Below are 118754 nucleotides of genomic sequence, written 5' to 3' on the forward strand. Positions count from 1 at the left end.
TAACACAACACAACAGAATAGAATAGAACACACCATAAAATAACTTAATTGAAAAAAATATTATAAAACAGAACATAGCACTACACAGACAAATAAAACAAATTAGAATAGAATATAGAATAGAAAGCATGACTCAACACAATATAAAAAAGATTCACCCTTTATTAAAATACAGACATACAGAGTCAGGTGGTGTATAACACAGCATGCATTAGGAGATGAAAATATCAGGTCATGGACACGCAGGGGGTTGCGTTTGATCTTCTGTTTCTAAGATCTACCAGGCATGTCTTTCTGCTCACCCCTCCTCCCTCATGCTACTAGCACACTGGCTGTCAGCTGCCGGTCTCATGACCAGAACGGCACGCACTGAGCATGCCCGAGCTGTCGTGTGTTGTCAGGGAGAAAGCAGACAGCGGAGACAGCGAGAAAAGCAACCCATGAGAGGAGCCAGACGAGAAACAGAGACGGCTAGACAATAGGGGTACACATTTCTAATGAAGATTCTTTGTGTCAGCTGACTCACTTTACATATATACGCTTCCTGGTTTGGGGAATTTTGGGATGTTTTGTTAAGGTTATGACAAACAGACCTGATTCAAAGCATCTGCCTTGTTTTCAAGAGGTAAGACTGGAATTTACTACTGTAGGGCAGATCTAATGCAGTTTAATATTTTATGGATTCTTGTGGTCATATTAAGTTTTATATATTCATATTTTTGTTTACTAATTGTTCAAAGACATTATCAAAGCATCCAACAGGTGTTTTAAAGGACAAATGACGTCGGTCAACATATAAATATACATATTTAAATATAAATACATATTAATAAATTGCTGTACTTAAAATCAAATTTAAGTCACCACATCTATTACATACATGCAGTAATTTAATGTGCATTATAAGTGCTTTGTAATGTACGCCACATGCAGAGTCAATATGTGGTGACACAAATGAACTCTAAATGGACGTTTCATGAATTGCCTTTCTTGCATTGTGTTGTCACAGGTTGCCATGAAGATGACTTTGCTAATGGACTCCAGAAAATGAGCGTAGCCCTTCCGCCGGCTGTGTTCAACCTGTGTTGATGTCCCAAATCAGCCTAGCCTAACCACACTTAGCTGGAATGGATGAATGTGGCAGAGGAAACTCACTAGAGCAGCATCTATGAACAGCATGGTATGGCAATCACACATGCTAACCATTATCTAATACACTTAAACCAAATAAGGTGCCTTGATGGACAATATAGCCAGCCCAAGCTGATGATCTAAGATGTAGGCTGCCCTACTGACACAGTCACCCCATTGAGTGGATTACAGACTGATTTATAAAGGCTATTCAGTGTCTAATATATGGGGGATGGGTAATAAATAAGCGCATCACAGGGAAAGCTGTGATTGACCTGTGATTACTCTTTCAGAGCATCGGTGAGCAATTCTGGAGCGATGAGGACTCAGATGGCAACAGCGATGGTGAGGATTTCTTCTACGGAGCCCAGGTTAGCATATTACCAAACAATCTGCTTGAAATACATGCTTAACCTCAAGCTAATTTGCTAAATTAGCAAACTAAGCTAATTTTGTTCATTCATTCTTGTATCTATCTGTTTAGGTGTGTTTTATCTATTATCTGTTTGTTTTGTCTATCTATATACTACAGTGGCTGATTGTAGAATACATTGGGGTTACCAAGGTGCATTGTGGGGTTTTCAGGGGATTAGTGTAGGTTTATAGGCGGCTTTCTCGTGTGAGGAGCAGCAGATGGCTCCAGATTTTCAGATTACCTGAACTTGCTTCAGATTTCTTGCCAAAACGAAGAGTATCTGTGTCTGTCACCTGTTAAAGAATAGCAAATCAGCAAAAAAAATTCTGGACATTATTTTTGTTTGGTTAAGCCCATAAAGTGGTGCTTTGATGGTCAGTTAATATACCCTTTGTCAACAGGTTATTGTAAATGAAATTTTGAGAGAGAAACAAATTACATGGCACTTGCAATAGCGTTCAAAATGTCCACCTCAGAGATTTTTCATTTGGTAAAGAGTTATTATCATTAACTTATGCTTAAAAATATGTCAGTAATGTCATTACTTGATATAAAATAAATATGAACTGAAATAAAATATAGAGTTAATAGTTGTGAAGGTGGATGTAATACTAAAAGGATTAAAACTAAATCTAAAAATCTAAAACTATAAAAAAAAGAACAAAAAAATTATTTTATCAATTTTGTATCATATATTAATGATAATAAAATGACTCTGGTTCAGTAACATTTGACAGTGTTTGATGACATGATAATATATATTGCAAATAATTACATTTAAATGCAGTCTAAAAAATAAATTTAATATGGATAAGCTTTTACTCAAGAAAAAAAAACGGGACAGCAACACAATTTCAAGCAAACTGAAACAAGGGATGCAAATTGTACAAGATTATAATATGCTTTCACTAAGTGAATTAAAAAAAGTGTTGGAAAAAGTATAATTATCATCAATGGACATGAAATGTACCCTGAAATGACTCCTCATTATGACGGCAAAGCCTGTTTGTTTGCAGGGTCATTATTCCACTGACCTGAGTCGACATCCACAGCTGGACATTGATGTTGGTGCAGTGAGGGACATCTATTCTGAAAGTGCTGTTTCTGTCAGGTACATTAAGAGCCACAAAGCTTCTACAAGCCCTGTGAAATGCTAACACACTGTGTGAATAAAAGGAAATCAGTTGAGCTTGCATATAAGGGTTACATCATTTGTTAATGTAATGATTATTTTATTATTTTGATTATTGTCCCAAAAAGCTTCTCTGACTTCTCAAACTTTGTGTCTACTGTCTATATTTCAGGGAGTATGAGACCATTGATGATGTCGATATTGAACTACACATTAACGTCAGCTTCCTGGATGTAAGCGACCCACAGATACTGTAATATATTTAGCTAGATTCTACCTGCCACTGAAAATACATAGGCTGATATGCATATTTACATAAAGTTCACATGTCCTGCGTATGTTTGCAGGAGGAGGTGGCGTCAGCATGGAAGGTCACGAGAACAGAGCCAATCATTCTACGCCTTCGCTTCTCACTGTCCCAGTATCTAGATGGACCAGGTGAGTAATAAATGACTATCTCACTTACAAAAGACAGGAAGTGACTCAAATGACGCATCTCAACCTCTTCCAGAACCCACTGTGGAGGTGTTCCAGCCAACTTGTAAAGATTGTTTCTGCCTTGGGGTTCAGCTCAAAAGGTAAATAGTCTTTCTATTGTGTTTTGTACAGCGTGACATACTGCATATGCCTCGGTAATGATTACACCAACAAATATTGATGTCTTCTCCTAGGATTCTCAGCACGTTTATATCTAATCAGTGGAAACAGCTAAGCAATGAGTTCCTGAATGCCCAACAGAGGAAGAGACACAGCTGGTTTAAGGCTGGAGGAACCATCAAGAAGTTCAGAGCTGGACTTAGCATCTTCTCACCGATAACCAAGTAAGATTCGAAACACTCCAGAGAGTAAATGTACCATATATATATTAAAATTAGATGTCATTTTTTTTGTTCCTCAGGTGCTCCAGTGTTCCTCTGATTCAGGGCCCTGGGGTGAAGACAAGGCCAGCAGGACAGGAGTTAAGAGTGACCCGCTTGATGAGCCGCTCCATGTCCTGCACCAAAGGAGATCTGCACACCTCCAGCCCAATTGGACAAGTGTGTTTGAACATGCCTATATATTATAATGATGTACACATGTATCGTTTACACTTTGGGGTCGGTAAGACTTTTTAATTTTGCTAAAATAAGTCATTATGCGTATTAAGGCTGCATTTATTAAAATCTGTAATATTGTGAAAAATCTTTTGCAATTTAAAAGAACTGTTTTCGATTTGAATATATTTTAAAATGTAATTTTTTCCTGTGATGTCAAAGCTGAATTTCCAGAATCATTACTCAAGTCTTCAGTGTCACATGATCCTTCAGAAATCATTCTGATATGCTGATTTTAGTTTGATTGCTGTTTCAATAGACTGTGGCCGTCCCAAGCTCGAGATCCACCGTGCACATCACCACCAGGCAGCTCATTCAGCTCTTCTTCTCCTCACAAGCTCTCATTCACTGCAAGAGCATTCCAACCCTGGAGTACGGCTTCCTCGTACAGGTAAACCTCAACAGAGTTCAATGTAAAACTCTTCGAATATTTACATAATGAATTGCAATTAGTCTTCTTTCTTGCATTTATTTGCATACTTGATTGTGCTTCAATCTTGTTTCTGTCGACTTACATCTCATTAGCTTTCATATAATTATAAATCCTTTTAATGATATTACAACCTATTTATCCATCTTTCGTCCTCTAGGTTATGAAGTACTCAGAGCAGAGGATCCCCACTCTGAACGATTATTGTGTTGTCTGTGATGAACAGCATGTCTTTCAGAATGGATCCATGCTCAAGGTACAACAGATTTCGTAGAAACTCCATTAAAAAACACCAGTAAATCTATAAAACTATCATCTCAGTTTCTTTTGTGTATGTGTATTGTTCAGCCTGCTGTTTGTACGAGAGAACTGTGCGTGTTCTCCTTCAATACTCTGGGTGTCATGTCAGGAGCTGCAGAAGACGTAGCTACAGGAGCTGAGGTATCACACACACAATTATATTGTTAAATGAAGATATACCACCTCTATTGTTTATATATGATCTTTATATAAGATTGGTATTTTATATCATATTTTATGTGTTTGTACAGGTAGTGGACCTGCTGGTAGCAATGTGTCGTGCTGCACTTGAATCTGCCCGTAAAAGCATCATCTTTGACCCTTACCCCTCTGTTGTTGACCCTCATGACCCCAAGTCTCTGGCCTTCAATCCGAAGGTAGATACTTTATCAGATCAAATGAATAAACATCCATTTTAGAATTTTCACATTTCATCTTTACAACTCTGCATCCTTCCTCATTAATTTTTCACTTATAGAAAAGAAGTTACGAGCGGCTACAGAGAGCATTAGACAGCATTACATCAATCCGAGAAATAACACAAGTGAGTAATTCAAAAAACGAAAACAGAATTCTGAGATGTTAACTCAGAATTCTGAGAATTCTCTCTAAGAAGTATGAATTGCGAGATGTAAACTTGCAACTGTGAGTTACTAATTTGCATTTCTCATTGAAAAAGTCCATATTGTGAAATATAAAATCAGAATTCTAAGGAAACTGTCAGAATTGTGAGATGTAAACTCGCAGTTTCCATTTAATAACTTGAAATTCTGAGGGAAAAGTCAAAATTGTGAGATGTAAACTCTGAATTCTAAGACAAAAGTTTCAATTGGAAGATGTAAACTTGCAATAGTGAGTTTGTAACTAACAATTCTGAGGAAAAAAGATGCAAGATGTTAATTCTGAATTTTAAGAAAAAGGTCAAAATTGTGAGATGTAAACTCACAGTTGCCAGTTAATAATTTGCATTTCTCAGGAAAAAAGTCCATATTGCAAGATATAAATTCAGAACAGAATACAGGTGGAGGGTTTCTGAAGCACCCTGCAACTGCTACAGCAAGCACTAGTCATATATTTGAATGTTGAGCAGTGAGCTCATTGGCTACCTATAAAGGAGAGAACCAATCAGCTGTGCCATGTGATAAAGATATTATTAGGTCAGATTGAGTTAGACCTATCGGACTGTGCCATCTAGAGTTTTTATTTTATCTAGAGTTTCAAAAGTTGTTTGCCTGAGAAAATTGTTGTGCACTTAAATGAGAAAAAGGTTACTAAGCTGTCTGATGCTGCTGTTATCACAGATGATTGTGTGCTAATGCACAAAAGTGTTTTTCCTTCTGTGCGGCAGAGTAGAAACCGATCCCCTGCTGGTGATACAATTACTGATTCGGTTCGCGCAGGTCGTCCAAAATCAGAGAGTTCCCACAAGCATGATTCAAAACGTACAGGTGACAACCACGTAAGTTTTTATTGCCTTGAACCAGGTCATTTGATTTCTGAGTGCAGGTCTTGGGAGCAGCAAAATTCATCCATGAAAGCTAAAAGTGTTGTTTTTGTCAACCCTTTTCAGGTTAGTGATAGCATGAGTCCTGCTTCTGTGTACCAGCCTTTTCTCATGTCTTGTTTTGTGTCTGTACCTGCTGATTCTGAGTTAAGACCAATTACAATTCTCAGGGACACCGGTGCTGCCCAGTCTATTATATTGGAGAGTGTATTGCTGTTTTCTGCTGCCATTTTCTAGTACGTGGCATAGGGCTGGGACAACGCGTCGAGGTCATCGATGACGTCGACGCAAAAAACACATCGACGCAAAATATGCGCATCGATTCGTCGACCGGTTTTTATTTCTCTAAAAAACGTTTGCAAAACGTTTACCTTATGTGCGCTGAATATACGCGATGGCCGGATCAACATTCTGTCCAACGTTATATAACCAATCCAGGGGGTTTTCTGCATTGATCTTTTTTTTTGGCGGGTGTCAAAGCCTTATTTGATCGCTGAGTGACAGTGACAGAGCGCATACGAGAGAGAGCCCCGGCTGCGCGCGCACTCACAGTCTTCAAACAACACAAGCGCTTCTTGCTCTCTCTCTCCCTTGTGCAAAATCAAAATCATTAAACACGATAGAAAAAGGGCGAAACACCAAAGTTTCACGCGCAGTTTCACTCACAGTCTTCAAACTACACGAGCGCTCTCTCTCTCTCTTCCCCCACCCCTCGTGAATATTAACCAAAATCATTAGACACGATAGAAAAAGGGCGGAACGCCAAAGTTTCACGTGGAGCAATCAGAGATTTTTTTTCTCCATGACAGGCTGCTGGCTCCCACTGTTAAATTTTTTATTTTTATTTTGTAAAAGCACTCTCTGTATTAGCTTAAAGCCCTAAAGTTTACATTGGTTACTGTATTCTTTCAATTGCTCTAAACATGTATTTTGGGTGAACTTTTTTATTGAATGCTAGACATCAAGTTGTTGTTATTTTCATCTGAAAGAAGAACTTTTTTTCAGTAAGCTAGACCCTATGTGTTCAGTAAGCTTGTTTCAGTAAGCTATGTGTTTTCAAGGCTTCAAGGTTTTATTGAATGCTATCTCTATACAAGTGCAAAGTAATGCACTCTTAGTCAGTCTTTTATTTTGTAATTTTAGGAGCAATAAACATATTGCAATGTTAAGGAATTCATGTTTTTTTCATTCAGATATGTAAATCAACATGTATAAATTGTTAGTAGTCAATTAATGGGGAGATAATCGAAATCGAATCGGCCCGGAAAAATTAATCGTTAGATTAATCGATGCATCGGAAAAATAATCGCTAGATTAATCGTTTAAAAAAAATCGTTTATCCCAGCCCTAACGTGGCATTGAACTGGGTAGTGTTAGGTTACCACTGCACACCGTTTGTCTAACCTCTGATCTTGTTTCAGGAGTTGTTGAGCTGGGAGTGCGTTCAGATCTGCCTGTGGAGGGAGTTGGTCTTGTGCTTGGTAATGATTTTTTTAGCCCAGTGGTTATCGAGAAGCTAGTTTGTTCCCCTCAGTTTTTCCTGCTTGTGTAGTGACTCGTGCACAGAGCCGGACGTTTGAAGATGTTATTAACTTATCTAAATCATTTATGAATTCCCCTCCAGAACTTGAGGAATACAAGTTATTCGTTACTCCCGAGTTATTCAATTCCAGAGTTTGATTAATTAAATCAAACCAGTGAACTGTGTCCTCTAAGAGTTGGAAGGGAACAGTTAGCAGCTGGCTAAAAATCAGATCTGAGTTTGAGGAACTGTGTTTATGCAGCAGTTGAAAAGCTGAAAAGCCTTAAGCTAGGGGTTTGATGCGTCAGTGGAAGTCTAGTATCTCCAATATTGAGGCTAGCTTGAATACATTATTTCAAATAGTTTTACCCTCTGGTTATCGAAACCAGGTTTTAAAAGTGGCTCACGAGAATGTGCTCGCAGGTCAACTGGGTATTACTAAAACTTTAAAGAGGGTTTCAAAGTATTTTTTCTGGTCGAGTATGAAATCCAGCGTTTCAGAACTTTGTCACTCAGTCTTGTCATGTATGCCAGTTGGCAGGGAAGTCTAAAGCAATGATTCCCCTAGCACCATTACAACCAATTCTAGTGATGGGAGAAGCGTATGAGAGATTGATTCTTGATTGTGTCGGCCCGTTGCCGAGGGCTAAATGGAGATATCGGTATATTTTGACGATGATGCGTGCGACAACACAAAAAATTGTGTGTTAGTGGTGGAGTTCGCAGTTTGCAATTTTTTATATTTTTACTCCAAGGTGAAAATATTTTTTTTTATTGGAGAACAATTTTATTGTTCTTTACAGTATTGTCACCAAGTTTGAAGCATTAGTGGTAAATATAAGAAGCCGATTTCATAGCCTGTTGTAAGTGACATGCTTCCTGTTGCCGGTTGGTGGCGCTATGACTGCGACTCACAATAGCTACATCAATGTTACACACATAAACCTAGTCCAGGGAATGCGTGACACCTAAACTCATATTTTACAGGGCCCTTATGTTGAGATAAAGAAACAGATGGACAAACTGGACCCGCTTGCACATCCTCTGTTGCAGTGGTGAGGGAAACTCTATTTCCTTTAATACAAATCTCAGGTTTTCATTATGTTCCTGTTATCATAATGACCCTTAATCTTATTTTTCTTCTCAGGATTATATCCAGCAACAGGTCTCACATTGTCAAGCTTCCCTCCAGCAGGGTAAGGGCGTTTGATAACATTATCTCTCAAATAACAGTGTGACTAAACCTTTATTTACTGTTTCACTCCTCCGTTTTTTGCTAACAGCAGCTGAAGTTCATGCACACCTCCCATCAGTTCCTGCTCCTCAGCAGTCCTCCTGCTAAAGAGGCCCGCTTTCGCACCGCTAGAAAACTCCACGGCAGCACGTTCGCTTTTCAGTGGGTTTCAGTTTAGTATAAGATCCTTTCATAATCCCTGTTTTATGATTACTGACTAATCACTGGTTCTCTGTCTTCAGTGGTTCTCATATTGAAAACTGGCACTCTATTCTACGAAATGGACTTGTAAACGCCTCCTACACCAAACTGCAGGTACCACAGTTAGTCTAATTGTGGAGAATGAAGAACTGTAGTGTGTTACCCACAGATTTTCTGCTTAGCGTATTTGGTCTTGGCCAATCTGGCTTCTTGTTCTCTTTGACACAAGCTGCATGGGGCGGCCTATGGGAAGGGCATCTACCTCAGCCCCATCTCCAGCATATCATTTGGATACTCAGGTAAGAGTTTTTGGGCTCGTCTATAGGATGCAACGTTTAAAAAAACATGCATGGTTTAGACATTTTGAAAGACAAAGACAATTTGGATACACTTTGGACAGAATCCATGGTTGTATAACAGTAATACCATTGGGGGACCAGTCCACGTAAAATTTGAAAGAGAAAGAAAAACAAAAAGTAACATATTTTTAGAGTTGTAAAAATTAGTATGTTAACTAAGATATTAATTAAATATGTTTGATGCGATAATTCAGCCCGTTATTTCCGTTAGTTTTATTCCTCCTATTTATCTAAAAACTGTTCAGATATTATTGGATTAATTTCAATAAATATCAATTATTAATGTTTTTAAAAATACTAATACTTGTCTGAGATTCTGAGAATAATCACAATAAATATAAATAATAATATTTATTTTTCTCTAAAAACTGGTAATAAAAGTTGTTAATAATATATATATATAAAAAAACCTGGTCTAAGAATAAGATTATTCACTTAATATAAGTTGTTTGTAAAAAAATTTGGAATAAAAGAACTGGTCACAAAATGAATCATAATAAAAAATAATTCTTATTATTATTATTACTTTTCCGGTTAGATTGAGAAAAATCTAATATACATACTATATATAATTTATATTTATTGTTATTTAAGGTCATTTACACAACATGTTATCTTACAGTATCACACACTATAAATGTATCTTTATCTATTAAAATATACAGTTGCCTTTATATTTTAAAAAGGAAGTCCTTTATGTATATATTCAAGTTTCATCAATACTGCCAGATTACTTTTATAAGGAAATTTGAGCATTTGATTGAGCAACTTTTTTTTGCAGAAATCATTTGTTTTACTGCAGTGTTCATTTCTATCCATATAGCACTGTTATATTAGTTTTCACCGTAGACTGTATTTGTGTGCAGGAATGGGAAAGGGACAGCACCACATGCCTACTAAAGAGGAATTAGTACAGCACTACAACCGGGTCAACACTGTCTTACAGGTAATAACTCCATCTGTAGAGACTGGACTGATATGGATGTATTACAGGTGCAATCTGTAGTTAATCAGACTAGATGAGACATCCTGATTGGAAACAATACAAGCAGAGCTATATGAAGCTTACACTGTGATTGTGCTAATGTGTAAAAGAAGACATACCGTCTTCTATTGTATGTATCACTGCTAAATGTGTTATTTCCCATTTGCAGTGTCGACCCACACAGTCAAGGTTTCTTCAGAGTCGAAATCTAAACTGTGTTGCTCTGTGTGAGGGTAAGGGATTATTCAATTCAACATTCAAACCTGAAATTAGCTATTTCATCATTCACTAAAAATGGATGTTGTCATTTTGTTGCGCACTGTTCCTTTAAAGTCAACACATTTTATATTTCTCTCAACAGTAATAACTTCCAAAGATCTACAGAAACATGGAAATATTTGGGTTTGCCCGATTTCTGATCACGTCTGCACACGCTTCTTTTTTGTGTGAGTATTTTCAAACTTTATTAAATTGTCTTGTTACAAATTCTGTCTCTTTTGGCTCACAATGTGTCCCATAATTGTCCGTTTTGTCTGTCTTTCCTCAGGTACGAGGACGGCCAGGTAGGGGATGCTAACATCAACACACAGGACGTCCGGATACAGAAAGAGATATTGCGGGTGACTGGGGGTCAACCGACCTGACTTACCCGTTTCACCACTGTGACTGCTTTGAGACATTTTCCAAGGGAACATGTGACCTGAATATGGGAAAGATTTACCTCAAACTAACGTTAGGTGTTTTTGATGACGCTAGCCTCCAGTCAAGTTTGTCTTTACGTGGAAAGAAGGGAAACTCGTTTTGTAACTTTTTAATAAACATTCTAATAATTTATTTCTCACTTAGTCTCTACACCATGGTCGCTGCTTTACGTTTTTTCTACGTCATGAGAAGTGCAGTTAATTAGCGTTGAATTTACAGCGGTTGAAAAAAAGTGTAATTCTAATTTTGCCCACTGGGTGTCTCTATTGTCTAAGAGAATAAAAATAGAATAAAATTACTGGGGAATGAAATATAAAAGGCTTATAATTATATAAACCTGCCATTTTAAAGTGTTTACATCCACCGTTATGGACAACTCCGCATTATTAAGTGCTGTTTGATGTATGTATACGAGTGTAATGCAGCCTATCCATCAGTTCATTCAGTTTAATGAGAGTGTTGTGACGCCAGTTACAGTTGTTATGGATCTTAAACCTTTGAACATGAAGTGTTAATAAGTTTGGTGCTGTGCACTAGAAGGCATCGTGTTCTCATTTACTTTTCAGAGAGCTTCAGAGAGAAGACTGCCAATAAATGACACGTAACGACACATAACAGATGAGAAATGTATGATTTTGTCAATCTGAAGATGTAAAACGAAGCTGAAGGAGGGTAATGGTTTCATAAGGCCTATATTTGTATGTCAGGCAGTTTTTCAATAAATTTAGAGCATGTTACTAATGAGTTCCTTTGTAAATGATGACAGAAGATGGATGAAATGGGACCTAATGCTCCCACAATGACTGTAAAACTAAAATGACCAGTGCTTCATAACGGCCCTAACAATGGAAACAGCTTGTGTAGGGACTGAATAGTGTCTTAATCAAAATCTAAACTTGCCAAAATGTTTCTCTAAACAGCTGGTGTATATCTTAGAAATATAATTTACTTTATATAAACAATATATGTCAGTGCAAAGTCCTATAATGATGTAAAAATGCACAAATACAGGCCTGTTGTCATACTGTTATCTGTCACGACCCCTAAAAAAAAAAAAATTAATAGTGTGTGGCACCGAAGTCCCAGAGGACATTTTGACTTCTTGTTCTCCTCTGAAGCAGAAACACATAATAATTCATAACAGTGCGCTACCTCCACATGAGGCCCGCATCTGCTCCAAGACCCCGGCCCTTACCCTCCTCTTTCCTAGTTTACTTACTTCATTTATTGGCAATTATGGAAATATAAATACATTTATGGGGAAAATTATGGAAATATATATAGTGTGTAGGCTTATATATATAGTACTTATATGTGTAGTGCGTATATATATATATATATATATATTCATTAATAATACATGCAATATATAAGTATATAACACAATAAATACAATTATATTAATAAAAATATTGATGCGACACACATTTCAAAAGATATATATATACTGTATATATATATGTGTGTGTGTGTGTGTGTGTGTGTATACACACACACTTCAATATGTTTAATTAATATAATTAATACATTTCCTTTATATATTTAGAATCTACAGTTCTGCTACATAATTCATTGTCTCTCCCATATTAAAATGCATTAGGCAAAAAAATACGATGTACAATTATGAAGCCATTTCAACAATGTTTATTATAAGGATCATCACACAATAACAAGGCCCTATAGAAAATGAATATAGATCAGAATTAAATCTAACACTTATTTTATTTTTTTTTAAATCTATTTATTTGTCGCAAAAACATATACTTGTTGATTGTTCTTGTTTAAGAATAACAAAATTATAAATATTCTGTTATGTATATTTATTTATTATATATATATATATTAATTATATGTGATGTTTTGTTTTTGTCACCTGCTTTAATATGTCGATCATCCACTTTAACTATATTGCCTCCTAGGTTAAATGTTGTTTTGACTTCCGAAAGCAGTTTTGTATGATAAGTGCGTGTGATTTTTCCTCATCATTTTCTCTAAAGTGCACCAGTTTTCTTCTAGTCGACGGGAAATGTGCAAATTGGATTTATGCTCAGCACATCTTTCATTAATCTAGACATAAATGATCCACTTTCTCCTCCCTTGACTCTCTCTCCCCTTGGCTGAGTGTGCTTATTATCTTTCTCTAGAAACGTCTGAATGCTTTGACCCTCACAAATGTTTTACAAGTGCAGATCACGGCTGAGCACAGCTCAGTCCGGCCCGGCTCGAGTCGTTCTGACAACCTCAGCAGAAAGTGTTCAAAGAGCAGTCGGACCGAGCCGTGAGGGAAAACCGCTCCACAATGCAAGTGAGGCATGAAGGAGCCCTTTTCCAATTTTTCACCAGCGAGAAAATTACCCGGGCAGTTTTCAAGCTTGCATATTTCTCGCTGCAGAGGAACTTGCTGTTACAGTTTGTTTTGAAATGCTCTTGACTGCTGCCCAATTTATCCTTCCACAGCGGCGGACGAGAAGTAAAAAGCGAAGCCTCTCATCCCTTTGTGAGCGAGATTGCCTTCTCAACCAAAGTTCTCAGTGAAGTCCTCCTCACACCATTAAACAAACTTCATTCTGCCTTCATTTCCCTGTGGGTGTTGTAATCTGCAGAGCTCCTCTTTGAGACCTAATTTCCCTTTAATTAAATTAGTAAGACTTCCAAAGAAATGCGCCAGAGAGGCCCTGCGGCTGGGTTTCTGTTGTCGGGCAGATAACGGCTGTGAGTGTGTCGTCTATGGAGATTGATAAAGTAATTGAAACAGTAATTGGCAACATCTTGGCTTTTATCTGTTCTGGGAGCTTGCTAAAATAAGAGCGTCTGGTTTGAAAGTGCACTTGAAAGGCCCAGTCTTACCAGCAGATCTGAAAGCATTCCTAACATCACTGAAATGTGTCCACTCTTCAGATAAACACACTTAAGATCACGTGCACACTGTAAAACAATGTAGACACTGCTACAGGAAAAAACTAAAATCCTTAAAAATATCGTAAACTTTATTATTATTATTATTATTATTATTATTATTATATTTAATATATATTTATATTACTTATTTTTAATATTTCCACTATTAATTATAAATTAGCATTTAGCATTAATATTAATATCATACATCAAATTTCTACAAGTAAATTGTGCTTGTAAAAGCAAATGTAAAAGGCATATATTTTATTTTATTGATGTACTTCAATGTAGCATATTAACAATATTTTAATTATTTCATATATATTAAATTATTAGTAATAAAGGTTTCCAGTAATTTATACTTTGTAGTATTTAGATTAGTAATTTTAATATTGTTAAATTTGATCAAATAGTTTCTTACAAGTAAACATTATAAAATATTTTATAGGAATATATATATATATATATATATATATATATATATATATATATATACAGTAAAACAATTTTGGAATTATGAATCACCTTGTGATTAGTTGTATTGAACTTTTTTTAATTTAAGGTATATTTCTTATTTTTGTTATCAGTTATGTATATTCTAGTGTTTAATATAAAATTATTAAATATTAAACATATATACTTTTCATAAGTTAAATTAATATTTTATATATTATTTTTATATTATTAATTATGGAGAAAAACATACCTACAAGAACCATTGAGTTCTTGTTTAATAATAACAAAATTGTATATATATACGTGTGTGTGTGTGTGTGTGTGTATATATATGTGTGTGTATATATATATATATATATATATATATATATATACAGTACAGACCAAAAGTTTGGAAAGTTTGGATTACTATTTTTAATGTTTTTGAAAGAAGTTTCTTCTGCTCATCAAGCCTGCATTTATTTGATCAAAAATACAGAAAAAACAGTAATATTGTGAAATATTATTACAACTTAAAATAATAGTTTTCTATTTGAATATACTTTTAAAAAAATAGTTTATTCCTGTGATGCAAAGCTGAATTTTCAGCATCATTACTCCAGCCTTCAGTGTCACATGTAACATCCAGTCTATCACATGATCATTTAGAAATCCTTCTAATATTCTGATTTATTATGAGTGTTGGAAACACTGCTGGCTGCTGTCTAATATATTTGATGAATAAAAGGTTAAAAAGAACTGCATTTATTCAAAATATAAAAAAATTCTAATAATATATATTCTAATAATATATTTTCTTTACTATCACTTTTTATCAATTTAACACATCCTCGCTGAATAAAAGTATTGATTTTATTAAAAAAAAAACATATGTATATTGTTATAACAAAATATTTATATTTTAAAAACATAGCATCTTTTTTTTTCCTTTTTTTTCTTTTTTTACTTTTTATTCATCAAAGTATCTTAAAAACGTATCACATGTTCCAAAAAAAATATTAAGCAGCAGAACTGTTTCCAACTTTGATAATGAATCATCATATTAGAATGATTTATATATATATATATATATATATATAATTTAAATATGTTTTTAAATAATTTAATAAATATTCAGTTACATTAAATCTTCAGCATAAAAGTTTCTGAAAAGTAATTTTAATATGCTGTGTTCCTTAAATAGTTTCTTACACACACAAAAATGTTTTATTCTTTTTTATTAAAGTATTTATTTGTAATTTATGTCATTTCAAATTATTAATATTTACTATTTAATATGATTATAAAATATTATTAATACCAAATTTTACCAAATCTAATTTGATCTAATCTAATATAAATATAAATATATTAAAGCTTTATTTCTATATTTTTGTCGTCACTTATATGTATCATGTGAGTGTTTGATGTTGTATATGATATTATGTAATAAATATTCATGCCGTTATTTTTAGTGTTGTTTCACTGATGCTGCTTTGTTTTTGTGCTTTGTCTATATGTTCATACTGACCATGGCTGCAGGAAAAGCAACTTATGATGAACTTTAAAGAATCCCATGGCCCTCCGTTATTCCAACTGCATATAAATACATTTTACAGACAATAATTGTGCTCTTCGTCTCATTGAACAGAGAGCTTGCCTTGCCTTCTGTCACCCCAGTCTCTAGAATGTTGGATGCTCCCCTTCAGGATACAGACTGTATATTTTGTCAAGCAGAACCGCATGGCCTTCTTCTCTGATTGAAATCACAGCCTCGGGGCTCTAACACTTCAAGAGCGCTTGGCAGCCACAGTGGGAGAAGATGCAGAAATAGACCTGACGAAACAGCCACCTTCGGACAACAATGAATTCCTGCTCTGTAAATGACAGTTTCTTGACCTACATTTATGTATGCAGTATCAATTCAGCATGCAAGTTTTATATGCAAAAACACAATTTCATAATTTAATAAATTGGCCCTAAGCCATATTTAAAAGCAGATGCCTGGCATAAGTCAACTGTGCTATATGAGATAATTGTTTACTGGCTGCATTGTGCCTTCATGCATGGGAGGATGTGTTTTTAAACTCTCAGCTTTAATCAGTCACGCATGTTAATCAGCCACAGACACGCGCTGATTGACAGCACTTCATTAACACTGAGAATTTTCGATGAAATTCTATACAGAGCATTTGCAAGACACGACTGTTCCTTTAAGAGATGCTTAGGCTCTCGGCCCCTCCCTCTCTGTGTCCCTCACAAGCCTCAGATTGGGTCTTCAGTGCATTCTGGAGAGTGGCAAGCACCACTTAAGAGTAAATATGCGAAAGGTCTCAGATTATGGCCAGACATCAAGGTTACAACGCAGTGCAGAACTTCACCTTACGGCGGAACTCTACCAGAATTCTTAAGAGCAAAAGGGTAAATGCAACATTAAATGATTTTTCAAAAACTGTTTGGCATTAATTTGTGCATGTTCCATAAAGTTGTCTTGCATTTTATTTTATTTTATTTTATTTATTTATTTAATATGTAATAGTGTATTTAATACATTATGCATTCATTATATTCATTTTATTGGTGTGTAATTAAATATGAGTTGTGCGTGTGTAATGTTTTATTTTATTTTATTTTAATTGGATTTGTAAACACATTGGGCTTTTTATTATTTCATATTTTATTATTTGTATTTTATTCGTGGGCATATTTAAATACACTTGGGTTTTATTATTATTATTATATGATTTTTATTTTTATTTTAATGTGTATATAATGTTTTAATGTTAGTTTATTTTTTTGTGTGTAATATACATTTACATATTATTTATAACTTACTTTATACATGTAAATTTTTATTTATTTTATTTTTATTCAAATTTTATGTTTAATTTAATTTAATTTAATTTAATTTAATTTAATTTAATTTAATTTAATTTAATTTAATTTAATTTAATTTAATTTAATTTAATTTAATTTAATTTAATTTAATTTAATTTATTTTGAATACGTTTGGCTGTCCGCTTGGTTGCATCCATAAACTAAATGCTGACTTGAGTTAAAAGTTCAAATAATGTTTCATTTTGACCAAACCAAGCTTGTTGGCTTTAAAGCAATCTCTAAACTCATCGTCTTTTTGCCTTGTTTGGTTACAGCTCCCTTCTCACGAAGACGGAAATATGCTTCAAAAGTAGTGACTGAGAAATTGCTGATTCTCAGCACTTTCAGCTTTGATGAATTTGCTCGATTTACAGAACAGATTTTTTTTCTTTCCTTCATGTCAACGGCCAGAGAGTATAAAGTAAATGACAGCTTGTCATTCAGTTCAGAGCTTTGGGAATCACACAAATTTTAGCAGCTAAGATTATTCGGTTTCCCTCACGTCTGTGCATGTTTTTTTATGCTGGAAAGCAACATAATGTGTCACAACTTCTTGAAGGTAAAAAATCCACAGTTCTGGGAAATATAATCAAGTGGCACGAAGTTCTGCAGCCTGAATAACATATAAAGCAACCTATAAATATGTTTATGCCGAGCCAAGAGCTTCATGATGGCACACAATCTAACTACACCACATTTGTCCAACCCTCTCAAATCAGTGCCACAAACCATCCTGGATCTTCTAGCAAACCAAAGCGAGGTGGATTAAGGAAGATCCGTTCCACTGGAGAACCAATCCCATGTCCAATCCCAGGACTGTCATCTGAGGTGCTGGAAATGCGTGTGAAGGAAGGGAGCAAGATCAGGAACCTTTTAGGTTTTGCCATGTCTCGAATTCAAGGTGACGGACACACAGCTCCAGCATCGCAGGTCGTGTTCAGCGGGATGGGACGGGCCGTGACCAAAACCATCACCTGTGCAGAGATAATGAAACGCAAGGTGCAGGGTTTACACCAGCTGTCAAAGCTCCAGTACAGGACAGTGACTGAGGTGTGGGAGAACCAGGAGAGCGGCCCGCTTCAGATGACCGTACACAGAACTCTTCCTTCCATCTGTATTCTTCTGTCCAAAGATCCGCTGGACCCACAGGAGCTGGGATACCAGCCTCCAGTCGAAATAAACACCCTCTCAGAGGAAAGCAAATTGCCAGACAGACCAAAGGGGGCTGGAAAGACAGAAAAGAGACCAGTGAGTCCTTGTTCTCATGATCTTCCCAGTCTTAAGAGAGCTGCTCTGGGACAGGAAGAAAGTCCAGCTCTGGAACCAGTGAAAAAACGTTAATATAAAAGGGAGGAATTCATATAAATGTTTTGTGTGTGTGTGTGTGTGTATTTATAACTTGCTTAACTAATTAGGCCATATCGGGATGCAACAAATGTGAAAGTATGATCTGAGTGATAAAATGCATGAGCAAGTGATTATTTAGTATTACTTCATAATAGTGTGTAATTAAATGACAATAAAATATAAATCCTAATTATTTAGGTTTGGCTATTTCTCACACTCATTCACTTCATTCTTTATTTAATTTAATTATTTATTTATTTTTACCTGCTCAATGTTTTTCATATTTTCTGTTATGCTTTTGGTTTTATCCGTGTTATTTTAGTGTAATTAGGATAATTTTATAGTTTCTATTAATATTTTTATTTTGTCCAATCTTAATTTTATTTTTAAAGCATTTAAAGAAAGTTTTTTTTTCCATTTTTATTAGTTTTCCATGTTTTTTGTCAAATATGATAGATAATATATAACCTAAAATATAATACATTTTTATAGTTACAGTCAAATAGACTTGAATTTGTTTTGATATATATATATATATATATATATATATATATATATATATATATATATATATATATATATATATATATATATTTGTTACTTTAGTACATTAAATGAAATTAGAAATGTTTTCATTGGCAGTTAAATGATATAATGAAATAAAGGCGTTATTTTTTATTTCTTTTTTTTACTTTAAATGAATGATAAAAATATTTGTATGTGTGTGTGTGTGTATAACGTTTTTTAATGATTTTTTGTTTTAGTTTTTGTTAATAATAACAATATGTTGCTATAATAACCCTATTTCCCTTTATGAAATGTAATACTGCTCCCTGCTGGTAAGAGCAAACACATGCTTGTTACTATTATCTTTAAATGAAATTCACATTTAGGGTTAGAAACTCAAAACTATGCCAGTTTTCTCGTTAACTTTTCAATAAAAAACGAAAGATTAACTTTTTTTTATCTATGTCTAGCACTAACATTTCAGTGTTAATATTTATATGATAATAATGGCACAACATTGTACTAATATTGTCTACTAATAATGCCCTAAATCATGTCATATAAATGATGGCGAACTGCTTGTGTGATTCTTGGAATAGATATGGAATAGATTTTTGATGTTTTATTTAGAAGTTTTTGTGTAATAGAGTGTTAAATATCAATTTAAATATATTAATCAATAATTGAATCAAACATTTAATAATTCATATACATAACTGTGCTCATACTGCATGCCGCTTATAGAGAATACCTGTGTATAAATTTTTATACAACACAGAAATATATATTTTGTCCTTCATGCTGTTTTATAATCATCTTTATCAGACGCCCTCTTTGCACATCACCACGAGCAGCCAGAGTCCGTCCATACGCGTTATTGGCAAGCCCCTGCGCATGCGCAGTCACATGCCAGTCGCGTGTTAGCCATAGTAGCAGGTCGGCTAGTTTAACTAGCGTCGGCAGCGCGAGCCCATCGTTCTTCAGTCCGAACTGCGCGTGAGTCCGGTGAACCGCATTATGTTCAGAGCCGCCCTTCGATTCTCAGTCTCCGGTGCTCGGAGTTTAACAAGGTCACGGCCGCAATATAAAGGTAAATAAACAATTTGCCATTAATCAACAAACCGCTGATTGAAAAACTACAATAAGGGATGGATTTAACGGAAGCACCTTGAATTTAGCCTAGCACACAAGCTAACCAAAGCCGCGCCGGTGCCTTGCAGGAAATACTATACCCCTCAAAGGATATCACACGCTACGTTATCGTCTGTATAAGAGCATTTCCATATCGCAAACCTCGTTTCCCCATTCATTTCTTAAGTATTGTGCATGTTTTCTCACGGTGTCCTTGTAATGACCCGCTAAAGTGAGGCTTGGGCCCAGCGCGAGGAGGAAACGCGCCACTCAATCTAAACACATCTCAGATTTACACATCTTTCGGTCAGGTCGACGTTTCACTGAAACCGCTAACGCTAATTTCAGTCCAGTAACGTTACATAAATACGCGGGTTTTGACAGCGTTTCAATCAGTCTGTGGGGGTTTACAAATACTCTTCTGCAGCAGTTTCATCATAAAGTGCATGACTACGTGCGCCGCGGGGTTGCATCTATGAAGAACGCGCATACATTCATATTGCGTTAATACTATCAGCCAGAATGACTTCTATGACCGTGCACTGACCTCTGAGAAAACCCACACCGCATATGCAAATGAGGTGTCATCAGTATACACTTCACTTTATGAACATACAAACATCTGGTTTGCATGTTTTTTGTTATCCGTCTCACTTTTGGAATAGCAGTTGAACTTCTTGTTATCAGATAGTTAAGCTTTATCTTAAATAATACTCCCCCCAACTGACCATGTACTAGTCAAACATAGGTCAAACAAGAGCACTGGACCAGGTCCAACTGGTACGAGGCCTGTATACAAAACTTCACTGCACTATTAAGTGTTTTTGACCAACACTGAAACACAGATGAAATTATTAGAGTCTTATAATGAGATTTATGGACGTTTTATTCCTACAGTACTTCCCGGAAGTACTTTGGCTGTGATAAAGTCAAAGTGTTTGTCTGGGTGTCATTCTCTAAGGCTGATAGTGAAAATTTTTTGCTTATAGTCTCTTCTGATGGTCTCTGGTCTTACTCTTCCACAGCTTCAGTAGCTGCTCGTTCTTATTCCCATGGCAAACAGGAGACAGATGAAGAGTTTGATGCCCGCTGGGTCACTTACTTCAACAAGCCAGACATCGATGCTTGGGAGCTGAGGAAAGGTGGGTGATGGTAGCGCTTTGACCTTGTTATTGAATCAGCAGCTGTGCATTCGAATCCTGAGCTTCTGAAGTGAGAATTTACCCTCATAAATTTATTTTAGTGGCAATACGTTTTAATTAAAATCCTCTTTAATGTGAACAGTACATTTAGTCCTGTAGTAATTTATATTTCCTGAAATGTTTTGTTTGTTGTTTGGTCCCCTTTTTTTCTGAAAATGTATATAATAAAAATAATAATATTATTATTATAGAGAATTAAGAATAGAAGAATTATAGAATAGAATAAAGAATATATATATAAAATATATAAACTTTTTTGACTTAACACTCATACTGTTTTACATTTAAATGTATTAATATTTATGTCTCTTATGTATTCTCTGTAATGCATGAATAGACAGACCGTTTCCATCAGTAACAACAGTGTTTCTGTTTGTTTTTAGTGTTTGCTAACCTGTAAAGCTGGTTTAGTTTGATCCGTTAGTATCACTTCTTCAAAAATATATGACAGTCTGTTTATCATTAATCTATAAAAATCTTTGGAACAAGGAAGTAGGTTTTCATTTGCATCAAGGAAGAAAAGTCAAGCTGACCATGGAGTAAATGCATGTCCCCTTTGTTTCATTTCAGGAATGAACACTTTGATCGGTTATGACTTAGTACCTGAGCCAAAGATCCTGGAGGCAGCCCTGAGAGCATGTCGCAGGCTAAACGATCTGGCCAGTGCCATCCGCATCCTCGAGGCAGTCAAGGTCCGTAAAACTCTCAGGGCTATAGCAGAATATTCCACAGTGACATTATTTAATTCATGTCTTGAAGCTGCATTAATAAACATGTTTTTTTTTCTGGAAAATAATAATTTAAAATTTAAATTATACTCTATTTATTATATTAATTTACACAGGACAAATCTGGCCCACATAAAGAAATCTACCCCTACGTTCTTCAAGAGCTGCGGCCTGCCCTCAGTGAGCTTGGCATCCCTACACCTGAAGAGCTTGGCATCGACAAAGCATAGACATCTGAGATTGTGGTGAGGATCAACATGCATTTATTTATTTTTTTATAAAAAAAGAACCAAATTCAACCTGTTAGCAAGTCCAAGATGTATGTTTCCTTACTTAATTTAACGTCCATTGCATTTTTTCTGTTTAACCACAGAGTCTTCCAGGAGACTGCTGCTCTTCTCTGGACTGAGTAGACCACTGTACTTGAAGTCTTTGCCTCGTGTCGTGGTGTTTGTGTTATATTTAACTGCCCTTTATTATGTTCTTTTGCTTGTAAAATATTGATGGACCTAATAAAGGGAGATTTATCTTTACTCAGTCTTGTTTTATCTGATGCCTCAGACTTTGCTTCAAACTTGTAATCATTTTTTTTAAATAAGGGTTTAAATCAAATCTAATCTTTCCAAATGGAAAACTATTTCTGTTACATGTATTGAATTGTTTTATTTGGAATTCAATAAAAAAGCGAACTATTTTACCTGTGAATTTGCGAGACTTCTGTTCGATTAACAGCTATAGGTAAGTAGAATTATAAAAGTCAAGTAAATGGCGCAACCATTTACCCTACAAACCAGTGTGTTTCTGATTTAGACTACAATAATAAATTAACATCATGAAATGGAGCAAAATAACGGACTGTTTTTGCACAGCTAAAATAACTGGAAAGCGGCCAACACCTGAAGTCTTGCACATTCAATGTAAAAATGGCCGCACCTGCTGTTAAATTAAAAATAAGGTGGACCGCGAACCGTTTTGTTTTTCTGCTCGGCACCAGCTATAATTATATAGTAAACGCTACAGCACTTTTGAACCAGTGGAGAGCGCAGCAGGAATGCGTTCAAATTAGATCATATGAAAAAGTCAAATCACAAGCAAAACATTTAAACCCGTTGCGTATGCTTCGTAAATAAATAAATACATTTTGGATTAAAACGTGTTTTCCTCATCGTACGATTAATAATTGTTAATTTCAGTTTCTTTTATAAACATGTACATGTGGCTAAGTTGGGGTCAGAATTTCCAGACTAAAATAAAAAATGCCAGTCTAATATTATATCCATGAACCAGCCACGTAAGTGTATGTTAACTCCTATCGGATTTTGTGCTATAAATATTTTACTTAGTTGCTTGCAGAGGGGAAACGTAGTAACTTGTTGCACGAGCCAGTGGGGCGGGATTTAAATGTGCGTTAATGTGCGGGGGGTTTGGCTCCGGCTGGCGGAGGAAAAGTCGAGGGGACTGTGGGAGTCCCTCAGCGCGCAGTTCGGGAGGTGAGGTCAGGCGCTTCCCCGTTTGGCTGGCCCCAGTGTCGAGTGGTTTTTCCTCTGCAAACACTGAGAGGTTTATTACCGTTCTATCGGAGGGGATATTACACGTTCGGGTGGATGCACACGGACTCGGTGCGCTGAGTAAAACACGCACGGTGGTTTATCTAGGAAAAGAGTGATGGTGGACAATTCCAGTAGCAGCAAAGCGCAAGTGGTGAGTTCCGTCCTGCTGGCACAGAGCCCTGTTGAATATATTGATAAGCTACTGTAATATTTAATCCGCACACCTCGAGTGTATAAAATATTCCGTGTACATTTACGAATATTTGATATAAACTCAATTGAGTCAGTCTTTTTTCTAATTACCTGCGTGTGAACGATCAAGCTAGCCTATTATATGTAGCGAAAATCCACATTGTACACGTCATGATTTCAAGATTCTTTTTCGATGGTACCACTCAGGCTTTTTTTATTTGTTGTTAAAGTTCCAATTCGCGTGCCGCCGGATTCGAGAAGTGTTTCCGTCAGAACGCGATACTTTTTTGCGTCGTGCGTTCGTTCTCTCTTTTAATAGCTTAATTGTTTTTGGAAGAGCGCCATACTTTTGGGCAGCCATGATTTGACTGTGAACTGAACGTCTTCTGTTATTGCGCACACTTATTAAATTGTGATTTGTCTAGTTATAAAGTAACGGCATAAATCGACTAGATTTGGCTAAATATTAATTATTTAACTAAATGAAAAGCGACACGCCGTTTTGACCGGAAATCCGGTCGTTCTCCTAGCCAGACTGTTGTGGGGGGGTCAAAGGTAGGTTGGCCTACTGGGGCAATTAGCGAGCCGCGGAATGCGACGTTAATCTTTTGGGACATAAATACTGTTAATACGAATTCAAATTCTTGTGACATTAATTCGAAATCTTATCGGCCGTGTCCGTTGTGATGATTTGCTTACACGTATTTGTTTTTCATTTAAATCAAACAAATTTGCATTCTTCCGTCATGTCGTTGTGCTTATTTGTTTACGCGTATTTGTGTTCTATTTGTATCTGATTCGAATTAAGTTCATTTTAATTCCTCAGCCACGTCGTTTAATTTTAAATGCCTGTTAGTTCAAATTAAAATAATTCAAGTTACCCCCAAAAAACGGTGGGATTGTTTTGTTTACAATTTAGTTGTGTTGCGTGAGCGGTTAAAAACGTTACATTTGGTTATTAAAAAATAATCATTTATTTATTAAAATGTATGTTTTTACCACATAATGAAAATTCTGTCCTAATATTCCCACCCTGAAATTGTTCCAAACCTGTATGATTTTATTTATTCTGCTAAATGTCAACAAACCAGGATGTTCTGAATAATGTGAGTAAACAGTTGCTGGTCCCCATTGACTATTGTAGTGTGAGGAAAACTGTTTGGTTACCCACATTCTGTAAAATATCTTTTATGTTCAGCTGAAGAAATCAATTCAGGTTTGGAACAACTTTGAGGATGAGTAAATGATGGCAAACTAGCCCTTTGAATGTTAATTATAAATTATATTACACTCCTGTTTTGGTTGAGTGTGCTGTACTTTCTTCATCTTAAATAATTATTATAAGTGGAAAAAATGGAGTTAGCTTTTTATAAAATGTGTTTACAGAATTATTTTACTTGTTTTCCATCACAATCCAGCCCAGCTTGTCTCAGGACAGCAGTTTGGCTGGTGCATTTTCCCAGGCAGCTTTCGGAGGTGCAGCTGGAGTCAAACTGGAGGCGGTTATGGAGCAGCTCCAGAGACAACAACAAGCTAAACTGGAGATGGAGCGCAAGGAGAGACACTTCAGGGAAGCCCATATTCTGTATGCCCAGCAGCTGGCTGCACAGCAAGCCATCATGGCCTCCAGAGCTCAGGGTGCCCAATTAACCCCTGATTTCTACAGCAAAAACTCCAGAGACAGAGCATTGAAAGGCGGACAAGGGCCTCAAGCTGCCAGGGGACCCATGAAAACCAGCCCTGACCAAGTACACGAGGAAGATGCCGCTGATGAGATGGACAGAGGAAGAGGGTCCGAGGGGGACGAAGAAGACGATGATGAAATGATGGATGGAGATGACGGTAGCGAAGAAGAGGAAAGTGAAGGCTTGGAGTTCCTCAGAAAGCAAAGCCTTGCGCTTCAGCAAGCATCTGTCGGAGTTCCTCCGTATGCCTTCCCCGTCTATGCCGCATCGTCAGCTGCTGCTAAAAAACATCCCGTGTCTCCGACCACTAAGGTGAAAGACGAGCCTGACGACTCTCCTACCGACCAACAATCCTTCAACACACCAAACGGACTGAATGATTGGAGTCTGGATGACTCACTCAAACAGGTTTGTGTCTATATTTCTATGACATGTCATTAATCTCAAGGGGTTTCAGTATGTCAGGCATTCGCAGGCATTGTGTTTACTCTCACTTTATCACTAATGACCTACAAAAGTGGCAGTGCAGCATATTTTCATTAATCTCTGCATGATTTAAGGAGTGCCTCATCATGCAATGGATTGTATACAGTCTTTTTTATAAAATGTGAAAACAGACTCATCCTGGCTTACTGAAACGCAATCGAAAATGTCATTTCAGAACAATTTTTTTGGACTTTGCTTTAATGAAAAGAAACCTATTTTTGCAACCATTGAAGTTTTCTGTTTTGACATTATTTACTTAAATTAAGCAGAGTTCTCCATTAATTCTCATCACCATAATGCAAAAATAATTCTTAATTTGCTATTATTATTATTATTATTATTATTATTAAATGTAAAATCTGTTATGTTATTAAATTAAAATGTTAATTAATGATGGTAGCATTTGCTATACTACCCTTAATTATAATGATAATCCCAATTTAAAGAAATAGAAGTCAAATTCCTTATTGGGCGTAAAATGTTTAATTTTTTTACCGTAATGTAGAAAACTAAATATTGCATATTTATAATGGTAGTATGTTATACTGACTTTAAATTTAGCTGATTTTAAGAAACATTTCGCATCCAGTTTCTTTGTGCACAAAAGAACTCCACATTCCTCCAAAAGTTCACAAAAGACACCGGGCCTCTGATTTTTCTCTTCTCGTTGTGTTCTGCTTCTTTCTAAAGCTATTGTCCTCCTCTTCCCTTATGGTCAATACTCTCCTGCTGTGAGCCAAGCTGTACCCTCAGACACATTCTTACGACTCTGTCAGTTCATTTCTCCATTTGTTCATCTCGAGTCTTTAGGGAATTTTGTCCTGACATAAGGCTTTTGTCCCTGGATATCCCTGAAGTGTGGCGTTCTGGCATGCGGCCCAACAGGAGTGCGCTTTCATTCTCTCTTTCTTCCTGCCGTCTCACTTTCCTCTCATTCCCCCTACCGCTGGGTGCTTCTTGAGAACGAGCTCTTGGCAGTGTGCTGTAATGCTGTCTTGGCCTGTGACCAGAGAGGCACGCTGTCAACTTGCAATACAAGAGGCAGAATGTTAGAGGCGCGTGCTGTTGGAGAGCCGCCCTGACAGTTCACACGTGGAGATTTCCCACAATTTAGGTAGTCAAAACTGATCAACTGCGCATGGGACTCTTAAATGAGCATGTTTAAAGGGACTGTCAATCTAGAAATGCAACTTCCTTCATTATTTACTCACCCTCATGTTGTTCCAAACCTGTATGAACACATAAGACGACATTTCTTGAAATGACTTCAACATTTTGTGTCCATATAATGGATGTCAATGGGGTCCAAAGTTGGACATTGGACATTTGTCAAAATATAATTTTGTGTTTGATAGAAAATAGTAATTCGTACAGATTTGATGCTATATAAGACGACTTCTAAATTCTCATGTTTGGGGGATGTAATTTTCGTAAACGCAAATTCGTAATCACGATAGAATGAAGCCTTCTTTCAGAAGACCGTCTCTGTGGGTTTAATATGGAGAGAGACATTTCCCTGTAGTGCTGTCATCCATTTTAGCTGCCTCAGGTTTGAGCTCTTTGTTTTCTCAGCTGCGCTTGAGTGATCGATCAATCAGGGCAAAATGGATTGCTCTAATTTCGTACGCTCACTCTTATGGCTTCCTTTAGCGCTTTATTTTGCATGCTTTCAATCAAAGCCCATTTACCATACTTGTGTTGAATAATACCCAATCTCGAAACCCCCAAAGCGCCGTTTAGCAGTGCATCCGTTTTATTCCGTAAGTGTTGCTTTCTTCGATGTTGTGACCGTGTGTTTTTACACAAAACATCTAACGTGGTTTTATCAACTGTTACTGACATCAAACATGTTCAGAGCTGTTTTATGTGCGGTAGATCAGAAACTACAAGCAAAAAAGTCTGTAAACCTATGGTGATGTTTGGGAAGGTTGTGTGTTGACAGGCAGGTGTGTGATGTTTTCATCACACACATGTCATTATATGTGTATTTATAGAGGGTGATGGTCTGAGGACTTGTATACTGCTTTTCAAATATAGGCTTGTCCAAGTGTATTGGAGACAATGGGATATTCAGTGTTCTGAAAAGGCTGACGGTTGGACTTATACCTCATTACTAAGAGGAAACGGTTTAGTGAATGAGCTTTATAGAGTCACTTCATGGTGAGTGTATTTTAGGGGGTGATTTTCCAAAAAATTGGTCAAGAAAATACCCAGGTTGCTCCAAAATCAAAAGGAAAAATATAACGTTGTATACGTGGACCGCAAAACCAGGCATAAGGGTCCTGTTTTTTTTTTTTGAGATTTATACATCATCTGGCAGTTGATTAAATAAGCTCTCCATTGATGTATTGTTTGTTAGGATCAGACAGTATTTGGTCCGGATACATCTATTTGGGATCTACATTCTATCATCTACATTCTATCTGGAATCTGAGGGTGCAAAAAAATCTATTGAGAATGAATGAATAAAAGAATAAGTTATTGAGAAAATTGCATTTAAATTGGTCCAAATTAAGTTCTTAGCAATGCAAAATTAAGGTTTGATATATTTATGGTAGGAAATGTACAAAATATCTTCATGGAACATGATCTTTACTTAATATCATAATGATTTTTGGCATAAAAGAAAAAACTATAATTTTGCCCCATACAATGTATTATTGGCTATTGCTACAAATACATCTTTGCTACTTATGACTGGTTTTGTGCTCCAGGGTCACATATTGCTTTAAGAAAATAAATCATGTTTTAACACGTATTTTTATCTTTTTTTGCATTATTTAAAAAATTTCACATGATTTCTATGAAAATTAAGCACAATTCTCCCTTAATTCACATTACTGTCAGACAAAAAATAAATAAATACAATGTAAAATGTGTATATATAGATAGATAAATAGTCATCTTTATTACTGTAAAAAAAAAAGTTATTAAATTAAAACAAAGTATAATGGTAGAATTTTACTGCCTTTATGCTGATTAATGGAAACAAATATTACTTATGCGGTAAAGAGAATCGACATTGGGAAAAAAATGAAAGTAAAATATCAGGTGTGCAATAGTAATGAAAATTAAAGGGTGAAATGTGCTAAACTGTTCTAAAAGTAATTATTGCTCCTGCATGTGCTAATTGTCTCTATGAGGTGTCATTTCTTTTTTCGTTTTTTACATGTTTTGTGAGAAAATAAAATAAATAATAAAAATGTAAATAAAAATGTTATATTTTTATTTTTAGTATTTTTGGTTGAATTTGAATGCACAAAAACAAAAACAGGATTCTTTAAGCAAGGTTTTACAGCTTGAGGGGCTTCAATCCCACCCCACCCTCTTTCTATTTTTTTTTGTTTTTTTTTTGGTCCCACCCGTCTTTATTTCTGTCCTTTAGTATTTAATGATGCTCTCTGTGGTAACAGTATCAGATTGCAGGGTGGGGGGGGGGGGGTGTGAAGAGACTGGTTTGATGGCACTGACTGCACAAAAGAGAACAGATGCCACAAATGGCTTTTTTTTTAATGATGAGGGTTGGGGGTTGTCTTTTTAAAGCTTTTCACACTTTAAATGTGTAAGTCTCAGTCAATCAGTAAACACCTTTGGTAAAAGCGCAGTAATCGGGTGTAAAGTTGTAAAGTGTTTACTCATAATCTTAGCGAACGGGGGAATTACTTGGCAGTGTGCAGATAAAGGACGTTCACGCCAGCTTTGTTTAGAATCTCCAAGGAGAAGGACTTTTCAGGGAGGCCCATGGATGGGGATGTTTGGCTAGGGAACATTATTTCTACTTCCTGTGCTTGAAAAGTTGAGTTTTGGGTTTTTGCTGCTTTGTTTTCCAGGTTTACTAGTGTTGAATTCAATAAATCATCTCTCAAGTCAATGAGGAGGTCAAATGGCCGCCATTAAACTTTTCATTGAACACGTGGCTGAGGCCAGTCCAGATAGCTCGGCGCCCTTTAAACCTAGCATTTTTAGCGGTAGCTGACACAATGCCCTTTTTAGGGAGCTCGGCATGGTAATCTAGGGTGATTAATGGAGTTTTAATCAGTCTCCGTTGACGTCGGTGCATGCATGTGCCTTGTGTTACGGCCTCCCATTTGGCGAGTATGATGACCTTTGAAGCCTCCCATTGCATTTCTGCCACACTCTTTAAAAATAAAGGTTCTTTTTTTGGCATTAATGGTTTCATGAAGAATCATACATTATTAAAAATAAAGGTTCCAAAAATGTATTATCATAGTGATTCCACAAAAGAACCTTTTGTGGAATGGAAAGGTTCCATGGATGTTAAAGGCTCTTCATTGATCTGTTGATGTCAATAAAGGACTTTTATTTTTAAAGTGAACAATCTTTGGATTGCACGAAAGGTTCTTATGTAAAATGTTATTTAGATGTTTAAGAAAAATTTTTATTTTAAGAACTGTTCACTGAAAGGTTTTTTGAAGATCCAAAAATAGTTCTTCTAAGGCTGTGAAAACCTTGTGTACCCAACATGGATTGAGTTATATTGTCTTCTTTACATTTGCTATGTCAAAAGTCATGTGTACGAATAAACAAAGACAAAAGTGCTTTCGATGGCACACTCTTAATGTTCTCCCTTCCCCCAAAAGACCTTGTTTCTAAACAAACAACAGGAAATTTGTCCTTGGGTTCGGGAGCAATCTTGTTTGTCAAACTCTTTTGCATTATTTAACTGTCAGCATCACCTTGACAACATTTCACCCCCATGCCAACGATACACTCCAGCCGGTAGCAATCAATTCTTATTATATCAGGGTTTGCTGTGGCAGTGGAATGATTTTCCATATAAATTATCAATGACCCGACGGCCTCACATTTGTATGTTCGCTCCAAATGTTAGCACGACATCTGGTGCGTATTATTAGCTTATTTCTCTTGAACGTTATGGGTGTTAATGAGCTAGCGAGGTATGTCAGTCTTTCTCTGGTAGCTTTGACAGTGCTTGGTGGTCCATCTTGATGGAGAAGTTTCAGTCGGATGACTCTCCTGGGTCCTATGATGATCTGATCGCTGGCGTCAGCTCGAAGTGCAGCCCATCTGTGCGATAGATCAGCGCAGATTCAATTAGTGTTGGTCTTTGCTCTTAAGAATATCATCTCGACAGGCCAATTCCATGATAAACCATTGTTTATTTGAGTTGCGAGCTGTCAGATGGATGTTTTATATCCTTGTTTTGGTGCCACTTCGCCCTTCCTGTTTTCAGCGCAGTGTGAACTATCTGGTCGAGTGGTAACTCTAACCCTTGAATAGGAGGCATTTGATAGTAAAAATCTTTAAAGGCCAGAGGCAAGAATGTGAGGTTGGTGAGGGGCTGGCGTCTGAGTCTAGTTTGTCCAGCCCCACCCAAAGGAAACATTCCAAGTGGAATTAGAGTTTCTTTTCTACAAATGGTGAGAATTCCCATTAGGGGCCTGTGCATAAAGGGAGAATAGAGGGAGTGTCTTCATCGTAGCCGTCCTATGATTTGTGACCGTTTCTAGTCCATTTCACCAAATGTAACAGAAGCAAGTAATGAAGGGGGGAATGGTAATCAACCAGAAAGGTATATGGGGAAGGGGAGGGGTGTTTTCTTATTTGTCCGTCCATTTCCTATCCCTCTTAACTAGTGTAGAATATTTGCCCCCCCCTAAAAACCTGTCCCGACTCGCCGGAGGTTTTCACAGCCTTCGTTTTATATATATCACAGCCAAAAGAGGCTTAGGGCTTTATCATCACACAGTATCTATTTATCAGTGTCACTAGAATGTGGAATTTCAAGCACACCTAGGAAGAAATCAAGTGCTAAAAAATGCATACCTACCCATAATCCAGCGGGGTTAAAAGTGAGATTTTTGTTATCAATAACATGTTTAAATATTGGTTAAACGTATATTTTGGGCTATCAGTAACATATTGTTATTTTTTATGTTTTGTTGTTCTTGTTAATTTTATCATTTGTATTTTTATAACTTGACCATCACTATTTATTTTTTTATTTATCTATTTATTTACGCATTTAATTTTGGTAAATTTTAGCACTTTTTTAATTTATTTTTTATAGCCCCTTGTTTATTTTGTTAGATTTTTTTTGTTTTCAGTTTTATTTTTGTTCTTGGTTTCATTGTGTCCTTTGTGTCTTTTTGTTTTGTTTGAAAATTCAGTCTCTACAAGCGTTTTTAATAGTGGTGGGCATTGATTAATTTTTTTATTCTAGATTAATCTCACTGTAATCTTGGAATTAATCTAGATTAAAATGGCTCATTTGAATTCTGCCAAAGGCATTCAGAATATGTGTGCTACCCAAATAAAATAATGACTAAAAGTAAGTCTTTGACAACGGGTTTCTCAAGTCAGATGGTGCATTAGACAAGAAGCTCATCTCCTGTTTCCAAAATGCATCACAAGGGGCTTTCTCAAGTGCTTGAGAAAGCTGTAAACTAATTCCACATTGCACAAGGTGCAAACAACCTTAAGCCTGTTTCACACATACTCCGTCTGCAGTGCGTATGCGGTTCGTATTTTTTTTACTCACCCATGTTAACTAGTGCTGCAACGACGCGTCGACGTCATCGATTACGTCAACTACAAAAATATGTTGACGTGCGTGAAATGCGTCGACGCGTCACAGTGTTTACATTTTCGCGTAATGGCAGCTTCTGCTCCTGGGAATGGAGAAAGTTGCATTCTATCACAAAAACAGAGACCACGGTTATCAAAAGTATGGGAATACTATAAACAGAGGCCAAATAAAATGGTCCTTTGTTCCATTTGCAAAACTGATATGGTGCATGACGGCAGAACAACTGCGATGCACGAGCACCTCAGAGGAAAACATTCTGGCGCTCTCCAGTGTTACAGTTTAACTGGTTACAGTGTTATCTGTGACCAACTTCCTGGTTCAGGTCTCTGCTGCAGATGTGATGGAACGACTGCAGCAGATTCGGCGATTCTAAAAGCACTGATGTGATTTATTATTAAGTGTCTCATAAACGCATACTTGCTCATTGCATGATTCTGATATTCTTGTAAAGATTAAAAGGGTATGATTCGAGCCCGACCGATATGGATTTTTGGGGGCCGATGCCGATATTAACTCGAAAAGAGCCGATTTATAAGCCGATATTTTGATTTTAAAAATAATCTGGATATTAGACCCATTTCCTATAAACTGCACTTACACAACATTCAATAGCAAAATATCTGCCTGTTCTATGTATGTGGGCTGTATAAACCATTTTCCAGAATGGACTATGTTAAAAAAAAAAGCTTTAGATTACGGTCTCAATGACTAAACAATTGCACATCAAAAGTATATATTTTTTAATGATCAAAAAACAGTCTGGTTTTAAACATTTAACACTTTTACTTTCTTCCAGTTGAAGCTGGTTTTAACAGTCTGTGTGTGTACTGTAAATAAATTATAATACTAAAGTTAAAGTATTTGCAGAAGTAGTCCCACACTTTGCTGCTACAGCATTCACCTTTTTTCAGCCATCTGTAGGCAGAAAGAGAGACAGAGAAAGAATAAGCATGTGTATTAATAATATCACCATGTATTATTACTCATGTCATCATTAGAATTATAATAATAATAAACTTGGATATCCTACATAGGCAAAAATGAGAAATATATATATTTTTTTTATTTGTCAAGCAATAGGTATTACCTACTTATATTTAACAATATTATTTCAACATTTTCCTGTTATGTCTGTAAAGCTGCTTTGAAACAATATGTAAAAAAAAAAAAAAAAAAAAGCAGCTTGTTCAGCTCACATTTATTTACATGTCCCCTCTGGTTTAATCATTTCTGACGCACGTACTGTAGTTAGTGTAACTACACTATATTTGCTCTCACAGAACATGGTCTTGCCTACTATTACCGGAAGATTACGGAATCAATTCGAAGTTGAATGGTTAACGTTAGTGTCATGAACACACCGCTGTCAATTTTGAGAAGAACCACCTTCAAACAAGTTAATAGCAAGCATTTAAGGGGCCTGCTAAAAATGAAGCTATTAGCGTTAGAGTAACGTAACCAGCCTGAATTCACCAAATTGTTTTCTGGACCTGAGGGTAGCCTCTTCTTCCTTGCTTCTCTCTTAATTCTCATCAGCAGGACTAGCGCTATCGCTCGCTTCTTACAACGGGACAGATACATGTTTGCTGCTGACCGAAAGGAGGAGGAACAGATTATGAAAGAGCTCCCGCTAAACGTTTTTAAAACTCCGCCTACACCATAGCGCAGCGCAAATCGCGTTGTATCTGAAGGGCAACGCAGAACCCAGCGGCAAGCGCCGTGCATTCCGCGTCCTGTGTGAAAGGCCCAATTACGCAGTCATTATGTGGGAAACACACCGCAATAGAATAAGAATAAGTTAAACGCTAACGTTATAGTTTGACCTCCTATTAACGTTCGCGCTCTTCCACTGATAAACATGGTATTAGCTTTGTGGCTAATCTAATATAGCAATGCATTAGCGGCTGTAAGTGATGTTACAGAATATTTAGAAGTGATAATGATAGGACCGTTAGCTAGAACTACCACACAGTTTTTATATACAGGGTATGAACTAAATCTACAATCATTTCACATGACGAACGACAGACTCACCGTCAAAACAGTAAGTTACATCTCCGTGGCTTGGCTAATCGCTTTCTTCTGTAGTGAATTTCTGGCGCTGTTGCTAACTCTGGAGCTGCAGCGCTCCCTCTGGTGGGCACACTATGCAACACTCATAACATGAGTGAAGCATGAGACTCTGTTTCTCATGTTTCATCGGCCGTTATAAATGCCGATGCCGATTTAAATGCAATTAGCCTATATCGGCCGATAATATCGGTCGGGCTCCAGGTATGATCACCCGTAGTGGCTGAAATAAGTTAATAAAAAAATAAAAAATAAAGTCTGTTGGCACGGGTTTCGAACATGCGTTAAAAGACGACGCGCCATGAGACAACAGTCACAAACCACCGAGCTACCGATCTACACCGAAATAGCTCCAGATCTCTGGATTCAAGACAGGACTCTCGGCGGCACATTGTGCAGCTGTTTAATCAAGGAATTGTGATCGTGTTAACTTGTAACCTGTTTATGAAAATAAACCATAGCAGAACCCTGACTACATTTTATGGTTTGTGATGCTAAGGAACATTTCATGACGTCTCAGACAATTGTACATTTGTGGCTACTGTGGTTTAATTGTAAACGCTATCGTTAACTCATATTTACCATAGTAAAATAATTTTCTTTGCCTCTTTATTTTTGCATACTGTAAAAACTTCAACCACATTGAAGTATTTTTTGGGGGAAAAATGAATAAAGGTTGAAATATTATTTTAGAAGTTGTACTTATATTTTTTTGTAAAATTATAGACAGAAAAAATAATCGTTAATTGCAGCTGTAATGTTAACAGATTTCAGCGTTCACGCGGTTGCAGTCGGTCAGTGTGTTCCAGGAGTGGTGCGTCTGCAGCAGTGCAGCTACCGAGTAGCGGACTGCAAACGAGACCTGTGTGAAAGCACAAGGAGTATGAGTCCGTGCTGCTTCTGCACCCCATACGTACCTAACACAGACTGCATACGCACTGCAGACGGATTATGTGTGAAACAGGCATGCGTCTTGTTGAGGTTTCCATTGGGAAGCTTCTTAAAAAAAAAAATTGCATCCATGTTAACACGTCACGTTTGATGTGGTAATTTCACAGTAGGCATACACACAGGTTCGAAGATTCTTTCTCACCCCCTACAGTGCAATTCGGTTAGGCATACACCCGCGCTAAAATATAAAGGTGAAAGTCATCATAGCTTGCGTAGTAAAGACCCAGCTCCCAACCCAACTTTGTAGATTAACGGCGATATTCTTTTTATCGCCCGATAAGAGTCTCACATTAACGCAGCACGTTAACGCCGATAACAGCCCACCACTAGTTTTTAAATACTTTTTTTTTTTTTTTTTTGAAATGCAGCAGTGGTTAGTCCAGTTTGAGTACATTAATGAATGTTGTACAAAGGTAGACAGAATGCAAGAATTGGAAAGTGTTATAAACGTGCAAATAATATCTTGCTCTAAACCTGAAAGGCCCCAAATCGAATTTTTGAGGGATTATTGGCATTTTAAAGTTGTTCAATTAAGTAGAAAACCTGCCTAGGACAGTTATGCTTTTGGCATCTGTCCTCCTTCAGTTCCTAACTTTCCAAACGTTCCGATACTGAGACCAAGCCATGGTGGACTGAGATCTTCACACCTGTGTCCATTTGTTTGAAAGACAATCTGTTTTCTCATGTAGCACCCAGTCAGGACAAAGATAATGTATGTGAATTCTGCCTCAGGCCTTTGCAGGATGTTCAAGGATTTGGACAAGCAGTTACAGGCCCTGGCTTTGGGCCTTTTTGTCTCCGTTTTGGCTTTTCTCAACTATGTGCGATTTGTATTGTTCAAAGGGCTATATCAACTAGGGCTGTAGCTATCGAATATTTTAGTAATCGAGTATTCTACCAAAAATTCCATCGATTAATCGAGTAATCGGATAAAATGTGTTTTTGCTTAATTAAAGTGCAATATTAATTATGCAAGATAAAATAAGACTCCTGGGTCTTGTGACGGTCACGGAGGGTAGATTTATTAAGTAGAACATCATGCCAATGTGTTTGTTTCAGACTCTGTATATTTAAGGGAACATGTGTAAAGTGTTTTCTGTGAGTTTGTCCCTCCACATGTGGTAATGGTGCTGGCCACCAGTATAAATGTGAATGTCTTTGTAATGGAAGGTAGTCTGTGTTTGTTTCTGCAGTGGAGAGTGTGGCCTGAGGGTTGCAGGTATTTTATTCACTCTCTGATCAATAATTACAATAAACTCTTGTATCACCAAACAGTCTCTGTGTGCGTTTGTGCGTATTAACGTCCATGTTGAACGTGCGGTCCCTCCGTGACCGTCACAGGCCTCTTAAAATGAACAAATAAGTTTCCTTTTTTTAGATTTTTCTTTTTTTTTTAAATGCATAGAATGCAATGCATACATCATAAATAAACATTTAATTATTACCCATTGTTTCTCTGTCTGTACTTGTACTGTGAACAATGACAAGAAAGTTGACAGATGAATTAAGTGCATTTAAGTGCCATTCAATTGGGGTTTTAAATAAAGCATTTTCTGAGATGAACATTAAACACATAAAACATTAATTTAATTTATCTTTTAATTATTGAAAATTAACTTAACTTTTTGGTAAACAAAGGGGATTTACTATTAAAAATAAAACATGGAAGAAATGTTGTGTGATTAAACCTTTAAAAAAGTTTTTAAAAAGTTTTTTTTTTTTTAGTGGTAGGCTATGTATTCTGCTGAATAATAGTCTTTAACCGGACTTTTATTTTGACGGGTTGACGTACCTTTACAGTTCTGTGTATGTGATGTGACGCTAGTTTTACTCAAATCAAACGGTCAAATGCTCATGACGTGACTGTCGGAGCAGTTCTGGAGATGTTGTTCATGTGTTCACGTCCTTATTTAGTGAGACAGCAGACGCTGAAATCACCGGAGCGTCACGCGCGTTTCAGTGTGTGTAAATAAAGGAAGTCGCGCTTCGGCTCCATTCATTAACACAGACAAGCAGAACATGCAGGATTCATATTTAAATAGTCTGTTCCGGCTTAATATTTACAGATATTAGTCCATATCGTGATTTGATGTAAGTGCAATGACCTATTTTTGATTAATTCATTCAAAATTTGGCCAATTCTGTGCCATTCCGCGTTTAACTGTAAATTCCTTTTTTATGATGGATTCCACGATTCCCTCCGCATTTTCTGCATAGCGGAAACCACAGGGCCCTAGTTGTGGTATGCCAGCTCTATCTTGCAATGGACACAAGCCACGATGTTCTCTTTACGTTTGCCCGCGCCCTCAAATCAAAACACTGCTGACTCCTTGCAGTATGAGACAAGCAGCGCTTGTGTCTCCTTCCGCTTTGTGGGTGACGTAAACGCGTTGTCACGTTAAAAAAATCATTGCGAAAGAACCTGACGTAAGATTTAAAATAAATTAAAAGAGGCTTCGAGGCAGAGGAATTTGCCTTGATAAATTTTTGTAATCGAGTTACTCGAGGAATCGTTTCAGCCCTAATATCAACCAATAAGGCCTAATAAAGCTACTTTGTCTGTTTTGAGTTGTTTTATTTTTTACCCTGCCTCCTTTTGTAATAAACTACTCTTTCAATTGCGCACAGTTGGTCAGGCATTTTGCTGACTTTTCCCGCAGCGGACTTCTTATTGTGAGAGACTGGACAGCCGCACACCTTAAAGGATCACTTAGCGTAGTGTGGCATACAACCACAAATTGCTCTTAATGGATCTATTACAAACTCCCAGGGATAAAAGTCCCCAATCTATTCCCTCCCCAGCCTCAGTTTCTCCTGGCACAGCAAGGAGCCCAATAAGTGAGACTGTGATTTTTGGCAGTGGAGACCCAATTATTTGATTTGGATTAAAGATCCAGGCCATCCCCCATGGTGCTGTTCTGTGCTGTCGCCTATGGAGCAGCTGCAGTGTTGTTGAAAATCCAATAGCCGTGTGGTGCTTGGACATAAATTTTCTTTATTTAGGACTTGGTTGAGCTATTTTTAAATTAGTTTTTCTTGGTTTTGCATTTTGTTTTTATTTTGGGAAATTGAGTGCCTCTGACTTTTTTTTGGGGGGGAGGGGGGGGGGGGTTTCTTAGATTTTTTTTTTTTATTTGTTTTTTCTTTTTTTTTTCGGCAAACTTGTTTTGGTTCAGTTTTATGTGGGTAACTTGAGTGTACCTTTTTGTTTTACCATATCTTTTTTTTTTTTTTTATCTGTTTTGTTTGTTTGCTTCTAACCAAACCTCAGATCAATTGTATGATTTGGAGTTTTGCAATGTTACTAAGTGACTCTAAATGACCTACATTTACACTAAATGCATGAGATGCATTAAAACAAAGTTGCTCCTAACAAAGCTGAAACCGCTGATAGTGTGGTCTGTTGCACCATTTGAAGAGTAGGCTATCATTTTTGCCCTAGTCCTTATATATTTGCACCACAGTTTTACAATATAGCATAATCTTTACATACAGTCATACTGCCCAACCCTGTTGTAAAAGAATCCTTTAAGAAGAAATCAAACAACCTAAGTGCCTCAACTGAATAGTGACTCATGGTGAGTGCCAAAGACAAAACTTCTCCACACAGCATGATCTCTAACTTATCAAAATGCAGTTACCACCCATTCCTATCAGCATACTGGTATATTTGCATTAACACCCAAAGAGGTCTGCTTGGTAGGGGAGGTAACTGTTTCATCTCAGTTGAACAATCTCATCTAGGTGATGACAGCACTTTGGGAAGCCCACCCTGTTATAGCATTACTGCCTGTTGACTTAATGTCTCTGGTTTCTCAATGGTAGACTGTATTCACATTAGAAGATCTCTGTTTGAGCTCTTTTGTTAAGATATCACTTATCTGGTACTAATGCTGCATTTTCCACCCATATTGATTATTTTCACTAAATGTTTTTCATGAGATGCGCTCCTACAAATAAAGGTTCTTTATTGGCGTCGAAGATTCCATGAAGAACCTTCAACATCTGTGAAACCCTTTCTTTGCACAAAAGGTTCTTTATAGTGGAATAAGGTTCTTTAGATTTTTAGAATGTTCATGGTTCTTTTAAGAACTCTTAACTCAAAGTTTTTTAGAGGAGCCCAAAATAATTATTCTATGGTATCACTGCAACAAAATTCCTTTGGAACACTCATTTTTAAGAGTGTAGAGTTGAATATTGTGTCCGTCCTTTCAGCCCAACTCATTATTTGCCACATTCAGATGTGACAAACACTAGACAAGCCATGTGTTTGTTCCTCCCACCCAAGTAATTATTTGCCATGGTCAGCTAGGGCAGTGGTTTCTGTCGAATTAATATGGGGGAAGGGGCTTTCATTTCCTTCGGGTGACCCAGATGGTCATCTGCTTCCTCTTCTCAGCTAATTTGGCCACTAGCCAATCAGTTCTCCCTTAATATGATTAGTAAGGCCAAAGCCTGACCTGTAAGCCTGGTAACAGCTTGCACAGTTCTTGTAAATGTTTTCAGTGTAGGATAATGTTTTGCATTTGGCTTGCGTGTTGATGCCATTTGAATTGACGTATGCACCGAAGATGTCCATGTTTCTCATAATCCTTTTATAATGGAATTCAAATACACAAATGCTTGTTGTTTTGAGATTTCCTCAAGGTTATACTGTAGACGGTCATTCACTTGACACATCACAATGCCACACAGCATGGATGCCCACCGCAGTTGATTCCCTGCCGGGTTCCCGCTCCTGGGCCCAGATGGTGTGTGTTTGCTGTAAATGTGAAGAGGGCCCGGCTGAAGATCGCGCTCTTACCCAGCTGTGATTCACTTAGCATATTAAAGAGTGGGGTGGTGGATGAGTCCTATAAACTGCTTTATTGCCACTCTGCCTTTTCCTTTCACACTTTGTGTAAATGAATACTGGAGCCGCAGTGGATAACTTGTAGTCAAGCACAGGGTATGTACACAGGGGGACTATTAGATTTTATAACAGTTTTGTGGTCAGGGCTTCTGGGTAACAAGGGTGGCGCAGTGCTCAAACTGATTGTCTTCAAGCATATGAGCTGAAAACAAAGCATCTTTCTTAATACTGGAACTATATGAACGTATCGGTAACATTGGCTTTTGGCTGATAATTGAAATTTTTAATTGATCATTATTGCTCCATATTAAATGCATGTCAGTTTATATTGGATTATATTAGTCAGTATTGCTTGTTTGCTCCATTATATTTAGATAATCTAAAACTCACTTAGTTATTCTTTAAAATCACTGATAAAGATTATTAAATTACCACCGTTAATGTAATCTTTATATTTATTTATTCATACTTTTGTATTTAATTCAAATGCATTTTTCTTTGTTTCTTTTTAGAATTTAATGGAATTTTAATATCACTCATTGTTTTATAATTTTTTAATTTATTGATATCACCTAGATATTAGATGCATTTCAATTAATTATTAGGGTTTTTTTTATCAGACTGTTAAATATTTAATTGTTAATTCTAAATTTCTCTATATTTAGATTTAAAAATTAATAATTAAATTCCCTAATAATTATTTCATTTATCTGTAACAAATAAAAAAAAGAAATCTTACTATACATTGTTGTGATGCCTAAATTGACTTGTATTAAAAAATATATTTTTTTTAGTTTTTTTTTTTATAGTATTATTATTATTATTTATTTATTTATTTATTTATTTTAAGTTTTTTAGTTATAACCTTAAAGTAATCATCAGCCAGAAATTTTCAAAAGTTTGGATATGGTACATTTGTACTTTCCTTGTAGCTTCTGTCCACTTTCACCCAACCATGCCTTCATGTTCACACAAGAGGAAGACCCTTGGGATTCAGAGTTTAGTGTTAAGGACTGCCTCCCTGACATGCAGACAGGAGCCTGTTTGTGCATCTTGACTCCCGACACCCAATAACTCACTTTCGAGTCTGTCCTTTCAAACAGTGGCCCCCAAAGTCATCCTCTCCTGTCACGTTGTTTGATAATTGTTTTTCTCTCTTTTCTTGTAGAATGGAAATTCGAGTTGGAACGAGGAAGGCGAGGGTGGGAGAAGCCGAGGAGAGGCCTCCAGAGACTTTGCCAAGGTAAACATTGTTTCTAAGCAATGGTCATTTAGTCATTCCACATTTTGTCTGTGACACACTAACACAGTTTCACGTAGTTTTTAACTTTACAGTGCGTTTTGTATAGTAAGGGGCTGTGAGTTTTATTTTTATTAAGGTCATTTTTAAAGAAAGACGAACATGTCTGACACATTACAGAATATTTGTACTCGATTGTTCAAAAGTTAGGATAAATTATTAGATTATGCTGCAAAAAGCATAAGCTTTTTTTTTTTTAATAAAATACAGTAATAAAAACAATATTGTGAAATATGATATATTTCTATTTTGATAATTTTTTTAAATGTATTTGTTCCTGTGATCAGTGGTGAATTTTCAGCATCATTACTCCGGTCTTCAGTCACATGATCCTTCTGAAATCATTCTAATATGCTGATTTGATGCTTAAGAGAAACATTTCTTATTATCAGTACTTGAAACAAGTTGTGGTATTTGTGAATAATTTATTTATGAATAAATTACCAGTAACGGTATTATAACAGTATTATGTTTAATCACATACATTAACAAATTGACAGACCTTATATTGATATATATTAGTATATTAAATTCTGTGTTTTATTGACTTTTGTTCACCCTTAAGAACAATAGCTTTGTCTAAAAAGAAGCGGACGTAAAGAAGTTTCCTAGGAGGTTACAATGATTAATTCTTCACAATTTTCCTTAAAGCTTTACGAACTGGACAATGACCCAAATCGGAAGGAGTTCCTCGACGACCTTTTTGCATACATGCAGAAACGAGGTAGGACTGGCTCTATGAATCCTATTTCAAACATGAATTTCCTCCCATCTTGTCTTTTATAGGACAAGTGTCTGTAGGAATAATTGAATCCACTTTAGCTTTGCTCTTTGACGATGATGGTTTAATCGGACACCTTCACCTAGCCTGGAGACGGCCCTCTTAGTTAAGTGGAATCATATGTCCCCGGTCTCAGATTAGCATACTGTGACAGAAAGATGGGCCTGACGGCGTCATCCGACTAAGACTAAGCTCTCAGCGACACAGCTTGACGGGGCTATTAACCCCATACCACGGGTTTAAACTCAACCAGATGGAGAGCTGTTTGTGTTGGTCTACCATCAAACCCCTGTACCACCTACTAGTGTGTGTAAGTGGGGTTGTCAGCTGAGACTTGGTGATGGGCGGGGGATGGGGAGTAGTGTGATCTTACCAAATGTCCGTCACGGAGGTCCTCTCAGCCATGATTAATGATGTTTTTTTTGACTGATGGAGTGTGTGAAAATGACTTCTGTGGGTGACGGTTGGGTGTTTTTCAAGTGCTGAAAGTGCTTCAGCGTGCTGGATGAGTAGCTGCTTTTCTGTAGATTTCAAGCAGTTTATACTCCGAAACCAGATGTTTGTTTTGTTGTTTCGGTTGTCTGGTGTTGGTCTGAAAAGATGACTATCAGTGACTAGCTAACTAGCATCTATTCTTCTACTTCTCTTTATTGTAGTGGTCCACCAATATGGATATTTTGAGGATTGATGTCAAATCTAATATCTTCGAGAGCAGAGAGGACGATAATACCGGTGTATACCACACCATTTAATTTTAAGATAATATACCAGTAAATAACCGTTGCGGCAATAAAATGGTAAAAATGTTTTTATTTTAATTGAATGAATTAGAAATTATTTGAATTAATTACAATGAATAACGAAATTAGATCTGTGAAATTTAGTCAGCAACTTTTTTCTTTGTTTAACATTTTGTCTTTAGAAACTGAACTGTTAAACAAAATGTAATGAAAACAGAGAGCGGGAGATCCTTTCAAAATAAAAGTTCTGGTGCTGTCGAAATATTTAATTTCCAACACTTCACAGCCAAACTGTTAAAATATTAAAGACCAATGCGGATAATAAAAAAGGCAAATATTGGCCAACCACTAGTTTATTTCAGCACCACACACAAAAAAAAAACCATGCAGTGTGGTGCCTTTATTTGCTTTAGATGGGTCTCTTGGTATTTGATGTTCGAAATAAGTTTGTTGGTGGCCTTTTTATGGTATGTTTAATGTAATATTCCAGGTTCAATAAATTAAGCACTTTAATGCCCTTTTCTTTAATTAAAAAAAGAGTTAAAATTTGTGAAGCCCTTATATTAGATGTAATGGGGCCAATTCGTCAATGTTAAAATACTCTATTCAAATAATATAGCCACAAGACAAACATTGTTAATGTGGGTTTAGACGTAACAAAGTAATGGCTAAAATTGTAAAATGGCACCAAAAATGATGAGAACAACATTACTGTTTACATAATGCACATTTTAACAGAATTATTGATATAAGTGATTTAGTGTTGCACGGTGCCACGATACTTCAAAAGTATCGCGATTCTCGGAAATTAAAAACGTCACAATTCCTACATTTATTAGTATCGATACTTCAAAGAATTACTGCGTTCCAGTTTTGTAAGAGACGTATTTCATGTTGGTGTGTGCAATGCACGCTTCCAGTGCCTCCCTATGGACGTCTGTTTTTTTCTCCTCACGCAAGCAGCAAAAAAGCACTACAGCGAGATGGCTGCATTAGTGGCTTCACTAAACTGATTTGGCTTTACTAAAATGTGTGCCTAATCGCATTACATAGTTTAAATAAGTTGTTCAGATGAACAAAGCACAAGGTTTTCTTGCATAATTAACATTTTAATTGTTTGGTCAGACAGTTCATATATAATATTCACATTAATCGGGGATTAAACGTGGAGTTATGTTCTGTATGCTAAATATAAAAATGAGCGTATCTGCACAGCACCTATAACTGCGCTTTGTATCTTCTGATTGTTGATCGAGATTTACATGCTTGGCTCACTGACCCTGTATACTCACTCATTTCATTCACGAACGAGAAGTATCAGTTCATTCAACTCGTTCTCGAATGAGAAGATCTCTCGATCTCGTTCAGTGAAGGGTGGATTCGTTCACTACATTAAACAAATCATATGCTCCGTCACATCTTGAGTGACTCTTTGACAGGATGAAACCGTTCACAGAGCTGTTCACGAGCTGCGCATGTGCTGCTAATAGCGCCGCGCTCGCGCGCTGCTGTGGAGGGAGGAACTTCAGTGAACAAGAAATATGAGTCTAGTAGCAACGTATCTTCCGTGATGTCCCCGATGCGCGGGGCGGGTCGGGGTGGCTAAAAAAATATTACTTTATTTGCGGGCTGGGGCGGGCCAAATAATTTCATAAAAGCGGGACCCGCGGGTTGGAAAAAACCCGACTAGGCTGCATGTGCGAGCACAAATGATACTGAGGCCGCCGGTCCACGACTGTAGAAAAAGATGACGCTCAATAAAGCTCACTGGCTGAGTTTTCTCCTCTAAAAGAAAAGGTTGCACAACTGACAGAATCAGTTACAATATCTGAGATATTGCTGCTAAATTTTATTTGCTTTTTTTTTTTTTTTACTTGAATGCCATTGCTTAAATTTATATTATTTTATATTTGAAATTTAATCTTCTGAGTTCAGAAACATTGTTTAATATAATCGCTGTTCATATTTTTATTCAAAATTCAGAATCAAGATAAATGTATTACTCTTATGTTTCTTATGATAAATGAGATAATGCTGCTAAATTTATTCTTACTTTACCTTGAATGTCATTGCTCTATTTTATTTTTTATATTTTGATATTTCATATTTTGTTCAAATGTTTAATATATCTGCTGTTCATATGTTCATTTATTAATGTGTTATATGATTAGAATGTTGTCCAGGTTTTAAAATAAAGCACATCAATGATATTTGAGAGTGTATTTTTTTCCTTTTCAGGAAAAGTATCGAAAAAGTATCGAAATCGCTATTCTTGACTAGGTATCGGTATCGAAACAATAATTTTGGTATCGTGACAACACTAAAGTGATTATTTATAGTCATTAAGTAAAGAACAATAAGGTACACACGTCTGCTTTCTGCTCATAAGTCCTACAAACGTTGTCCCCAATACACTTCCATTATAAGTGTCTCTGTGTGTGTGTGTGTGTGTGTGTGTGTGTATATATATATATATATATATATATATATATATATATATATATATATATATATATATATATATATATATATATATATATATATATATATATATATAATATATTTTTTTTTTTTTTTTTTTTTTTTTTTTTTTTTTTTACACTTTGATCTTTCAAATTTTACACACACACCTATAACAGTCTGCCTCTGCCCTGTGTATTGTCCACATCAGAGCCCTTGAAACTTGATAAGATGGGAGGAGGACAGGAGCAGTGGCTGCAGGGGAGTTTTGTGAGGGGATGTTCGGAGGGTGTGTGTGTGTGTGTGTGTTGATTGGGGGCTGCGAGGGGGTGACTTGCTTGAGGCCTGGGGGGATCAGATAGAGGGTGGCTGAGGTGGATTAAGGGGCCCCTGTCCCTCTTCTGAAGATTAATGAGACCCTAAAACTCAGGGCCCCACCTTTGATATTAGAAGAATGACAGACAGTAGAAAAGCAAAGACAATAGAGTGACTGCTGAATAACAGCGGGATGGGGAGGGGATTGCATGGATGAGAGGAAATGATGACAAGATGAGCAGAGAAAGAGAAGAGGGGGCGTAATATGTTAAGGGAGTGCAGAAAACCAGCTAGTAAAGTTCTGCACCAACCCAAGTTTAAAAATGGAGAAAGTATAAGGTAAATCATGGTAAAATCTGTACAATACAACCTAAATGTGACTTGTTTATTTACTTGTTGGCAATATGAATAGAGTTGTTATCATAATCATCATTATAAGAATAAAAAAAGGGGGGAAAATGGTTTTGATGACAAGTCATAGTTATTTAGCCTTACAAACTGCTTTAATTTGCATGTGTAATCAGATCTTAAAAAATGTCCAATCTTCTTGTCATTAGGGATGTGCAATATACTGGTGCTTTATCAGTTATTGGATAATATCATGATTATTATATTATATACTGAGCTAAACTGAAACTAAACTTAAAACCATAAAAAATGTGTGTTTTTTTTTTTTTAAATATTATATTTATATTATTAAAAAAATGTCAGCTAGTTGCCAGGGTGATATTACAACTTAAATAACTAAAGTTGAAATAAAAATGAAAACTATAAAAAAGACAAAAACACACAAAATAACAATAGAAAAATAAAAACAGATTCAAAATATTAATAAAAACTCATATAAGTGATATCATTATTATTTGCATAATATCAGCTGAATCAGAAAGGGTCGTCATATTTTTGATTAATCATATCGGTACATATTTGATATATTGTATATACCTTGCAATAATGCACAAATCCCAAAATTAAATATGAATTTTTTTTAATACTGTACATTTATAGCATTATAGCTTTTTTTTGTTTTTGTTCAAAACATGGCAATGATCAGTTTATCAGTACTGAGTTTTAATCTTAAGCTTTTAATCTAAAAAATAATAATAATAATAATTGAATACGTTTTTTTTATTGCCGTTTTTATTTTATTTTTATTATTATGATATTTATGGATGCAAAAAAGTAGATGTTACTGTACCAAATATATAAAAATGGCCATGAGTTTCCAAAAGCAGCATATAATGGTTTCATAAACGCATCTGTCGAACACGCTTCCAAAGTCATCACATGACCCTTTGTTGAATTATTTAACTGGCTCATTTTGTTGTCAATTTAATGTTTGTAGCTTCTCAGTGGTAACAAAGGACAGTTTTGAATTATGACTAAGAGCATGTGTCGTCCAGTTGAATTTATCGTTGACATGGTGAACAGCTGTGATAGAAGTGCTGCTGTGTTTCCTATAGTCAGCAGGGACGAGGTTATATGTGAGCACGGCCTCTATTGTGTGACTTCATTACAAGTGTGGCATGTCCTGTTTGGAGCATTTGTCTTGTCACTCCTGAGGCTTGTTACTCTCCTCAAGTATGTTTATGACATCCTGGGTTTGAAGTGGGCTGCTCTCTTCCCAACCGAGCGCCTCTGCCTTTTATGACCACCGACTACAGATTTATCTAGGAGAGTCAGGAAGATCCCCAAAAACTCTTTCCTGATCCCTTTCTCTTTGCGTCAATGTTCACTGTCCCCCAGAGGAACGCAGTCTTGCACGGAGCCCTCGATCTGTTTGTTTTTATGGCTCAGTGGTAAAGAGACATCGCCCCTCTAAACCAGTAAACATGATGAAGTCTTAATCAAATGCACTAAATCCAGCATGACAGCAAATTCCTTGTGTGGCGTTAAATCCAGCTGAATTATGACCCAGTGGCTTGTTGGATAGGCAAGCTATATAGAATATAATAAATATTGTATTTATTTATATTCGCAAAAATAAGAGTTTTCTCTGTGAGCCAATATGAAGTTAGTTCACTTTGAGTCAGGGCTGCATATAGGCTAGTGTTCTTAGAGTTGCAGAGCGGTAGAGGGTTGTCGGAGGAAATTGTATATTTATGTATATATTTATATATATATGTATATTTTATACAACAATAGAAGGTGCTTATTACCAAAGAAGATGAAAATTGACTCTGATTCCCTGTTTGTTATGATTTGGCTGTCAAGGGTGTTGTGGATGAACATATTATACATAGTTAAATATGTACATATACATTATATGATAATTATATATACAATTATACGTTATGTAAATATATATTCACTCATAAACAGGCTACATGTGTATAAAAAACTACTGTGTGTGTGTGTGTGTATATATATCGGGTCTGTTTTTAGGATTTTCTGGACCATTAGTAAGCACAATGCAGGGTTAATATAATTAACTATAAAACGTCTTTCGTAAATAAAATCATAACTGTATAAAATGTTATTAAATTTTGGTTATTTGCAAAAGAAACATTCTCATTTTCTATCAATTTAATATAATTTATATACTTTACTATACTATTTTTTATAAATGGCTAAACTAAAACTGAAAAAAATTTATAAACAAAATACAAAATTACTAAAACTAGTAATTACCAAAAAACTACTTGGAAAATGGAAATGTATAAACTAATTCAAAAAATAAATGAAACGTATAAATGAAATATTTTCTCGATACAAAAATAACATTGCAATAATTTTCTAAGTAAACAGAATCGTGCCAATGTATTGCTAAATACAAACGATTTATATCTTTACATTCATGTGTAAATCATTTAAATATTTTTTGTAAAATAAGATTGTAGCATTTGTTTTAAATGAAAATAAAATTACAGTTAAAAATATAATGTAACAATTTTAATTTATTTATATTATTTCATTAACTAGTTTTTATTTTTGTCATTATTCATGAAATCTGTCCGGACACTTTATGCAGTAATGAGAATTTGTACTTAAATTTCATATAATGTTTTTTGAATGGTACTCATATTCTTTCTTTTTGCAAAATAGTTGCAATTTCTTGTTTTTTCTTTTGACTGCTGTGAAATACGATCAAGCATTACTGAAACGGTATTCAGGTTATCTAAACAAAAGATCTAGCCACTCAGCATCATCCAGGATCTTTCGTCGGATGTTAGACCATGCACTTCCTGTAAGCCCCCTCACTTCCTCTCTACAGCTGCATTACAGTAAGAATGGCAATCATTGTTTAGGTCAGAGAGTGGAATTTCCTTCACCAGCCCGGCGTCTCGGGGTGCCTTATTGGTTCATCACAGAGCGCTGGTTTCTTAATGTGGGCAGCTGTTTCCTCCTATATTTAGGGCAGTGGTCAGATTCTGATTTTTTTTTTTTGTGTGAACAAATGGGGGAGGGGATGAAATTAGATGGTGAGATTAAAAAGTAAATTAGATAGAAATTGCTTCCACTTCCTGTCAGCAGACAGATTAGCTTTGTCTAAGAATTCAGATTCTACATGCAAAACAATGACACCATTGTATTAGTTTATAGTAGTTAAACAACTAGTAAAGTGGCTAAAGCAACAATGCTAGTAATGCTTCCGTCATCAACTGGAATCGAGTGTGAAACTGTCCTGCTTTTGTTTCCATATGTTTTTGTTTTTATGAACATTTTAGTTGATAAGTTGAATTTGCTTCTGAATAAACTCTTCATAGATGTTTTCAGAATTTATACGATTGCATACCCTGCAACCTCATGCTTTTATTTCCTTAACCCCATCTGAAGTCTCGTTGCCCATTTCTTGAGACGTATGAAAGGAGACAACATGATATCAGATAGAAGTACAATGCTTCAGCATTAAGCCATAGCACAGCTCACAACAATCAATAATCAAGCCTCTTTAGCAGGAAAAAGCTTCCAATGACTTTTCCATTCTTGAGTTTGAGCTAAATTGGTTTTGCAGTTATGGAGCATGTCACAAGGTCGCTCTCTAGACGCCGCTGCTCTTTGCGATTTCCTGTGGAGCTGTACCTGAATCTCCAGCTCGGTGACCTAGCCCTAACCTTTCGCTCGAATCTGAGCAGCGATTGGCTGATGAATGAGTAATGTCATTCCCAGCATTAAATAACTGCGTTTCAAAGGCAGCTCTTGCTCCGGACTCTCTGGGGGGTGCCGGGCTTGGGCTTGGAGGCCTGGGCTCCTAAATTACACCGGGTAAATGAACACTTCATGGCTGTTTGAGAACAGAACATTCTGATCCTGATCATTCGAGAGGAAGCACAACCAACCACGAAACAGACATTTGTTTTTTGTTTGGAACTAGCGACTATGTTTCATATTTGTGACCATGGAGACCATCGAACAAGTGTTTTCTGAACTTAAAATGGTATATATTAGAATAATATTTGGACTGCTCCTTAATAGTCGACCAGCTGTTAGTCAATCAGAAAATCATTCATCAATCTCAAATATTTAAGTATTAGCAGCTTTACATGGCCGCTCAATCTAATGTTAACCTAGAAAAACGTGCACTGTTCCAAGTGTCTGTGAAGAGTAGCTACACCTACTCCTAAGGCTTATCCTTCATTTTTGGTCATATAGATTTTTCAAATCTGAAAAGGCTCTACGTTTATTTGTGTGCACTCACAATAACAAAGCATTGCGTTTTTGTAAAATAATGAAAGCAAACAGGATGTCCTTTCTGCCGTCTTGGTCTCTGTGAGCCTCTGCGTATATTTGCCTTACAGACATAAAAATATATCTATAGAGAGCCAAATGTCTACTTTCAAATGAACCAATTCAACTGGAAAACAAATGTACTATGTGTGTATACAGTGTATATTTATTATGTTAACAAACATATTTTGGATTCGAATAATCATTTGACAGCACTAATATGTGTGTGTGTATATATGGATGTATATATATATATATACACACACCCATACAGCATGTACAGTATATTATATTATACATTGTAGATAGATAGATAGATAGATAGATAGATGGATAGATAGAGATGTGAATTATTTATTTTTTAAGCCACAGAATTGGTGTTACTCATTGATATTTATTTTGTGCACAGGTGTTCATCAATGTGCATGTGAATCCATGTTAATGAGAAAGGAGTGGCTAAATTAGGCCATAATCCTGACCTTAAATCACCAGGACTATTTAAACCCCTCTCTTTTCACAAAGCGCACACACATACATTAATTGGTTTTATTCCAGAATAGGTCCAGTGTGGTATGTGGGGGGAGGATTTGAGCCCCTCCCCTCCTGTCCCATGCACACTTTTGTAAATGCTCTAGCAGAGTGTGTGTGTGTGTGTGTGTGTGTGTGCGCGCGCGCAGTTTTAGTTGCTGCAATCCCTCCAAATGAGTTTCATTGCACTGGCTTACCCACACCAGCTTATTGCTTACAGATTAAAAACTCAATCACTTCAGCCCTGTTTTTCTGGGAGGGGTGGGCGGCACATGCACTTTTAATGCTACGGCTCTGTTTCCTCAGCTGGTTTGACAAACACTTAATCACTCAACTTAGCTGTTCCTGTCCATTCTGTCTCCTTCAGGTACTCCTGTTAATCGAATCCCCATCATGGCCAAGCAGGTGTTGGATCTATACATGCTTTACAAGCTGGTGACCGAGAAGGGAGGTCTGGTGGAGGTGATAAACAAGAAAATCTGGAGGGAGATCACCAAAGGCCTGAACCTGCCCACCTCCATCACCAGTGCCGCCTTCACCCTGCGCACACAGTAAGATCACATTTCTGAAACAGACCGTTTACCTTCAGTCACATTGTAAGTTGATAGTTGTTGATCTTGTCATAGGTATATGAAGTACCTGTACCCATACGAATGTGAGAAGAAGGGTCTGAGTTCCCCTGGAGAGCTGCAGGCAGCCATCGACAGCAACCGCAGAGAAGGCCGTCGGCCCGGATACAGCAACAGCCTGTTCCGCTTCTCCCCTTCTCCCAGTGCCTCGGGCCCTCACCTCCTCTCTCCTCCCAAAATGCACCTGCCTGCCACGGCACATAACGGACTGCAGGCCAGCCCCAGTCCTGCCCTGAAGAAAGCCTCAGGTGTGCAGTCTTTTCACAAGGTTATGGTTCTTGCGTGAGAGAATATAAGCCACATTTAATTTCCTTAATTTCCCTGAATAATTTGTTTAGGCAAAAGGGAAAGTATTGCACTTCATCTTAAGCATTTGGTATATTTGCACACCCTAGTGGTGCATTCCACATTCTTACATTTCGTCCATTTATTGAAGGCTGAATTGGACTGAAAAACCTAAATGCCTCAATCTATTGGAATGAGCTTGAACTGAATGCAATTTTGATGAGTGGTGTACACACAAAAAATGATCTGATCAGTAGGAAAAATTAGCATGTAAACACTTGAATCTGACTATGTATACATTTATTGATTTAGCATTTCAGTTGTATTAAAGTATATTTTGCATCTTAGGAACATGAAGTATATACTAAATATTTGCAACCCCAAAAAAATCATCTAGCATTTGTTAACATACCTACTAAACACATTCAAGCCATATAGTGAAATTTACATTTTAATTGGAACTGCTGTTGAAATAAATAAATATATTTCATTACATTTTAAATCACACTTTACATAAATCAACTTTGATGTGGAATATAATCAAACCAAAACCACGCAGGAATTGCATGTAGGAAATGGAGCAAGTTTCCTGGTGTGATTGGGGAAACAGTGTAAAAGCTATTAAGAGACTGCATTTTCCTGTGAGTGTCTACTGACAGCAGCAAACCTCAGGGGCTGAAGTAAACTAATGGCTTCTCCGGATGTGTAATATGGGGAACTGCTCATGTCAAAACATCTTGCTTCATAACTTTGTTGACTGATGAAAAGTTCCCAGAAATGTACCAAATTGCTGATCTCCAAGTTAACTTTGCTTTTCTGCTGTCACCAATAGCCAATTGTTATACTGACCTATTTAGGTATACTAGCAAGTAGCATTTTAGCAAACTAGCATTCAGGTCTGGCTGAATAGACCTCAACAATCATGTTCCAGAATTAAAAATCAGATTTTTTTTTTTTTTTACAATAACTTTACTTTTAAAGACAGACCTAATAACAGCTACAAGGTTGTTAAAGTGTAACTAAACCCCTGCTCAGAGCCTGACTCCACCCACTGACAATATTTGAAAAATGCTGAAAAGTGGGCAGATCACAGCGGAGATAGAGGGGATGAACCTAGGGCGGGGCTGAGCGAGTGCGGCCTGATCCTGAGACTCGCAGTGACGGATTGATTGACAGCTGCTGTCAGAGACGCTAAAATGGAGAGTGACTGTAATGACGCAAGTAGCTTTGCAACAGAGGGATCATTTGAAGTAGAGGACTTTTCTCCCCCACTTTTACCTGAAGTGGAGGGTGTCGAGGTGTCTGTTCATATCAATTCGAGCCGCTGGCTCAAACTGCGCTCTTAACTCCTGCACCGCGTCGCTTTTCAGCGCGAGCTGTGTGGAGAAGCGCATTTCCACCTCCATTGCGTTGGAGAAGCAATCCCTTGTAAAACGCAGTTTGCACACCCGAACTTGCGGTCTTCCAGGCCAAATGCATGCAACCACTGGCGCTTAATTTTAAAGTCTGCTGGTAAACTATGCAGTCCAGCAGTGCTGTCACAACCAGCAACACACCTCCGTACCATCCTGACCACTGTACTAAATACAGATAAATCTACGCTAACTTGAAGATCTAAATAACTATATAATTGCTATGCTAAATAGATGCTATATTAGTCTATACTGGTCGTTACCAATACTCGCAATTCCAGCTCCTGACTCACTACATTAATTTGGAAACTGTTTACGTCACTAAGTTGCCACCGCAACATCCAAAAGGAAAAATCAACTGCAGTAGCCACCGTTCAACCTGAAGAGGGCAGCACTCACACGTTTTTACAACATATATTGTAGAATTAAAACACTTTATACTCAAATGTCAAAAAAGTTACTCGAATCAATGAACAGCACTAATAAAGCCCCATTCTTATATATCATTAACTAAAAAAAGTTGGTTAAGGGTTTAGTTACTCTTTAAAGGGTTAGTTCACCAAAGAAAGAAAGAAAATTGTCATTAATGTCCCTTCAAAAAAAAAAAATACTTCTAAAAAAAAAAAATAATAATAATACTATTATAAAAGTATTTGTCATGAAAACAGATAAATCACATCCCTACATTTTTTTTAAAATCTCCATTAAATAACCTGTTTAAATGCATTTAAATATGAAAGTTGGTATGAATCAACATAATAGAATGTGAGGGATTGTACTGTAATGTGATATAGTAACAGAGTACTAAATTTGAAGCGTTTTGTTTCCTCTCCTCAGTCCCAGAGGACGGTCCAGCCTCCATGTTGCCAGGTCGACTCCCCTTAGCACTGGCTCTCGGGCATCAGCAGCAGCTGGCACGCGCCGCCACCCTGGAGCAGCTGAGGGAGAGGCTGGAGACCGGCATGAGCGCGGGGGCCGCGGCGCTGGAGGGGCCCGAGAGGAAGATGGCTCGTCTGGCGGAGGAGCAGCAGAGGCTACTGCAGCAGGCTTTCCAACAAAACCTGCTGGCCATGGCATCACAGGTGAACCCTGCCAACCTTCGGATGACCAGCAACACCAACAACCGTGGTGAGTACCGTGATGTTTTTATCCAAAACATGACTTAGAAAGTGAGACGTGTTTCAGTGACATTTGGATTTTGTTTTCAGAAGAAAAACAGGACCTGTCTCTCAGCATTTCTTCTAATGGCTCTGCTAGCATTACTGTGTCTGTGGAGGTCAATGGGATTATTTACTCAGGTGTGTATTAATGTATTTGTGCACGTGTGGGATTGTCCAATATTGTCTAACACACTTTACCTCAGGTTACTTCAAGACCCTGTCCTTTTTTTTTGACACCATTCTATTCTTAAAGGAAAAACTGCCTCTCAAGCTGTTCCTAAAACCTGTCCGGCTTATAAAAAAATATTTTTTATACCCTGAAAAATATACATTTTCAAATGTCGTTTAAATTGTATGCAAACATACTCAGTTTACTAATGAAATATTTAAACACTGGGAAACTTAATCAATTTTTATTTATATTAGAGCTATCAGTTTAATGAGTTAATTAGTTATGCAAAAAAATTACGCAATTAAAATATTTTAACACATTATTCCATACAGTTGACAGTCAATAACTCTTTAAATTATGTCCTAAAATTCAAGATATGTGGCAAAAAATTCCCCTGTATGAGTTTTTCTCATATTTATATCATATGATACGTGATACCATGAGCAGTGAGAGCAATATCACACAAGATCTGTTTTGTCAACGAATATCACAAGTTTAAATGTGATTTTATACAACCTTTCAGTAAATTAGTTAATAACATGTTTTTTTTATATATTGTCATTTTTTGCTCCGTTTTGCAGAGAAAATATGAAAATTAGGCTAAGTTTTACTCAACCCCAAGGCATCCTTGGTGTTTATGACTTCATTTCAGACTAATCCAGTCGGAGTTATATAAAAATGGTCTTTGATATTTCAAGCTCTAACTTTGCAGTCAGCAGGTGTTGCATTGCTTCAGTCTAAAAGAAGTAAAATAAAAAGCACCCTTCCATAAAAATAAAATAAAAAGTGTCTCACACGGTTCCGGGAGGTGAACAAAGGCCTCCTGTAATGAATCAGTGCGTTTTTGTAAGAAAAATATCTATATTCAAAACGTAATAATCACTTTAATCTAGCTTGCGCTCACTGTTATAAAACGTAAGCTTTTTTTTTGATCTCTCCGCTATGTTTGCGCGTGCGTCATTCCCCCAGACCTGCTACCGTTTCCGACAGTGAGCGCAAGCTAGATTCAAGTGATTATTACGGTTTGAATATGGATATTTTTCTTTCAAAAACTGAACTCAATTTTTTTTTTAAACGGTAATATTGTGGGTATTTTAATATTCAGCAGTCATTACTCCAGTCTTCAGTGTCACATGATCCTTCAGATGTCATTCTAAAATGCTGATTTGCTTCTGAAAACGTGACATTGATGTAAAAAACATGAATAAACAGTTGCACTGCTTAATATTTTTGTGGAAGCCATGAGAAAACTGCTTTCAGGATTCTTTTGATTTTCTAAAAAATAACATTTATTTGAAACATTTTTATAACATCATTTATGGTCTTTTATTCAGCAAGTTTACTGCAATATTTCAGTGTGAAGGAAATTTATAATTGCATTTTTATCACCGCTTACAGGATCCTTGTACGCACAGAAGTCTGGAGCTGTTCCCACCGCTGTCACAACCATGTTCCCAGGCCAGACCTCCACCCTCAGTCCCAGAATGCCCTCTTCCTCCTCCTCTTCCTCCTCAAAGGGCCCTGACTCTGTGGAGCCAGCCACAGGAGTGTCACCCTAACAGTCACCAGCTCCCTGAACCAAACAGCCAGTCAGTCCAACCCAAACTAGTCTTTCCTCAGAGCGACGGGTGACGTTCTGCCCTCTAGAGGAGACGCAGCAAATCACAGTCTGCCTCGCACACAAACCACAGCTGTGAAGGGAGGACCACCCACATATACTTATACAAACTCATCAGCTGTCGAAGCTCATCACAGACCCCACCTGCTCTTTTCTACAAGATGTTTTCTCAGGACTGAGAAGGTTTTTAAAGATGTTTGATTCAACAGAATACCTCAGCTGTCTTAATCTCAGTGCTACCGTGAGTGTAAACATCGTGTAATCATGCCTTTCTACACCCACAGTCATTCACTCACAGAGATGTGCAAAGCAATCATGGCATGATCAAATCTACTTCTGCCAAAGTCACATTTGTGAGGTTGTGGTTGACACTTTCTTTCTCTCTCTTTTTTTTTTGCCGTCTATTAATTCTCTTATTTAAAGTTTGCTGAATTGACCTCATCTGCAGTGAATTTAAAAGACTCAGGATCGATTATGATACTGCTGTGTTGCTCTTTGTCTAATTTCATGGATTTTAAAACACGCTACAATCCCCATCAAGTGTTGCAAAGTTGTTTTAGTAAGAAGAGGGGTCACAGATATTTTTCCTTTCTTTACAAATATTTACTTGATTTTATTGTTTTCCATTTACGTTGTTTTTTAGCTTCTAGATACAGAAATATTAATATGATTTTAAGAGTTTTGAGTTTGAAACTGCATTTTACACAGCTGAGAGGTTTTTGTTTTTTTTTGTTCTTATTTAGACATATTTACAGGCAACAGTTTGGTTGAAAGATTTTTCTCTACCTCAGACACAAGACAATGTACGGTTGAAAAGAAATTATGTGGACACGCGTTGTCGCACATGTCAATCATTTCTGTGCGTTGGACGATCATGAACAGGCTCGTAAATATAAGAGCTTTGATTTAATGTACTATTCTTCTTCTCTGCTGCGCATACGAGTTCTTTAAAACAAACCAGGTCACGGAAAAGCAGGAGAACAAAGGAAGATTGGATGTTTATTTTATTTCGTATTTTTAATTGTTGAACTTCAGACCTCACGTATCTTTCCATATTGGAAAGCGAGTTTCTCAGGAATTTCTTAATTTTTCTTTTTTCTCTTCATAAAATTTTAACTTCAGAACCTAGATGCAGTCTCGCTCCTGAAACGAATGACACTAGATATTATAACTCGGTCAGTGTGGGACTGAAATAGCTACCTCAGTCAGGATTTACTTCAGATGTAGTTCAACTGCCTGCAGTACGTCACTGAAGTACTGCTGTCTTTTAATGCAAAAAGTCTCTCAGGTAATGAATTTGCAAAATACCTCAGTGAAAGGCAGAACAACGTTAATACAAGTGTGAGATGAGATTATTGTTTGAAGAGTTAGATGCAATATCTCATATCCATTAAGTATTGATCATCGCATGTCAAACTGACTTCCTGTACTTCCAATACACTTCCAGTAGCAATCGAGGCTTGTTGGCTGGTTATGTTCACATACTCGTGCGTATTTAGCCTCGTCAGCAATTAGCTTTACATTTTTAGCCGTTTTGATTCCTGCATTTGCTTGACCCTGGGACCTGCTGGGATACAGACACTTTTCATTTCTTCCGTTTTAATTTCTATATTCTTCAGATAGTGGCATAGCTGAAAACCAAAGACCATGTGTTTGTTATCCTCTTTGATGACCTCACTGTATAGACACATGCAACCTTACAAAATGAAATTAAAGTCTGATCTGATGCAAGATTTTTTCGTTTTGTGTTTTTCTTAATCTGTGTGCGAAATGACTTTTTTTGTTGCTGTTGTTTTTTATTACTTAACTGTAAAGTCAGTTGTATTCCTTCATTATGGTCAAATGTGTTTTATGGTTTATTTAAATGTAGAAGTCATATATAATTAACAAATATTTTCTGGGGGGGGGGGGGGGCTTGGAATGTGACACCATGGGTGGTTTTGCCAGGGTTATTATAGTAACAAAAATTTATATGTATATCGGCTGCCACAGAAATTGTTCTCATTTAGTTATCATCTCAGTTCTCACTACTTAAAGTAATAAAATAAATAAATGTAAATTAAAAAAAAAAATTAATAAAAAAAAAAAACCTGCAGTAGTTCATGTCTTAAAACACCAAGAGGAAGTACAACAATCAATTGCTTTTGAAATCACATACTTATCCACACCTTTATCCAATTTAATCTGATTTTGTAAATCTGCCTTAATAATCCTTAAAGTCTTTGATGAGTGGAAGTGCATGTAATATTGAAATGCAATAAAACCGCAATTCACATTAACAGATGAGAGATTTTGATCACGTGCTGAACTGGCAGTGGATGTGACAGATGCTGTTTTGTGGGGGGGGGGGGGGGGGGGGTTGTTCTGATGATGCCCTTTTAATAGGAACAGTGTGGGACACATGGCATAGTTGTCCTTGAACTGTCTCCCAGTGGAGTGTCTCTTCTCACCATCTCTGGCATGTCCCGCCCCTGTCCTGAGCAGGACCACCCTCTAAACTCATCTCAGTCTCTCACCAAGGGAGTCAGTGGAGAGGATTACTACCCTGGACATAATCAAAAGACTGATGTAGTAGAGGGAATACCACAAGAGGAGATGGGATTTTGTTTTGATTCTGATTTGGATTTTAATTATATAGAAATATTCTTCAGACAACTTGATCGATGCTATTACACAGTTGGTCTTGCTGCTTTGCTTTGGGAAACTGATTGAGGTCCATCTTTAGCATTTTGACGAAAGAAAGACTCCAAACCAGTTGTGACTTCAAAGTTAGTGTCCAGTATGAAAGAAACAAGTTCTTCAACCTAGAGCTGGATACAGACGAGAGATCCTGCTTTGACTAGTGGAGTTCAGCTTCACAGTTCTGAAGGTACTTCTTTGGAAATACATGATGTTACTTCAGAAGTTAAAGATGAAGTGAGAGCTGTGGTGTTCCTAGGTCATTATGCCTACTGAGGAGGAGGAGGATAACTCACAACCTGTGTGGCAATCCGTCCTGCTGTTTAGCTGTAAGGGAATGATCGAGGGAATCATTGTCCTCTTGTTTCTCTGGCTGCTGGTGCAGGTGCTCTTCACAAAACAGCATGAAGGTATGGTATCTAACCTACATGCAAACGTGTTTGTCAGGCAAGTGGTAGACAAGTTAAGATTTCAGATACAAGCACTGCAGTTCACATCTAGTTTTTACTGTTCTGTTACTGAACACTGACTTTATGCAGATTAAATTGTTTCCTTTGTTTGCGGATTATGACTTAACAGTTGTTCTGTCATTGTGAATGATAGTTACAGATTAAAATGCTGTTCTAACACTCCTCTGTCCTTTCAGTCCACTTGCAGATTCTGCTGAGTGTCGGTTTGGTGGTCCTGTGTTTTTCCCTTATCTTGGGCTGCATCATTTGTTGTTTAAAGACCAGACACAAACCACCCGAAGACAAAAATACTGTAAGGACACCCCCTCCACCTGATTCTGTGGATCATGTGACTGTGGCTTTGAGTTCTGCCCCTTTATCTGGAACCACATTTAACAAATTGCAGTGCGAGGAGCCGGAAGGATCCGTTCAAGACTATCCGTCTGTTGTCGAGAGCTCTACACCATCAGATGAAGAGTTGACGGTTGTCTCTGAGGGTAACAAGTCATGCTTCCAAATGAGACGACTAAGTTCAGCATCAGTCTCCTCTTCTCTATTCAAGCCCATGGCAAGTGGCCGCTCCTCTCTCCCCTCTTTCCCAAGACTTAGTCTTCTCACAAAGACCCGGAAGGTTCTGGAACGTCAATGCACTGTGGCTGGAGATAGTTACTTATTTAGTGAACACAGAAGGTTCACTATTCCCAACCCACGATCACCTGGTGTCCTTTCTCCACTTCAAACCCAAGGTCTACTACAGGACGAATCTTTAATTCCTAATTATGGTTCATATTCTTGCAGTGAGACCTCAGATCCCTTCTTGCACTTTACCCTGACCTTTTCTTCAACACAGAACACACTCACTGTATCCATAGTGGGTATAACCGGTGCAGTCCATCGTCTAGAAGAAGTGACTGTCCAGGCCAAGCTGCCCCCACTTCGTCCTGGACCTCTGGAAATATCTGCCCAGGATTACAACCTTAGCTCTGGAATCTATAAAAATAACTTGGTGATCAATGTTGGATCTCTAGAAGGGCTTAAGGGTTGCATGCTCAGACTGGCTATCTTCATGCAGGATAATCCAAAGAGATCCCTATTTGAGGAGCTGGAAGTTTGCTGTGGTAGTCTGGACTGGACACCAGACAGGCCACTTAGATGCGTTAGAGAATTAAGGCAAGTCATGGTCAAGTCCAAGAAGGACACTTCATAGCTCTTGCTATGTGACTATACTTTCCTAAACATTAACCCAAACATTTCAAAGACCTACACCTCGTGTTTTCTTTCAAAGGACAAGAGTGGTTAATTTTTTATTCAACATGCTCAACTTTAATTTGGATATGGACATTGATATCCCTCATGTAATATGACCTCCCAAGAATCAGAAAGAGGTCACAAGGTCTTTGGTCAGCTCTTCATCTTGTTGCAGTACCAAATTGGCTGAAAGTCCTCATCCTGAAAGCAGACAATCTTACCAACCAGACTCCAGGTAAGATTAAAATACACTGTTCTCACCCTCTCCCAGATGATACCCTTTCCCTAATATCAGTTGGAATGATAGCTATACAAGTTTATAGCTCATGTTGACCACTCTGAAGTCCAGAACAGTGGAACTCTCAAAAGAGGAATTGAGAGCACTCAAAAGCACCATTCTGAACCCTAAAACAGGGCTCATCAACTCCAACCCTGGAGGGCAAGATCTTAGCTCTAACCCTAACCAAACACTCCCAAACAAGTTAATCAAAGTATTGAGAACTACTTGCAAATAACAACATGGAGTTAAACTGGGATTGATACTAAAGTCTGTAAAAGACTGCCCCCCCCCCCCCAGGACTGCAGCTGAAGAATCTTTCTGAAGAGTCTTCCCTACAATTATAAACAGGATACCCTACTACTGGGGAAGCCAAACCTGTAATAGAGGCCAGATGTGCAGGTACACTTCACTCCCCTAAACTCAAGAGGCACACTAGAGGCTGTGGTCTTTAACATCTTTGTCAGTGTGCCTGCCTCCCATGCTGATGACTCGGGTCCGAGTCCCAATCGGTGTGGAGTGGTTAGGCTGGAGTGATTGCTCCTGGAGGCCTCCCATCCTGCAGAGTTTTACTACAACCCCGATCAAACACACCTAAACAAGTTAATCAAGGTGTTCGGGATTACTTGAAAATAAGGGCAGGTGTGATTGAACAGGGATGGAACTAAAGTCTGCAGAAGGTAGCCCTCCAGGAGGTTACCTGTGCCCAGACTCGCCGTCATTTTCTGCCCGCAAATGGGTTCAAAATCATTTTATTATTCAGAAGGGTGCTCACAAGCTAGTATATAGCATCAGTGTCCCTTTCTCTGGTGTGGACTTCACAGCAGACTTCTACCTGGCATTTTTTGTGAATCATATGACCCAGATGTGGACTTAGAAGAGGTCTGTTAGAAATTAGGGTGGCATTTAGGACAGGGCAATTAATAGGTAAAGATCAATTTCTGTGATTGAGTGGCGCCAAAAAGATGACAAGACGAGCACATCTGTGTTTCATGACTTGACAGAGGTGGTATGAATTTATTGTGCGATTGGAGATTAGAGTTCATACTTAATCTCCATCTCACAAAAAACACTGCATTCCTCTTCCTGTCTTAAATAATGCTTTAACCAAATTTCACACAAAACATTCCAATGCTTAAAATGTCAAGAGGTGCCATATTTTCCACATACAATGCAAAATCGTTCCCAGAAAACTGTTTAATGTCCTGGGAGTGCAGGAAAGCATATTGCACCACAAATCCCTCCTATCATATGAATGAATACATTGTCATGATATGACAGCATGTCTGCCATATGCATACGGTAGGTCCAGTTTACATGACTGTTATGTAAAAGCAAGAGGATTTATCCATCATAAACTAAAGCCTAAATGTTTGCTTTTAATGTTCAGGATTAAACGCTTGTTTTACGAGAGCCAAGATCCACAGGAGATCAGTCTATTTTAATGACATTGTAGTTTAATCCCCCTCCCTCTTCAATCCTAAAGACGACAGTCCGATCCCTTTCATTTCAGACCTGCTCAAACCTCAGCAATGGGAGGTCATGGCCATGAGGTCAATTACTTGTACAGCATTCATCTCCATAGATGACACATTTGAAATCTTATGTGTTGTGTGACTACATATTAACACTGGTTATGATATCTAAGTATAGAGAATCATGGACATGGACATGTTTCAAATAGACTACATGCTGCCATAATAATCTGATGATTTATTTCTTTGTGATGCATAATTTATTGAATTTCTCCTCTTTTTCTTTTGGCAGAGATGCATCTACTCATTGCCACTTATGCAGGGTCTTGCTGGTTTTTTAGGCCAATGAAGAGGGATAGATTTACTGTGTAGCACAAGTCAAACAGAAACTGTGCAGTGCAACATCATGTTTTTCAACCATAAGTGCAAAATGAAAAGCTGACAAGACCTCAAGTCTGACCCAACCATGGACAGATATTAATGACCTTTATTACACTGGCATTCTGTATCCAATGTTAGAAGACATTTTTGACTGAATCTCTTTAAATATCTAGAACTAAATAATATAATTAATTATTATTATGTTACTGTTGTATAAACTGTTACAAGTATGAAATCAAATCTCTCTAAATAAACCCATTGGAAAATAACCTGTAACTGGCATTCAAGACAATAAAAAGTCAGCATTTATGGAAAAATTAGATAATTGCAAAGATTAATAAATATAGTCTGTTTCATATGACGTTGTTTTGTGTGTGTGTGTGTGATTTAAATATACCTCAAAGTTGGAAGCTAAACATCAACACTGAAAATCTGGCAACATGCTTACGAAGATTTTTTTTTTAATAGCTGTACTGTGTAATTCATAATAAATGGCAATTAATAAAGAAACTGTCAGTGCATTATAGATTTTAACAATGGATTATTGTCACTCCAGATGCTGGCTCCCCTCTCCTCTTCAAATGGACCCTTCCGAATATTCCAAATCTGGGTCACAAAGCTCAACCTGCCTTGCAAGGAATGTTCCATCACTGCAGCCCAGGGGAAATTTGTCCCGTTGTAAGTTTGGTTGAGGAGATATTACATTGGCTGGACCAGCAAGACAGAAAAGAAACATAATTACACCGCAATAAATGAATGATAGCGTTCTGAGAAGCAAAAATAATAGGACCCCACACAAATTTCCAAAAGTTGAGCTTTCAAATTGGCCTGATTTTTCCATATATGATTGGACCGGTCACACTTTTCACCTTCAAGCTGATTTTTATTTCTCTCTTTTAGATTTTACATTGCATCTCACACTGCTGACATCTGCGATGGGAAGTTTTTTTTTTTTTTTTCAACGTATTAGGGTTCACTGATTTTAATATCGCACCACAGCACTAAAGCTGTTTATCCCATTGTACTTCTATTTTAAGTGCTGTGCGGATAAAACAACTATTTGGAATTTCGTTCAGTACAGGGTTTCTGCTGTGTTTTATCCCTGCTTCTGACCACATCTCTGCAGACGCCCTCCTGCGACCCTAAAAGCTGCTTATGTGCCCCTTCATCCCAGCATGCTCTTCGATTAAGACTAAATGTAAGATCAGGACACTCTAATTAGAGTCTAAGACCTGATGTGCTTATGCATGGAGTTGTTTTGTTTCTAAAACTTCCCTCTCTGAGATATCACAGGTTTAGAAACTGAACAACAATTCTGTCAAGTATCTTAAATATGACTGGTTGGACAGGTCTTATATGTTTTTGCCATAATCATCATTATAACATACCTTGGTTGTCTTGCTGTGGTTCTTCAGATTGGTGGGCTGTTTCTGTTCCTCCTCTTTCTCCGAACTCCTTGATCCCCCCCTGAGAGACTGAGATCTGGGATGAGGACCTCTTTGCTGCCCCCTGCTGGAGTTCCTGCTCCAGCTTCTGTGTTTTTCTTCCCTGATGGTTTAATGTGTCAAAAGCATTCCAGTTCTAAATGTGTCACACACAGCTGTTATTCATTTCTGTATTAAAATGACAAAAAAAGTATTCACGACTTGAAAATGATGTAAGTATAAGAGGGGTTTACTTTAGTACTTGTAGCATTTTGGACCCTGCTGTCGACCAAACCAGATCTTCTTGTGAAAACTGGAGACCTAGTACACATATCACATATAATAAACATTTTTTACAAATGCCAATAAAATCTGATTCATTGCCTCTTCTCAAAAGTGCGATTTAATGTCCGCTCCTGTCAGATGTGAATTATGACACTGGGAAAATTCCAGCATTCCCAGCCCCACTCCTCTTCCTGAGCCAGGATTCATGCAGATACTGACTGAGAGTTAGGAGCAGGTTTACTGCAGTTAACTGAATCCATAGAAAATAACAACAAATGTGTTACTTGAAATTAAGTAAATGTTAACTGACATACAACAACAACTCAAAATTCAGCTAATTGCAGGGGAAACATTTTTCATTTTCATTTAGTTTAAATTGATTTAATAGAATAACTAGAACTGAAATAGAAATAAAAACAAAACTATACAGACATGTATTAAAATTGTTAAAATAATAATTAAATTAAATAATGAGAAAAACACACAACAAAATTTTTCCAACTTTATATATAAGAATAAAAACTAATTTAAAACATTAATGAAAACTATAATAGATTCTAAATGATACTAGAACTAAACTAAAACTAATGAAATAAAGAAATAACTATAGCTATATATGCTATGTATTTGTTGTTGTCTATACTAGTAACCATTACAAAAATTAACCATGGTTTTACTATTACCAAAAGAAAAAAAGAGTTACTATAGTTAGAGCATGGTAGCTACAAATGGACCATGGTTTTGCTAAACTAATGATAATTTAATGGTATTTGTAGTAAAACTATTAAATGTAAAACTGTAGTCATACAAATGGGTAACCAAAACATTGTTACTACACTTTTACTGTAATAAAAACATGATTATTTTTTGTAATGGAAATAAATAACCTGGTTAAATAAAAGAACTGAACTGAAAATCAATCAAAATAATATTGCTGTCACAAAAGAATTTTATAAATATGACTTTCGTTAAGTGGTCTTCCAAATATATATATATATATATATATATATATTTTTTTTTTTTTCCTTTCTTTTTTACAGAATTGCTGGTTATCAGACAAACACAAACAAACAAAAAAACGAATAAATATATTACCGGTGTCACACAAACTGTATTTCTTTGTAAATGCGACATTCTCAAATATAACTTTTCTTTCAAATATTTCTTGAATGTTTTCTGTACCAGAACTGCTGGTTTCCAGTCAAACTCCCAGTTAAAACTTTTTCAAAAACCAGTGGTTGATATAAGGAATGATCAATAAAAAAGTCAGATAAACCTCGACTGATCTTGATTAATAATATGTGTCTGACCTTCCATTTCCTGGGCTCACTGATTCCTCCACAGATTCTCAGTGGGGAGGGAAGAATGGAATTTCACCACAGTCTCATTTTTATATAAGAAGAAGTGGAAATAACCCGCCTTGGGAGGGGGAAGATAACGAATCAAACTGAGTGACACCTGGCAGAGTGTTTCTGCTGCTCTACTGACCTCTCTCCACACCGCTCTCTCTCTCTGAACAGACTTTTCAGCTGCAGCACAGAAGGGAGACACAAACAAGCACAGACAGGAAGTAAATACTGTCACACCTTTCTGATGAAGTGCTTAGAGTTTTACTATGGACACGATTCAGCACCTGCTCGGTGACCAGCCTCCTCTGTTGGTTCGGATCTACAAGGTCTGAGGCCGTGGGTTTCTGTTTTTTAGTCTCTAATGGAGATTCTTTCTCTGTTTTGCCCTGCGGAATGAAATCTCAATGGATAAACACACTAAACACACGTGCAAACAAACACCAGTCAGTACCTGCCGGGGAGGTTCAAGATCCTGCAGTTTCTGTAAGGCTCTGTCTCTTTCCTGCTCAAGCGTTTCTGCTCGCCTTCTGCTTTCTGGAGCCAAAAAATAAAAACCAAGTAAGTTGTAAATTCCTGTTCTACAAAATATGTGTTGTTCTTTTATTGTGGCAGGGACATTTCTCCAGTACACACGGGGGCGATAGAGTCACCTACAAACTGCTGTGTAAACTCTAGCCTGTATATCTAGGAGTTTTTGTGTTTTATTAATTATGATATATTTTTGGCCTTTACTCAATCTTAGCATGAGGAATACCTTTTATCAGGGCCTTCAGTGACTCTAAGTCCTCAGGACTGCTTTCACTGACCACTTCCTTTCTCAACAGCAGACCTTTGTGTCCAAAAATCTGCCCGAGGTAAGAGGCACAAAGACGTGTGATACTGAAACCTGGTCAGGTTAGAGTTTTTTTTGTCATGGCTGTCGCTGTACCTCCTGCTCCAGGGCGGATATCTTGATCTGAGCCTCTGCTTTCTGTCTTATCCTCTGGATCTCCAGGTTCTTCAGATCTTGATCCCTGAGTCAGAAAGGGAAGAAGAGCTGATGACATGACACCTGCCATATAGTTTATTGTTCCATAAAGGAACAATAAGCAGCTGCTTCCTGTTCTACTAGTTTTTGATAGCACTGCATGGTCACACTACATGACCGTTAAACCCCAAACTGGAAATAAATGCTCATAAATGATCTGAATTGTGCTTCTTAAGGTCCTTGAACAGTCACATGCATCATTCATTCAAATATGGCCATAACTATTTATGTTAACACTGGTAATGTTGAATTTAAAATATCAGTTCTATATATATATATATATATATATATATATATATATATATATATATATATATATATATATATATATATATATTTACTCCATATACCAATTCATAAATTTCTAAATTAATTTAATAATTGACAGTTTATTCATTAGTTATTTCAGTGTTATTTTAGTACTATTTATATTATAATATAGTATGCATTGATATAATGTATGTGTATATAAATATATATATATATATATATATATAGATATAGTACAGATAAACATGGCATAAATATATTGCTAGTATATTTTAAAATATATTTACAGAATACATATTTTACTTATAATTGTTCATTTATATTTGGGACATATATTATATTATCAATGTAATCTTTCTTGGTTAAATAAAAATTACTTGCATTATCAGAAAATATCTATTTTATATTTTTACATCAACAATTTAATTAATATTCTATTTATTAAAGCCAAATATGAATCTCATCAAGCTTGAACACAGGAATAAATTACATTTTATAATATATTCTAATAGAAAGCAGTTATTTTAAATCATAAAAATATTTCACAATATAATAACTTTTGCTGCATTTTGGATCAAATTTGCAGGCTTAATAAGCAGAAGAGAATTATTTAAAAACATTACAAATCTTACTGTTCAAAAATGTTGACTGGTATTGTGTGTGTGTGTGTGTGTGTGTGTGTATACACATGCATATACACTCACCTAAAGGATTATTAGGAACACCATACTAATACTGTGTTTGACCCCCTTTCGCCTTCAGAACTGCCTTAATTCTACGTGGCATTGATTCAACAAGGTGCTGAAAGCATTCTTTAGAAATGTTGGCCCATATTGATAGGATAGCATCTTGCAGTTGGTGGAGATTTGTGGGATGCACATCCAGGGCACGAAGCTCCCCTTCCACCACATCCCAAAGATGCTCTATTGGGTTGAGATCTGGTGACTGTGGGGGCCATTTTAGTACAGTGAACTCATTGTCATGTTCAAGAAACCAATTTAAAAATGATTCGAGCTTTGTGACATGGTGCATTATCCTGCTCGTAGTAGCCATCAGAGGATGGGTACATGGTGGTCATAAAGGGATGGACATGGTCAGAAACAATGCTCAGGTAGGCCGTGGCATTTAAACGATGCCAAATTGGCACTAAGGGGCCTAAAGTGTGCCAAGAAAACATCCCCCACACCATTACACCACCACCACCAGCCTGCACAGTGGTAACAAGGCATGATGGATCCATGTTCTCATTCTGTTTACGCCAAATTCTGACTCTACCATCTGAATGTCTCAACAGAAATCCAGACTCATCAGACCAGGCAACATTTTTCCAGTCTTCAACTGTCCAATTTTGGTGAGCCCGTGCAAATTGTAGCCTCTTTTTCCTATTTGTAGTGGAGATGAGTGGTACCCGGTGGGGTCTTCTGCTGTTGTAGCACATCCGCCTCAAGGTTGTGCGTGTTGTGGCTTCACAAATGCTTTGCTGCATACCTCGGTTGTAACGAGTGGTTATTTCAGTCAACGTTGCTCTTCTATCAGCTTGAATCAGTCGAACCATTCTCCTCTGACCTCTAGCATCAACAAGGCATTTTCGCCCACAGGACTGCCGCATACTGGATGTTTTTCCCTTTTCACACCATTCTTTGTAACCCTAGAAATGGTTGTGTGTGAAAATCCCAGTAACTGAGCAGATTGTGAAATACTCAGACCGGCCCGTCTGGCACCAACAACCATGCCACGCTCAAAATTGCTTAAATCACCTTTCTTTCCCATTCTGACATTCAGTTTGGAGTTCAGGAGATTGTCTTGACCAGGACCACACCCTAAATGCATTGAAGCAACTGCCATGTGATTGGTTGATTAGATAATTGCATTAATGAGAAATTGAACAGGTGTTCCTAATAATCCTTTAGGTGAATGTATATAAACGTTTGACTGTTAGTGCATTTTTTCCCTTTTTTCCATTTAATTTCCCATATACTGAGCATATATTTGAAATATGCATTTTGGTCAGAAAAGAAATGTTTAACATTACATATAATTTAAATCATATAAACATATGTTTTTTTCATATTGGAATGATTATGAGTAATATATACATACTTCTCTTTAATTTCCGGATCTCTCTTTGCAAGAAGCTGCTCCAACCTCTGGACATCACCGCTCTGTTGTGACTCCTGCACAAGAAAAACCTCTGTTATGGCATCAGTCATCCAAGATGACACAGATCTCTGCCAGGTTTGCTGGTCCCACCTGATGGTGAGCAGACCGCAGCTCCTCCAGCTGTTCCTCCAGCTCAGTGTCTCTGATCCTCAACATGTCCTTCACCTGCACCAACTCTCCATCCACCACCTTGGACATCACCTTTGTAACATTGGGAGGTTAAAAAACTGTTCATCTCACAAGCTGACATTGTGACCAAACAGCTCTTTAAATGCATATTATATATTTATTCATGAGGGACTTTTTGACTAAGCACATACAGAGCTACCCATGTGTCTCTGCTGCACTTGTCTTCGGTCCCTCTCAGGCTCTATCTGTTGTAAAACCCCAGGCTCTCGCTGCAAGACAATGTAACATACAACACAGTAACACTACACTTGACAAATGGTCACATTAGACCAATGAAAGGAAATGAAAGTTACATTGTCATTCACTTGCTGTTGACTCTTGAGCTCATTGAGTTCTGTTTGTGTTGAGCATAACGTCATCGCCACATCCAGCCACCTCTCATTCCAGTGAGCAGCCAGTTTCCTCAACTCCTCCTTTTCCTGTTCAGACTCCGCCCTCATTTGATGTTGCTCCTCCTCTTTATGCTTATACCCCGCCTCCGAGATTTGGACTTTTTTTTCCAGGTCTTGACATTTTAATTGCAGAGCCTGATTTTCTTGTTCTAGATTGTCCTTCAATTTTCTGCATATATGGAAGAAATAACCTGGATCAGAGCCAAAAAAAAATATCTGTACAATCAATATTAATAATAATTTCCAAGCAACACTGAAGTTCGACCTGTGCTGGCAGAATCTCTCTCCCAGCTCTATCATCTTTTCATGAAGTCCATCATCAAATGTCTTCCTCAGTTCCTCTTTCTCTCCTATCAGCTGCAAGCGCTCAGTGTCCAGTGCCACGATCTGATTGGTTTGGATCAGTTTCTCTGCCTCCAGCTCGTGTAGCTGGTTAAGAGTCACTTGTAGTCTCTCTGTAGCTTTGGTCAGATCAGATGACAGCTTTTCGTTCAACTGAAATTCCAAAGTATTAAAAAAAAAAAAAAAAAGTTGTTCGGAACAATTCAGAACAAACAAAACAAAAAAAAAGGGTTTTAATGATTTAAATTGAACTCAAATTGCTTAAATATTTTATTTAATAATATGTATTTAAAATAATAGAATTTCACATGATAATATAAAATAATATAATATAAAAATATAGTATAACATAATATATCTGGCAGAGATCATCTGGGAATGTCAGATTTAACATTCAAAATATTAGCATCAAAAAATTAATAGAAAAATATTAAGCTAAAATAATCCACCATTAAGACACATTATGTTTTTTTGAAATAGGTCTCTTATGCTCACCAATGCTGCATTTATTAATTTTTTAATATAGAAAAAAAACGTAATATTGTAATATTTAATCAGAAATCATTCTGATATGCTGATTTGCTGCTCAAAAATATTATTATTATCGATTAACACTTGTACTGCCAAATATTTCTGTGGAAACTGCAAAAGCCATCATTTATTTTAAATGATTTTATTTTTCAGTTGCATTAATTGAGTTTTTACTGTCACTTTGGATCAATTTAATCTGTCCTTTATGAATAAAAATGTTAATTTACGTCATAAAAGAACCCCACATTTCTGAATGGTGGCATATTTTTGTATACAGATTTGGAAAAGAGTGACCTCTGACCTCTTTAATGGAAAGCAGCTCCTCCTTCATCAACATGGTTTCCATCTTCTGTTTGTCGGTCTGGCTCTTAGCTTGAGACAGCTCAGCATGCAGCTCACACACCTGCTCACTGAAGCCCTGTCTGCTCCTCTGCTCTCTCTGCAGCTGCAGATCCAAAGCCTGGACCCTCTGATGGAGCTCTGCTTTCTCCTTCACACACACAGACAGAAAAGTCATATCTAAAACAGTGCTTCTGCAGCCCAGAAAAGGTCAAGGACAGCAGGGGCAATCAATGCTAAAAGCAAGTAGTAAAATGTGTAGAATAAATAAAATTTTGTCTGATAAAACTGTTTGGTCATAGCTTAAAATGAAATGTGATGTCAGACCTGGACAAGACAGCCTTTGTCCATTAAAGCTCCGGATAGTTTGATCTTTAAGTCATTCAGATTGTCTTCTAGTCTCTGGGTTTTAGTGGAGAACAGGTCTTTTTCCTAATAAGGAGATAATAGTTTTTCTGGCTGTAATGGATGTAATAATGAAAAATTAGAGAGTGTAGCACAGTTTTTTGCTCATACCAGCTCCATTTGTCCCAGACAGCTGCGGGACTCATTCAGCTGGTCCTCTAGCTCTTTCTGGGTCTGGATGGAGCTGCTCAGGCTTTGCTCCAACTCTTCTGCTTGGTTAATTGCCTCATGTTTCCTCTGTGTAAATGTTTGCGGACTTTTTAAATCTAATCTCAAAATCTCAGCTTCATTTTTGTACATTAATTGTAACTTTAATCACAGCCAGTACACTTTTAAAGGAGCAGTTCACCCCGAAATGTTAATTCTGCCATGTTGTTCCAAACCTGTATGACTTTCATTCTTCTGTAGAACACAAAAGAACATTTTTGAAGAATGTTTGGTAACACTTTATTGAAAGCTTTTATGTATAATGCATTATAAAAGTAGTTTTAATGCATTACCTTGTAATGCATCGTACAGTCTCATAAATAATCATAACCACAGTTAAAACATTATAACACTTATCAATTCATTGTTACACTACATATTTAAAATGAGCTTATAATTATTTAACAACAATATATATAATGTTTTACAACACCCATTATGAATAATCATAATGCATATAGCCTTTAATAACCATTTATAATGCATTGTACGTAAAGGCTTCAAGTAAAGTGTTACTGTTACAAGTATGGTGTGTATGCTAAACGTAAGACAAAGTGCTAGAGGAGGATCTGGAACAAATGAGGAGTTTACTGGAATAACGAAGGAGATTACAGACAAAATACTATATTACATTAACTTCACAATAACAGCATTAACATAGACATTCATTCAATCACGGACGAGGGAGAACTGAACAGACCGGGTATTTAAACACACAGAAGGTAATGAGGGAACTGGAGACAGGTGGGGATCAATTAACTAACAAAAAACAAGAAAAGGAAAAGGACCAAATAAGGAAACAAAAGTTCATTAATGTAGCAGTTCGCCCCCTCCCGGAAAGGTGCGTCCTCACACCGCAAGAGGAATACCAGCGGAGGGAGGGTGGGGGTTCTGGAGGCGGGCGAGGACCAGGCAAGGCGCAGGTGAAGAGGGAGCATGGAGTTAGGGACCAGGGCGGAGTGGATGGAGGGAGGAGCCAGGGAGGAGCCCGGAGCAGGAGGAGCCAGATGGTCCTCCAGAGACCAGCCAGGATGGAGATCCACAGTGGAGTCGACGGCGGGAGGAGCCATGGTAGGGAATGAGCCGACGACACCAGGGGCGGACAGGCGGAGACTGCACTGGTGGGTGAGGAGCCCAAGATGGAGCAGCGCAGCCGCAGAGCCAGGGTGACATCGAGGATCCGTAGGGCCTAGGTGGAGCAGAAGGCTCAGGCGACCAAGTCGGAGGCGGGGTCCTGGAAGACCGCTGTGGAGCCGGAGTGACTGAGGATGGAGGTGGAACCAGAGGGAAGGAGGAGCCTGACAGAGCCGGAGGGATGGAGTGACGAGGTGAAGCCAGAGGAAAGGAGTCCCGAGGCGGCGGATGGTCGACGACTGACCAAGGTGGAGCCGGAGGGACGAGGGAGCTCGGTGGAGCAGGTGGGATGCCAGGCCACGGTGGAGACGAGGGAGCTAAGAGCCAACGTGGAGCCGCTGGGTCGAAGGACCGAGGAGGAGTCCAGGGCTCGGAGGCTGGAGGCGGAGACAGGGCTTTAACACGCCAAGGCGGAGCTGGAGACTGGCAGTCCAGCAGCGAACCATCGCGCCCAGATGGCACGGACTGAGGGTGAGCTGCGGGACTGACTGGCACCAGCAGAGATGACGTCGAGGAACTGGCTGGTCTAGGAGGAGGAGAAGAGAGAGGAAGGATGGGAGGAAACACAGGAGGATCAGGGCTGGAAGGAACCAGCGGAGAAACAGAAAACTCAGGGCTGGGCGGAACCAGCGGAAATGGAGCAGAGGAACTGACTGGAGGAGGTAGGAGTGGGAGACTGAGAGGTTATACAGGGGGATCAGGGCTGGACGGAACCAGCGGAAAAACAGGGGATTCAGGAATTACCTCCATAGACCAGCCCATAAGATCCAATAGTTGCTCCATATAATTTCCCGAGACCGCATACAGCTCACCCTCAGTCGCGGAAGTGTGGGCAGGGCGTTCCTCCACGCCCTCGATCTCCACTAAGACTCCCACGATGCACAGTGTTGCCGGCTCACACACCTGGTCAGTCGCGCTCTCGAGGTCCTGCTTCCTGTCCGTGAATGGCTCGGGCTCTGCGGCTGCGGTGGGCTCTGGCTCCGTGTGGCGTGATGGCGGCTGGCTGGTCTCTGGGTCGGGAGTGGGGCTTGAGATATACTCTTCGGCGGTGCAGATGGTCCATGAAGATCCATTTTTCTCCAGCACCCACTCCACGAAAGCGGCGAAATCCTCTCGGGGACCGTTCGCTGGTAGGTGTGCCTTACACCGCTCGCTCAGGCCGGTGTAGAAGAAGATAGAGAGCGAGCGGTCGGGGAAGTGGGTAAGGCACGCCAGATCTAGAAAGTCCCTGGTATGGTCCTCCAGCGAACGGTCCAGTTGCTCCTTTATTTCCGTTTTGTCGCCCGTCTATGGCGTCATATAAACTTTGACCCCTCTAGTTTATCTAACTTCCTGCCGAACCGCCAAATACAAAGGTGAACAGAAGCAAAGACGAGACGAAGAAGAAAAAGTAGTAGCTAGCCTTGATCGAGACTATTATATTTTATATTTATATTGTTTATATTCGTATTTATACCTCAATCAATAACTTAGTTATGGATCATGATTATGCTTTGCCAGCACGTTCTGTGAAGCGCAAACGTACGGGTGAAATAAATGACCTGAGAAGGTTTTGGGACGAAGAAGAAACGAGACACGGGTAAATATTGTGGTTGCATTTCCAAGATAGAGAGAGCTTCGTGATAAGCTGAAACTACAGAGAGATGCTTGCATTCTAATAAACAGGTATGCATCCATTCAGCTAACTATATCTATTCGTATATTTTGTGAAACGATGATGTCTTGTGTAAAACGCAGACGGACTAGCTCTCATGTAGAGTATAATGTAAATCTACATGTGTTCTATATCTAGCTGGATAAAGTAGCTTCAAATGCAGTTCACTATCTTGTTCGATATCATAGTATAAACGTAGCCTAATTATAATTATTAACTAAAGGCAACCGTGTTTTTTTTAACATATATTACTACTAGCTAGATGGAATATTGATTTGACAGGGGTCTGATAATTCATATATCTCTCCGTTCGAAAATACGTGATTGTCAAAATACTAAGGCCGGTGACACACTGGCTGCGTGGCGTCTCTGCTGCTGCTGTAGGTGACATAGAGGGAGACCGCCGACAGACCAGGCTCTTGTCTTAATGACAACAATATCTATACTTCATGTTGAACATAAATATAAAGCCTACTGATAAAGGACACCGTCAACAGTATTGACGGCAAAATAGACTATGTTTGACAGGTGCAATATTTGAAAATCGATAATTATTTATTTATTTTTTAAATTACATTTGTATCTGAATTTATGTCAACCTATAGACTTTCAAACATCAAAATTTCATGAATTAATATGTATTTGTGTACAAAATTACATATAAACATATTTTCCTATTATATTTAGCCTGGAAACGCTTCCAACACGCGTGCGTGTCGCGTGAAAAATAGGCGTCGGTTCTATTTCTAGCATGCACACGTTTTCTGCGTGGCTCGAGCCGGGCCTGAGACACGCGTCTCACGCAGGCAGTCTGCAAGCTCTAACCTATTAACATGGGAGCCGAATTAAAAACTGACACGCCACGCAGCTGAGACGCTTGCGCCACGCATCCAGTGTGTCGCCGGCCTCAGTTAAAATGAGTGAGGAATGTAGGGAGCGACAGAGCGCGTGTTCCAATGAACAACAACTCCCATGAGCCTATGCTCTTTCCCGACGTCATCAAAGTACGTCTCATCTTATTATTTTGATTGAGTGACCCCTGGTGGCCAAAAATTCCATACTGTACGTTTAACGTAACAGTTACCGGATGTTTTTCTTGCCTTAAAATTTGTCTTAGTATTATTTACTATATTTATTTTTATGTTTTCACTTTTAATTCGAGGTTGTTGTTGTTGTTGTTTTAGTCATTTTGTTATGTGTTAGTCATTCGTATTAGTATTTTTTATATTGCTATTCTGGATTATTATTTTAGCTTTAAATCTGTATTTATTTCCACTTTTAGTGTTTCAAATTAAACAACTAATCTCAGTTAGTTCAAAATCTTCATTTGCATTTCATGCAAGAAAGTCATAGAGGTTTGAACAAAGATGAGGTTGAGTAAGTAAAGACAAAATGTTGATTTTTGGGTGAAAAAAACTGGAATGAGTGTTTAACCTCTTCAGAGGAGCAGAGCTGTCTCAGTGCGCTCTCTTTCTCATACTCCAGGTCGTCTGTTCTCTCCTCTGCTCTTCTGAGAGCCTCTCTGAGCTTCTTCATCTCTTTCTCAGCCTGCCTCTGTTCCTGGCGGAAGCAGCAGCATACAAAAGCTTCTTAATAGATTGAAAGCATCAATGATGAAAGTTTCTCATGTATTTTTGCAGATGTGTTTTGCTCTACCTCTCTGAGGGTTTGGTCTTTTGCAGCGGGCAGAGTTCTGCTGAGAGGGTTTGGTGAAGAGGCTGGACGACTTCTCTCCAGGTTAGACCTCATCTTCAAAATGTCCAACTCAAGCTGCAGAACTCTTTGTTTACATGGAGTGTATCATCATATCATATCAAATCAAGAAAGAAATTAAATGTGTAAAAGTGTGTCTGTTTTGCTTTTTTCAAATGTTCTGGATAATTTTTTTCAGTGTAATTTATATTATTGACATCAATTTGAGCAAAATAATAATTCAAAATCAGCATTAATTTCTGATTCTTAGTATTTGGCTTGTTCCTGATCTCCAGTCTGATTTGAGTTGAGCATCTCATGCTTTAGTGGATGCAAGGTGTCACATGATCAATAGCACAAATGTGTGTAAAATTCTCAATATTTATTTGCATTAAGTGTTTTTTGAAATCCTTCCAAATCTTAATAAAATGTTTATTAGAATTACAATTACATGTTACAAAATAGTTCTAATTTAAATAAATGCTGTTCTCTTGATAATTCTGCTCATCAAAGAATCTTGGAAAAAAAAAGTGTCATGGTTTCCACAGAAAATATGAAGCCGCAAAATTGTTTTTAACAATAATATGAAAAAAAAAATCTTTAACAGCACATTAGCATATTAAAATGATTTCTGAAAGATCATGTGACACTGAAGACTGGAGTAATGATGCTGAAAATTCAGCTTTGCATGCCAGGAATAAGTTTCATTTAGAAAACATTTCATTTAAATCATAATAATATTTCAGAACATTGATGTTTACTCTATTTTTAATCAAATAAACGAATAAATGCAGAAATGGTGAGCATAAGAGACTTTTTCAAATGCAAAACATTTTACCAACCCCAAACTTTTGAATGGTAATGTATTCATGTATTCATAAATGAAATACTGTAAAGTTCTAAGTAGCAGTGTGTCCTTGCAAAAAAAAAAATATATATATATATATTTATATATATATATATATATTGTAGGTTGATTAAATGTTAGTTGTTTAATGTACTTGTCACATAGAATATAGATTCCATATATAACACCAATATAACTCACTTGTCATGTAATTCCCCTCGACGGCGGCTTTCCTCATATCGGCTCAGCTCTGCAGCTTCCTTGTCTTGTTCAAGAGCACTCACTGCTTCTGACAGCTGCTGTGGGGGAGCACACTTTGATATCCCTTTCCTGTTTACTGTCCCATCAAACTAAACCAGACTGTAAAAGTCAGTGTCTGTAGAGCTAAAAACTGCTTCATCCATACCTTGTGCTTCATGTCCAGGACGTTTGAGATGCTCTGGCTTTGTTGGAGCTGAGATCCTGTGGTTTTCAGAAGGTCTATCTGAGCATCCAGGTGACCTCTGGCCTCTCTGAGCTTCTGGGTGAGCTCTGCTCTCCTCGTGCTGCTTTCCTCCAGAGCAGCTCGGAGCTCAAAGTCTTCAGCCGAAGAGTGTGATCGCGGAGCACCTTCTGGAGCCAGACGGGATGTAGATGAACCATCTCGTCATGCCCAGGGAGCACCTGTGTTTCTGGCTGCCAATAGTGCTGGTTTAGAGAAATGTCAATGTTTATATCATTCATTAGCAGGACAAAAATCCTTCTGAAAGTGATTCATCATTCCAATGATATTGTTCCTCTGTGATATTATCATTGTGGTGTGTTGACTTCACTATTCTCACAGAATTAGAATGATTATTAAAACTTTATATCATTATAATTTCTTTGAAAATTCCTCACCTTCAGGCCATCCAAGATTTTAGCACTTGCTCACCAGTGGAGTGAATGGGTGCCGTCAGATTGAGAGTCCAAACAGCAGATAGAAATATCACAACAATCCACAAGTAATCCACACCACTCCAGTCCATCAATTAAAATCTTGTAAAATGAAAAGATGCATGTTTGTTAAAAACAAATTCATCTTTAACTGGCCAAAATACCATTGCATGTTCCATAATATCACTTCCTCCAGTGAAAAAGTCAATCCTCTGTTGTTCTCTCACATCAAAATCCACCCACATATAACTGTTTTCACTTAAACAGTGTGCATATTTCTCTCCTGCTTCAGATGAAATTATTTTTCTCTGGAGAAATTAAGGTTATGAATAGAGGACTTTGGTCTGACGTTAAAAATGTCTTAATGGTGGTTTTGTTTTTTTACAAACATACACCTTTTCAATTCAAGACATTAACTGCTTGGCTGGAGTCATGTGAATTACTTTCAGATTATTGTGATGTTTTTATCAGCTGTTTGGACTCTCATTCTGACGGCACCCATTCAGTCCATTAAGTGAGCAAGTGATGTAATGCAAAATTTCTCCAAATCTGTGAAGAAACAAGCTCTACATTTTGGATGGCCTGAGTGTGAGTACATTTTTAGTAAATTTTTATATTTTTGTGTGAACTATTCCTTCAGAGCACTAACCTAGTGCTGATTTTTGAGCGGCCAGTCAATCCAGAAAAGTCTACACAACTCCATGCTGGAGATTTCTGAAAAGAAGCGTCATATTTGTTGTTATAATTTTGTAAAAGATTATTTTAAAAGATTTGTTTTGATCCTCACAGTCTCTTTGTACATACCCGAGCTTTAAGAAGAGCTCTACTATCCCAAAAGTCCAGATCCGAGAGAGCGAGGGGACTTTGAGACCTAAGAGTGCGCCAGAAAGATGCACGGCCCGGGTCAGCGTCCCATTCCTTCTCATTCCAGAATCCTGAAGGTGAAAGGCTTCTTCTTTCTCCTCTCCACTTAGCCATCTCCAAAAGTGAGTTGAGATACTGTGTACTCAACTGCAGATTGTCCTGCCCTTATACTAAACTATTTCACACAGACCAGACAGTTTGAACCTAGCATGCCAGAGTGCCACAACAACACGGAAACTTTGTTGCTAGAATCTTTTTTTAAACTTAGTTACTTGACAGTCAAGCAGTATCTGTGGCAGAGGGGACATTGTAGCATTTGCTCTTTTATAATATGCATAATATTAAGAATAAATATTCATAGTACTATACATTGAGATAAATTTATCACTAATGCGGTCTATTATTAATTCACAAGTACATAATCACCAAAACAATATAACATACCTTTTGTATCCTTGGCGATGGTTGTTTTTCCTCCTTGTGTTTTGATTTCACACACACACTCAGTACTTGACACTCAGTCAGTTGCTTACTGAGCAGACGGCGCTGTTGAAAGAAGCCTTGGCAGCAGGTATCTATGGTGACTGTCATATACAGCAGCAGCTCACCTCTTCACTCAATAATCATTTTATGAGCTCATGGGACTATTTCTGGAAGTTATGATTTCAATGATGAAGATTTAACATGTACCAGCCATAACACTGTAACCAGTCAATAAATGACATAAAATGTTACATGACAATTATTAAAATAATATTTTTATATAGCCATTTCATTTTAATTTATCATTAATAATTAATATTTAATAATTATATTTAAAATTCAAATTATTTAAAATGATTTGAAATTACTTAAGGTCGGTGCAATTGTACAAAGTTCAAAATTAAAGTTTAAAAACGTTAGCAAAACGTTGTTTTCAGTTGAGCGCTCCGATTGGTCAGATTATCTTCGTGACGTTGCAGACGTGCCATGCCGGTCTGCGCATGCGTGACAGACATGTGGAAGAAACGTAAACAGTAGGAACAGCAGGGATTTGGACTCGTTTTTGGCATTGCGGACATGTACAGAGGAATAATCCTGCGTTTCCGCGGTCAGGGCGCTTTAAACGCATTTCAAAGGGGAACGTGTTGTTTAATGCGTCGATACGTGACAAGCGTCACATCAGAGGACGATGTAAAGAAGTTCATTATTGATAACACAGAAATAGTGAGCGCCCAAAGCTTGACCCCAGAGATTTATTTAAGACTCTTCACCCCCACCTGCCGGTTCTGGACGGAGAAACCTGAATTATGGCCTTTCCCTGATCCGTACTGGGCAATATATTGGCCTGGTGGACAGGCGCTGGCCAGGTAACAAATCACCGATGATAATAAGCGCTACGGTATTTGTAGATTGTAGGTTAGTTACTGTAAGATACATTCAGTCTATCTGCGTTATTGTGTCGTTATTATTAATGATGCAGTTCTGAGTGGACTGTTTTCTCAGGTATCTGTTAAATAACCCCGAGGTGTCTGGAGGCAGGAAGGTGCTTGATCTCGGCTGTGGTTGTGGAGCCTCAGCCATCGCTGCCAAACTCACTGGAGCTTCCCATGTTGTTGCCAATGACATCGATCCAAGTGAGACTTGTGCTCCTGCTGCACCTCATAACTGGATTAACGATAACTATGATTTGTGAAATTCAGCTTGACGAGAAAACTAAACGTCATTATAGATTTACTTACTTGCAGAGTTGATCAAAAACATGGTGGCCAACATTATTAGAACACTTTAAATCTTCTGCTATAATATGAATATCAAATTAATAATATAAAAATCACATTTTTAAATAATAACTTTTGTCTAAAGCAGTGTTATTATAGTTAACTAAAACTAAACCCATAAAAAAGTAAATAAAATGCTATATACATACATGTATATATATATATATATATATATATACACACATACGTATATAAAGAAACAAAAACTACCAAAAATCCAACTAAATGACAAACATTAAGTAAAATTCAAATGTAAAATAAATTTAAAAACGGTTTCATGTTGGTTACACCACACTGACTGAACAAACAAAGGTTTTATGATATTAAACATAAGTGCTCTGTTTTGTTATTACAGTTGCTGCCGTTGCCACAAAAATGAACTGTGAACTGAACGATCTGGAGCCATTACCTTGTGTGACAGACAACGTAATCGGCTCAGAGCCTGAAGACTGGGACCTCGTTCTTCTCGGAGACATGTTCTATGATGAAGATCTGGCTGATCATCTGCAACAGTGGCTCCGGACATGCATAACCACACATGGAGCACAAGTGCTTATTGGTGACCCGGGACGGGCTCAATTTGAAAGCCATGACATCAGAAAATTATTACATAAGCTGGCTCATTTTGAGCTGCCCGACTCAGTCAAAGAGGAGAACTACGGACTAACAAACAGCACAGTGTGGTGCTACAACTACAAACCTGTGTAAGTGTAGTATGGATGTCAATAAAACATTATTCAAGAAAATGCAAGTATGTATTTTCTATCTATCTATATCTATCTGTCTTTGATGCGGTTTACTCTAAGCAAACAGTCAATGGAATATATTCTAGAACAGTTATTTCACACATATATTTTTATTTATTATGTATTATAGTGCAGTTAAAATGTTGAAAATGAAAGGTAAACAAAACAATTTTACATAAATATATTCTTAAATATTAAATAACATTATGATGCAAACGCTGTAAATGCTGTAAGATTTTTATCACTTTTATAATTTAATTTATAATCAAACACTGAGAAATTGTTTAATAAATTTGACAAGGATTATGCATATCTTCTTTGATGAGCACATTACATTAATGACAATGAAGTTGATGTGCTGTAGTTGATGTACTGTAGATGATGATGTCACATCAGTACACAGTCCAAGACACTTGCTGGATCTTGTTGGGACCAATAAAGTTTTGGAGCGCCTCCCTTGATTTGTCTAAAAGAGACGCATAGATGCACTGAAACATCTTTTATGCACAACAAAATGTGTGATGCATTTGATGTCAGTGACCATGTGACTACCTGTAATCAGGGGACATCCATGGAAATTGAAAATTCTGATGTTGGCGCAGTTTGCAAGAACAGCAGTCACAGCCACATCAGTCAAATTGCGACATCGTATCATCTGCAACTCCTGTAACAGTAAATCATTAATTAGAAATAATAATAATACAATATTAAAGATGGTCTGTATGCAATACCTTTAGGCTGTGTGAACAAACTCCAGTTGCAAGTCCGATGACCCCTTGATCGGTTACCTTTAAATAGTGGGAATGGACAAGTAGTAAGTATTTTGGTAAAAAATAATAATCATAAGTGTGTACATAATGTTCAGTACTATGATTTTGGTGTATACACTATTGGTCACAAATTTGGAATAATTCAGATTTTTATAATGTTTTTGCAATAACACTCTAATGCTCATCAAGGTGGCATGTATGTAATCAAAAATACAATAAAAATATTAAAATTGAAAGATATGATAACAATTTAAAATAACTGATTTATATTAGAACATTTTAAAATGTAATTTATTCCTGTGATGCAAAGCATTCATTCCTCCAGTTTTCAGTGTCACATGATCCTTCAGAAATCATTCTAATATGCCGATTTGGAGAGAGTAAGTTACCTCTGTCCCGGAGAAGTAAATGCTGTGCAGCACCCTGCAGTTCTCTCCCAGCTCCAGCAGGGCTCTGTCACTGAGAGCAGCGCAGCCACGCAAGGAAATCACTTCCAGACATCTGCAGTGTCGTGCTAGAGCCTGAACCCCTGAGTCTGTCACAGCCGTGCAGCCCGTGAGATCAACCACCTGAAGATGAGGGCAGCGTGACGCCAGCACCTCTAGACCTGAGGGAAAGACAAATACAGCAAACGCTGATGTCTTAAACAACTTCAATTGAACAATAGTGCACTTGGATTTTTATTTTAGGTCTAAAATTTACAGTTTGGGTGTTGCATTCCAAGATGAGGGGAAAATCGATAATAAAAAGGACCTGACGTTTGCTTTCTGAGTTATTAGTCAAGTATATAAAGGTCAGAAAGTCTCTTATAACGAACAAGACTTCATTTATTTGGTGAAAAATACAGTAAAACAGTGATACTACTGTAGTATTAAATTACTATTTAAAATGACTGTTCAGTTTTATTATACTTTGAATTGTAATTTATTCTAGTGATGCAGAACTGATTGTCAGCATTATTACTCTTGTATTCTCTCACGTGGTCCTTCAGATATCAGTCTAATATGCTATAAACATTTAAACATGATTATCAATGTTGACAGTTGTGCTGCTTATTATTTTTGTCTTTTTTGATCAATTTAATGCAACTAAAATCATTTTTTTAGTTGTTAAAATATTATATATAGAGGTGCTGGTCATATAATAAGAAAATATCATCAAAAAGTTGATTTATTTCACGTATCCCATTCAAAAAGTGAAACTTGTATATTATATTCATTCATTACACACAGACTGACATATTTCAAATGTTTATTTATTTTAATTTTGATGATTATAACTGACAACTAAGGAAAATCCCAAATTCAGTTTCTCAGAAAATTAGAATATAACTTAAGGCCAATACAAAGAAAGGATTTTTAGAAATCTTGGCCAACTAAAAAGTATGAAAATGAAAAGTTTGAGTATGTACAGCACTCAATACTTAGTTGGGGCTCCTTTTGCCTGAATTACTGCATGCGGCGTGGCATAATATACAAGTTTCACTTTTTGAATGGAATTTGTGAAATAAATCAACTTTTTGATGATATTCTAATTATATGACCAGCACCTGTACTTATATTTAGCTCTAGATAGATTTATATCCAATTATAAGTGAGGTTTTCTAGTTGATTATGATTAATAAAGTTGCATCATTAAGTGTAGTCAAACGATTAATCACATCCAAAACAAAAAAATTAATTTACATACTGTGTGTGTACTGTGTATATTTATTAGGTGTATACAAACACATGCATGTATATATTCCTGAAAAATATGTTATGTTTATATGTTAAATATATTTATATATAATATAAAAATATGTTTATATGCATGTAAATACATATAAATACTTTCAAAATATTAACTATGTTTGTGTATACACAATAAAAATACATATATTATGTAAACAAAAAAACTTTTATTCTGGATGCAATTAAACGTTTGACAGCACTAATTATTATTAACAATGAATAATATTCATAATTAACCCCGTAATATTTTCAGGTTTAACCAAGGGGACACTGCTATTATTTACTCCATATAACAATTTATAAATTTCTAAATTAATTAATAATTGACTGTTGATTCTAGTTTATTTCAGTGTTAATTTAGTACTAATTGAATTCTAATATAGTATGCATTGATACTTTAAATATATACCCGATTTTTTAATATATAGTTTTAGTTAACAATAACAACACTAGTTCATTTACTAATTAAAGACTGCATATCACAAATGGACCCCCATAAACAGCAGTGATTTGTGAAAATAATACCATTCGAGGTGATATCTGCACAGCCTCTTAACAGGATTGTCCTCAGCTGAATGCAGTGGATTTGTTGAAGCGCAGAGTCTGACACCTTGCAGTTCTGCAGATCCAGTGTGTGAGTTCCGTTGTGCACGAGCTGAAACACACACACCACACACACGATGAGCGCGATACATTATCATCACAAACGCTGTCATGATGGGGACGCATTACCTGGCTGATGTTGGAGTCGGTCACCGTGCCGTAAGACATCATTATTCGCAATAATCGGTCTTTAACGCCAGCAGGCAACATCCTGATCTCCTCATACCTCTCAGCGCGCTGAGCGACGCTAAAGGCGCACCTGCGTGCGGAGAAAACACTCAAAGACCTGGAATCCTTGCTAATAAATGAACAGAATGAATAACGTTACTGTCAATAGCGTTAAACAATAAAAAACGAGGTTACTCACAAGCTCATAAGAGAATCTATGGTAGCCATGATTTGGTCGTTTTCAATGCTGTTTTAACGCCTTTATATGACTAACTGCGAAGATATCTTATGTAATATGCGTTCAGTACGTTTTCTAATTGAATCACATCGTTAACTTTCTATCTGGCTTCTTCGTTGCCACATTGTTTTGTTTTCTCTCCCTCGCGAGTGTCATAGTGGGCGAGTCTCATTTATAGTGTTACGTCATTCATAAGCGACTGCCCTCGGTGAAACACGGTTTAGCAGAGCTTAAAAACCAGGAGCAAAATTAAATGTATTTGAAACCAGAAGATTTTATTTAAAAAAATCTTATAAAATCATACAAAAATAGATTGTCACATTTTTACAAACCAGTGGAATCCAAATAGAAACACTAAAATATACAAAAAAAAAATCACTTTCATGACAAAGATGTTTCTTAATTGTAGTTATTGCATAAAACTGGTACACAAATACTGGATGACTAGCAGCTGTTGAACTGGATGAACTGTGCAAATGATGCATTTATAACAATACAAATAATTAAGTTCAATTAAACAGTAAAAATGTATTTGAACACTTGCATATCATATCCGTTTAGGTTTAACATTCACAGGAAGTAAACGCATGACAAAATAAACCCATTTGCTTTCACTTTAATAGAAGAAGAAAAAAAAAAAAATCAAGCTCTTTCACTAGTATTCAAGTTCTGCTTGGAGGCAACGTCCTTCTTTTCTTGATATTTCTTTTTGAACTCTTGGAAGAGGCTACATGACCCCGAGACATCAGTGTCCTCGGTGGGTTGAGTGCACTTTTTCTTCAAGGGACTGAAACTCCAGACACCTGCAGATAGATAGACAAGCACAAAGCCATTTAGATGAGTGGAAAACTACCTGCCAAACAATATTATGTGATTCAGTTCATTAATCAATATTTAAAAATGGGGAATTGCACCTTTACTTTATAAGAGGCTAATAAAAACATTTCATTTCAAATTAACAAGATGAATCTTCGGTCCAATACCTTGGGTTGGCAAATGGCTAGTTTTCATCCTTTTGGCTTTTTCTTCTGGGCCTGACGTCTCTTAAGAAAAAGGAACAAGATTTACAAGTAAACATTAGGTACAGCGTAAATAATAGTATATATTTTCAGAAGTTACCATTTTGCAAAGTCTGTGATGTGTCGGCTTGAGCGCCATTAAGTTCAGTTCCGTCTTCTAAGCTAAAAGTCTCTGGCAATACTTTGAACTCCAAAGTAGGACCCTCATCCAATGGCATCAAAGCAGGGTTCCCCAACTCATATTTACTTTTCTTCACATTATCGGGTGAATGCAATAAATCGGATGGCACAGTCTTCCCTCTAATGATATATTTATTCATTGAAATTTGTTGCGTTGTATGCTTATGCTGTCTCTTTCGCATTAGCCCTTGCACATTAGCACTTTGACTGAGCAGTTTTCTGAATGAGGTAGATGAAAGTCTATTTTTACGGAGTCCAGAAACCAGATGTGAGGGCAAGGATTTACGCTGAACCAGATTTTGCAAGGATGCTCTTTGTATGCGCTCTTTCCTGTCAGTAGCATCTTCAACTTCTGATTCCACACATTTGCGCTTCTTTGACTTGCTGTTGTTTTTAACCTTCTGGTGAGAGCTTACGATAACTTGAAGAGTTTTTGGGGGTGGTTCACAACTTGATTTCTCTTTGAATCTTTTAATTAGCTTTAGTTGGTTTCCTTTTTCAGAAGACGACCCATACAGTGCAAGACATACGGTGTTGGTCTTCAAATCAGGAGCTGGGGTGACTTGCTCAATCTCATTCATAGGAGTCATGGTTGTTGCACATTTTGTGGGCGATTCATTTCTTTTCTGCTCTGAAATTTCAGTCTCTGCCTTAGAGACCTCTTCAGAACTTGATATGTCCTTCGTAATCTTTGTCTTGTCTGTAGTAGGATCATGCAGCAATGGGTACTCATCCTCAGAATCATCTGTGGCTTCAGAATCATCTGTTCTTTCCAGAGCAGCAGCATTAATTTCCACCCGTTCAGAATCACCTGGACTGTCTTTTTCATCCCGCACCTCTAAACTTGTGCTGTGGGTCTCAATTTTAATCTCCTTCTCCCTCGACTCTGCTTTTATCTGGCACATGCACAACGAGCCATTTCCAGATTCTAAAGTTTGAAACCATTTAGCAAGACAACAGTAAGACTCCAACTGTTCACCACCAGAACTTGGATATTTCCTCTCTTCTGGCTTCACATCTTCTAGGAGCACTTCTTTTTCAGATTTGAGTTCCAGAACTTGAACCTTCACCTGGTCCTCAGTGGAATTATGAACTGTAGTCTCTTTTTGCAAGTCCTTGTCTTCGGTCTTGCCAGCAAACCAAAGCACAGCCATTTCTTGAGGAAAAACATCGATCTTAATAGAGTCTAAACAGTCAATCTTCTCAGTCTCCTCTTTTGGATCAGTCTCGCATCTCACGCTCTCATCTGTGAGCATACAGTGAATTTCGGGCATTTCGTCATTGGATTTATTTTGCACTTGAGATGGTTCTTTAATCACAGGATCAAGTTTTGGTGGAGTCGCAGAAATACTTTGGCTCATTGGACTTTTAGGTTCATCAGTCCCTACCAACCTCCTCATTATTACCTCTTCTTTTGTTGATACAGTATCTGTGGGTGAAGTCAACAAACAGGCCTTTTGCATCGTCTCTGGTGGTGCAGCAATGTCCTTATCTCCCATCATCTGATCAGCAAAGCATTGCATAGCCACTTCATAAGGGAGAACATTAATCTTAATAGAAGCTAAAGCATCCATCTCAAGCTCCTCTTCATTCATGTTTATAGAAAGTTCTTGACTGGGTTTTGGATCGGTCTCACATCTCACACAGTCATCTGCGAGTACACAGTCAATTTCAGGCATTTCTTCATCAGATTCATTTCGGATTTGAGATGGTCCTGTGAGCACAGGATAAAGTTTTGGCGGACTTCCATAGTCAATTTGCCTGGTGGATCCATCAGCCAACCACGGACTTTTGGTTTGATTACAAAGAGGGTCATCCAGCCTTAATATTAGATTTTTTTGTGTTGGAGCAATGTCTTTAATTTCAGCAAAGCATTGTTTAGCCACTTCCGGAGTGAGAACATCAAGCTTAAAAGAAGACGAAGCATCCATCTCAACAAACGGCTCATCACTGATTTGTATGGAAAGTTCTTGACAATGTTTTGGATCAGTCTCACATCTTAGGGTCTTATTAATTTTACTGTTAAGCATCATTTCACTGGATTCATTTTGCACTTGGGGTAATGGAACGAACTGCTGTTTTTCAACCACAGGATTAAGCGTTGGTTCTTCGATTGTACAGTCACTTTGGCTGGATGAGTCCTCAATCAAAATGGGACTCTGAGCTCCAACACGACTACCAAAACTGGGGACCAGTTTTGATGTTCTAGATGACGGTTTATGCTTTTTCAAACCACCATGCTTTTCAATTAATTTTTTATACTTTATTAATGAAACATTTCGTTTTTCCAGTGTCCTCACCAGATTTGTCATGCCCTTCAGTGGATTAACAGTATTTGGTGGTTGTTCATTAAGCTTCGGAGAGACGTTATCAATCACTGATGGAGACTGATCATTCGTGGGAACAGGAGATTCTTCACAAATCTCAACATACATATTTTTCTTTGAGGAGATTTCTTCTTCTTGTACTTTGTCTGTAATCGGATTATGTTCAGCTAGAGATGATTTATACTGTTCTGATGTGTTCATTAAGAGTGCATCATGCTTGTCTGGAAATGCAGCAATGACTTGATGTCCTTTTATCTCATTAGCAAAGCACTGTCTAGCCATTTCATGAGAGAGAACGTTCATCTTAGTGACTGAAGCATCCATCTTGTTAGTCTCCACTTCGTTCAAGTGCACAGCAGTTTCTTGACTAGGTTTTTGCGTGGTCTTACAGCTCACATTTTTATCAAGAACGGCACAGTCATGAAGCATTTTTTGACTGGATCCAACTTGCATTTGAGAAGATAACACAATCTCCTGTTGTTTTGCTACCACATGAATGGGCTTTGGCGAGTTTATATTGTCACTTTGGCTAGTTGATTTGGGCAACACAACACTCTTGGTTCCAAATTGGTTATCCAAACTTGGCTTTCCAGTAGGGACACCTTGTTCATCCAAATCCACCATGGCCTCCAGAAAATTTGTAGTAATTGGTTGACTGTTGGTTTGTTCTGTAACCTGACAATTATGCTTCGGTGAGCAGGTGTTAGCCACAGGTGGAGACTGTCCATTAAATGAAACCGGTATTTTTTCATGTAGATTCTCATTGTTTGACGTTGGTTCATCTGCTTGTACTTTGTTCTCCACTGCTGATGGTAATTGTTTAGTCCCAGTCAATGATGGCTTTTCAGTGGCTTCTTGCAATTTGCCTGGAGCTTCAAATGCAGAGTTTTGTGCTTCGTGTGCGGGGAGATTTTGAAAAGACTTATAGAACCAAGAATAACCACATTCCTTGTCGATGTCATCAACGTTTTCATTAAGATTCAACCAGGATGATGTGTACGTCATCTTCAGTGGTGCTTCGTTGTGTTTTAAAACTTGAAAATTCTCAATGACTTTGCTACGTGCATCATTTACAACCTGCCTCAGTATCACAGGCTCGTTCATTGGAGAGTAAATATAAACTTCTTCCATTATGCTTTGATATATGCCACTTTCTACAGCTTCAGAAAACTTGCGAGTATCCCCATTCCAGTAAAGCTTTAAGATGTCCTTCCCAGGATCAGTTTTGTGGATGTTCTTCTGATCCCCATTTTCCATTTGCTGAATCACGGCCATTAAGGTCTGCAATCGATCTAATGGCCATTCAATAAAAGGAACAGTGTCCGGGTCAATTGTTTTCTTGTCCATGACCGTACAGTTTTTATTTGTCTTTTCAATAGGTTCATTTTGCATTTGAGCTGGAACAGACTCATTTTGTTCTGAGACCACACACTTCAGGTTTGGTGAACATGAACTGAGACTTTGGTTAGTTGATTCATTAGCCAAAACTGGACTCTTGGCTCCAACTACATTGAAAGGGCCTTCATTCAGCCTTGGCTCTGCAGACTTTAATCGTTGATGCTTGCTTGTTAGGTCGTTTGGTTCTCCCGTTTGGTACATCAGATTAGTGTTGGTCACCAGAGGATCTGGAATATTTGGTTGATGGTGTACAGTCTCTTGCATAGGGCTTACATGCATTTTCACATTATCAGATTTGTCCAACACAATAACAGGTGCTGTTCCTATCGGAGACAATGGCGGGACAACGGCAACAGCTCTCTGAGCAGCATTAATTGGTTGCAGGTTCTGTGCACAGGTAGAAATCATTTGCATATTATCATTACTCGATTTCTCAGCAAACAGCAACTGGCAAAGGTATCCACCAAACAAACTACTTTGGTCATGATGTGCATTTTCAGTTGGAGGACAATAATTTAGGTCATGTGGCAAGCTTGTCCTTTTTTTTGAGGAGTCTATTGGCAAATTAGTAAGAGCATTTGCATAGTGCTGCCTGCTATTCAAGTAGCTTGTGTTCACATTTATTCTAGCTTCATTAAGACTTTGAGTATCTATACTTTTTAATTGTTGCAAATTATTTGGACCAACTGCTGACAAGGTAGTTTGCTGTTGCATGTATAACATGTTAGTTGAGTTAAAGGCACAATGTGACATGTTTGGCCCATTATTGTTGGGAGCACCTTGTAGATTTATGTTGTTAAAAGGTAGGAATATCTGGCGATTAGAGGGAATGTTCCACAAAATAATTTGGGAGTCCTGTTTTCCTGTCGACAACGTATGATTTGAATTAAGCTGATTTTCGGAACTGCCTTTTGTAGCTTGAATGCCACTAGCCAAAATCTGATCACTGGTTGCTGATTGAATTGTGCAGGTGAAGTAATTTCCAGTGGCAGTTTGTCCAGAATATGAGGGACTTCCAGTGTGAGGTGGTAAACATAGCTGGTAAAAGTTCTGGCTCGTTCCTTCTCCAGGTGTAGTTCCTTCTCCATGCACATTTCGCAGTTGTCCTGAATGTTGTGAATTTGCTTGCATGCTACTGAATGTTCAACTGTATCTCCAGACAGAATGTAGAAGTGGAATGATCACATCCCTGTAATAAATAAAAGAAAAAGCAGGGTAACATAATACCAGTTCATTTAGTAGTATTAGTATAACAAGATCATTCACTGGTGTTAGATTAACCCTTTGGAAGTTTATTATATCTGTTATTAAATCTATCAGCAAACATCTGTGGTATTCCATTGCAATGCAGGCCTGGTAAAATAAGTGAGCAGACACAGCGAGTCACAGAGAGTGCATTACCAAAGCATTCTCAACTTTAAGGACGGTGGATCATATTTCTTATATGAACAATGAGTCCAGCTGTCCTGGACATCAAACCGAACTATTCAGAAATTACACATTACCATATACGCATAGAAAGTAATATAATTATTAGTTACAACAGACATGAAGTTACATTTAAGACTTTAAGACCTTTTTAATACCACCTTATATGAAATTTTATGTAATTATGTAATATATATGTTAAACAAAAGGAAAAAATAATCAATGTAATATTATATTTATGACTAAGAAATAGGCTACATTGAACTATTAACAAATGCAAAATATCCCCTTAAAAAGCACCACATCACCGAGATTTTTGTTGGTGTAAACAATTTAGTATGAAGCAATATTTTCAGTGTTCTATCAGCTTTGCAAAGGCCTATTTTTACAAATTCATAAATAAAGTTTTGATAAATTAAACAAAACATTGAACACTGATATTTTAAATTAAATAAAATGGTACTTTAAATGTGAAATTAAAACCACCAATAGGTTGCAGCAAGTCACTGTTAATAAGAGTTGAACTGAAAAACTCAAATGATTGATTCATTCAGGAACTAAACACCTTCATGTTGCTCAGAGACGCACAACAGTGCCGTGGCTGTGTTTGGAATTGTTTTGTTGTCGAAATTGTGCAGTCTTTATTAGAGGTCGGCCGATATATCGGTCGGCCGATATTTGTCATTTTTTAATATATCGGCATCGGCCGATATCCGTGTTTAGTAGCGCAGATTTAAAGTCAGGCACGTCGGCGGGCAGCCCCGTGTTATTGTTGCAGTGGAAAGTGCTGCTGCATATGTGAAGGACCCAAAGCCAAAACTTTTGGAAGATTCAACAACAGTCCTGGGAGATAAAGGTAGTCGGAGAATTTCATTCTGTAAATGGGGTGGAGAAGTTGACAGCTCTCACAAACACTGCAGCATGATTGAGGGCTACGTTACTCTGACCCGCTCACAGACAGCACCGCGCTCAGAGAGACAGCTGTCCTGGAGCTGCCCAGAACGGTGAATGACATTTGTTTGGAAGCATGGTTTGATGCAGACAATAACCAGGTTTCCATCCAACTCATTTGTATTTAGGGATGTCAATATTCGATAATTTCCATGATCAATCGTCATTTAAATTAACGATCAATTAATAACCTTAATGCTGTAAAATGCGTCTGCAGCGGTATTATTATTATGTGCAAAAGCCACTTGTAAAAAAAGCTTGCTCACTCGAATTAAAGGGGTTTTAGTATGAATAAAATGCTAGTAGCAGGACTGTAAAATGAATAGATGTGATTATGATCATTTGATAAAATGAAGAGAGTGCGCCATACGTTGGAGATCATTTTACTTTGTTGACTGTTTCCCCATCAAGGAGACCGCTGAATGTGCCTCTTTAAATGGTTTCGTGGTGCTCGTAGTTGTATTTTAAAACGCAACTGCTATGTTTTCAAATGACACTATAGTAGTGGTGCAACGGATCATCATTGATCCGTTCGGATCAATATCTTCAGTTCGGCACACACGTGACCCGCAGATTGATTTATGAAAAAAAAGAAAAAAGTTGCGCATGGCGAGCGGAGGAACGGAGGAGCTTGAACGCCCCGCGCATTTTGGCTTCCCTGTCAGATATAATGATGAAGGAAAGAGGTTAGAGTGAAAATATTGTGCCCGATCTTTATGAACAGGAGAAAATAAAGTTGTGGATGAACTATCCCGAGCATCCTCTGTTGCACTCACGACAGACGGGTGGAGAGCTCTGTGACGATAACTGCTCACCATCACAGCAGACTGGGAGATGAGAAGTCCGGCTATTATGTTAAAAAGAAGATATTATGCCATGTGCACTTTAAGTTGATTTCATATATTTTAATTTAATGTTAATAAAAAAAAAGACGAAACGTATGTTTATTTGTCTTGGCCTTTTTTTTCTTTTTTTTTTGCTGATCCGAAAAATGATCCGATCCATACGAGGACGAGCGAGCGGGTTTGACTAGATGTATTTGGAGGTTATTGCTCACGTCTCGTTCTGCACATATCCAATTGTTTCCATATTCGCTATGTATCTGAACGTTAAACTATAATATTTTTTATTTATTTAATGTAAACTAGACGGAAAGATCATCCTCTACACATGAGCAAAAACGTCCTTGGCATAACAGCAGAGTGGACCGGTATACTACGGTCTATTTAAACTGACCAGTGTAACCTTTTAAATGTTTGGTTGACTGCACTTTATTTTAATAATGAACAGACTGCGATGTAAGTTTGAAATTAGAATGCACTTTAGATGTTCTGTGTCATTTATACCAAACACACATGTTGCTGGTTGCTAGTGTGTTTGCAGCACTACTGTTATTTATTTTTTATATATTTAATTTTTTATATTTTTCAGTTTAATTGATTTTTATTTCTAAAATTTTATTTATTTAAATGTATATTTAAGTTTACATTTATGTTCCAGCAAACTTGAAAAATTCTACTTGATAAATGCTCTAAAACTTATGTAAATGATTGACACATATATATATATATATATATATATATACATATACATATACATATACATATACATACATATATATACACATATATATATATATATATATATATACACATATATACATATATACATATATATATATACATATATACATATATATATATATATTATATTACCTGTTTTATATATTTAATACTTGGTCAGTTTATTGATTTGTTTGGTTAACTTTGGATACATTTTTTATTTTAATACCGTGCAGTGCACAAAATTAAGATTCTAGAGATGGTTCAAGTCAGTGCTCAATACATGATAAGTTTAGAAATGTTGTGCATCCACTTATTATTAGTGTGACATTTTAGCATGCAAATGAAGGGGAAAACTTCAAGATATCGGCCCTAAAAATCGGCAGCACATATCGGCCATCGGCTGACCCTGACCTCTAAACATCGGCATCGGCTATAGAAAAACCCATATCGGTTGATCTCTAGTCTTTATGTGAAAAAGAAACAGGCACTCTTTATGTGAAATTTATTAGCTATACTAAATGGTATAAATATATACATTTTCTGCCCTCATGTCTTGAATTTTGTGATCAAAGAACACATTCTTTTTACGGTATGTTACTTAACTATATCATGTTATGAATAAACTAGACATTAAAATTTTTTACCTCAGTGTGTTTCCGAGTTTCTTTATGTGTGCCGTTATGCTCATTTATTCTGAAGTGAGCCTCAACAGCATGACCTTGATACCAGAAATACATGTCTATATCCATTATCAATTGCGATTTATGCTGAATGTAGGCTAATAAATTTAGAAGAATCATTCTCGCGTTTTATTCTTAAGATACTTTTAGAATATGTAAATATGTAGCATGTCTGAGGGGCTGCAAATAATCATTAATTAGTCTCTTTCACTAGTGGTACTGACATAGGATAAAAGCTAAAACTGCTATATTGTTGATGCTATATAAATACCTTCACTTGAATGAACCAAATTGAAGATTCCTTACCATTACAGATGCCAAACAACGATGCAAGCAATCAAATGAATGAAATCTGTACAAATAAGTGGCTGGGTATCAACGAGCTGCCAAAAGATTTCCATATCTGATTTTCTATATGATATATTTCTATATTTTCTAACATTTTAAATTACCTAGAAGGTTGATCAGCTGTAGCTCAACCTATATTATTATTATAATTATTGAGAACATTAGAGAGGTCATATGTTGTTGCTAAAAAGAACATTATTTTGTGTATTTGGTGTAATGCAATTTGTTTCTGGTTTAAGGTCATAAAAATAAAAATCCATGTTTGTGGTGCGGTGTTTTCCGGTGATATGCTTATTTTCCCCACCTGTGACGTAGACATGTGGGGGCATGTCTAAATGAGCCGTTTTAGGAGGATTTGGACGAGTAGGGTTGGGAATCGTTAGAAATTTTCCGGTTCCGATTCCACCTAACGGTTCCGGTTCCATTAAAATCATTAAACAATTATTAAGAAATAGTGGTAAGGAAAAATGCACAATACTCAACTACTCAATGCTCAATACTGTTTATTACTAACTGGCAACTTAATTTAAAGGTTTGCAATGTCAAAATGCAACATTTATTACAGTGTACAGATCTTCATAAGTACGGTTGGGTATTTTTAGAAATTTTTCTGGTTCGGCTTCTGGTTTCATTTAAATGAACTATGTTTTTTACTATTTTACCTTCACTTAATGTAGCATTGCTGGAAGGTAGTAAGTAATGTGGAGTAATCCTAGTCCATCAATCAGCATGTGTTTCAAAGTTGATGTTTTTTACACCATCAATAACGTTTTGCTTTTCAAGCAGGAATAAGCTTGTTGGCCAAATAGTCCCTTGAGGGCTGAGACACTTGTTAATTTCCCTTAATTAATGAAATATAAACGGTTAAAATTAAACATGTATACACACTCTTCATAAAGTCCCTATTTTACAAATAATAATGCAGTCAGGAGATGGTGTGATGCAATGAGTGGTTTTTCCACATTTTTAAACATTTAAAATGCATTAAAAAATATGTTCTATCACTTTGTTTATCAATCTTGAAATTGTACACTAAATAATCTAACCCTCATACTTGCATAACAATAGCAGTCTATTTATTTAGTGGTCCAAGTTGAAGCCAGTATGTATATTAATGACAATATGGGACAAATATAATGTAGTTTAGTGGCGGCAGGTGCAGCGCGCTGCCGTTAGATGTACAGTCAAACAAAACGATTTGCAGTTATCAAAGGCGCGAGTGCACATCCAGTCGTGGGAAACAATGTGTTCGGCAATTAAAGATGGGACAGCGCAACGAGTTTGTGGATGCGCGTCATTGGAATCAATGTGCTCAGTAATTAAAGAGGCAGGGAGGCGTGTATGTTATTCGGTTCGTGACATCCTTTACAGGAAGCGGTTCTCAATTCCAGTCCTCGCGCCCCACAGCTCTGCATATTTTGCACGTTTCTCTTTGTTAACACACCTGATTCAGATAATCAGCTCGTTAGAAATGAACTCCGTGCATGAACTGTGTTCCAATTGTTCATTGCTCCCTACTCCCTGAGCAGGGGAAATCTGTTGAAGTTTACCTCACTGTGCAGCGTCTTTAAACATGGACAACTGTGACATATACCTCTGTAAATCAATACAATTTAAATTCACGTCTTGCAAACTTCAATGCACTTTGATTGGAACATATAGCTACGTTCGCTTCGAACTGGAATTATGGCTGAATATCCTGTGATGTCCACTTCGCAGGGCACTTATGTTCGAATAGAACAAATGTCTGAAGTGCTAAGAGAAACGTTCAAAATGTACAGAGCAGTGGAGCACGGGGACTGCAATTGAGAACCACTGCTTTACGGGCACAAGGCTGCTCACAGCGCTTGGTCACTTGTTGCACCAGAACCGTTTTCGGAACCGAAACTTAGAAATTGCTCACGGTTCCGGTTCTTTTCAAAGAACAAAACCAGTTCTGAATAAGAACCGGTTTTCGGTTCCCATCCCTATGGACAAGTCTTAAGGAGCATGTTATATGGTATTTTAAAGCGTCTTAATATTGTGTTGGAGTCCCCTACAACAGGTTTAAATGCATCAGAAAACATTGTCATTTTCTCAGAATATGCATTTAATATTGGAGTCATTTGCCAATGATTCCAAAATGATTAATTCCAAGCAAGTTCGGAGCAAACACCTCCTTTCCATATGCCTACTCTCAGGGGCGGCCTTAAGCATCTGGGGGCCCGTTTCAATAACTAATATGGGGCCCTGCCCACATAAAATGTAAACATAATAGAGCAGAAAAAGCAAGGATTCCTGTTTGTTTGCATCATATTATTTTATTACTCGCACTTTCAGCTTCATTAAAAGGCAGCTTTATACAAACTATATACAATACAGCGTTTTACGTTGGAATAAGCCTCGCCCTTTCACGCAGGGCAACATCACTGCTTATTTGATTTGTGCAGTAGCTATATTTTCAGCTGTCTGGGCTGACTTAAAAAAAAAAAAAAAACAGCTCAAACATCCCCTCAACTTGCCGTATTACGGAGCCCGGGAAGTCACCTGTGTAAGTAAAATGATTAAAAAAAAAAGACAAAATACTGACATTTACAATGCACATTATTAGCTTATCTTTTATTATTAATAGTAAAATTCGGTTCCCGTGGCGTCTGTCGTTGCTATGCACCATGCTCTCTCCACAACGACAGAGAAGTTTTAATAGCTAATGGATTTCCACCACCGAAAAATGCTTTGCTGTAGCTCTGCTAGAAGATTTATTTAGAAAAAACACCCGTAGTTTGGGTGCACCCCCATCCTTCATGTTGACTTGTTGCGCCTGGAAAAAAATGAGCGCGTCGCTTCAATTATTTGAAATAATGAACTTGAGCGTGCAAAAGACGCGATATTGAACGGCCCTCGAGCTACCTCCAATCAGGTCACGAGCTACTCTCGTGAGCGACGTGTTGGAGACCACTTTAGACATTATGTCTGAAAATCAATATCCTAGGGAGAAAATGAATGGGATTTTCCTGTTCTGTTGGGGGCCCCCTTGGAGGGCGGGGCCCGTTTCAATTGAAACGGGTGAAACATAGGTAAGGCCGCCTCTGCCTACTCTGCTCTGATTGGTCGGCTGGTCAAGCCTGTTGTGATTGGCACAAAGAGGAGTCCTTGAGCCAGTTAGCCAGCGCTACCACTGACAAAGCACCTTTACATAAAACAATATTGTGCTCCAACCGGTTCTCATAATAATGAAAAAATACAAAAACACTTATGCAAGCGAATCGTGGACAGCTAAAGTTTAGCTGCTAAACTGTGAACACAAAACAATGGTGGATAGCCTACATTAGCCGAGTGCTAACATGACTAACTGATGAAACAATATAGTTTGTAAACCAAAATATGTCTACTAGGGATGTCAATTTTCAATCATTTCCATTGTAACAAATTATCTTAAAGTGTGAAAAATACAATCATAACGGGTTATTACATTCATCTTCAGGAATTATTTGTAGCATTAATAGTACAATAAAATGATTTTTTTTTGCCTGCAGGGTAGACCGTGTTAATCGTTTATTAACTCTGAGTGAACTTAGGCCTAAAAAAAAAAAAGTTTGGTTCCGGTTGGTTGTCAGTTGAGGTCATTGGTCGGTAGGGATTTATTTTTTTTTTAAATTTTTCTCCAGTTGCAGTTTTACACACACGCGCGCTGATTTTAAATGTGTGTACCGGTACTTTTACGACAGTGATTCTGTATTCCCGTTTAAAGTCTGTTGTTGCCATAGACACGCAAAACGCACACACACACACACACAAAAAGCCTTCGCGGGAGTTTGACAGGCGATCTCATAGTAGATTAACATGGAGGATTTGAACTTGAAAAACGGAGTGTACAGACATCTTTTTGTAGTCAAACAACATTCTTTATGTTCATTTATGTGGTTTATTTGATTTTGATGCTATAAATTAACTAGAAGCAAGAGACGATCAGTTAGTTTTAACTGATGATCTAACTTACAGCGATCTGTTCGACATTCAAGAGCCACAAAACGGTATTTATTGTTTACATTTCTTTAAAAAATGACCACATTTGAAAGGTGAAATAACCAAATGAGACTTTGTTTCATATTAAAAGTAAGCTGGTAATGTTAATGTCCTGTCTGTCAGCATGTTGTCAGTGCCCTCTCTGTTCCGCGATATATTGTTGACTCCCCCCCCTGTTTCTCTTAATGTTACGATTTCCAAACCTTAAGTTATAGCTCACTTTAGGAATTGACAGTTAAAGGGTTTTGATGCAATACTTAATGGTTTTTAACGGATAACTTAAGTGTAAAACAGCATTTAAAAGGAAACTGTAATTTAATTAACGATGTGTGAAAGACCGTTCTTCCCCAGTCTCATAAAATAAATTTGGGTCGCACATAAATTGACAGGGTCGGTCGGAAACCGGAACCAAACAATTTTTTTTTTAGGCCTTATTTCTCTGGCCACAAAAAATAATTTTACAAAAAATTAGTGGTGGGCATAGATTCATTTTTTTAATCTAGATTAATCTCACTATGATCTTGGAATTAATCTAGATTAAAATGGCTAATTTGAATTCTGCCAAAGGCATTCAGAATATGTGTGCTACCCAAATAAAATAATGACTAAAAGTAAGTCTTTTAGAACTGGTTTCTCAAGCCAGGTTGTGCATTAGACCAGGGGCTCATCTCCTGTTTCCAAAATGCATCACAAAGTGCTCGAGAAGGCTGTAAACTAATTCCACATTGCACAAGGTGCAAACAACCTTACGTCTGTTTCACACATACTCCGTCTACAGTGCGTATGCGTTTCGTTTTTTTTTTTTTTTTTTTTTTACGCACCCATTAACGGATTCCAGCGTTCACACGGTTGCGGTCTGTCAGTGTGTTCCAGGAATGTTGCATCTGCAGCAGTGCAGCGATCGTTTACGTACCGAGTAGTGGACTGCAAACGCATCCTGTGTGAAAGCACAATGAGTATGTGTCCGTGCTGCTTCTGCACCCCATACGTAACGCACACACTGCATACGCACTCCAGACGGATTATGTGTGAAACAGGCGTGCGTCTTGTCGAGGTTTCCATTGGGAAGCTTCTTAAAAAAAAAATTCCCTGAAGCAAACCCGGCGGCTTCAGCTGCATCTTTGTTAGCACGTCACATTTGATGTGGTAATTTCACAGTAGTCATACACAGGTTCAAAGACTCATTCTCGCTCCCTACAGTGCAATTCTGCGCTAAAATATCAAGGTGACAAGTCATCATAGCTCGCCTAGTACAGACCCAGCTCCCAACCCAACTTCGAGAATAGATTAATGGCGATAATTTTTTATTTTTATTTAATCGACCGATAAGAGTCTCACGTTAAAGCAGCACGTTAACGCTGATAACGGCCCACCACTACTACAAATACATTGCTCCCAGAGAATGTAACAAAACCGGAACGTTAAACTGACCTCGTCCTGTGAGCAGCAAACACAGACAACCATGTCTGATTACATATGGATGTTTATTAAACTACACTACAGGGGAACATGCAACATATGACTAGACACAAACATACACACGTTAAACCGATGCCAACACAAGGAGAGCATGGATAGAGATCGCTCGCTCACACGAGAGTTTGGAGTCATGGTAGTATTTACTCGTAAACTAATTCACAACCTGTTAAGAACCATCAAAGAATCTCATCACCTCAATTAAAAGGGGTCAACGCCTAGAAGCGCATCTAAATAGTTAACGAGCGGTTACTTGCATTGGTTCTGTAGTGGCGGAGTAAAGTGTCCCAGTGCATGTATAATGTGTAAATTCCTGTTGAATCCTGTTAGGAGTAAAACCTTCGTCATTTCATCCATTGGTTTATTGCTCTGAAGTGAATAAACAAAGTTGCTGAAAACTGCCAGAAGATCGGACTCTCCCGGAAGGGGAGTCGCGAGGTGTCCAAGGTGATGGGTGTCTACAGGGAACCACAAGTGAAGCGCACTTTTTGGCTGTGGAAGAGTTTTTATCTGGTTTCCCTGTAACACCCATTTGATTAGATTGACCAGTAACAAGGCGTATAGTTTAGGCGGGAAAATGTTTCTTTGTCTATGTGACACCTCATTTGCATGCTTTATGACAGTCGTAATTAACTGATGTAGTTTTAACCAAAATATGGTACATATAAAATGATGCATTTCATGATCAAAGAGTACATCATGGTTTGAGGAATAAAAAGCAGATAATTTAGTACATATTAAACCAGAGATACATTCATACACCTGAATATTAATTGTGATGATAATATTAATTAATAGTGGTTAGAGAGTTTGACTCCTAACCCTAGGGTTGTGGGTTCGAATCTCGGGCCAGCAATACCAAGACTTAGGTGCCCTTGAGCAAGGCACTGAACCCCCAACTGCTCCCCGGGCGCCGCAGCATAAATGGCTGCCCACTGCTCCGGGTGTGTGTTCACAGTGTGTGTGTGTGTGTGTGTGTGTGTGTGTTCACTTCTCTGTGTGTGTGCACTTTGGATGGGTTAAATGCAGAGTACACATTCTGAGTATGGGTCACCATACTTGGCTGAATGTCACGTCACTATTAGCATTTGGAGCTTAACTAATGCAAATAAACAGTGGTAACTAGACTAATGTAATAGGGAAACATACTGACAACATGCATATACCAGATGCATTTGTAACTAATTGATTATAGTCTAAAATAAAGAAAACATCTTTATGTGTGTGCGTGTGAGGTGTTTTGAAATTGTAGAGACATACCACTGGTTTAGTCTGGCCATTGATGCCTGACACACTGGTCATTTGCTCCTCCTGGAATGTGTTTGAAGTCCGATGGAGAGGAGCAGAGAGTTGCGGTTTAACATCATCTTGATAGTGGGGGGGGGAACCCCTGGCAATTTAGCACCCATAAATGTAGGATGTGAGGCCATGTCTATAATTTATTTGCAAATGTCACAAGGCTATAAGGAATTTCTAAGGTATAAAGCCCAAACAATCTTACATGATCCAAAGCATATGCTACACCATGATCGATCGTCGTTTAAATTAATGGTCAATTAATCGATTAATCGTTAACCTTAAATGTTGCAAAATGCATCTCTAGCAACCACAGAATCACCGGCATGACGGGATGTGCAAAAGCCCCACACACACACACACAAACAAGTGGCGCATGTGGCTGTGCTGCGAAGGGAACCGGTTCCTTCCATCGGCACTGCTACAGTAATGTTACTCACATTTAATCTTTTTATGTGATTAATATGACCAGTACTTAATTTGATCCTGCTGGATTCTGTTCTCGAAAAAATGTCATGTTTTGAATTTTTGCATTCCGGTAGGTGTACATGTTTTAAAAAAATCTCATGGCGCTTTCGGCACAAATCCAAATGTTTCCATATTCTCAATGCATTCTAATGTTAAACTATTATTTATAATGTAAACTAGGCTTGTACTTTACACGCATTCGCATATAGATGGAAAGACCATCCTCTTCATATGAGCAAAAACATCCGATATAGTACGGTCTATTTACACTGACCAGTGTAACCTTTTAAATGGTTTAGTTAAATATTTTATTTTGATAAAGAACAGACTGCGATGTAAGTTTGAATTGGTGGAATGTGTGTGTGTGCGTGCCAGTCTCCGGCATGATCAAAACAGCGGAGAATTATTTTTTTTTTATTAATTTTCCGCAAGTGTTTTTACTTTCATTTGTGCAAGATTTGTGCTCTTGTAAAATAAAGCAAACAAACAGAATGCGCGTTGTTGTCCTTTTCTTTCCATGAACATAGAGCACTGCCACACTTGTTTTAAATCTGTTATCTTAAGTCAAATATATTTTGCATATTTAAAAAAAAGAAAAGAAAACAAATTGTTCAAAATTGATCACATTGTGTTTCTGTGGTATCCGTGAACAAAGCGTCTTCTCAACATTATGCAAACACAATACTAGCTGAAGTCTTTGAGTGCAGGTCAGACTCTGTTTGTTTTCGCGGGCAGGCATGAGACTTCAGTCTTTGCAACTTTATGGGATCTTATCTAGGGCTGTGCAATTAATTGAAATAGTCATAAAACCACAATTGGAGGGTGAGCGATTTCTAAACAACTTTATAACAGGATTTTCAGAGCCCCAACCTCCCACAGTATGCTGCCCGAACCAATCAGAATAAAGCGCGCCTAAATGGAGCCAAAGAACAGAACAGACCGGGAATATATACTTAACAATAACACCAGGTTCACACACTCCGTCTGTGGTGCGTTTGCAGTGCATATTTGTTTATAGATCTGGACGCCTTAAACACAACAATGAAATGTAGAAGTGTAGGCAATCTAGGTGCGAGACGGGTCCCAATGGTCAAAATATTATAGACAAAAGAATAATGATTAGCAGCAGTTCAGAGTCAAGTATCATGTTTGCAATACAAAAGAACCATTCGATAATCAGTCCTTTATGAGAAGTGTGAATGTCTCAGTCTGAAAACTTTAGCATGATGTTGACAAAAATATTGTAGTCAGTTTGTTACCATGTTTTATTGGTGTTCATTTATTTTATTAAACTGGATAAATTTTTTTACAAGTTTTTATATTTTATGTGGTATCATGATTTACTTTTGATAAAAACAAAAGGTTTTATTGTATACCCTTTGAATGTGCTTATTGAAAGGACAACAGCAGCAGCAGTATGGTGTAACATTTATCGGCAACACATATTTGATACTTGGTACTTGCTCCCTTATATCTTTCTTTTTATTCTTTTCATGGCTTTGGAAAATGTGTCTCTGATGTTTCTCTACTTTGTGCATAACTCTGGGTCGTCGACACCAAGCTTTGTTGCAATTTCTTTCTAGGAATTAAATGCTTTCTCTGAATCTTTAAAGTCTCTCTGCGAGCAATTGTACAGGTGTGGATATATATGTGCTAGCTTAGCTATTTGACTTCAGTGTGTTCATGTTGCGAGTGACTAGATGTTTTTCTCCTGTCGGATCCTGTGGAACGAGAAATGAACCAAAAAAAAAAAAAAAGCACAAAGAAGGTAGGGTTTCAGAACACACCCACCGATTGCATAACCGTCACTGACCAATGGAAGCTGAAGCAGTTTAGGAGCCAAAATGAACCCCCCCAGAGAGTGTGCTTTGGTCAGCTGTTTCGAACTGCCGAAACAAACAAACTTAATTTCGGCCTGATTTTGTTAGAAATAAATAATAAAATAAAAATAGACTCCAAATGAGGATCCTTCCACACCAAAACAAGCTCTAATCAATTAAGGATTTAGGGATTTCTCTCGACTCTACCTCAGCTGGTTCCACTATTAGGGCGGTCCAAAAACAAATTATATTTTTGAATATTCGTCAAACTTAAAATAAAAATACATGTTTGCATGTGTGCATCAGGCAGTCATATCAATGGCGCACAAAATGAGTTTAAAGTAGGGCTGTGCAAAAAATTTAATGGGATTTGGGAGCATCGAAATTCTGATTTCTGCCACGTGTCAATTTGCTATGTGTTCAACATCACTATGCTTCAAGAACAATCTGTCCCTGAGGCCTTAGAGGACATCTGCAGCCATATAGGGACAGAAATAGATAATTCTGCAGTGGTTTTCCATTTAGTTCCACAATAGCCGCATTTCCACTGTCGGGCCAGTTCGAGCCAGGGCTTAAAGCGGGCCGGGCGGGGCTAATAGCCTCGGGCCAGTAGCACCGAGGCCAGAATAGCGCAGGGTTTCCACAGTGGAGCCTGAAGCTCCGCTGCGCGTCACTAAAACATGCCCTTTACACGCCTCTCAGGAACAACGTCATGCAACCTCATCATTTCACCAACAAAGAGAAGTTATCTAAAAACTAAGAAGTCACTGGAACATGCGTGATCACAAAACGAACATGATAAAAGCGGCCGTTTGTTTGCATGCTTTGTTACATATTCAAATTCAAAAGCATTGATTTTTTAACTATAGAATAGGTGATACATTGATCATATTGATTTAATTTATCAGGACTCAAAATTAATCACACATAAATACACTATTTATTAAATATTTTATTTATGTTTAACGCTTATGAAAATAGCCTGCTTATTCAGTCGAGTTTGTTTCGGTTTATTTGTAGCCACAGTAGCCTATACGTCACATTTAGAATGAATGATAATATCTCTATTTTTATAAAAGCTCCCGAACAAAAAAACATTATATTTTTTTTTATGATAGGCAACGTGAGCTAATCTCTCGAGACGAGGCTTGTGACAGATAATATAAGTCACTAAATAAATACACGATTGTGATAGAGAATAAGAAGCTGATTGTCTGATTTCTTCAAGCGGTCATATTTACCATGTTTACTATGGTAACATGTTTAGCGTGCATAGTCTTTTGCATCGCTTATAAATATTTCTGCCTTGTTTACGTGATTATAATCCACATTGGATCAAGTTATTTCAAACACTTGCTGCTAACTAAGAGTGAGTTTGAGCTCAACTTATTTTAAAAAGTCTTTAATACCGGTGTTAAAGCTGTTATCTTTCTGAAATGATCTGCAGTGCTGAGCTCTCTAGATGCGGAGAAACTCCGCCTTTGTTCATAACCCCTCCTCTAGCCCCAGCTGGCCCGCTTTGGCCCAAGGTTTTCGTCGGGCCAAAGAAACCTGGCCGTTGGCCCCGAGGAAGCCCCGGCGAGGCACGATCAAGCCCCGGAAGTGACAGTGTGAAACACGACTGGCCCTGGCACGCACTAGCACGCCCGGTCTAAGCTCGATAGTGGAAACATGGCTAATGTTGTTATCTTGAGATATTTTGATTCTATATGTCTGGGTTTTAATGAGAAGACACAGCATATGGGTTATAATGATCTGGATTTTAATGAGAGACTTGATATATTTGGAACCCTGCATTCAACTGAGCCTATTCATTCTAGGCAGTAAAATCTAAATATTTGTAATCCTAGGATTAGTAATTATAGGTCGTTCTGACCTTCCAAAATGTGTAAGTGAAACTGAACCAAAAGGCATATCTGGGTATTTTTATATGGACCGGAGACATATGACCAATATCTCATATCTATTTGAGATGTGACTTAAGCTTCAATCACAAGGTTTAATTGTTTTGAAGGAATATATAAAGAGATGCAGACACACTCCCTTTTCAGTTCAGTCTAGTCTATACTAGCTGAGCTTCGTTTTCTCATCTTTTCTTTTTCTTGTATTCCGGGCTTACTTGAATACTTTGAAGTTTTACAGGTTTATTCAACTCAGATACTTAGAATTTTTAATACCTTGACTTTTGATATACTAAGTAGAGCCCGACCGATATATCGGCCAGCTGATATTATCGGCCGATATAAGCTAATTGCATTTAAATCGGCATCGGCATTTATAACGGCCGATGAAACATGAGAAACAGAGTCTCATGCTTCACTCATGTTATGAGTGTTGCATAGTGTGCCCACCAGAGGGAGCTCTGCAGCTCCAGAGTTAACAACAGCGCCAGAAGTCCACTACAGAAGAAAGCGATCAACTGTTTTGACGGTGAGTCTGTCGTTCGTCATGTGAAATGATTGTAGATTTAGTTCATACCCTGTATATAAAAACTGTGTGGTAATTCTAGCTAACGGTCCTATCATTATTACTTCTAAATATTCTGTAACATCACTTACAGCCGCTAATGCATTGCTATATTAGATTAGCCACAAAGCTAATACCATGTTTATCAGTGGAAGAGCGCGAACGTTAATAGGAGGTCAAACTATAACGTTAGCGTTTAACATTCTTTTTCTATTGCGGTGTGTTTCCCACATAATAACCACGTAATTGGGCCTTTCACACAGGACGCGGTATGCACGGCGCTTGCCGTTGGGTTCAGCGTTGCCCTTCAGATACAACGCGATTTGCGCTGCGCTATGGCGTAGGCTGGGTTTTAAGAACGTTTAGCGGGAGCTCTTTCATAGTCTGTTCCTTCTCCTTTCGGTCAGCAGCAAACATGTATCTGTCCTGTTGTAAGAAGCGAGCGATAGCACTAGTCCTGCTGATGAGAGTTAAGAGAGAAGAAAGGAAGAAGAGGCTACCCTCAGGTCCAGAGAACAATTTGGTGAATTCAGGCTGGTTACGTTACTCTAACACTAATAGCTTCCTTTTTAGCAGGCCCCTTAAATGCTTGCTATTAACTTGTTTGAAGGTGGTTCTTCTCAAAATTGACAGCGGTGTGTTCATGACACTAACGTTAACCATTCAACTTCGAATTGATTCCGTAATCTTCCGGTAATAGTAGGCAAGACGATTTTCTGTGAGAGCAAATATAGTGTAGTTACAGTAACTACAGTAGGTGCGTCAGAAATGATTAAACCAGAGGGGACATGTAAATAAATGTGAGCTGAACAAGTGCTTTTTTTTTTTTTTTTTTTTTTAACATATTGTTTCAAAGCAGCTTTACAGACATAACAGGAAAATGTTGAAATAATATTGTTAAATATAAGTAGGTAATACCTATTGCTTGACAAATAAAAAAAATATATTTCTCATTTTTGCCTATGTAGTAGATCCCAGTTTATTATTATAATTCTAATGATGACATGAGTAATGATACATGGTGATATTATTAATACACATGCTTATTCTTTCTCGGTCTCTCTTTTTGCCTACAGATGGCTGAAAAAGGTGAATGCTGTAGCAGCAAAGTGTGGGACTACTTCTGCAAATACTTTAACTTTAGTATTATAATTTATTTACAGTACACACACAGACTGTTAAAACCAGCTTCAACTGGAAGAAAGTAAAAGTGTTAAATGTTTAAAACCAGACTGTTTTTTGATCATTAAAAATATATATACTTTTGATGTGCAATTGTTTAGTCATTGAGACTGTAATCTAAGGCTTTTTTTTTTAACATAGTCCATTATGGAAAATGGTTTATACAGCCCACATACATAGAACAGGCAGATATTTTGCTATTGAATGTTGTGTAAGTGCAGTTTATAGGAAATGGGTCTAATATCCAGATTATTCTTAAAATCAAAATATCGGCTTATAAATCGGCTCTTTTCGAGTTAATATCGGCATCGGCCCCCAAAGATCCATATCGGTCGTGCTCTAGTTCACATCTTTCGCATCTTTTACTGCGTGCAGTGTGAACGCTCTGATCCATTAACATTGGCTTAAAAAATACCCACCACATGCAAAGTGTCTGAACCTGGAGTTACGTAGGCATATGCCCAGTCTGTTCTGTTCTCACGCTCCTTTAAGGCGTTCTGCATTCTGATTGGATCGGATAGCATACTGCGGGAGGTCTGGTCCTCGGAAAACCATGCTAGAAAGTGATTTAGAAATTGTGCATGCCCAAATCGTGATTTTATGATTATTTCGATTAATCGCACATCCCTACTTCTAAATATGAATATAATTTGAGTATTAATAAGTAAAAATTTGAATTTAGTTTTTCAGCCATTCTGACAGCCCTATTCACCGTCAGTGATCTATTCGGTTGTTAAGTGATGACGTAAGAAGGCAAAAAAGGCAAAACACAACAAATCCCAAAAGACAATACAACATTTTTTAAACCACAACCCTAATAACCACAATTTTGAAACATAACCCTAAACAAGCCACTAGAAATGTGTGCTTACAAAGGAAATGGTATAAACTGATTTCATACAGACTTCCAAAAGAAATCTACATTAAAGTAAATAACTAAAACGGTGTTAGAAAAAATTATGGAAACTCAATTCTGAGAGAAAAAAAAAATTAGAAAAGTTAGTTTAGTGGCATAAAATTATAAAGACTAGTCTTGAGAGTTGGTCATCTAATTTCTTTTTTTTTTGTCTGGTCATACCTAGAGATTTTGTCTGGTCATACCTAGAGATGGAACTGTGACTTGACTTTGAGTCACACTTAATTCAAAAAAAAAAAAAAAAAAAAAAAATAGAGTAAAGAAGACTTGCGACTCGAGAAATGGACTTGAAGACAGACAAAAACAAGTCATTGTCGATTGGGTTATGTTCTCCTTTTTACAGCCTCAAATACCTTATTTTTTCTACTCTCTATCAATATGTGCTGCAGCAGCTAATATCACACCAATTCTGCTCTAAACACACAAAAGCCTTATACATGTGAGACACATCTGAATGCAAGCTTGTTCATTACCCACTGGAAAAGCATAGCCTTGCTTTAATCAGTCTTTGTGTCACTTAACTTCCCAAAAAAAAAAATCATACAGTGCTCACCAACACTGGTGGCATTATATGAATTTGAAATATTACTACTAATATTAATAAATAAAAAAAGGTATAAGACTTGACATGGAACTTAAGGGCTTGTGAACATGTCAGGTCATAACTTTACGATTGATAAATACAAGTGGAAACTGGTCTCCTTTGAATCCGAAAAATAAGCCTGGTGATTACCCATAGTTAACTGCTAGCTGGTCGAACTAAAACCCTATTCGAATTATCCGGGGACCTCGTGTGATTTAAAAATTAAACGTATTTTGGATAGGATTTTTTTATTTTACAAATTACTGACATGATCGATTCGCACGGGATTAAGATTGTGAACTTGTCAGCCTAAAAAAATGCGATTAACGTTACCTTTATTCGTTTGTTTTTAATTACATGGCTATTGTTCACCTTACATTGCTTTATCAGTGACCGTTTGCACCAAAACTGAAAAATGCAAGAATCAAAATGTACCCCTTAATTCGGTCACATCAGCACGCTGGTATAACAGGAAATTGACTAGGTTTTAAATTCGCGTTATAAGAATGTCATCTTTCATCGATTTGTATGCTTTTAAATGCACAAACTTGCCTTAGTTTGGCTTTAGAACGGTTGTCGTTTTTACGCAAACCAAAAACTGAGCTGTAACGTTAAACCAATAAAACTTTTGTCATGCACAGTCTGCAATTTATAAACGACGGAAACACAAATCGTTCACTACAAGGAAATACTGAACTACTTACTGAACATTCGTGTAAGAATCGCTCCTCTGTCTTAATGAATGTGCTTCTTTCGGCTGCGTTCTCCAACTACTAAAAGTCAGCTCCACACAGCAAGCTTCTCATGTGCGCGAGGGCTTGCGAGCGTTATAGTCCATGTTGCCAAGTCCTTTGATTTATGTCGATTTGTGTGTGTGTGTGTGTGTGTGTGTGTGTGTGTGTGTGTGTGTGTGTGTGTTATTGTCCTATTGGACATTTATAAGAATATAATATTCTTTAAAAATAAATCATGCTTTTTTCATTTGTATAGTTTGTACTTAGCGTGCAGTTATTCCACAATTGTTCCAAAGGATTCCTATGTTTGGTAAATTAGGTTTGATCTGGCAACAAAGTGTGGGCTGAATGCAAGCAAAGATAGGGGTTATGACCTTTTTTTACAGTCCATGGTCACGGATCTGGTTTCGATTAGTAGCCTAAAAGAACTTCCCCTGACAGGTCACTTCTTTTTTAAATAAGCAGAGGAAAAATTAACACATCCAATTTGTTTTTTGTTTTTTTGTTTTTTTTTTTACCAAGCAATTTTGGTCAGATATAGGTTCTCATATATTTGACTTTGTCAATGTTGTACATTTCTTTAGTTTAAAGACATTATTTTTTCATTATAATAATAATAAAAATAAACCCCTGGAACATAGTATTTTTGATATATGGTTAATTTTTCATTAGCAAACAACAATTTGCAAATCCCATCTTATCACCTTTTTAAAATGGAGTTTAACTCACTTCTGAAATCTTTTTGCCTATAAAGAACAAAATAAAACTGAAATATAGAGAAGTATTTAAAGAAAATCCATGCATTTAGACACTTTCCTTGTTTATGATTGTTTTATTCTCATTGTATTGTCTCTGTAATGTAATTTGCAATCAAAGTTGTTTGTGTATGTGTGTGTGTGTGTGTGTGTGTGTGTGTGACTTTTAGATTTTGTTGGCCTTCTTCTCATTGTATTGCCAGTTGTTTGTTTGTTTTTTGTAGTTGTATATACAGGTGCATCTCAATAAATTGGAATATTGTGGGAAAAAAATCATTTTTCAAAAATCATAAAATCATTTATTTCAGTAATTTAACTCAAATTTTGAAACTCGTGTATTAAATAAATCCAATGCCCACAGACTGAAGTGGTTTAAGTCTTTGGTTCTTTTAATTGTGATGATTTGGGCGCACATTTAACAAAAACCCACCAATCTCAAGAAATTAGAATACTTCATAAGACCAATTAAAAACATGTTTAGTGAATTGTTGGCCTTCTGGAAAGTATGTTTATGTCCTCAATACTTGGTTGAGGTACCTTTTGCTTTAATTACTGCCTCAAATTGGCGTGGAATGGAGGTGATCAGTTTGTGGCACTGCTGAGGTTGTATGGAAGCCCAGATTTCTTTGACAGTGGTCTCCAGCTCATCTACATTTTTTGGTCTCTTGTTTCTTGTCTTCCTCTTGACAATACCTGGTGTATCCGGATTTCTGAGTTCTGTCACGTGTACATTTGCTACGTGTTCAAAAGAACAAGACAGTCTGTTCCAGAGGCCTTAACTGGCTGTTACAGACCTTAGAAGACTTCTGCAGAAATATAGATATAGATATAGATATAGATATAGATATAGAAATAGATGATGCCGTAGCTTTCCATCTAGTTAAACAAAACGTTTATATTTTGAGCTTCATGATTCTGTATGTCTGGGTTTTAGTTTCACATGTCTGCATCTTGAGTTATTTTTAATCCTTTTGAGTTTTGATAAAGGAGACAATACAGCCAATCTCCTGAGGTATTTGTAACCCTGCATTTAACTGAGCGAAGTCAAAACATCAGTGATTATATGTTTTGGCCGTCCAAAATGTGGAAGTGAAACTGGACTGCAAGGCTCATTTGGTATTTTTGGATAGATAGGAGACATATGACCAATGTTTTATATATCTATTTGAGACATGACTTCATTTTTCGATCACAAGACTCTTTGCTTGAAGGGACTACTTAAGGAGGTGCAAACCCCTCTTTTCGCACTCTCTCTCTCGACTCTCTATCTAACTGAACTTGGGTTTCTCATCTTTACTTTATCTTTTGTTTCGGGCTCACTTGAATACTTTGAACTTCTTACAGGTTTATTTCCATCAGATACCTTGACTCGTATTGTTTTGACTTTTGATATACAGTTATTCTTATACACTTTGTATTATTATTTTAACATTTTGATTACTTTTGAATATTATAATCATTTGTATTAATCTTAGTTGGGCAACATCCATCATATATGGATTACTTTTAAAACTATATTAATTTTGGGAATTGTATTTTCTATATTTGAAACTGGATTTAATACTTAATAATCTTTTGCAAGCTATGAGTTGTATTCTCATTTTCTATATTCTTTGAATAAATTTGCATACTAAAATACCACCCACCGTCTGACCTGGATTGAAAGTAGTTTTTTGCATCAGTTAATGGAGGCACTGCTGGGATCAATCGATCAGTTGAAGTATTGATGCACCGCAAGGCAAACTAAAGAGAGGTGAGTTGCTTATCTTTCTCTTTTTATGGGCTTCTGTTGTGCTGTCTGCCGAGTCTAGGAGGTATATCTGCGGACCCATTTCGTTCATTATTCTTGAACTGCAGCAAAAGAACGAGTTTGGGGCATAGACGGTGGTGTAACCGTCGACGGTGGTTTAACCGTATGTGAAAAATCAGCGCGCGCTGAAGGGTTTACTGTAGCGTGCTGGTCGGATCTGAATGCCGTTCTCTTGTTTTTGATATATTCTCTGGGATTGGACTCGGCAGTTTTCGACACAAGCAGAACCCCACCTTGCGACTAAATTTAAATCAATAAATTGTCAGACGGTGAACTAAGTAAAAATAAGTAAAGATAAATAAAGATTTAATTTTGATTAAGTGTATCTGAATTGAATAAACTTTTTCCTTGTTGGAATTGTCAGCACATGAGATAATGGCACCTGTGCAAATAAAATAAACTCCAAATGAAGCTCTCACTGTCCAAGTAGCTGCTTTGGGCGTGGGTAATGTATAAGAAATAAGACAGAAAATGGTTAAAGATGGATTTAGAGAGATTTGGGGTCCACGCAGACAGAGTGAATGGATGTTAAAGGAAGTACTGATCACAAGAAACAAAAGAAGCATGCACGTGTTTTGTGTTGTTTATGGATAAGGAAAGCTAAAGGGCTTTTGACAGACAGAAATGGCAGAATTGTACAGGTTGATAATTTAGCGCAAGCAGCTATTTCTCCTGGCAGTTTGGAAGAAGCTGAGGCTGATTGGGGCGAATATGTGAAATTATATCCAAGATTACCACGCTATAGTGGAGAATGAGAAGAGAGACGGCCCCTATGGCACCCATTACTGTTCCTTTACCTGGGCAGACTTTGCCAGGACATCAGGAAGCAACAGCGGGTGGCCAAGTGGGGGTCTATCGAACTATGGGTGTGCGTGATCTAACTAGCATTGTAAACACGCTGCCAATTATGAAATCTAACTGTACTAATTCTGAATTTTTGGGATCGCTTGTGGGTGATGTCAAGGGCTAATCGCCTTGCAGTGAAAGATTTGTATTCAATCTGTGAACAGGTCTGTCCATCAACTTACACTGGGCAGATCGTGAACCTCACACCCCCAGCGATTCCCCCTACAAACGCAAATGATTTTGCTACACAATTTAACGAACTGCGTACTGAAGTACAGCGTGTAATTGGATCAGGAATTCAGACGTTTACTAATGTGACATTGATCAGACAGGGCCCTAACGAGCCCTTTGTTGAATATACTGAGCCTTTCACACGAGCTTTGAAAGAGTTTGTTGCTACAAAAGAAGCTGTTGATTTGGATTCTCATATTCTGTTACACACTCCAGTCATTTGTTGACCAAACGAAAAGAGCAGATGATGCGATTGGATCGCCCTCTGCCTCTGTAATTACCTGTTGTAATTGTCAGAAAACAGGCCACTACGTAGATAGGTGCCCTGAGCGAGATGGAGAGCGAGGGTTTTAAGAAGGTTTAAAAGTTCCTCTTTTTAGCAACAGCAACGGCCACCAAAGTTGCCCCCCCTCGACCTCGCTCTGAAAATAGAGGTGATGCAGAGAAAAAGGAAGTCGACATGCAGGCTCTGCTTAAGCTGCTGATGCACCAGGTTGACAGACTGACCAAAGCACTTGAGATCAGGATAGCTACATTTTTATTTAGCTACCTTAATTTACCTTTAACAAATAAACACATGACCCTTCAAGGATTATCTGGTGGCAGTCTTTTCACACAGTTTCGATTAATTCCCTTAATAATTTATCCAATTAGCAAACCCTTTTTGGGTGCAATTCTGGGTTGGAGAAAGTCAAGTTGGCACTGTTTTGGGAATGGATATATTGGATAAATTGTAAGCAGATATTTTGTTAACTAAGAATCAACTAGTTAGTAAAATTTTACCAGTTCCCATACCAGTCGTCAGCAAAAATGGAACTCCTAAATTAAACATTGGAGCTGTTACAGCAAATGAGAAAGAGTCTACTGACTCTCCAATGATACAATACTTTTCTGAGAAATTTCCAGATTTGTGGTCAACTTCTAAACTTGATGTTGGTCTTTGCAGAATTGAACCTCTAAATGTTTCAGGTCCTGTACCTCCTCCAGTATTCCAGTATCCTCTTCGGAGAGAAGCAGAGAGAGCGGCACAGGCAATTGTGAGCCAGCTCGAGGAAGCAGGGATTGTGGTAAGATGTGCCTCTCGATGTAATTCACCTACGTGGCCTGTAAAGAAGCCAGATTCTAGCTATAGGCTTACTATAGATTACACCGCATTGAATGCTGTGACCACCAAAGCAACCCCCATTGTTGCCAATCCGTCAACCATTTTAAATGACATTTCTCCAAATACCGCTATTTCAGCGCAGTAGACATCACAAATGGTTTTTGGTCCTGCCCTATTAGGGAGGAGGATCAATACCGATTCGCTTTTACTTGTAATGGCGTACAATATACCTGGCGAAGACTTCCACAAGGCTTTTGTGAAAGCACATCCTTGTTTCATTCCGTCGTCCGTGACGCAATTTCTAAAGTTGTAGAATCATGCGCGCCGTCTGTTATAATTCAATATTGTGATGACATTCTTCTTGCATCTCCAAATAAGGCGCAGCATCTGAGTGTACTCACTCTCCTGCTGAGAGCACTTCAAGAAGCTGGCTTCCTCCTAAACAAACGGAAAGCACAGCTGTTTCAACCTGAAGTGACATTTTTAGGTCAGAGTGTTGGTTGTGAGGGAAAAAGACCTCTTCCAGATCGGATCATAGCCATTACACAATTAAAGAAGCCAACCAAAGTTACTGGTTTAAGATCACTAATGGGGCTATTTAATTTTAATCGGGTTTACATCCCTGATTTTTCTGATTTGGCTAAACCTCTAACAGAGGCTCTTAAGGGAGGCCTTCCGGGTGCTTCCCCTCTAGAGTGGACAGCAGACATGGCTGAGTCTTTCACTCTCCTCAAATCCGCATTAGCCTCCTCTCCTGCGTTACATCACCCTGACATGACAAAGTCGTTCCACATTTGGACACACGTAGGCCCGAATGCTTACAACTGCGTGCCGTGACAACATTAAGGTGACAAAAGTTTTGGAACTGTTGGATATTATTCAACTGTGATTCCCTCTTCTATGAAAGGGCAGATGCCGTGCTTGATGGCGTTGGACTGTGCAGAGTGGGCGCTGAAGGTCACCGAGCACATCGTTGGCTACAACCAGACTATTTTACACACCCCACATCGCTTTTTACGTTTGCTATCTGAAACAAAGGTGAAATCGATCTCAAATCAGCGACGTGCTAAGTGGGAAACTGCTCTCATGAGTCCTCAGCTTACTGTTGTTGTAGACAACCGGACGAACGCTGCCTCCCTGATGGAGAACGAAGGGAGTGCACATGACTGTGCCGAGGTGGTTATCTGTGACAGAGGACATTTCGTCAGAGATGAGCCATTTGCAGATGCCATGGACATCTTCGTGGACGGCAGCAGCTTTTATGAGAGAGAAACACGCTACACAGGTTGGGCGGTAGTAGAGGGGAGGACGGGTGAAGTCTGGGCTGAAGGGTCGCTACGGGGGGGAAGTGCTCAGACCGCTGAACTGCATGCTTTGAAAGCTGCTGTAAATCTAACACTTAAATTAACTGCAAGTGAAAATAGCTCCATCTGTGTGAACAGTTTTACTGACAGTGCCTACAGTTATCATGTAGTGCAGAGTTATGGCCCTGTTTGGAAACGTCCCGACTATCTGACCACCACCAGTACGCCAATAAATCATCAAACCATTATTAAAGAAATTTCTTGAAATGCGCGAGAAAATTTCACCTAACAGTGTTGTGGTTTGTAAGGTTACAGGTCACAGTACTTTCAATGATTGGTGGGCAAAAGGAAACTCGCTAGCTGATAAGGCTGCGAGAGAGGCGGCCAAGGGTGCATCACTTGGAGAGGTAGCTGCAATTTTCCCTGTCCATCCAAATTGTGCAGGATCAGAAACTCTATCTAAATTGTACACAGATGAAGATCGTGAAATGTGTCAAAAGTTAGGAGCTATTTTAAATGAAGAAGGAATTTATGCTCTAAATGAAAAGGTTGTTCCGCCTAGCGGATATCAAACTGAGTTAATTGATCTATACCACAGCATTGCACACCAAGGGGTTCATAAAACTAATGCTATGTTACAACAAACATGGTTTTGGCCAGAGATGTTACAAACTGTGAGGGATAGACTGTCCAGATATATCCATCGTTTACAAACAAAGCCACGATTATGAAGAGGTATGATACCAATTGGCTACAGTCCTCGCCCGAGAGGACCTTTTACACATTGACAGGTAGATCTTATTTTTGTACCCTCTGATTATGGGTACACATATGCGCATTTAAGGATGCCCATTTCAGTGCCCTCAGCGCCCAAAATGCCGGAGACTTAAAGACTGCTGCATTTAATTTAACGGCTAAAGTCCTGTACAAGTGGAGGACAAGGTTATGGTTCAGAAAATAGGGAATTTAGGTTCAGTGTCTTCCAGGTATGAAGGTCCTTACTCAATGTTGCTGACTACTCCAACTTCTCTCCTCATTGAAATTGAGTCAGGCTTGACTCGATGGAAGCATCTTGCACAAGTGAAGCCCCCTGTCGCAGCTTGCTGATACTAACAATATCTCTCAATGCACAATAGATTTTCTGTGCGAATTATGGGTATCTTTACTATAATTAAGGTTGTAATCAATGTTTGTATTCAACCTCTGTGAGGTGATTGAGGGTCTGACTTATGTCAGGAGTGTAACCGTGATTGTTCACTTAGCTTCCAGAGAATCAAAATTAACCAAAATTCACCATATCTGTTCCTTAGGTTGTTAATGATACCGTTTTCACTGTGAATTTGTCCAACAGGTTTATCGGACGAATTGCTGCTAAGGACGAACAATGATTAAAAAAAATTTCATGTATCGCGAAACCATAATGTTTAGTGACTAACATCACACACAAATCCGTTATGCACGTACACAGACAGAGCGTCTCGTTAAAGTACATGTCGTTGCTACATTCACCCGTCACATACAGAATTTTTCTGGTCGTTACACAAATAGGTGCCTCGCTGGTTGTATACAAGTTCGTCAAATTGGGCCATGGGTTATTTTTCAGGCGTCTTACAACGTCCATTTCTTTCTTGAGATTTGTTACGCGCTTGGAATCCACCGTACAATCATGATTTGGATCGGACGCATCGTCTATGATTTTACGCATCAGATCAATCATTTGCTCTCTGTAACATTGTTTAAACGTAGAGTCTATGTTGCCTTTTACAGGACACATCTTTTCTTTCGGCACAGCCGCACTCCACTTGCTCACCGGCGTCAGAACTCCAGTCACGCTCCATCAGCTTTTGTGTAGCGTCAGACATCGTTTTCAGAATTTGTTCCAAGACGTAAACTAAATCAATTAGACTTTCGCCGAGCCCCGCCCCCCTTAGTTACTGTTGCTACTTCCGACAAACAAATGATGATAGCTTTGAATCTGGATTGACTGTTTTAATCCACGATGGTCCAGGTCTTATGCAATTTAGAGATATTGTTAAAATATCTCTATCAGCAGATAAAATACCGATGCATGTTTTATTACAGGAATGAAATGTAATATGGTTTAAAGACACCATAACATCATAGACTGTAAAAAATAGCATAACATAATTTGATCAATTAATATAGTGTTAAAATATCTCTATCAGCGGATAAAATAAAACAGCATATCATAAGTTTATGAATATCTCTATCAGCAGATGAAATAAAACAGCAGATAAAATACCGATGCATGTTTTATTACAGTTATATGGTTTAAAGACACCATAACATCATAGACTGTAAAAAAAATAGCATAACATAGTTTGATCAATTAATAGTATTTAGAAATCGAATTTTGACACGGCCGATTTAAAGAAAAATTAATATTTCATCCACAGAGGTGGCAGCTCATCCTCAGTATTCCAGATACATTACAAACAGATGGCGTAGCACAACGGACAGCATTAAAAGGTTTTGTCATGTGGCTTCTCTCAGCAGGATGAGGCATTCACTGTCAGGCATCCCATTTAGTGTTCTTTTAGATTGTATTATTATATTTTAATATACTCATTTATTAATGAATCTTTTTTATCTTGAAGAATATAAAGAACTATAAATAATCTTGATTTCATTCAATTAAGATTTAATTTTAAATGACTTTATTAGGGAGGAGAGACAGGCTGTATTTGTATGTTGGATTTTTAATCATAAAATAGATAGCAAATATTCA

General features: G+C 37.5%; 9 protein-coding genes across 10 annotated transcripts; 6 read left to right on the forward strand and 3 right to left on the reverse strand.

Annotated features, from left to right (window-relative positions):
* The first annotated feature begins 339 nt into the window (after positions 1 to 339).
* On the forward strand, positions 340 to 11746 carry parp6b (poly (ADP-ribose) polymerase family, member 6b). 2 transcript variants are annotated; one of them, XM_059536286.1, is made up of 23 exons: positions 340 to 625; positions 1010 to 1180; positions 1425 to 1502; positions 2563 to 2657; positions 2851 to 2911; positions 3026 to 3116; positions 3190 to 3256; positions 3350 to 3499; positions 3577 to 3715; positions 4032 to 4163; positions 4363 to 4458; positions 4551 to 4643; positions 4754 to 4879; positions 4981 to 5046; positions 8516 to 8583; positions 8676 to 8724; positions 8812 to 8924; positions 9005 to 9077; positions 9193 to 9262; positions 10189 to 10268; positions 10477 to 10540; positions 10669 to 10753; positions 10855 to 11746. In XM_059536286.1, exons 2-23 carry the CDS (start codon positions 1136 to 1138, stop codon positions 10949 to 10951), a joined length of 1938 nt encoding a protein of 645 aa, XP_059392269.1. In that variant the 5' UTR covers positions 340 to 625; positions 1010 to 1135; the 3' UTR covers positions 10952 to 11746. The 2 variants fall into 2 exon arrangements, with proteins under 2 accessions (XP_059392269.1, XP_059392271.1); XM_059536288.1 differs by having other exon boundaries at positions 340 to 484.
* A 4858-nt stretch (positions 11747 to 16604) lies between these two features.
* Positions 16605 to 18822, forward strand: rpp25a (ribonuclease P and MRP subunit p25, a). Its single transcript, XM_059536243.1, has 2 exons — positions 16605 to 16763; positions 17495 to 18822. Exon 2 carries the CDS (start codon positions 17862 to 17864, stop codon positions 18558 to 18560), a length of 699 nt encoding a protein of 232 aa, XP_059392226.1. The 5' UTR covers positions 16605 to 16763; positions 17495 to 17861; the 3' UTR covers positions 18561 to 18822.
* Positions 18823 to 20002: 1180 nt separating this feature from the next.
* LOC132125445 (cytochrome c oxidase subunit 5A, mitochondrial) lies at positions 20003 to 22667 on the forward strand. The gene is made up of 5 exons (XM_059536880.1): positions 20003 to 20163; positions 21230 to 21346; positions 21977 to 22098; positions 22251 to 22379; positions 22518 to 22667. Exons 1-4 carry the CDS (start codon positions 20091 to 20093, stop codon positions 22362 to 22364), a joined length of 426 nt encoding a protein of 141 aa, XP_059392863.1. The 5' UTR covers positions 20003 to 20090; the 3' UTR covers positions 22365 to 22379; positions 22518 to 22667.
* Positions 22668 to 23539: 872 nt separating this feature from the next.
* LOC132125446 (AT-rich interactive domain-containing protein 3B-like) lies at positions 23540 to 58292 on the forward strand. The gene is made up of 9 exons (XM_059536881.1): positions 23540 to 23835; positions 25295 to 25969; positions 41660 to 41734; positions 42443 to 42515; positions 51651 to 51834; positions 51910 to 52160; positions 54447 to 54737; positions 54818 to 54907; positions 56340 to 58292. Exons 1-9 carry the CDS (start codon positions 23800 to 23802, stop codon positions 56498 to 56500), a joined length of 1836 nt encoding a protein of 611 aa, XP_059392864.1. The 5' UTR covers positions 23540 to 23799; the 3' UTR covers positions 56501 to 58292.
* A 638-nt stretch (positions 58293 to 58930) lies between these two features.
* On the forward strand, positions 58931 to 63746 carry syt18b (synaptotagmin XVIIIb). The gene is made up of 4 exons (XM_059535696.1): positions 58931 to 59428; positions 59498 to 59648; positions 59885 to 61170; positions 63625 to 63746. The coding sequence occupies exons 2-3, from the start codon at positions 59504 to 59506 to the stop codon at positions 60892 to 60894; spliced, it is 1155 nt and encodes a 384-aa protein (XP_059391679.1). The 5' UTR covers positions 58931 to 59428; positions 59498 to 59503; the 3' UTR covers positions 60895 to 61170; positions 63625 to 63746.
* LOC132124605 (myosin-9-like) lies at positions 63639 to 77661 on the reverse strand. Its single transcript, XM_059535695.1, has 18 exons — positions 77517 to 77661; positions 76433 to 76556; positions 76211 to 76336; positions 71893 to 72018; positions 71704 to 71808; positions 71339 to 71527; positions 70430 to 70659; positions 70066 to 70333; positions 69674 to 69784; positions 69524 to 69597; positions 67055 to 67139; positions 66881 to 66971; positions 66578 to 66660; positions 66411 to 66512; positions 66266 to 66306; positions 64747 to 64813; positions 64457 to 64649; positions 63639 to 63776 (listed from the first exon to the last, which is right to left on the reverse strand). Exons 2-18 carry the CDS (start codon positions 76523 to 76525, stop codon positions 63646 to 63648), a joined length of 2115 nt encoding a protein of 704 aa, XP_059391678.1. The 5' UTR covers positions 76526 to 76556; positions 77517 to 77661; the 3' UTR covers positions 63639 to 63645.
* Positions 77662 to 80032: 2371 nt separating this feature from the next.
* etfbkmt (electron transfer flavoprotein subunit beta lysine methyltransferase) lies at positions 80033 to 81605 on the forward strand. Its single transcript, XM_059536484.1, has 3 exons — positions 80033 to 80443; positions 80580 to 80710; positions 81210 to 81605. Exons 1-3 carry the CDS (start codon positions 80154 to 80156, stop codon positions 81560 to 81562), a joined length of 774 nt encoding a protein of 257 aa, XP_059392467.1. The 5' UTR covers positions 80033 to 80153; the 3' UTR covers positions 81563 to 81605.
* A 94-nt stretch (positions 81606 to 81699) lies between these two features.
* On the reverse strand, positions 81700 to 85284 carry amn1 (antagonist of mitotic exit network 1 homolog (S. cerevisiae)). The gene is made up of 7 exons (XM_059536485.1): positions 85074 to 85284; positions 84836 to 84965; positions 84629 to 84758; positions 82760 to 82977; positions 82332 to 82388; positions 82153 to 82264; positions 81700 to 82066 (listed from the first exon to the last, which is right to left on the reverse strand). Exons 1-7 carry the CDS (start codon positions 85100 to 85102, stop codon positions 81993 to 81995), a joined length of 750 nt encoding a protein of 249 aa, XP_059392468.1. The 5' UTR covers positions 85103 to 85284; the 3' UTR covers positions 81700 to 81992.
* Positions 85285 to 85366: 82 nt separating this feature from the next.
* si:ch211-106e7.2 (uncharacterized) lies at positions 85367 to 87523 on the reverse strand. The gene is made up of 3 exons (XM_059535607.1): positions 86232 to 87523; positions 86096 to 86155; positions 85367 to 85915 (listed from the first exon to the last, which is right to left on the reverse strand). Exons 1-3 carry the CDS (start codon positions 87463 to 87465, stop codon positions 85755 to 85757), a joined length of 1455 nt encoding a protein of 484 aa, XP_059391590.1. The 5' UTR covers positions 87466 to 87523; the 3' UTR covers positions 85367 to 85754.
* Positions 87524 to 118754: the final 31231 nt, after the last annotated feature.

This window comes from Carassius carassius, chromosome 43, assembly GCF_963082965.1.
Source record: "Carassius carassius chromosome 43, fCarCar2.1, whole genome shotgun sequence".
Classification (NCBI taxonomy): Eukaryota; Metazoa; Chordata; class Actinopteri; order Cypriniformes; family Cyprinidae; genus Carassius; species Carassius carassius.

What these genes read in the sequence shown, in the direction of transcription:
- si:ch211-106e7.2 (XM_059535607.1), bottom strand. Translation starts at nt 87,465, where the DNA reads ATGGCTGTGCTTTGGTTTGCTGGCAAGACCGAAGACAAGGACTTGCAA. An exon ending in ATCACAGACTTTGCAAAATG is followed by an intron (nt 86,156 to 86,231) that starts GTAACTTCTGAA and finishes CTTTTTCTTAAG; the next exon opens with AGACGTCAGGCCCAGAAGAA. An exon ending in TAGCCATTTGCCAACCCAAG is followed by an intron (nt 85,916 to 86,095) that starts GTATTGGACCGA and finishes ATCTATCTGCAG; the next exon opens with GTGTCTGGAGTTTCAGTCCC.
- syt18b (XM_059535696.1), top strand. Translation starts at nt 59,504, where the DNA reads ATGCCTACTGAGGAGGAGGAGGATAACTCACAACCTGTGTGGCAATCC. An exon ending in CTTCACAAAACAGCATGAAG is followed by an intron (nt 59,649 to 59,884) that starts GTATGGTATCTA and finishes CTGTCCTTTCAG; the next exon opens with TCCACTTGCAGATTCTGCTG.
- rpp25a (XM_059536243.1), top strand. Translation starts at nt 17,862, where the DNA reads ATGTTTATGCCGAGCCAAGAGCTTCATGATGGCACACAATCTAACTAC.
- etfbkmt (XM_059536484.1), top strand. Translation starts at nt 80,154, where the DNA reads ATGTACAGAGGAATAATCCTGCGTTTCCGCGGTCAGGGCGCTTTAAAC. An exon ending in GGTGGACAGGCGCTGGCCAG is followed by an intron (nt 80,444 to 80,579) that starts GTAACAAATCAC and finishes CTGTTTTCTCAG; the next exon opens with GTATCTGTTAAATAACCCCG. An exon ending in TGCCAATGACATCGATCCAA is followed by an intron (nt 80,711 to 81,209) that starts GTGAGACTTGTG and finishes TTGTTATTACAG; the next exon opens with TTGCTGCCGTTGCCACAAAA.
- amn1 (XM_059536485.1), bottom strand. Translation starts at nt 85,102, where the DNA reads ATGGCTACCATAGATTCTCTTATGAGCTT. An exon ending in TGCAGATATCACCTCGAATG is followed by an intron (nt 82,978 to 84,628) that starts GTATTATTTTCA and finishes TCTTTCCCTCAG; the next exon opens with GTCTAGAGGTGCTGGCGTCA. An exon ending in TTTACTTCTCCGGGACAGAG is followed by an intron (nt 82,389 to 82,759) that starts GTAACTTACTCT and finishes CACTATTTAAAG; the next exon opens with GTAACCGATCAAGGGGTCAT.
- parp6b (XM_059536286.1), top strand. Translation starts at nt 1,136, where the DNA reads ATGTGGCAGAGGAAACTCACTAGAGCAGCATCTATGAACAGCATG. An exon ending in CTTGGGGTTCAGCTCAAAAG is followed by an intron (nt 3,257 to 3,349) that starts GTAAATAGTCTT and finishes GTCTTCTCCTAG; the next exon opens with GATTCTCAGCACGTTTATAT. An exon ending in CTGTGTTGCTCTGTGTGAGG is followed by an intron (nt 10,541 to 10,668) that starts GTAAGGGATTAT and finishes TTCTCTCAACAG; the next exon opens with TAATAACTTCCAAAGATCTA.
- LOC132125445 (XM_059536880.1), top strand. Translation starts at nt 20,091, where the DNA reads ATGTTCAGAGCCGCCCTTCGATTCTCAGTCTCCGGTGCTCGGAGTTTA. An exon ending in GTCACGGCCGCAATATAAAG is followed by an intron (nt 20,164 to 21,229) that starts GTAAATAAACAA and finishes ACTCTTCCACAG; the next exon opens with CTTCAGTAGCTGCTCGTTCT. An exon ending in GCATCCTCGAGGCAGTCAAG is followed by an intron (nt 22,099 to 22,250) that starts GTCCGTAAAACT and finishes TAATTTACACAG; the next exon opens with GACAAATCTGGCCCACATAA.
- LOC132124605 (XM_059535695.1), bottom strand. Translation starts at nt 76,525, where the DNA reads ATGAGGTCTAACCTGGAGAGAAGTCGTCCAGCCTCTTCACCAAACCCT. An exon ending in AGCTCTGCTCCTCTGAAGAG is followed by an intron (nt 72,019 to 76,210) that starts GTTAAACACTCA and finishes ACATTTACACAG; the next exon opens with AGGAAACATGAGGCAATTAA. An exon ending in AACAGCAAGTGAATGACAAT is followed by an intron (nt 69,785 to 70,065) that starts GTAACTTTCATT and finishes AATGTTACAAAG; the next exon opens with GTGATGTCCAAGGTGGTGGA.
- LOC132125446 (XM_059536881.1), top strand. Translation starts at nt 23,800, where the DNA reads ATGGTGGACAATTCCAGTAGCAGCAAAGCGCAAGTG. An exon ending in GTAGCAGCAAAGCGCAAGTG is followed by an intron (nt 23,836 to 25,294) that starts GTGAGTTCCGTC and finishes ATCACAATCCAG; the next exon opens with CCCAGCTTGTCTCAGGACAG. An exon ending in GCCTTCACCCTGCGCACACA is followed by an intron (nt 51,835 to 51,909) that starts GTAAGATCACAT and finishes ATCTTGTCATAG; the next exon opens with GTATATGAAGTACCTGTACC.